The sequence below is a fragment of the Culicoides brevitarsis genome, chromosome 2 (assembly GCF_036172545.1).
Source record: "Culicoides brevitarsis isolate CSIRO-B50_1 chromosome 2, AGI_CSIRO_Cbre_v1, whole genome shotgun sequence".
Taxonomy (NCBI): domain Eukaryota; kingdom Metazoa; phylum Arthropoda; class Insecta; order Diptera; family Ceratopogonidae; genus Culicoides; species Culicoides brevitarsis.
Window position 1 is genome coordinate 497,969 of NC_087086.1, and position 142,659 is coordinate 640,627.

A 142,659-nucleotide genomic window follows, 5' to 3' on the forward strand; every position below is an offset into this window, starting at 1 on the left:
TTTTGCAGTTTACATACACACACACGCAATACATGTCTTCAGAAACTTATGGTCGATTTCTTATAAGAACGTTAAATGATGTAATAATGCATGATATTACAAATTGAAGAGAACTTTTATTTTTCGACAGACAAAAGTTTTAAGTGATCATCAAGATAATGGATGTATTTTCGACAAAAGTTATGAAATTTGAAGCCTTTTACTGTAATAAAAGAAGTAAGATGTTTTATTTATTTATAAAATTCTTTTATTTGTATTTTTTTTTTCGTTATAATGGTAATTATTATCGCTGTATAATTTATTAATGATAATAATAAGAAACAAATAATTACTATTTTCTAATGATACGATTCAATTTTGTTTGCTGATATTCTTTAATTCATTCTTTTTGTTGTAAAATTGTTGTTTGGAAGAACTAATAAAGGAAATTAATTTCTTTGTGGTAACTTTTCTTATCATTTTTTCTCTTGCTGCTTCAACAATTAATAAGCACAAGAATTCGAGAAAGACAACAACAAGAAGCGCGATAAAAAATAAAGTTAGTTTCTTTCAACATTCTTCACTGCCTTTATTCGATAAATTTATTTAATAATTAATTTATAAATTCTCTATAACATTTTTACAATGATGAACAATAAATAGGTTTATGAACTTTGAACAATTATACAAATTGACAATCAAATTAGTGAAGAAAAAAAAACAACTTTTGAAAAAAAAAATTCGATACTAAAAGAAAATAAGTTAATTCAATGTTAATTCAGTGAATTTATTTCAATTTTCTATTCAATTATAGTATTTCTCGAATACAAACGTTCTTTTTTGTGTAAAAATGCTACCTCGTAAGCAATACGCTACTTTTATATAAAAGGCTTGCAAAAGCAAAGCACAAAAATTGTTAAAACGTTTTTTTTTTTTTGAAAATTTCTTCTTTAGAAAAAATTGTAGTTAATCCAATTGATTGATATATTTTTACTAATTTTATAATAAGTACAAGGCCAGGCTTCTGCATTCGTTTATTCAGTTAAGTGTTTTGTTGGATTAAAAGCGCGCGCGAACAATTATACATTTTCAAGAATTTCAGCTAATGATTTCCGATTGTTTGAAATGTTATGTACAAATATATTTTCTCTATGTATTATTTATATGTTTGGTTAGATTTTGAGGAGCTTTCGGTGGTTGTTAGTGTTTTGAGAGAATGTGTATATACTTAAAAATCACTAATCTCACCTTCAGTACATGTAAATGGATTCCGAAGCCATGTACATAATGACTTTTCTTTGTTTTGTCGCTTCGATCTGCTCGATGAATGCGATTTGACGGGACTATCTTTAATGGATGGCAATTCTTGAATGACTTTTCCGCCCGAACTGAATGAACTTCCGTCGCTGTCTCGAACAGTTCCAACGCTGTGATATCCGCTTTCAGCTCGTCTCGAGATTTCGGAATGTTTGGAAGTACGAGGCGTTGAATCTTGTTCACTGTCATACGTTTCGGGCGTACTAACGGGCAATAACGGTAATTTTTGCAATAATGTTGGCGATTTGGGTGTTTTAAAATGTTGTAATATTAGTTTTTCATCGATGTCAGCTAAAGGATTTTCCACAAGATGTCTATTTAGCGTTTCATCGATTTTACTTTCGATTTTCTGTAAATTTGGATCTGATGCGCCATCCGGATGTCTTAAAGAAGCATAATTTTCCATGCGCGCAATTGCAACGATACCATTCAAACTTGGCAAAGAAGTTTGCGACGGAGTACGACTTATAGAATTGTGACAATCACGACATCGATTCGAAGATTGACTTGGAGGGCGATATGCTGGTTCGCTACAAACACTTGAAGCGCCGTATTTGTATGGGGGCTCGCTGTATATGCTTCCAGCATCGTTAAGACGGAATGAAGGAGTTACTTCTGCCATCTCTAATTGAGATGTGAATAACTCTCGAAGACGCGCTAAATCGTCAAGTTGACGTCTATTTGAAAATTTAAAAATAAAAATCTGATTTCAAAACAAAACAAATATCGAACGTACCTTGCTGCATTTCCTAAAATACATTCACTAAATGCATCTCCGTGATTTAAACTTGAAACAACTGACATATCTCCTTGACTTAAAGCGCTCAAAGGATGATCGCTGTAAAATACAAGATATTAATAAAAACTCAAAAAATTAGAATATCAAAAAACTTACCTTCCCATCGTTCTCAAAATGTCTTCTTCTGTAACTTGCAATCCGCAATCGATTACTTCGACATTTTGTTGACTCATAGCGAGACTTTCCCTTGACATGTGTCTTGATACAATTTCCATTAAACTTTCATGCGAAATTTCTCGAGAGCCTAAAGGCTCCATTAATGGCAATGCAGGAGGAACTTCAGATGGCCCGCTATCTTGATCTTCTTCTTCTTGTTGAGCATCGCGCATTACGCCGCATGATTTGTCAGACAATCCATCGTGAACACTTGTGTTACTGTGTTGATCTACCATTTGTTTCAATCCTGTTCGAATTGCACTTTCAGAACTCATTGGGCCTGTTTGTGCATTCGCAAATCCTCGTTGCAATAATGGATTAACCAATTCTTCACAACTTCGTGAATGAACAGAAGCTATATCGTCGTTTGTCATCACATTTCGACTATTCATTGCCGTCATACTCGTTACAGCTGTCATAACTTGACTACCGCTGAAGCCTTGTTGAAGCGCTGTGATAATTTGCCTTTGTTGTTGTATCGTTATTTGAGTTTGATTTGGCAACATTAGTTGAGACGATTGATTTTCAACCCATTGTCGTATCATCGATTTTTTGTGACTATCCATAAATCCATATCCTTGCGAACTTGCTGAGTTCGGAAGACCTCCTTGTAATAAGGGAGCTATTGTTTTTGGACCATCAATCCATGTTTCGTGATTTTTCACATGATTTATTTCTCTCAGCATATGACGCGCTTCAGCAACTTTCGATTTTGATACTCTTGGTCCGTCAATCCATTGTTCTGAAGCAAGTGTTTGTTGCTGCTGCTGCTGTTGTTGATATTGTTGAGCACGTTTTAAAGGAGATCCTTTTGGAGTTGGGATATTTGATGCTTTACTGATTCCAAGATTTGGATTTTGTTTCATCGAACGAGGAAAATGTTGAGGACTATCGAGACACGTATTGCTTCGTTGAGGCAACAAATGTCGTTTAGGAGATTCCGTTCGATGTTGATTCAAAACAGGACTGTGCGATTTTGGAGGAGTTAATTTTTTAATTGGAGACTTGTTGAGTTTTTCTGCTAAAGAACCTCGAAGAGCTTTGCTCATAACGCCGCGATTATCTCCTGAATTCAAACTCGGCAAATAGACAGGAGGATGTTCGCCATCAGTTTCATCGCAATTCGGTCCTACATATATTACTGTATCAGCAGATAAATCTGAACTCGATGGATCAGGACCCTCAGAAGATCCCGTTCCTGATTGATGACCTTTTAGAAAACAAATTTTGTAATTTAAGCTTAAAAACGGGATTCCAAAAACTTTTTTGTTTCGCGTTATTTTCATTTTTGTAATGAAAAAATTGGAAAATATAAAAATTTTTCATATAAAATTTTGTTTTTGATAAAAGTATGGAAAAATATTCGTTACGATATTGTTGTTAAGTTAGTGTTTTGACTTATTGACTTCTTCACCAAAAATATTTTAAAAACATTTTTTAAAAAAAATTTAAAAAAATTAAAAAATTGTAAAAAAAAACTAAAATTTGATATAAGAATAATTTCAAAATCTATATATGTACAATTTTTGTATTTTCGAACACGCATAACAAAAAAGTTTAATTTATTAAAAATTAAGTCAATTTTTACCTCCATTTACATCTAAATTCTTTCCCGATGCAAAAGGCATGTTCCTGTGTTTTCTTCTACGCATTCTATGAATTCTCGTTGCTAACTGTATTGTTGTTAGTGTATCAGTGTGTGTCTAAAAAATGAAAGATGTTTCAGGAAAAGTCACTTTGTAAAATAAAATTGCTGAACAAACCTGTGAATGAGCTACATGTGCAATAATCGCTACGTGACATGTAAGAGGTGCCAAACAGTCTTTTAGTAAAGGCGTTAATGGATGATCTCGATTTGGCGGATGTCTTTGACCACTCAAAATTGATAAAAGCACATTTCCAACTCCCGACAATGGCAATCCTCCGCTTCGATTGCAACAACCTCCAAAATCTATCAGATGAAGTCGACTTCTGCCTCCCGCAACTTAAAGTAAGATTGTTTAAAAATCAATCTGAAATTTGCCAAAGTTTTCTTACCTCCTCCTTTTCCTGCTAAACTATATTGATAAACGTGCAATGTGAAAATCAAGGCTGGATCGTATGGACTTTGTCCTCTTCCAACTAATGCAGCATCGAGAAATAACGCAGCTCTTTCTGCAGTTGGAGCACGTAATTCTGTGGGTCCTCCCAAAAAATCATCTCTTAAATATACGCCGGGGGATTCATCTGATTCTATTAGACATATCGGGAAATAGACACGAAAAAGAAATAAAATCATTTAGTAGTGTTAAAATTTACTTTAGTACAATTTTATTGCTGGCTCATATATTTATCGCTTCAGCAGAAGCAAAAGATAATTTATATTTATTTGGAAACGTAAAGTCAGGATTTAATTCATGTGTGTTTCGTATGGATGAGGAAAAACGGATGAAATGGGCAATCAAATAGACTTTATAACACATTTGGCACACATTTCTAATAATAATGCACACGTATCCTGTCTTATATTACAGGCGAAAGTCAGAAATGTGTCCCTTTCTTCAGCCAAAACAAGCTTCTTTTTCAGTTCGTTTCCTTTTTTTCATTAAATCAATACAAATAAATATTCAGGACACATTCCAGATAGACTTCGTACAACAACGGTAGACGAACATAACGAGGAAAAGAAAAGAAAGTTGAAGAAAAAATAACTTTTCTTTCGGTTTTTCATTCGTTTCTCGGATAAAAACATTTGTACACTCTCTTTCTCCCCCCAACATTTTCGGCTGAAAAAAATTATGTATTACCAACAACTCGGCAGACACAACATGAAATAAAACTAAACTACCAAAAATCTACGAAAATAATAGCAATGGTGATGTTTTATGAATTTGTTATAAGGTTCTCGCTACAACGAACTGAAGAAATGTCACAGATGTATATGTTCGTTATAACTCATCGTAGCTGTTGAGCCTTCTTCATTGTATATACACAGAGGTGCTCGCTCCAAGAATATTGATTAACTACTACGTGTGTCTACAAGTCGAGAGTTTGTCAAGAAAAAAGAAGAAGATGATGATGACGGTCTAATATTAGCCATGAGAAGCAAAAAAAAAACGGATGAGAAATGATTAAACAGAGAAACGTTTACGTGCACCTTCTTGGAAATACGTGTCAAAAGTATATCAGCTAAAATAAAATACTGAATATGAAAATAAAATGATGACGAATATTTTTTCTCGCTTTATTCTAATGTATGTAACTTGCAATCGACATCTGCAGAGTATTGCTACCTATAAAAAATCAATAGTTTGTTGCAATTTCTGGCTTGTCATTCCAACTGTCGGTTAGCATACACAACTCGATGTCGACTCGAGTATATTGTTTCTCTATTGCATTTGACAAAATGCAAAAATTTGTTACTACGAGAGGAAAATTTGATTGTTTATTCATGACGACAGTCACTTGAAAATATATTTTTGTTCGTATAAAAAAAAAACATAACTTTTTTAATGAACAGTATGATTGAATTTTATTTATTATTGCCGATTTTCGCATGGAATAAAAATGTTGTTAAATTTCGAGAGGAAACTGTTCATTTGTTACATTAAATGTAGCGAAAAATGACATTCGTGAATAATTTATGTATCAACATGACAGCACAATGTCAAGTTTCAAATAAATCTTTCGTTTATTTTGTATAAAAAAAACCAAAAGAGGATCAAAAATTTTACCTACATATATTGCCTCACAAATCAGCTTAAACTTTGCTTGTCAAAAAAGTATCTTTAATAATGATCATAATACGTTTTTTCAAATTTTTTCGAGCAAATAATGTCCTTGTGAATAATTTTCTCTTTTTTCATGCAACAATTTTTCTTGCTCAACCAACAAAAAATATCTCTCGTGTACTTAATTAAGGCGGTATTAATTATTTCCTTCCAGCATCTCTTGTCGCCATCTCTCTTGTGAGTTAAGTATGAAGTCCACGTGCGACGCATTTTCCCTTTATTTATTCGAATAAAATAAATAATAACAGAAAATAATAAACATTTTATTAACGTTTCGTAGCTTCACACATTTTAATTAACAAATGCAGACAAACACATATCATAAGAACAGTAACTAAGAAAAATATCTCGATATTAACTCGAAAAGACAAAGGACAAGCGTTTATTATTTTATCATTGTTACACTTGACCTCACAATTGTGTTGCAGAGAAAAAAAATATGATCAATAGAGCAATTTCTATTCAAGTCTCATATGTTTTCTTTCTTTCTCATATATAACGAGAAATATATTTAATGAGAAACCATACAACATTTCTTTATTTTCTTTAATTATTATATTGATTTCAATCTTGTTTATGATTTTTACGTTACTGAAACAAATTTTTATAAGGGCTTTCTGAAACAAAAAGTGAAAATGAAAAAGGATTTTTTTATTTTTTACGTTTTTTAATATCTTTCGATTTTGAAACTTAAGACCCATCAATAATACATTCAAATCAAATTTCCATATATTTTGTTCAATTTCAAGCTTACGAATCATCAAATATGCTTTCATCAAATATGCTTTCAAAATAAAAATTACGTATTTTTTACGTATTTTTTATTTGTCAATATTCAAGCTTAAGAACCATCCAAAAGACATCCAAAGGCATTTTTCATAACTTTTGTTCAATTTCAAGCTTACGAATCATCAAATATGCTTTCAAAATGAAAATTACGTATTTTTTACGTATTTTTTATTTGTCAATATTCAAGCTTAAGAACCATCCAAAAGACATCCAAAGGCATTTTTCATAACTTTTGTTCAATTTCAAGCTTACGAATCATCAAATATGCTTTCAAAATAAAAATTACGTATTTTTTACGTATTTTTTATTTGTCAATATTCAAGCTTAAGAACCATCCAAAAGACATCCAAAGGCATTTTTCATAACTTTTGTTAAATTTTAAGCTTAAAAATCATCAAATATGCTTTCAAAATAAAAATTACGTATTTTTTACGTATTTTTTATTTGTCAATATTCAAGCTTAAGAACCATCCAAAAAACATCCAAAGGCATTTTTCAAAATAAATTTTCAGTATTTTTTGATCAATTTTAAGTAGGTATAAGAACCAACACTGTATAATAAATGTAATTAATTAAACATATATTATTATTATTGTTATTACTATATGCAGAAAGTCCCCCCTTTTTAACGAACCCAACACTCTCAATCCTCTTCGCGACGTACAATGTTAATTTATTTACATTCATGATACAAAAGTCAAGGCATGCTTCTATCATCGTGTGTGTGTCAGTGCTCGTAATGAAAATAATATTTAATAAATGCGGAAAATATTTTATCATTGCAGGTTTTGTCGGAAAATGTGTGTGCGTGTGTGTGAACGTAGAAAAAAAGGAAAGGAAAATTTTTTAATCAAAATATAAATAATATTATTTAAATTGATACTGATGAGGAACGTCGACGTTGCGTTGTTGGCTTGAAACAGAAAACATGCAGACAGGAGTTTGCGGTTAACGATCAAATTAATAATCATAATAATAATGGTAATAACGTTTAATAATAATGACATAAGCTCGGTGTGACAATTCTGTTTGCATGTTGATTATTGGTGTGCGGATGAAGTCATTTACTGTTATTGTCGCACATCATTTTCAATCGATCACGACGATAAAAACGAGGGGCGTCTACAGAGATCAATGAATCAAATAGCTGTAATTGAGTGGGCGGATTAATTGAAAAATTATGTTTTTTCAATGGATTTGTTTTGTTAACGAAACCTTCTAACTACAAAAATTAGGTAACTTTGGGTCATTGACCTACAAAAAAAATTCAACATTCAACGAAGAAAAAACCAAAACTTCCTGAATTAAATTTTCCATTCAATGCACACATTAGTCTCTGATTCATTACATTCACAACTCGACTGTGTAGTTGAAAATAGAAAAAACCACACAACACACCCATTTACTGACTGACTGAATTTTCCGATTCCAACGTGGCGCGCACAGGTAAGTAAAGCCACAACTAGTTGTCTGTATAAATAATTTTATTATGTTAATTCACTTCACGTTTCATATTGCATTGCTTATAATACTTTTTTTTTTGTTCACTCAGAAAAATTCACGGCAGTCTACAAAACTTTTTCACGTTTTTTGTGCATTTCTACTGTAAAAATGTTATGATATGACAACAAAAACAACAAATTTTACCTGCATTGTTTAGATTAAACTCACATGTTTGTGCTGAAACAAGGGATTAGTCGTGTTAAAGCACACTTTTAAAATGTGTGTTTTGTGCAGATTAAAGTGTTGAAAGTTGCAAATGATTTTAACGATCCGAAGTTTTCAATTATTTTAATAAAAATGAAAATCCATCATATATCTTCTTTAAACATGTCATTTTAAAAAGACTGATAAGAAAAATGATTCGTGCTGACAATATTTTCATATTTTTTATGAGAGTCTCGTGAAAAATCTTATTTTCTTATAAAACGTTAATAGATGGTCTTGAGACAAATCCCTGTTTGATACTTTCGGCATTTTATATTCAGCGGGATAACTCGTTTGACATGTAAAAGATATAAATCTTGTAAAAACTTGACTTTTTTTCGAATACCTTGCGAAATATCATATGCACGCTGTCGCAATTCTTATCATTTTCATCATCATAATGGCATAAAAAAATTGGAAAACGTAAAAATGTCACACTTGTACCCGAAAATCACATCACGATAGAACAATCGGAGAATAAAATCTGTGGCAAAATGATGGAAAAGCCTTCGTGAATGACGAATTTTTCCTCCCCTTTTTGAGGAATTCTGAAATCTGGAAAATTCAACTTTAAATTTATGACAATTTTGCTACCCGAATACATAAAATCATTACAATCGTAAAATTTTCTCGTAACTTTAAAAGTTTGGGGGGAAAGAGAAGAAGAAGGAGCATATGTTACATTACGGGCGAGTGTGTAAAAGATGTAAATGATTCCAATTTATTTCTTTGCGAGTATTTTCTTTTCTTTTATTGCGTACGTTTTCTTTTGTTGTTGCTGTTTTTATGAAATATTTTGCACGTAGTTTTGATCAAGAAGAATATCAAGATAAATTTGTGGGCGAAGCTTTTAATGAAACCGACTTCAATATTTTATTTATTATACTTATTTAATGCCTCATAAACGTTTTTCCTCCCTTTCTCTACATCCTCATCCATTTAACCAGTTGCGTAAGCACGAAATTAAATATTCAAGTCGTGTGCATCTGTTTTACACAAAAAGCACCTTATTATGTTCAAAAACGTCTAACAAGGAAAAAAATGCCGCATTATTTGGACAAAAGGCTTGGGCCATCTACCATTATTATAAAAACAAGAGTTCCATACGACACATACGGGAAAAAGAAAATAAAAAATTTATAGCAATTTTATTGTTTTTCGTTTCCCATTTTCGGTGCGCCTCGTTCAAAGTTGAGCTTGTGTCTCAATGCAGGATAATATTGTTTTCCGTTTTTATTATTAGAGAGTGATGTGTCTTGCCATACTCACACAGCAAATACATAATGAAAATGTTGCATCGAAAAGCACATGGTTTTTTGTTTTATAGCTTCTTCGTTCTGATTTTTAGGACTCCATTTCTCGTTTTTATTTTATAGCTGTACGAACAGAAAAAAACAAAGACAATGATGAGCATGATGATTACTGCAGCTACCACGCGCGCACGTGTTTTTCGTTTCCGATAAGGGCATGGCGCAAGAAAAACTTGTAGCAGATGTGCATTGATCGAAAAATTGGCTGTGTACGGTCCAAATAATATTATTGGCAATAATCAGAGTCGTAAAATAATGAGATGAATTTGATGATTTTGACAATAAACGTGGAAACGGTGAGTTTTTTCCGCACTTTCGAACAAGGGAGATATTCAATGTTCCATAAAACTGAGATAATCTTCGAAAATTTTGTGAAGCACATTCTTTGTGTGTGTATAAAAGTTCATAAAAAAAAAATCTGAAAAAATGTGTTACATTTCAACAGTTTTCTTTTTGTTAGTCAATCTAATTTCAAACCATCACATTTTCATACGTCGATTTTACGATGAGATTGCGAATTTTATTATGCTTCCTATTTTATGCATACTCATTAGAAGTCGAGAGTTGACATGAAATTCGCCAGAATTACAGTAAAAAGTTACTTATGACTAAAAGCTTTTAGTGAACTAACTAACTAACTCTCTAACATAAATAGAGATAACAAATGGAGAAAAGTTAATTAAAAGTAAAATCAGTATAAATCTTGACTATTTTTTTCTGTTTCGTTTACGATAATGACAGTGCAAAGAGAATTATATACTGAATGCGAAAAAAAACCTGTTTGTTGTAATTAAAAACAACACCATTGTTCTCATTTTTATCAAGGTTTTGTTATACTGTATTTAAATTTCATTCAAGATACCGGCCAAACATAATGGAAAAGTGATATGTGTTCTTTAGTAATTGCGATGCGATGCAACTAAAAGTAGTTGCATTTGTTGTACTTCTCATTACGATAGGATAGAGACCAACTTGGGTTAAGTTCTTGTAATTTTCATTTGTTTGGAAGTTATTGTTTTGTTTGTGCGCTTGAAAAAACAGGATGTAATTAGAATTCTTTCATCTTTTATAAGGCTTTACGGTTGTGTAATCTCCTTTAATGTTGTAGAATTAATTAAAAATGCATTTTTTTTCGTTTTTTTATAGGTTCATACACAAAACGTAAATGTCAAGGGTAAAACTTCAAAACAAGTATTTACAGTAAAGTGTGAAAAGAAATAGACTTTCATTAACGTTGTCAAAAAGCACACTTTTCACTATTATTATTGTCATTTTATTCTAATTTAGTTCACGCTGACGCTTTCATAAATATTTGCACAACTGCTCGACTCAATTGAATAGCGACGAGCAACAACGACGAAAAGAACGATTAAAAGGGAACAAAGGGCAAACAAAGCTGAGAGTTAATTTTTTCCTCTTTTCATTGCACTACTCAGGTAAAAAGTACCGTTCTCACGTAACACGCTGAGATCATTGTAAAAATCACAAATAGGTTGCTCACGTAATACTGCTTTTAATTAAGGGATCATAAAGTAAGCTTGTTTTTGTACATAGCACATATTCGGGAAAAACGACGGAGAAATTGGATTAAAAAGGGATTCGAGCCAAAGTGATTTTAAAGCTACTTACCTGTCGCATGAGCAGCTAATAGATCCTTTGCCGCAGATCCGGGTTTTGTTGCATTGACGCCCAAAGCACTTACTCTCACGGAAAATCGAGATCCCGTTTTTTGTCGTTTTTCATTGATTCCCTTGTATAACCACGCAATTGCACACGGAATTGCACCCAAATCAGCTGTAGATCCCATCATCGTTTTGGTTTGTCCTGCAAAGCAAATAAAAAATATCAATGATATGAGTAAAATACAGTAGACGACATATAAAAGGGTCATAAATAATCCAACTAATTGCATTTATATATTTTTTTTCGGGCATGGTTTAAATTTTCTGTTCGTCTAAACACATAATAACTCAACATTCAGGAGATTCAAGCGAACGATAACAACGTGACACATAATGTGCCATGGAAGTGCGTTAAATAAACCAATAAATTTTCAGTGATGTCAAAATCAGTCTCAAAAAAATTTCCGAGTTTTCTCGCTTTTTTCTGTATATGGTTTTATTTTTGTGAATAAATGAAAACATGACTGTCCAGAAAAAAAATTGTGTGCAGAAAAAGAAATAAATACAATTTTAGATGTGTATCTCTTTTCCTACCAATTTTTGTGACAGTGGTTTAAGGCAGTATTTTTTAGTACCTTTGTAAAAATGTTTTTTGTGAATTTAAGTTGAAATATGAAATGTTGAAAAAAACACACGCGAAAATTTACTAAAAAATGTTCTTCTTTCGAAATAATTTAACACTAAAGAGCTGAAAATTTAAAAATTCCGAAAAAAAGTTTATCTGTATCGAAAATTTTCACAAACACGTCGGTGTCTGTCGCTCTCATGAACGATGTTTGTACAATTTATTTAGGTTGCTATCACCCTGAGGCTTTGTATCGACACCCCTTTTTAAAGTTAAATATCATGTTGGATTTTGTGGGGTGAACTAACTTTAAAATGAATTTGCAGCGTCTGAAATTTGCGAGCAAATCCTCCCCATTTATAATAATCTCTACTTACCAGCATTTGGATATCCTAAGGCGAGAAGGCATCCATCTGAACCTTCTAATACGGCAGGAATAACTTCGGATAATGCGGAGCTACATACGTCGATCTACAAAAGAAGAAGAAGAAGAAGAATCATTAACGGGTTCTTGTAATCCCCATAGAGAAACAATGAAATATTTCTTTTCTCATGACAAGAAAAAAACAAATAAACTCAATTATTTAATATGCAAGTCATTTCCCCATACACACACACAATGTTTAAATAAACAAACAGCGTCGACGTTACTGTTCTTGCGATATAACTTCATCAAATGCATGAAAATTTATCAAAAAAAAAACCTTTTGCAACATTCTATCGACATCGTCAAGTTGGTTTGTATCACACGAACAAAACAGGTGCAAGCAATATGAAAATCTGATCACGTATTTCATTAGTTAAGTTTGTCGTCAGTTCTCGTACTCCATTCAGAATTTCGTCAAGCTCATAAACATTTTTTCCCCGTTCTGAAATAGGATAAGTTACAATTTGATTCATATCTTAAAGCATTCGTTTTTAATTAGAAAATTCATGAAAATTTAAAGTTTTTACAGTCAAGTGTCTGTCAAATGATTAAAAAAAGCACTTTGTCCCTCGTGAATGATAAATCAAATGTCTTGGACCAATAAAAAATTAACAACAATTCAATTTCAGTCTCGTATACAAATCTACATGAAAACGGAAAAACATGTTGTAAATAAAAAAAAAGAAATACGAATAATAAGAAGGAAACACAAATAATCAATTTCATCGTTTTTGCCATTTTCTTAATTGAAATGTCGTCGTTTTGGTTCTGTATATTTTTTTTCACTCCTATAAAGAAATTTGCCGTTCCCCTTTCGTGTGCCGAAAAAAACAGCCACTTTACAAAAATAAATATATAATGAATTCATGGGAGACATTACGAAAATGTCAGGAAAAAGTAGAATCTACCTTAATTCTTCCCATTGAAAAAACGGGAAAATGCGAAACGCAGAAAGAAAATTTTGTAAAAGAAGAAATAGTCGCACGCACAAAATGTGTCGAAATGAAGAATATTTTAATGTAAAAATGTCACAATGGATGTTTCGATTGATTGCAAATCTATGTTTTTCTTTTGCGACACGAAACATCTTTATTTTCTCTCAAAAAGTATTTGAAATAATTCAAAATGATTGTTTTGTTCATGAACTGCTTATTTGGCACATTTCTAAACTTTATGTGCAAAAGGAGTCGAGTACGGAAATTACACTTAATTCAATTGAAATCGATACTAAATAAATTTATATCCTCAAAAATGTTTATGTGGGTAATAAAAACCAAAGTGAACATGAAATGGGAAGAAATCAGCACGAAAATAAATTTTGCCCATGTGCACAGTCTTTACGGGAATTTATAAGAGTTTCAATTAAGTATTGCATAAACACTTTGCCCAAAAAGGACAACTTTTTATTACAAGTTAATAATTCACAGCAAGCGGGCGTTATGCTATTGTTATGATAAAATTTATGTTGCTCGGTAGTTTCTTGAGTTATATTCGTTCTTGTTTGCTTTGCTACTTTAACATTCTCTCAAACGAGCATATTTTTTCTTTCCTTATTCTGATTCAAATTGAAATGAACAGCACTTTTCAAGTGTCGATTTACTTTCAATTCTAAATTGAAAATTGCAATAAGATTTATTTGATTTGATAAATGATATTTTCTTTTACAGCAAGTCCTGATTTTACGGTTTTACACAATCTCGAGCAAATAGAAAGTGAAAAAACGAGAGGGGAGCAAATATTTGCTTGCTGACCCCTGATTCGAATGAATGACGGTTAAAGTAGAAAGGAATGAGCATCATTTATTCAATCATCGCTCTTTGATTAATCGAATCAAATCCTTTGTTTGCCTTTGAGTTTATTTTTAATTTAATTAAATCTCTCATACAGAACTTACCTGATTGTCTTCGGCAGTAAATAATGAATCAAATGCGAATATTTTTGGTGCAGATACCATTGGTCCTCGTTCTTGTGCGCCCGCAATTTGCCCATTTGTTGTTGTTGGATCTGTTAGCGTTACTTGACGCTTCTTCTTATCTACACTTAAGTAATTTGCGATATCCGGATCTTCCGGCGGATTGTCTGAAATACGAAGCATTACTTTCACCTGAAACGAGAAAAAGATGAAAAATTTGTTTAATTAATCATATTTTAATTTGTTGCCTTGTTTTGTCATTTTCATTGAAAAAAAAGTCTCTCCCCCTTTTGTTTTTTCGTCGTTTTTCAGTTCATATTTCATTCCTTATTTATCCCTTTCTTTTTCGCTTGTCAAAATGTCGCGTCGCATTCCAATTATCAGAAAATATGACGTAAGACCTCCTCTAATCCATTTAATTTAATTAGTCTGATTTTTAACAACGACGGAAACAAATAGCACAGCACTCAATCATATTTTTCCTTTTTTGCGAGCAATATTGAATTTAATGCTGAGACAACTATGACATTGTAAACATCAACGATGTAATAAATCATTTTTTTTCCTACCGCGTGTACTTCTGTTGTTAAATGGGAGGCAATTGTTACGGATATCGATATCAATTTGTGTTTGTGTAAGAATATTGTCCTTTATTTTTTTGTCGTGTTCGAAGAAGAAGTGTATCAGTTAAAATTGAAGCAATAAATAAAGAAAAAGGGGAAAATTGAGTTTTTTTACCGTGTCCCAAGTGTCACGAATCATAAGATTATAATAAATGAGAGCTATTACTTCGAACAAAAGTTTGTGTTTTTTTATATTAAAGCACAAATTGAGACATTTTTATTTTAGTTTTTGACATTTTCTGAAGATATTTCCAAAAATGAAAATTTAATTTCATAAACGGAACATAAATGAAATTAATCTGTTGACCTCCGTTTCACACTTTATCCGTTATTCACTTCGCATGATGACCCACAAACGATGTCATGCCACAAAGTTCACTAATAGTATTTTCTCCTCATATAAAAAAGATAAGGAAATGTCATGCCTTAACTCATAATAAGGGAGCATAGTAAAAAACCAATGATATTCATTATATTTGTCTGAACTTGTCTTGTTATCTCATGTAATATTTTATACTAATATCCCTTCACGTACGTTATTATATGAAAAATGATGAAGCTAGTTAGTTATATCTTTTCTATTGCCCAAATCTGTCGTACAAAATGCCCATGATTAAAGGATATTTCATGATTTTGAGACACACATGAACATGTCAGAAATATTTTCTTATAACACGCTTTGTTTAATTTTAGACACCCTACTACCTGATTTCATTTTCTCTTAAATACTCTGCATTGACCCTCATTAAATTATGTGGTTTTTCCCCTTTTCTCAACTTTTTTGTTGTCTCGGACCGTACAATACCCAAGTGTTTTTGTTGTTTTTCCTTTTTGCTGTTAAATTATTGATCAAATTTTATTGCGTGAAAATTTAATAAACATATCGTTTAGTTTGACGTTCTGACCTGCTGTTATATCAGGCGGAGCATGAAAATTCTCTTACATGGCGTAAAAGGTAATAAAAGGTTTACGAAAAGGAAAACAATAATAAGACTAATAATAGTCGTGGTTGTTTCGTTAGGTACGATGAAAGTCAATAGAATAAAAAAAGAGAGAGGGTCAATCGAAAGCACTTAATAGAAATCATCTTTCAACACTGTTTACTCTTATGCTTACTTGTTTTCCCCAAACGACGGCGAACGAAGACAAAAGTGCAAGGGCGTTTGATTTATATTTATTACTATCGGATTTTTTTTTTCTATAAGCCGCATCACATCGCTTGTATGCGCTTCTTTCAAACTATAAACCACACAAACACATAAAGTCAACATATAGCAAAAAGTTATCTCCGTCGTTCTTCTTTCGTTCAGCGTTATTATTGCAGTGTTAGCACTCTCTCGAGTCAGACACATGTGAAAAAGGGCAGATTGTTGCGTTTTTTTCGCTTTTTACATTATTTGGCGAAAAATTTTGCTTCATTGAACATGAAAACCGTTAAAAGATTACAAGTTCTTCTTCGAGCTTTTTGCATGGTATGGAAAATGAAAAATGTTGCAACTTAACTCAATTTTGAGGCGATGTTTTTAATCTGTCTGAAAGGTTGTATGTTGCACAGAGAGCATCAAATTGATATTGATATGTTTGTTTGTCATGTCGCCTGAAAACAGTTAGACAAATCAAACATTTAATTAAAATTGATTTGAAAATACGATTTCTAATCAATCTTATCAGAAGAAATTTTCTCGTAATTACCATGGAATAATGAAAACTTCTGGATTCTTGCTCATGTCTCGTAAAGTTGAGGATTAATATTGGTTTTGATACTCTGCTTATTCTCCGTGAGCGACAAAATGCATGAACACTTCATCCGAGAGTAAAGAATCGAGCAGAAGAAGAAAGTCATGCGAATAAATATTAGAACCCATTCAAGTTAATAACAACATAATAAATGTCTGTAAAGCATGCACTGTTGGTTAGTTTATGGTCTCGTCGTATGAAAGTTGAATATAAAAAGAAATTGCATAATAGAAGAGTTCATAGAATAGATAAGGACTAACGTTGTTGTTGTTGCACAAGTACAAAGCCAAGCGAAAAATATAGAGATGTTGATAATAATGAATGAATGGAAGAGGAACGTTACGTTTATTGAAAACCACAGAATTCGATCAATTATTTCTGTTCTCTTTACAGTGCTCGGTGAATTGGAAATGAGAAGACGTTGTTCAGTAAGGCATGGAAACACAGAGCCTTTGAAATATTTTATGCGAAAAGTCGTTTGAAGCAACAAACCCCCGTAAGTTTCATCCCTGAAGAAATATGAAGCAAGCACCCTTGTCGAGTGTTTTGTTCAGACACGAGACAAGCACACTTCTCAGCTAATTGAATTGGATAATTAAGTGTGAACAAGTCAATGTCTGTTATATTGTAGAGTTTATCGATTATGGTTTCCTCGTCTACCAAGTAGGGCAAAAGTGAAAGAAATTTCGCACATGTAACGATAAATATTCGAGAAACAACAAGCAATAATTCTTACAGAACTTCATTAACAAGGGTAAGAAATTTACACGGTAATCAATTTATTACACAACTTCAGTCACGACGGTTAATTCAAACGTTTTATTAGGTTGTTATCCCTTTGAGTACACACTCGCATCGAGTATCGATTGATACAAATCACGAGAATAAGCGTATTCAATTAATTTTCTATTGCTACTCAAAGGATTATAGTTGGACAAACTTTCCTACAGAACACCTATGTTATTTCAATGAAGTGATAAATAATGATGACGAGGATTATTTGAAGTATTAATTAACTTTTATTTATATAAGTAGGTAGATAAAGACGACGTTCCGAGTGTTTTGCTTAATGAACACTAAATTCTCTAATGCTATCGCTAAAATCAATCAACTTCAAAACTTTCGTCTCGTCATGCTACGTTTTATCATTTCCTTGACACGAAGTCTCTTTGACGAGCCATCGCATCAAATTAAGGAGATCTCAAAAAAAGAGTACATTAAGGAAATAAAGTAGAAGGAAATACCTATACAGAAAATTTCGAGAAGAAAAATTACTTCAATCATCTCAACTTTTTCCTTTTTTTTATAACAAACCATTTTTTCCTGTCTTCTACAATTCGTTTTTCCTTTATCACTGAATTCGCACACACACACTGATTTCTTTGGACACATCTGACAAGTTAATGCGAAAACTGGAGTAGCAAGTGAAAAAAACAACAACAATGTGTTTGCCATTAAATTCTCATGTTGTCCCTGTTTATTGTCGTACAAAAACATTGACACTGACGCACAATGTGAAAGAAAAATGGAACAAAAAAGGTACAAGAAAAAAACGGGGAAAAAGGGAGAACGAGAGAAAAAGTCTGACATACAAAGGTGAATCAAAATTGTTATGTTATTACTCTTGTCTTGGTCTTCAATGCCGGATGAGAAACGGAATGTGTCTATTTTGACGCTTATCTGAGACACGAAATAAAATGTTTGTGCGGAAAAAAAGACATAAGCAGACACAATTATGGTACTTAATGTGTGTTCAAATGTGTAGGAATAAAGATGTTTGTTTTTTTTTATCGGACAAAAACGTTACAGCTGTCATTTTTTGCTCGTCTACAAAGAGAGAGAAAAACTATGGCAGCAGGTGTCTCGTGTCTGAATTCGACTTTAAAAAGAAAATTCAAGAAAAACACATTTTTTGCGCCATTACGATAAGTCATGGTCCATGTCTTGTCATTATCAGGTTCTGATTTTCCTTTTTTTTCTTCTGCTTGAAAATTTTTGAAAAAGAATAAATTTATAATAATTTTCTTATTTAAATTCGTCTTAACAACTTGATGAAATATGGTTGTATTATTAAAGGTGACGAACCGAAACAGATTAAAAAATAATATTTATTTACAACTTGTGTCGAGACAAAAAAAAAATGTTTTGTCGTCAGTGTTGCGGAAAATTTGTTGTCTCTTTAAATTATGAAAATTTTTATGAGAAAAATAAACAAGAAGGTAGTTTTTTTTGCTGTTTGTTCAGTAAAAGAAAAAAAGAAAAATTCAATTCATGAAAAACCATTGACACATTTTTTTGTATCAATCTTTACTTTCTTCAATAATAGAGACAAATGACCTCATTGACAACTTATTGCATGGGAGGTTCTCGTACTTTCCTTTTTTTTTAAATGAAAAGGAAAAATGCATCAATCTTTCAATATACTTGTCAATATTTACCATAGAAGTAACAAATGATATTCGCAATTTCAGATTTCCCTCCCTTTATTTCTTTTATTTTCTTTTTGTGGAAATGTTTGTTCAATGCACATTAATTTAATATTGTCATTAACGAAATTTAATCCTACTAACGTCACTAAACCCATAATATAATAATAATAACTGTTAGAGAACATCCTTCTACTGTATGCCATTGTATGACGATTTCCGTTTTCATTCACGTCGTTGCATATTTTGTTATCGTTTGAAATATTGAACTAATGGAATGCCATTCATCAAGATTAGTGGTGTCGATAAGCAGCGACTATAAAGCGTGTGAGAGCGAGAATGAAAGGTGTGGTATTCGCATTTATTTTGATATTATTATTATTATGATATTATGACTTTTTCGCTGTTTATTGGTGACGAGGGGGATTTTCCAATGTGAAATAATTAAGCACAGGAAAAACAACTAAAAAAAACTCAGCAAGGGGGACTGCTCAATTGATATATTTTTATTTACAAATAAAATTGGCTTGAACTCTTTATTAATACAAATTAACTGTCTTTCACCTACTTGACTCTCCTATCTATCACATTTTATGTGAACTCTTAATTGCCTCTGTCTCTCCTTCTCAAGCAATAATCTAACCGGATCTTATCTCAATTATTGTTTAATTGAACAAGGAAGAGCAAAGACAAACTTCTTCCTTTCGGTTACGATGTAATACGAGATTTCACTTTCGGCGTTGGGTTTCCGTTGTATATGATTAATGAGTTTGTTTAAATACTTTTGTGGCATTGGGGGGAAGGAAAGATGCGACACCGGTTATTATGTCTACAAATATTTACCTTTGCAAATCTGTGTGTTTGTCGTTTTCGTATCTCGAGATATTTAATAATATTATCCCTCATTTTGGAAATGTGAATGGAATTTCGTAATTTTTGTGTCATTTTTGTTTTAGATTATGAAAGAATCTCATAAAAATAATGAAAAGTTGGGAAACAAAAGAAAATTTTCATAAAATGATCAAAAACCTCATTCCATATTTGTTTGAAGTTTTCATTTGCTTTTCAATTCTCATTTCGTTTCAACAGTGTCCCAATTATCATCCATTAATAAAATATCCGCCAAGTGTAAAATTATGTGTGTAAATATTTGCCATAACTTTTTGCACACAAAGACACGCACACTCAAATAAAACTTTCATCTTCCTAATTGAAAGCTGAAAACAAAGAAAAATAATACGGAATACTTTTGATGTTCTTTCTTTGTGTTTGTTTTGTATCTCTTGCGAGATTCGAGTTCACTTCTGGGATTGAGAGTAAAAGTGACAAGAAAAAAGCTTTTTACTGTCGGATAAATTTGTCAAAGGAATAAAAAGAACAACAAAAGAAGAGAAGAGCAACGTCCTTCAACGAACGACGTTCATGACGAAACCAAAGCGTTAATCATAATTATTACTCTGTGTTTGTGTGTTGTGTGGTTTTAAATTAATAATTTTAATGAATGAAACGAATGTGTGTTAACTTTGGTACAATGATGGCACACACGCCTCCTAAAACATGAAAGAGAATTAACAAAAGGGGACAAATTAAAAATAATGTGTGTCATTTTTATTATTACATACTACATACTGAAAACAATGGAAATGGGAGAATAAAAGCACTATTTTAACGCTTTTATTACACACGACATACGTATGTGTTTCTAATGTGATAACACAATGCAGCCATTTCACTAATTGTGATAAGTTTTTGTTTTGGGAAATATTTCGAGTAGTATTTTTAATCCCATTTAAATGTAAAGCCGTACAAAACAGTATGCAGATTAATTTAAAGCCTCGTTTTGCCCTCAAATTTGAATTACAATTCAATCTTTTGTGACACAAAACAAACCGAAAACCAAAAAACCACAAAAATCAAAACAATTATCGATTGATGAACCTCAAGCAAATTGCTACTGAACTTTGACACACTCTTCACGGTATCACGAACTCACATTTCATTCAATCAATTAAAAAGCATCCAATTTTCAATGTGCACACAATTGAATCTATATTGTCACACGAGTGCAAGTTGTCGAATTATATTAATTATCCATGATAAATTCAGTTATAAACCGAAAATTGCGACACAAATTCGATCGATTCCCATTCGTACACGTACGTGATTGCATCATTCAGGCTTTATATTTAACAGGAGAGAAACACATATGAGGCGAGGTAGAATTTTAAAAGCTTTTGGACAATATTAAATTTTAAACCGTAGCGGTATGTCTCGTGTTATAGTCGTTCGTTGCCTTTGAAAATGCTGCTGTTCCAATATGGCATGCACGAATAAATGTTTTATTTCGGGCCTGTCTGATGCTTTTTTGGTCGCAATTGGGAAACCAAAGCATGCAATAACAATCATCTGTGTAGCAATATGTAGCAATTTGGTCATTTTTTGGGTAAAAATTTTGCACGAAGAAAACTATTCGAGAGAAAAGACAATAAAATTCCTGCTACTACTTCTAAACAGGGAATGAGAATTCTATTTGATTAATAAATTTATGTAAAATATCTGAGTTAAAGGATCAATGACCAAGACAACGACGATAAACGAAAACGATAGAGCTGAAATTAAATGACAAGCATGTAGAGTACCGAAAATTATCTCTCGTGGATTTTAATGTTGTTGATGATTACGATTGTAATTACTTCTCTGCGATAATAATACGAGTTATAATGATACTTCTCTCTCATATTTGCAAAATTACAGAGCAAAGAGACGATAACTGCATATTAACAACGCTAAAATGGCTGCATCGTAAATTAAGAGCCTCAAGAGATATTTTTTGAACATGATTATCGTGTATCGAATTTCGCGTTATTTATGAGTAAAAGTGTGTGTGTGCATATGTGTAATTTAGTTTCAGGCTTCAAGGTACATAAATATTTGTGTGATAGGAAGCTGTTGACATAAATGCGGTAAATTTATGATAATTCGAATAATGAAATGAAGTTACATTGGGATCGAGCAAATTTATTCGAATTAGTGCAATCTGACTGATTTTGCGCTTAGAATTTTTTTTTTTTTTTTTGAAAAATCATCTGAATTTCCCATTTTCGATACACACCCTTTTCCGTGTTGTTCATTGCAGTACATTACAATAATTGCTGTTAGAACATTAAAACAACCAATTAAACAAGCAATAATTGTCGTCATTCAAGCAATAAAAAAGACGCGTATCAAATGCCATAACTACCATATCCTTCCTTCAACTATGGTTTTTAGTAGTTTTTTATTATATTAATAAAATTAAATCAATTGCATTTCTACCTGTAGTTGTTTGTTCATAAAAAAAAAGCAACACACAAAATTTTTACTACTTTTTTATTACAAATTTACGGGTGTTGATAAGAATCCAAATAATGATTCATAAAAATGGCCATTTTGAGAATCACTTCGGAGACACGACTTTGTTGTTTCGACGAGCGAGGGGCTTTATTGCTGTATAACTATCATGTTAAAAGTGTGTGTGTGTGCAGTTTTCTTTTAGGTAAATAAGAGGCATGGTAGAGCAATAAAGTATGTGAAAAACTCATAAAATAAATTGTAAGAGAATGTTTGGTTTTTTAGAGTCAAACAACTCGCTAATGTCGCATACCCGCGTATAATATTTAGCGTTGCAAAGAATTGGTGCCGTCGTGAAAGTAATAAGAAAATAATTGTTTAGATCACGCCATTTTCAATGTAAATTTCGTTCATTCATTAGGAATGTGTACGAAATGTATGTGTACCTTGGGACGCTTTTCCCGATAAAATTTGGGGAATTTTTTTTTCAGTATTTCGTGAAAATCTGATATTAAGGCACGAATAAAATAAACAAAGACATGTAAATTAAACAAACTAATTGTTTTATGAATGGGATCACGACGATAAATTATCACACATGTCACTTGATTAGCTTCGGACTTTCTTCGAGCTTGAAAAGCAAAATTTCAATAAAAATTTTTTTTTTTCGTTGAACTAAAAAAAGAGTGAAAAGTGACACAAACGACAAAAATATTTTTGATATTTACTTTTATGGCCATTTTGCGTTTGTTGTACAAATGTCTCGAAAAATGAATGTTCTGAAGTTTGTTTGTTTGCGACGTTCGTTTTCTTTTTGTTATGCGCGTTGTTGTTTTCAGCGTCGTTTTCAAGCAAAAGAAGGCAAAAAAAGTAGAAAATAAACAAATAAACTTTGGAAGATTGATGAGTTCAGAGCACAAAAACTTGGCTTTTACAAGTTAATAAGTCAAATTGGGTTTATTTTAATATATATATATTTTGTTGTTCGAGCCAACTTTTATGCCATGCCTGTTTTTGCCTTGATCCATGGCACAAAATGAGAAACTTTCGTGTATACTCCGGGATAGGGCCCGATAGCACAAGGCTTAACACTCCATGAAACAACGCCAACTTGAACGCCATTTACAACCAATGGACCTCCCGAATCGCCTGAACATTGTCCTCTTCCTCCTTCACGAATGCCCGCGCATAACATACTTTGATAAACTGTCGAGTAATGAATTTGAGAACATTCCTCATTTGAAACAACAAACAATTCCGCTTCCTTCAAACGAGATTGTACATTTCCTCCGCTCTGTAATTGTTGTTTTGTGCGTTTAGATTTTAAACAAATTTAATTTTTGATTCAAGATAAATTTTTTTTTTTTGTTTTTTTGAACGTTTTGGTAATTTTTTTCATCTTAAGGGATTTTTTAGTATTTAAAAAAAAAATCTTGTAAAATGTAAATTTAATTAAAAAAAAAATTATTTTTTTTTTATTTTTCAAGTAAAATTTTATGACATTATGGAAAACATTTTAAAATAAAATAAATGTCATAAAATTTTTACTTAAAAAATTTTCACAAAAAATATTTTAAAATTTACTTTAAACCTTAAATCAAATTTCACAAGTTTTTTTTAAATAAAAAAACCCCTGAAGATGGAAAATTATTTTTTTTTCAAAACTTTTCATAAAATTTTATATTTAATCAAAACCAAAAACAAATGTTTGTTAATTTACCTGTTCAAATCCGAATCCAGTTAAATAAGCACGAGTTTCATAACTTCCAGGTACTTCGTAATATGGTTCGGGAAGTTTCACGGGTTGCATATTGTATGCAAATTCAATCGGTTCTGCGAGTTCAACGACAGCAATGTCATTCTCCAAAGTACTTGGATTGTAGTTTTCGTGTTTAATCCATCTCTTAACGGCAATTTTCTTTCCTGCATTCCAACGATCTGTTCCAACTTCAATTGTTGAAGCATCGCAATGAGCTGCGCTCAAAATCCATCTGTCGCTAATGATGGATCCTCCGCAATTGTGACCTGCCCAAATGTGAAGCGATGCCATCCATGGGTAATCTTCGATGCGCGCATCAGTTCCATTAACGACACGACCTGAAGGAGCAGCGATACAAAGGCTAACAAGCCCTAAAAGAACAATGAGTTTAAACATTTTTCGGGAAAATGACGCAAAATATTGGTAAACATCGAGTTTTATTACCTTTGATTTGAGATAAGTTACTCGATAAGATACAGATAATGAATAACAATAGCTTAAATCTGGGATTTTTGGGACCGTCGCGATTTGTTATATAAGAAAAACACCGGAATTTTGTATCTACTATATCAATTTCCTACTGTATGACTTGTTATAATCCCAATAATTAATCTTATCGTGCGATAATTTTGCAAAACAAGGCTTTGCGATATCTAATCGTGTCATTTATTGTATTAATGCACAATCATGTTTGTGTCTGCAAATAAAAAGAGGAACATTTGTACATCGCTCATCATTAGTTTCTTCACCTCTGTTCAAGAAATGTTCAAATTTATCGTTTTATTGGGTCTTGTGTCAGCAGCTATTGCTGCTCCATCGCCGCGCGTTGTAAATGGCACAGATGCAAATATTGCTGACTATCCATTTATGGTATCCATTAAAGTTGGAAGCTCTCATAACTGCGGCGGATCAATTCTTAACGACAGATGGATTTTGAGTGCGGCTCATTGTTCGGGAAGCGTTGTTGAATACGGAACAGATAAATTGGGACAAGGAAAGTCAATCAACGTTGCTCGTTGGATTCGTCATGAAAAATACGACACTTGGTCTCTTGAAAATGACATTGCTGTTGTTGAACTTGCTGAACCAATTCAATGGGGAGAAAATGTAAGACCCGTAACTCTTCCTGAACCATTCTATGAAGTACCCGGAAGTTGGGAAACTAAAGCTTGGCTGTCAGGTTTCGGATATGACAGAGTAAGTTTTGATTTTTTTTTTAATTTTCATCATTTATTGAAAGAAAATGTTGCTTTATAGACAGGAGGAACAATCCAAACTCGTCTTCAAGAAGCTGAATTAGGCGTCGTTTCAAACACGGAATGCGCTCAACTTCATTACAACTCTATCTATCCCGGTATGATTTGCGCAGGAGTTCCAGAAGGCGGCAAAGGACAATGCTCAGGCGATTCAGGCGGTCCATTGACAATTAACGGAGTTCAAATCGGCGCTGTTTCATGGAGTGTCAAGCCTTGCACTGTTGCTCCTTATCCAGGCGTTTACACGAAAGTCTCCCATTACGTATCATGGATCAAGGAAAAAACAGGCATGCAATAAAATGTAAACAGAACAATAAAATTCTACAGACGATGCTATGATATCTTTATTGTAGCCCCCCTTTTGAAAATATATACAATGGCATAACAAACAAGAGACATTTTTTATCCGCAAAAGTCCTTGACATATCATGCATATAAAATCAATTTTTCATACTAATTGCGGGGGAACGACACGATTTATGGTTTTTTGCTAAGTTTCAAAAAATCAACAAAAAAGGGAGTCCATATTACTGCGTCAATTCTATCGATTTTGTCTCAAAAAAAAAATGAATAGCTTCCGCTCGAAGAATTTCTTCTTATTACAAACACACAGAAGGTACGAGATTTGATTTGGTCAACGAAGCATGAAACAAGGCAAGCAAACAAATAGAGTGTAGAGTAATGTAATCAACGTAAATTATTATAGAGATGAGTGACAGACACATCATCAGCTACATTACTGAATAACGAAGTCATGTCAATATTGACTTGTGAGAAATGATTTGTCAGAAATTCACTGAATAATTTCAGAACTACAACTTTAATCCATTCGTTTTTTTTGCTTCATTGAAATTATTTCACATCACGCATTTTTTCTGAACATTAATTTAATTTTTACGAGGTGAATTATGTCGTTTTTTCGGCACTAAAATTCAAGCTTATCCAAAAAAAATAGTCCCCTTTTCAGAAATATGTCACAAAACTCTGCGGGACTATTCCCGTTGTTGCGTATTAATGAATAAAATGCGACTTAGATTAATTATTTTTTTATTGTTATTTTCTTCCTCAAAGTACTCTTTTTTTTTGTTTTCCTGACATTTCCTAATGACGTGATAAAATAACACAATGCTCAAATTTTATGAGGTATTTATCAGGATAACACTTGCGTGTGCTTAGCCAATGGATATTCTCATTAAAATTAACGGTTATTGAAAAGGTTAATATTGCTCAGTCGAATAATGGGGAGGGGAATTGTAATTAGCATTTGGATTACGGGATCTTCTCTTTTTGTGTACAAAGTGTTTTTTTAAGTGAATTTCTGTCCCTCAAACAGGAATTATTTTTTCCTACTTTTATAACAATGCAGAGCCGCAAGTGAACCTCATAAAGAAACTTTTTCCTGTCAGATACGCAATCCATATCACACGCTCGTAAAACACAGAAGAATTCATCAAAACTAACATCGCTATGGGTCATAATAAAAAGCGATGTTTATTCAAATTAAATATAAAAACATAATTTTTTATGCTTCTATCATGAATTTTTGAACAATTTAACATTAATATGACCGTTCCTCTTTTTCTCTCGAATGCTCGAACAGCCTGCTGCAAAAATGCATGTTTTACATTCAAATAAAGAGAGCAAACATTCCTGTGTTCTGTAACACAGACACACACAGAGTACATTATTTAAACATTAAAAAAGGAAACATTGCACATTGCAGTAGTAAAAAGAAAGAGCGAGAGCAAAAAAATTTGTAGTTCAACAAAATAGAAATTTTTATTTTAGTGCTCACTTTAAATATTTTATGAATTTTATGTCTGCCAACTCTTGTGTGTGTTTTTGTTTGTGTCGAATAGGTTGTACTCCAGCTGAAATTGATGGTTGAGAGTCTTTCTGTATGCAATTTTTCAGAAAATATGATACTTTGTTTCCATTTTATTGCACAAAACAACAACAGCAGCGCACAAACTTGTGTCCAGAGGGCATAATGCAATTTTTGAGGATCATTCTCATATAAATTTCGTGTTATATTTCAAGCATTTTTATGATGAACAAGAAATTTCGATCGTAAAACGTACGAAGTTGTGTAACATTTTATTGTTTGTTTTTCTGTGAAAAATGGTTTGAGGTGAAAATTAAAACATTTCTCCGAAAGCGAGATTTATTGTTGAAAATTCAAGATGTTTTGATTTGACAAAATCTGTTAAACCTAAAGTTTAAACGTTTTCAAGACACATTTTCTGCGGATGCTTATCCGAAATTTACACAAAAGACAAAAAAAAAAAGAAATTTCTCTCGGTTGTTTCACTAATCCAACCTAATCCCGTTAACTGTGTGCGAGACAAACACAATGTGCGTATATTTCTCCTCGTTTTCGCATCCCGAAAAAAAGTAACAAATAAAACCTTTTAACTTTCTAAATGGCAGCTATTTACATCATCGACGTGTAACGCATAAATTCTTTCGTCGTCTCTTTTATATCCGCGAATCAGACATATAATACAAAATCATCAGTTTCTCCTTCTTTTTTTTCTTGCCTCGACAAAAATAACATTATATATACGGAAAATTCGTAAAAAAATATATATCAGGCTTATCTCTTTTTATTTTTTCTCTAAGCCTCTACTTTTTGCAGTAGCACATGCATTAGGATGGGAACAGAGAAAATGGTAACAAAGGAAATGTTAACGAACGACGATGACACTTCTTGTCACACTCTAATTAACAATTTCTTACTTTACGCCGCAGATCAGAACAAAAATTCACAATGAGACGATTATGGGATAGAAAAGGCACTTATTGTCACATTATCGTGTGCGCCAAGGTTCATCGGAGAGAAACGCACTTTTTTATCGTTGAAAATATCTGAGGAGACAAAGGGAGTTGTTCTGATAATGCGATAATATCTCACCGCTACATAAAAGTTAACGAGAGAATGAAAATCAGTGATGAGTAAAATTATACATATTGAGAAGGTTCTTCATAGTTTAAGCAACTTTTTCCGTAATAATTGTAAGAGTATACGTCAAAATCTACCATTTTAGCATGTAATCGTATCTATTTCCATCAAATAGAGCAATATGCCTGCCAGCATGATTCTGAACAACATCACAATGAATGAATGAACAAGTGAAGTGTGTATGTGTGTCTTTTAAAACCAAACAAATTGCTTCAATCCATGAAATATTTCCATTGTTTCTCCGTACGATACACAAGCAGCTTGTAGTTAGGAATGTGTAAACGGCACGTCGCCCACATTTACGTGGATTTCCTATTTTACTTCACATATTCCTGAATGAGGCTATATGTTTAACAAAGCCAGCTTCCTCTCTGTACTCTTCAAGTAACATGTATGCGCATTGAAAGCCGTATTTATGGCTGCTGGCTAAATCCATGAACTTTGAATGCAAATATTTAAACGTAAATATTGATTTAGTTTCTGTTTAATAATATGATTGCAGCAGTAATGCAGGTTGTTTAACTTTAAAGAGCGCTCTCGATAAAAAAAAAGTTTCTTTTGTTCCCTTAAAATTGCCAAAACAACAAAAAAAAAACTTGAAGACAGTTCATGAGGAAGCGCCTTGTACTTTACTACTTCATGTAGGTTTAAACCAAGGCTTAAAAGTTTAACATTTACTAACATTCCGCAACTTTTTAACTTTATTTATGTGTTTTTTCTGTGTTGAGAAAGGAAGAAAGAAAGAAAAATAAATAATAAGTGAACAACAATAAAGTCATAGGCAGAAAAATTTACTTTTGTGTCTAAGTTAAGAGATTTCCGGGATAAATTTTCAAGGAAAATTAATTATTCATTGTGTTACAATTCAGACTATTAAGCGAGATAAATCTTTTTTTTTTTGCATGAAAACTATCATGATGATAACTCGTTGTGTGCTTGTTGTAACGAATATCTAAAGAATGAGATAGATACCAAAAAACGAAAGATGTTTAAGAATTTATAAATAGTTTGCATCGTCTCTCTCTCCTGTGTACAGTATAAGAAAATACCTCGGATAAAGGTGTATTATAGTTTTAAAGAGTATTTCCCGTTTAGTATCATACACGGAAAAAAATTAAATTTGTTCTACTTAAAAATTCAACTCTAACAATTAATTTATATGGTCATTAAGAAAAATATAACTTTCAAAATATTTCTTCAAAATTGTTGATGTATCAATTCAGAATCCAAATTATACAAAAATTTAGACCCTCAGCTTTAATTTAAGCCTTTATTTGCTTAATTCTGACATCTGAAATGAAAGTTACAACTAAAAGTAAGTCGAGTGAAATTTTTGAATTTGCATAATTTTCATATTAATTTTGTATATGATCGTTTAAAAATTTTTTACGTATTTTTTACGTATTTTTTTACGTATTTTTTACGTTTTTTATAGTATGAATTTTCAAACTTAAGAAGCATCAAAAAAGAAACTTCAAAGAAAATTTTTTCTTTTTTGAAAAAAAAAAATAATTTAAAAATTAAGCTTTAAAAGTTTAAAAATTTATCTAAATCAGTATAACAGTAATCTTGTAAAATTTTACTTTAAAATTGAACAAATTTAATTTTTTCTCCGTGAATGTTGGCAAATAGTGTATTTTGGCACACTGAATTAACAAACACACACACAACAGAAAGTTAATTCAATCAAGTGAAATTTTCAGCTTGCGTTGCGGCTTGAAAACTATTCTCTTGCAGAAACAAGAATTTTTGAACAAATATGTGGCTTCTTTTTGCAAACATCAAACAAGAACTTTCTTTTTCGGGCGCACAGAAAAAGAGGTAAGCCACGGATGAATGATGTGCCTTCATTTACTCACTCAATTCTTGGAGGTTAACATTCTTCACATATTTGGATTGCTTCTCAATCAATTTAAAAAGGTTTTTCATTTATTTAAATTTCCGATCATCGCATCGGCACTCCAATAACACATTCGGATAACGCCAAACGACAAACTTTTGGGTCCTTTTTAAACACACGGAAAATGTCATGCGGGAAATTCCATTCCCTTTTCTCTCTCTTACGTGTCCCATCGTCGTCATTACGATAAGGATAACCTAATTAGATTACAATATATGTGTATTTTTTAGATACGTTGATTTATCTATTTTCCATGAGTAGTAAAAAAAGGACGAACACATCCTGAGACAAATTCCTTTTTATATTGTTTAGAGATGCAGTATTGATAAGCTCCAAAAAAGTACGAAGAAAAAGTTGTAATACCGGAAAAAAGGGATTTTATTGCTATGATGGGGTTCACATATGTCGCCCTATCGATTTTTAAAGGAAATTTGTATTTTTATTATTATTAGTTTTCAATACGAAGTTGAAAAATTCCTTAATTTTACTTAAAACTTTACGTAATTTGTATAAAAAACAACAAATGTGACACTATAAAAAGAAACAAATTGTCAACAAAATAAATAACTTTTACATTGAATTCCACTCGAATGCTTCATTCAAACAACAGCGAACGCACGACATTCTCACAAGGACACCGAAACAAATCAGATTACAATAATTTGATAGATAAAGAAAAGATGGAAGAGGGTTGCTCCGTATGTATTATCGAGTTTCGTTGACTTCTTTTTTTCGCTTGCAAAAATTAGGTCATTGAATCCCCTTTTTGTTACAATTTTTTTCTACTTTGTCGGTATCCCGTAACAATTTTGGTTTGTTTGTCCTTTCTGTTATTATTTAGTCTAAACTCTAAATTAAGTCTCTTTTTAATGAAAAGCGAACTTTTTGTCTTTTCATGCACCAATGAGAGCGTGACCAATTTTAATAAGAATTTTCCGATTTCATCAAGAGGGCGTCGTCGTCGTCATTCAATGCTATAAGAGCATTACCATTCCCTTACACAATAAATTGTATTGTGAATAATAAAACATCATCAATTACGTAGCAATTACTATTCCAAACAGATTATTTGTGTTTTTCACTTATTATTATTACAACACAAAACAACAAATAAACCGCCCGCCTTGAAAAGGAACAACAAACAAAAACAAGCAATAAGCTTATTATTATTATTTTCTTCTTCACAGAGTTAATAACGCTCACACAAAAACACACACACTTGACGAACATTTTCTCCGTAATTGTTAGCTGAACTTCCAGACAAAACGTGCAAAGTCATGCTTTCCTATTGATTTTCTTTCCCGTATACACGGAAACAAATTTTACATGAGCAAATGGTGCTAATGAACTAAACAACAATCTAAGAGATGATTTACTCGAGTTTTGCATGTTAATAAATTTCACGTGGCAATGAGAGGGCACAGAAAAAAAATATAAATAAACAGACGGCAGATTTAATCACATTTCTCACCGCAACATCACGAACAACATAATGGGTCAGATGTCAGTCAAACTGCGTGGTATGTTTGTTACGCTGGCAATAAAATACTAAAAAAAAGGAATTTCTATATGGGTCAATAAGCGTGAGTTATATATTTTATGCGAGGACTCGTACAATTTTGTTTGCGACAATCTGGTCACAAAATTTATTTAATTAGTGAACCGTAAATAATACAAGTTTATTGATTTGTGGTTGTTATGCCCAAGGACAATCAATCAAATCTAACATTCAACGAAATTGAGATTGAAATTTTCCTTCTCATTAATTGAAGCTTTTCAAAGAAATTCTCTTAAAGAGTCGAAAATTTCTAAAAAATTTTCTTAAAAGATCAACAAACAAAAATCTACTTAAATAAATTAAACTAATTTCAAGTTTCCTTTTGAATAAATCAAAACTAAGATAATTCAATTGAGAATTTTAATCAAATTAGGTCTTCATGTGTGTCTTTTTAATAAATATATCATATAAACGGTACATACCTTTCCGAATCCCAAATTCTCTCTGTTTGCTAATCGTCGAGCAAGAGCAGGCGGCACAGATGGCGGAGCTCTTTGAAGCGCTCCGCAATAACCTCCTGCATTCACATCCATTGTTCGTGACTTTGATGACGCTACTTTTTGTGCAGCTCTGAAAAGAAATGTTCAAGAGACAACAGTTAAGTATTTGAGTATAACGCACTTTTTTAAAAAACATTTAAATCAAGAGGCAAAAAATAAAAGTTTACAAGTAACAATGTTGAATGATCCTTAGAACATAATAACGATTCATCTTCCTTTTCATCAACATCATCGTCACTCGTGTCGTCATCATTATTCAACATACGCCTCTACAAACAACGAAGCACATTATCATTGGATTACGTGAAGAGCGAAGAGAAACGTCACCAAAGCAAAGACGAGCAAAAAATATAATAATAAAGGATGAAGATTTCCGCTACTTCATTTATTATTTTGAATGTATGAGTATAAACTTCGTAATTTTTCTTTGAATACATTTGAAAGTATCATTTGCAAGAAATAAAAGCAACTTTCAAGTGTGTTCGTGTTTCTGTCTTTTTTGACTTGAAGTCTTGTCTTGTTATGAAAAATGATATGATTTTTTAGATAATGAAAATTATCTCAAAAATACGCGCTTTAAAATAATTATTTTTACAAAACAGTTTTATAATTGTTTTTTCGTAAACCAACAATTATTACCATAATAATAATAACAAAAAAGCACAGTAGTGAGATGAAAGGAGAAAGAGAGAACAATAAAAACGGAACAAATTCAATTATTTTCCTGTGAAAACTACTCCAACCGTATAAAATTGAATTGAATTCAATGAACAGCATCACAAATAATAAATTGAATCCTTTCATAGTAGGTGCTTTATGGAAATTTCATTATTAGTTCAAATTGAATGAATGAGTAGGCTTGTCGAACACGACAATAAAATAATAATCACGAAAACAATCTGCTTTATTATTATTATTCACAATAATATCGAAACCTATCGCATTGTTTATGTGCCAATTTTGTGATCTTTTAAAAGTTCAATTTAACGGCATGACGGGTGTCATCATTCGGCAAAACGGAAAACCAAACAATCACCAAAATAGACATCACATCGTGTCAGTTATTTTCATTTTAGCTAAACTTCAGTGAAACAAATCATCAAGTGGTCGGTTTTTCATGTGCATTCTAAACAATGAATGTCAAAAGTGGTTCGTCATAACGTTCAACCATTCTTCTTCGTTTCAATATTCTTCGCTTCACAACATGCACGCACACGAAAATTTTCAATTAAAATTTTTCACTTTTCATTTTCATTTCAAAAAGTTAATCGTTTGGAATATGCGAGCATTTCGCATGATTTTTTAAAGCATAATTTATATCAGGAAGGGAACAAATCGAGCAATGAAATTAAATTATGATGGAAATTTTAGCTGAAAATATGCTTTGAAGCTTGAATGACAAAAAAATTAAATTTGCTCTTGAATGTAAAATTTTTGAAAAAAAAAAATCATTTTCTCATTATATTTAAAACAAACGTTTTGTTATGAGCTAACCTTGTTTGAGTTAAAGATAAACAAAACAAAAAATATTTTGTTTTCTCCTCATTTTTTTTAAGTGAACAAAAGCCATAAATCAATCAAAAATTTCATTAAAATCCACTTATAACAAGAGCATTAAAATTAATAATCATAATAAAATGAAATTAACACCAATATTTTCCGATAATTTATTATAATGGAACGAAATTTCGACAGTTTCATATGTTCGTGTATTTCTCTTGTTTGTTTGAAAATCAGGGATGGGAAAACGTTTTAAATTCATTACGAAAAATTCATTTCGTGATTGGCTTGATATACGCATTTTATAATAAAATTTATTTTTTTGTGTACAAAAATTTGGAATTTTTTCATGTGTACATCACAAATCGAGAAAGAAAAAAACAATCATTTTAAATATTTTCTCTAAACAAAACAAAGAAAACAAGTAGCTGTCGAAAGAAAATTAATGCATTGTGCTATTCTTTACTTTTCCGAACACAAATATAAGAGGAAAATAGAATAATCTTATTTTTCTGTATTCAATCAGACATTGTGCAAAAATAGCAAGAATCAAATCGAGTTTACTGCATGTGCATGATGCAATTTCAATTTGTTCAATTTTTATTTCATTATTGAAACACAAAAAAAAACAAAGGAAATTTGTTCAAAGTAGCAATACAAAATAAAAACATTTATCATATCATGTTGGGTCTTCTTGAAAAACTCTTCTTTCACAACTAAAATGATTAATTTGATCCGTGTTTAACATTGCGTCAATAAATTATACTGTGGTACGTGCCTGTTTCAACACATAAATTTCTTTTTCGTACCAATTCCGAAGTGAAATGATATACAAAAGTGTTGGAAAAGCAATACAAGACGAAATGAATCAATTTTCCTGTGTGCGATGGTAGATAAGTCTCGAACATGTGTCTCTTTTGAATAAATTGTCTCGAGTCACAGAGAAGAAAACAATCTTCGAGAAACCAAAAGAATTGTATGACCCTCTTCTGTGTGTTCGGTATATCTATAAGACAACATTGGTTATGAAATAAATAAAATAAATAATAAAAAATGTACGTGAATCTTTTCACACGTCGAATAAATCAAAAAGTATTAAAGAAAAATCTAAACAAGTGAGAAGAAGCAAAATAAAATTCACAAATGAGATATTTCTGTCGTATTTCTGCTTACATAATCTCCAGAGATCTATAAATCAAGAGAAATTTTCATAAACAAGAGCTGCATACGAAAACTCGAAAAATAGAGAAATTCTATCAGCAAGTTGGTTATTGGTCAAGTAACTAATTTCAAGTGTCTCGACAACATTAACTCTTATTAAATATAATCATCTGTTACATTTTTTGTTCTCATATAACAATAGATAACGAGAATAATGGAAAAAGATTAGAATCAATCTGATCTTATTTTCGTTTCTGTCAGATTACAAACTGGATTACAACAAATGGTGCAAACCATAAGTCGTTAAAGTGCATTAAATGAGAACATCTCGCTATATTTGTTGTCGTCGTCTAAGAAAATATATTTTTTTGTTTGTTATTTTATTTTCTACTATTTCATATGGTACGAATGAAAACCACACACAGACAAGCTCTCGTATATGAGTGTAAATAAATATAATCTGAACGTGAAGAAAAACATTCTTTTTCTTTACAAACTAACATTATTTTACTCTAACAAGAAAGCGTATGATAACATATGGGCAATATATCATACGAAATTGTTCGCGTCTCGTGTGACAATGAAACGGGTGAAATTATTAAATGTGAAGACAAACGAGACAGCGTTAAGTGTCTCTTTCGACGTGAGTTTGGAGCCTTGAATTAATTCAAAATTACTGATTTTAAAGGTACTTGACCGTGCGCATCTCGAGACAACACAGACACAGCAATAATAAAATAATAAATTTGAAACAAAACCTCCATTAAGGCCATGGAGCAAAGAGACAATTGTCGTCGTTGCAGAGAATTGCCAACAAATAAATCGTTACAATAACTGTAAATGGCAGAGACAATGTTTTGTTAATATTAATATATCTTCCTTTTCATACTTTTGTGTCTCTTTGCCGGGGATTTGTTGAAGAAAAAAAATATATTATAAAAAAAATCCAGACACAGGTGTTATTTCAAAGCTAATATATGTAGAAACCGGCATACAATATCAAATTTATTGCAATGTATTAACAATAGCGAATGCATTATACGAGAAAAAGAGCGATGGAAGACAAAAGGTGCTGATGTCAATAAATATTCAGTTGAAAACTCGAAGGGAGTCAAAGTCCTGAAGTAGCTGTGACTGCGTAAAGTGATGAATGAATGCACATATTGGCGTTGAATGAGTTACTAACTCCCCTCGTTGTTGTTTTGAGGACCGAGTGTATTTATAAGACTTTGAACAAAGCATTAGTTTATGAAAAAACACAACGAAAGAAAGTGTTGCAACTGTTCCCCCCTTCGTTTTTTACGTTTTTAACACAGAATTTTAAATGAAATTCCGTCAAAAACGATGACGATCGCACGATTGCAGTCGTCAGTTCAATTAGAACGCTCATTTATCTTTGGGAAAAAAAATAAAGAAAATATTATACTGACAAAACCCATATTGTGGATACATGGATGGTTTTCAGGCAAAGTTTGTTTGCATGGGGTTATGTCACTTTGGCATCATCAATAACGCAATGCACGAACGCGTATGACATGTAAAAAATTAGAATAACGAACCATTTTTCATTCTCCTTAAAGTACTTTAAAACGAATTTTCAAGTCTAACTTTCAATATCTCGAATAAAAAATCGAACATATTTGAAGAAAATTGACCAATGTTAGTTAGTTAGTTTATCCTCTTATCACAAAAACCTTGCGAAAACTAAACTTTTTCCTCATCTTCTCTCTTAATATATAAAAATTGTTACAAAAAGAAAATTTTTCATCACATCTCATGGGAAATGCTGTCATGTCATGAATATTACCATCATCATTGCGATCGTCGTTCGTTACGTTTTCTCGCAATATCTCATTCGCTGTGAAAAATATAGCAAGAGTCAAGTATTAAAAGCATCGTAATTCGTCTCGAGCCCTGTTGTTGTTGAGCCCACAAAGAATGCAAGACGAAGAACAATTTTTTAACATTTTCACCTCTATCGTACTCTTGCAAAATATTAGCTTTGCCGCAAAGAAAGGAAAAAAAATGAATGGAACGAGCAACAACTAGACACTAAATTTTCGCCACACACTCGACGACTCGACGTGTAAACAAGTTCTGTTATAACGAGACACGTATCGCCACGAAAACCTACAGCAGAGAGACTAACGATAATATCTAGACAGTTGACGTTAATACTTATATAGATGTTGCACGAAGAAAGAATGTAACATCTCTAAATTGTCAGTCTTTATTAGGTTTTCTTCTCCTTTTTTTGTTGTATTAACGTAAATAACAACCAATTTACAGGTTATTTTCTCCAATATTGACACAGAAGAAAGACAAAACGTCTAATGATGTGCTTTTCATTAAAAATATTAGCTATACAAAAGCAAAAAGAAAAAAAAGTAGAAGGAGGCATCGTGGTCACGTTTAATCCAACATTATGCGAAGTGAAGAAGAAGAAAATCAAAATTTGATTGACTTGACAAAATTGAATTTTTCGATGAGGGAGGAGATTTTTCATCTTGAACAAAATAAAGTCGAACAAAAGCAGAGAAAAGGGTGTGTGCCGACATTTAAAAAGATGATGAAAACAAATATGTTATTCAAATTTATACACCAAAAATATCAAATTTATTACAGTAAATTACTCTCCTATGAATAAAATATTCTGATATTTTGACAGAGAGACGATTCCATTCAAAATAATGATTTTTTGGTAGTTTATATGATGATGTGACGAAAGAAATTGCGGATGAGAAGAAGTTTATGAAGGGTGTGTTAGTGAGAGATGCTTTACATATTTGTACCATTTGAAAATGCGCTAAAAATAAACAATGCTTTAAAGCGGAAAAAAATTTCGGTATCTTTTAAAGACGTAAATTTTTCATGTTTTATCTCTCAAAATGAAATTTAATTCATAAGAAAACTTATAAAATATAAAATCATAATCCACAAGAAAGAAAGTAGACACATCTGTCTCAAATGACTCACTTCTGTAATTATATTTTCATTTTCCTTTTGCAGTCCTTGCAAATAATAATACATCTTCTGTCTTCTGTTGGTATGCAGAAAACGAAGCAAAATCCCAAGGAAAAATCAGTATTAATGAACACAGACAGATTTTAAATGAATCCAACTTGACTTTACGAGTGAAATCAGAGCAGTTCTTTATCTCCGCATCTAACTATTACTTTCCCATTACAAACAGTAGTGCGACAGAGGTATTTTAAAGAAAAACGGAAAAAGGAAGGCAAGAAATGATGATGACGTATCATTGCTCCAACAGAGATTTATTATTAATTTAAACATGACAAAGATATTTCGAGTGCGTTCGCACACAGCGTGAAGCTACCAATATAGTGTCTGGCGTGATTTAATGATTTTCTAAAGAAAATTTCACTGTGCATAAATAAACAACGGAACAGAGACAAATTTTCCGAAAAATATTTCTCATCATCATCATGGCTTGCGGTTTGCAAAGAAGGATTTTCGTTTATTTATTAATAAAAACCACGACGACGATTAAACTTGTCTTAAAACTTTCCCAAAACTATGTGCGAAGAAACAATTTTCCTTTCACAAGTAGGAAATGCGGGAAAATATAATATTATATCAGAAGCGGCGGTAACAAAATAAACACTTCTCACCGCATGAAACTCGATATTTGTTTGTTCTCCATGTCAAACGACGGCACAAACAGAGAAGTATCGTAAAAGAATTCCTTCATATCATATAAGACAGCATTAGACAGATTATGTCAGTTTGTTAAGAAAAGCTCTTATTTACTTGTAGTTTCTTTTACGGCAAAATCCTCTTTTTTTAAATAACATTTGTGCGAAGAGAATCACGTTTTCCGACAAATGAACCACGAATTGATTAACTTCTCTACTTTAGATGATAATTTTCAGACTATTTTTCGATTTATTAAGAGAAACTTTTTCAAAGTTTTCAAATAATTGGTTGAAAATCGTGACTCAAATTATATTTTTGATTGTCATTTTGTCATATCAAAAGAAAGAACGTGTTGTAATACTTCAAAATATGAAAATCACGATAATTTAAATCTGAAATCAGTAATTGATAAGACACGCATTTAATTTCATATATACGATAACATTGATTTAATTACGAAAGTTTCGAAATAAATAAATTATTTCATTAGTCTGTGCGATTTTAAGCGCGACGTGCAAATTAAAGGGGTTTTCAATGAATTCCAAAACGTTAATTTGACGGTAGAGTAATTTAAAAGTCAAGGAATAGATGCTTGTCTCCTACTCTGTATCATTTTCCCCCTTTTTCACAGAAAAACAGATAATTACAAGAAAATACATCCGTTTCGCCTATCTTTGAAGAAAATCTGAGCATATGTTTTCTTTGCCACTGTTTGAATTATTTATTTTCCATACGTCTCATGCACAGAAAGCAAATACAAGAAGGAGTATCATTTAAATTTAACATTTTCCTTTCTTATCTGCTTAGTTCGAAATTGTGTCAAGAAGATGCAAAGCAGAAGTTGTTGTGAAAAAGTTCTGTGTGTAAGATAATTTGAAGAAAAGTATGATAATCGTCGCCCTATTTATGCTGTAGACACAACATTTACCCGTAACTTGACATAACATAAAAATTATTGCCATATAAATATTCACACACATACAGAAAAAGTTGTTTTTATTAAAGAAAAGTGTCGTGCTATTTTTTGTCATTCGCATCAAGCATCAAATGATGCGACACCCAAACGCGGAAAAAGTAATAAAACACAAGATTTGCATATTTCTGAGTTGTTTGTGCTTGTTACTTGTTGTAAAATAAAAAGTGATAATCGTTTTCCATATTTTTGCCCCCTTTTTTGATCAGCCACACAGAAACGCCGTAGCAGATGAAAAATCTTTTTAAAGTTTGGAATTTTGTTCAAAAAGTTTGTTTATAAATGCAAAGACGACGATAGAGTAGATGATGTGCGAATATTTATTGTTACGATTATGGGAAAAGTGTATATTGCTGAGAAGATAGAACGGAAGGAAAACCATGGTATGTAAAGTGTTTTATCGCTTTGGCTTGTTTGTGTTCCAATTTTTGCCATTTTCGCAACTTGCACAAAAATAACTATTCATTGTTTCGTTAGAAAGTGTCGAGAGAAAAAAAAAACTTAAATTACGAAATTCTTTTATTTGAAATCTCATTGCGGCTCCCCTTTTTACTGCTTGAGCAGTACTCATGAAAATGACAAAGTCATTCTATTAAAACACTTAATTTGGGTGAATGCCTTTTCTTGGTTTATAAACACATAAAATCTTCTTTTTTCTGTTTTTCTTCACGATTCTCCTTCAATTTTTTATAAACTGAAATTCAAACTGTTTTATTACTCGTCCTAATAGATATTACTTTTATATGGGCTTCTAAATAGAATGTTGTGATTCTCTTTTTTTCTAACGTTTTTTTTTACCATGAAAAGTATTTTAATATAATTTGAAAATAAATAATTTAAAGGGAAAAAAACTTTTCGCCTTCAAATCACACAAATAAAAAAATAAAATTTGCCTCAACATGGCACTTCTATTCTTTTTTGTTTTACAATTCATGCAGGATATGACACGAAGTTGTGCGTCTTTTTCAGTTTTCAGGTAAAGACAAAACGAACCGAAACTTGTTCTGCGAGAAGAGACGTCCCTTTCTTTTATTTCCCTTATTTTTTTATTATTTCATAAAAAATCACGTAGCAGCTACTTAAACATTTTTTCCTCATTCAAGTAAACTTTTTTGTGCGAGAAAAAGTTTTATGTCTCGTTTTGATTGCGGTGATGATGAATGTTGTAAAACAATGAAAAAAATAAAGAGCAAGGATTTTTTTTTCGTTAAAAACAATGTTGAAAAAATATGGAAAACAATAATAAATTTATTTAATTAAGTGGATGATATTTCGTTAATATTATTAAAATTCCAACTGAGAAGTGAAAAATAAATTCTGACAAGCATTTTAATTATTTCAATATAAAAAATTACCTTTTGGATGGCGATGATGTTGCTGTTGACGCACTTATTGAGCCACTCATTTTGTTTATTATTAATTTTTATATAATTATACTTTTCAATTTTTTTTTATATTTAAAGAAATTAAATATTTACATTATATTATGTTTATATTGATATATTTGTTCGAATACGTCATCATTTTTATACCTATAATTAGCACAAATTTATTTATTTTTGTACGAACACTTAAAACATCATTCAATTAATCGATAATGGAAAAATATTGCTAATTAATTTCGATCCGATTTGATAGAAAATAATATTTTTTTAATTCAATATTCGATATTTACAGAAATTTCGCACTGAAAATTTTTTATAATATTTTTTTTATTTAAAAAAATGTGTGAGCAAATGAGGATCGTTAAATAAATATGTACTTTTAATTTTGATCCTAATCCAATGTTTTTATTATTTTTCACACACATAGGCACCTATTTCAATTTTCATGTGCAAAAATATTATTTTCACGTTATGCTTCACGCTTTGCTGCGCTTCTTTCGAACTACAAATACATGAGCTGACCGTGTTGTGTTCACTCAATTGCCTTATGGTTTAAAATTTTGCAGCTTGTGTGTCTCCTGCGTGTCAATACCGCGACTGATCCCGTGTTTTGCTCTGTTTCGATTTCCAAGAGTACTACGGGAGTTATAACATAAAACGATGTTATGAGAGCAGTGTGGCAAAAATTTATTTTATGAGCTGTGTGTTGATGATGATGACAATCATGCGAAAATGTGTGTGACGGAACAAAAAAATCCGCTTAAAATGTAGATAAAAGCTTGTCAAGAGTTTGGATCCCGTTTCATGTTTTACTCTTCAATTTTGCTCTCATATTTTCCATATGTTACTATTGTTTGTGTTTGTCGAGAAACATCAAAAATTTGTTATTTGATCCGTGAAAAAACTTTATAGGATCATAAAAAATTTAAAAGCAATTATTATTACTTCTGTGAATTGCGACGACAATGAAAATTTCAAAAAAGAAGAAAATTTTCATGAAATCGATTTCTAACTTTTTTTTGTATGTATCTCAGGTTGAATTGATATCAATTTTCAAAAGATCCGAAAAATAACAAACATCAACAACAAATCGTTTCTGTATCGAGTTCTCTTTCGAATATTGCATAAATCGAAAAGATTACGTTGATTTTTCAGCTCAACGTTGACAGAAAAATTCTATTGTTGGAAAAATGTAACGAAAACAAGAGAGATCAGATGATCCAGAAAATATTAAAAGCAAATATTTTTATATCTATTTTTTTCACTATAAACTAAAATAAAACTTAGAATTGTTTTAGTTTACATTTTAATTCAAATCTCTAAATCTACTTTATTGAAATTGCTTGTTGCTTTACTTTATCAATATTTCCATGGATATCGATAGTTGGTTGAATGTCATCATAATTGGGATTATGTGGCAAATATTCGTTATAATTAACTTAATTCTCTAAACTAACTCTGTTTATACGAAATTTCCATATCTATTTGTTGTGTGTATCGTTTTGTAAATATCTCTTAAATAAATAATCCATTCCATTTTGGCAAATAGACACCGCAAAACGATTTAATTATCCTCTTGCAATTCAAACTAATGATGATTATGAATTATCATACAATTTCTCTTTAGTGTCTCTTCAGCTTTATTTTTTTTTTCGCATTTCAGATTTGAAAATAAATTAACCAAAATATAAATAATTTACATTCCATTTTTGATATTTATTTATTCAGTGGCCATTTTAATTACTTTATTTAGTTTTTCACTGCTGCAAAAATGATGACGGTATTTGATCCGATTTATTTCACAAAAGTGTTTGAATGAATGGTCGAGAGTTAATTACACTTTGCCGAGTATAAATTTGTGTGCACAGTGCACCGCAAATTTGTGTCATTAATAATTTTGGTTTTATTTATTATGCTGACGGATTTGCATCGCGTCGTTGTTTTTTGTTTAGAAAATGCAGAAACTCTGCATTGCACAGAGCGAAAATGAGCAATTAAGAGACTTTTACTGCAGTATCTGCGAAGTGAATGTATTTTATGGGTAAACATTAATTATAATTAGGTGCAATTTGATTCTGGACTGGATTAATAAAACGTCGAAGAAAATTATGTTGTCAATTATGGCAATTTAAACTTCAAATATTTACTTTTCTAACTTGGCTTGAATTATAATTCGCAAATTTAAATTAAAATTCACACAGAGTTCAAATACGTTTGGATTTTTCAGCATACGGATAGATGCTATCAATAAATATTTTCTCGTCCTTCTTATTTGTCTCACTGCTTATTCAATAGAATTTCGATTTTGCATGCGATAGAGAGACTTCTTATTAAATATTTATAAATAAATTTTATTTTAAAAGCTCGATTGTATCATAGAAACACGAGATCAAAATACCTTTATAATATTGGTATTCAAATGGGATAAAAGGACATCTCGTCATGCAAAGGTATGCAGAAAAATTATTCTGTGCTACATAAAAGAACCACAAATGTATGTATATTGAAAAATTTTTTGCATGCCCGATGATGATAAAAATTCCAATATTTTTTCCGATATCGATTGAATGTGTCGAACGAAAAGAAAGCAAAGTTTTTGTTACTTTTTAATGTAGGATCATTGAATCAATAAACCAAACACACACACATATTGTGTCTCTTGAGATCCTTTTTGCGTCTGTTTTTTCGGTTTTTCTTATCGAATTATATCCTCTTTTTGTATTAATAATAATCAATGTTGATTCAATATAAATTCATGAATTTATGATTGTATATTTTATTTAAACATTTTTTTTGTTTTTCGTAAAAATTCACTACAAAAATTGGTCAAGTTTTTCAGTCCAAAAGAAATTCGATATTTTCACTTCTAAAATCGATCTTTTCTATTAGCTACGAAATAAAATTATTATTGCGAAAATTTCTATTTGGCTTGCAAAGTATTTATTTTTTTTATAAATTTTCTTATAATAAACCGCCCGCTAAAACTTTTCCGAACAAGTCACTCCAACGGCTAAATGCCGACTGAATTGTTATTTGCACAAGTAAAAATTATTTGTATGTTAAAGTGATGAATGAAGCAGGACGAGACGGCAATGTGTTACGTTATTCAGCAGTATGCGTGTGAAAATGGAAAATCGAGAGAAAATTTCGGGAGAGTAAAAGAGAGAGAAAACTTATGAATGGGAAAACACGTGGCTATATGATGAGAATGTTAGCATAGGGTAGTAGAAAAAACGTAAACAAATAAAATTTTCTCATCTACAATGGAAAGTAAGAGAGAATTTTATTCAGCGGGGATTTCCAACAAAAGAAAAACATTTATAAAACAGATGTTATTAAGACAAATTCTCTTACTTCGAAACGCATTTCATTTTTTATTTCCTCTTCCGATAAACTTTAGTAAGAAACGAACAAACCAAATATCTAAACAATAAAATAAGAAATGCAAGAAATGTAATAATATACATTGTCACTCGAAGTTTATTGAGATTTGAGTGTGACCCCATATGTTTGTTTTGAAATTCATTTGTCTCATAAATACTCGAAATGTTGAATAAAATAAATGTTGAATGTGTTTACATGTGTTCATAGTATAAGAAGAAGAAAAATAATCAAATTTGTAGCATCAACAACTTCTATAACGAGGGTCATTAGAAAAATGTCTTGTTAATAAATTCCTGTGGAATGTAAATATTTTGGGAAGAATGAGATGAAATCATTATCCCAACCATGATGACAATAGCAAACAGATTGTTTGTGACAATTTATCTCAGAATATTTACTTTTCAATCCCTCACAATAAATCTTTGATTAAAATCTTCACATCATTTGCATTACTAATGCATGGGACAAGGATATATTACGAGAATTCATTTCCTGCTTCATTCGATCCAACATGCACTGTGACAACATCTATTATTTAGAACTAGATATCTTGCTCAAAAACGTTTCTTTGCAAAAAAAAAAAAAACGTCGATTATTTAATATTTTTGTACGTTCCAAAGATGCAACTGGATAGAAACTTGCATGAATAATAAAAATGTTTCAAATATTTATTTTATTGCAGCACGTGTCACTTCAATATTTTATTTGAAAATAAAAAGTATGTTTATGAGAGTGTATTTGTTGCCTGTTATGCCGAGCACACAAACAAGGTATAAGGAAAATTGCTTTTTAAAATGAATTTCTCTTTGCAATTATTCATTTAGTGATATTTTCACGTGCCAGGAGCGTTTTTTTCTCTAAAAAGTGAGCATAACATGTTACAAGTCAATAAATATTGCACACATTAAAAGAAAATGTCACTTTAGTTTTACCATTATTCTGATATCACATTCACATTTGACGCTCTCTCAACCATAAACCATGACAAAATGTGTCATTATTCCGAAAAATATTGCTGCTGCACTCCCCATTTGCCAAAGAGACATTCTGAGAAATCACGCCTCAATTCCTGGATTTATTTTCTATTTTTTTTTTTTTCGTTGATATCAATTTAAACAGAGAAAAAATAACGAAAACAATAGAAGAATTGGAATCACGTCGATAACGAACAGAAGTGACTCTTGTGCTCTGCTCAGCTATTGACTGAAAGTAAAATGTAGGTGTCATTATTATTTTCGGTATTTTATGACATAAACAACTTTCCTAATAGGCAATGGTAGTTCAATGCATATCCTGCTGTTTATTTGTGGAGTAATTTGATTTTTTATGTGAGCATCCATATGGTGCGAAGGAAATTGGATGTTAGAAGGGAACTGCTTTGATTTATTGTGACAGGTTTAAGTGAAAATTGAATACTTTTGGGAAACGAGAACTTAAAATTGTCTTAAAAAGCCGACAGAGAAAAAGAAAAAAAAGTAACATTTCTTGTTAATACTAAAAAATTTATCACACATTCAGAATTAACTTCAAAAAAGAAATAACAATCATAAAACTGTCAGAAATTATGATGATTGGCGTTGAAAATTGTCGCGTGTGGTCTCAAAAAGTTTTCTCTCAGATATTTTTCTCGCATCAAAGTGTCAAACGAATCATATAATTGAAAAGTCTGCGTAATAAAAACGTTAACGAGGGAAAATGTGACCTAAATGTCGATGAAACGAACGAAGAGTGAAAGTTGCAAAAACGTGTTCAAGAGCAACGTTCTTCAGGTATGAGCAATTAAAAGTTATTTCGAGATCATTTAAATGCTTACCTTTCCAAATAGGCTGCCGTTGCAAGAAATTGTGCCGTTTCCAACATCATATCAATTTGCTGTTGCCTTTTTTCATCGCCACTAATTGGATTCAATGCTCCAAAGATACTTGAAGGACTTTCGTTATTGTTGTTATTATTGTGCGTATACGGAAAAAGTAATCCTCGACTATCTTTCATCATCATTTCGTTTCCATCAGCGCCGAAACTTTGATACAACTTTTGTTGAAAATATTTTAAAACATTCGGTTGAAGTACATTTGGCATCGTTATTGTTTGTTCCAAAACTGCTTTTGCCTGATCTTGCAACTGTACTTCAGGAACAGGAAATGTCGCTCGTACCTTTTTACCTGTAATACTCGAATTCCTTGGCGGAACTTTTGGTTTTTCGCCTCGCGTTGACGTTCGCGCATTCCTTTCTGACCCAATTATCTCGTAAATGTGAGAATTCGTACTTTGATGACTACTTGAGACACTCTCGTAAATTGTTTCACTTTTATTGCTGATGATTGGTTTTCGCGTTTGCGGAACACTAATAGGTAAACGACTTCGTTGCTGATTATTAGAAGGCGTCGGAAAATAAGGACGATGCAAAATAGAAGGGCGAACAACAGTCTCCGAATCCGACAAATTTGCTTTGCGGGAACAACTGAAATGAAAAACGACAAAAGGTATGCAATGAACATTTCACATCAATACAAAATGCAATGAACATTTCACATTTGTTCGAGATTAAAAAAAAGTTACCTTTTTGATGGGTGAGCTCTTACAAATGACGGCTTCTGTGGCAACATTTTCATTAATTCTCTGAAAAGAAACAAAAAAAAAAGTTGTTAAGCAGTTACCATCAACAACGGTATATTTCTCTGATAACATAGGTAGCAACAATGTAGACAAAATAGTGCACAAAAATAATAAAATAAACTTTAAACCATAAATTAAGTTGTATATCATTGCAATTGTAATACAACATAATTTTTACCTTCTTGTTTGTTCTTTTCGTTCGTTTCGCAATGTTACAAGTGAATCAGCGTAACACGCGATTGATAAAAACAAATGGAAACTTTAACTTTAAACTTCGCAATAATTAATGTGACGACAGCGAGTCAAGATTATAGGCAAATATAAATGAAATTTAAAGAAAAAATAGACTTGTCTGAATGAAATTGGATAACAAATATTTTTAAAAAGCCAACAAATGATCATTCATCAAGTATTAGAGTGCTTGTAATTCTTCTTAACTGCTTCTTCGATCGTTTTATGTTCAAGTTTATTTACTTTACACACTTTTACAGTACACATGTAGTCAATAGTCAATAACTTTAAATTTTATCATTGAGTTATGTTTAAATGTGTTTAATGAATAAATATTGAGCTAATAAAATGTTGTTAAAATGCTGGTTGCTGTGAAAAAGAACAAATTCACAAGAATATCAGATTGAATCATGACAACTTTTTTACGCAATGCCCAAAGAATGTATAGATAAACAATTACAGGTGTCGAAATTTTATTGAAATCTGATAGTTGTTTTTGCTTATCGAAAGAAATGTCGGATAAAAACCCCAAAAATATTGTCGACCTACTTCGTTTGTGACTAAACGAAAGAAAGATAAGAACTCTGTCGTCGTTCTAAATTATTGATTTGATAATAATAATTTACTTGCTACAAGAGAGATATCAATATAAATTACGACTAAATGAACATGTCGAAGCCTATAACTGAAAATGAATTGGTCGAGCAATTTGCGAGCAAGAAAGGATTTATGAGGCAATTATATTTTTACTACTATTTTATTATTGAACAAGTCGATAGTAGTCTTTAGAATCGTCTCTTTAATTTTTTTTATTCATTTATAATTACAAGCCCACATGTTTTTGTCTGTATCATAAACGATGAAGTCAGTTTCTTACTTTAAAGAACTTAAAACAATGCGTTTCTTTAAGTCAGAATATTTACTTGAAATGAAAATTGTATTAAAACTGCATAATAATAACAATAAAGGAACAAATGGACTTTATGATTCAAAGAAAACAACATTAAACAGATTTCACACTCCATTTATCGATTGCTGCACTATGATGAAAAATCATTTTGCGTGTTCCATTTTTTCACACTACTATATGCAGGAAAATATTATAATTTTCTCCATGAATGTTATTTTTTGTTTATGTTTCAATGAAAAAAAAAAAAAAAATTCCAGAAGTCTTCGGTAAACAAATACATTCAAAAGTTATTCCGAAAAGAAATTTCCTTGAAGGCGTTTGATATGAAGAAAAAGTATAAAAAATGGAAAAAGTTGTTTAAAATTAATATTAAACAACTTTATTATGTGTATAGTTTATTGAACATCATCATTATTATATCTTTCGTACTGCTGCGGTCAAAGGGACTGACAATTGATTGCTTTTTCCAACACTGAATCGCGTTAAAAGTTTTTCCAACTCTCACTCCTGTGTTTGCGTTTACCTTTTTCCTTCGTTCCTTCATTGAATGTTGCTCCGTAGGCAAACAAAAGAGAAAAGAAAATAGTTTAAGTTTATGAATCATGATTAAAATTATTATAAATAAACACAATTTCTTGCATTCTGATACTCGCAGTCCATGGAGACTGTTTGCTGAATGGATGAAAAGGACAAGAAAAAGTTTTCTGATTAAAAATGTAAAACTATAAGGGATATAACACTTTGGGATTTACGTTTTTTCTTTTGCATTGATTAAATTTTCTTCAGGAAATATGCAATTTCATATCAAAAATGAAAAGCAGTTTTTTGTCGGTTTCAATCAATTAATTGTATCTTTCACACTTAACTATCCAGAGGAATTAAAAAACCGGACATCTGCTATTTTACTGAATCAGGCAACAACGGAGATGAAGATGATGATAAACACATGGTGCATAAAATAATTCCATTTTTGCATTATAATTTTGCATCTTCTTCTTCTTGTTCATTTTGCACAAATAAACAGCACAACGTCATAATTTAAATTAAAGTTGCCTCTCTAAATATTTATAAAACGAATTCCATATGGAACTCAACTCAACACACATGATGATGGCGCCAATTTATGATTACAAAAAATTTATCAAAAAAAACACATTTATTGCTTTAGTTCATAATTTTTTGATGAAGTCGTCGTTGTGTGCCTTGTTAATATTTAATGTGTGAAACTCATCATAACGAGTGTGTGTGTAGTTGTTGCCGATGTTTAATAATGTGTGCAAGTGATAAAATATTATATAAAATTTATTACTGAAATTTGTCATCAGTCAACCACAACACGAAGCGATTTGTTTCAGTTTTTTATCGATAAAAAAATTTCTTCAATACAGAGAAATGAAGCTCGTGCATGCATATTGGTTTATTGTGAATTTATGAACTTCCAAATGGATCACACTGCGGAATCACGATCATTATAATGAAGACGATGACAAATGATGTCACGTCATTATTCATAATTGATTGGCATGATTTTGATGTAAATCAAGTTAATTACATGCGAAAACCGTAAATTTTGAGTGACATGTTTTAGTGGTTTTGTTTTTTATTTTTACAAAATGCAGATCGGAAATTAGTTTATAAACACGTTTTTTTGCATTTTTCGTAAATATTCAACAAATGTCGGTTTGTCTGCCTACAAAAAAAATCATAAAATATTTTCATGAGACAGCTGAATTTGATCCGTTGTTTAGCTTTGACGCTCTTCAGATAGATATGAAAAAAAGTATGATACAAACCAGAAACATTTACACCGCACAGCATTATCTTTTATTAGTCAGCACAAAGTGAAGTTCAAATGTTGCACATGTTTGTCTTCATTTAAATTCTCGATAGTCACGAATATTTTGAGATTTTCGGGTAATAACTGTCAAAAAAACTTTACGCACTTGTTTTGTGATTTTTTTTTGTAAACAACAACACACAACAACAGGCTCAAAATAAAATAAAGTTAAATGACACAATATTAATAGAATCATTTATTTTCTCGAAAACAGAGAGTCTGCATCGAGAATTACTTTTTAATTGTGTGACAAAGCATGTGTGATGGGTGTTTTAAATGACTTAATTTGTCAGAAATTTAAAATAACGCAACACATTGATGAGAGTTCATTAATTAACTTGCTCATTTATTTAACTACGAGAAGTAGCAAAAAGTGCAAGAACATATTTTACTATTTTTTTTAAAGACTCTTGAATTCAACATAGGTACACAATTGTTAATGTAATCGATGATTCAATGATGTCAGCAAATAAATTACAAATCGTTTCTATTAACATCGATTTTCTTTTAATCTGCATTTTCTTCGTGCAGTTCGATGCAATTCGTATCCCATTGAATTCGAAAAATAACATTTAAGTGTTGCAATTTATACTTTACATACATAAATCATATTTTTCTCGTTTTGTTGTCTGAAATAGTGCTTTAAAAGTTATTATTGTCTCCTCTATGAAAGTCCGTAATGAAAAGGGAGTCACTGAATATTTTTTAAAGGGCAAAATGAAATTTCACTTCGCCGAGTGTTGTTTATCTTCATTATCTCTTCTCTCCATAAAAGGATTTGACTTCTACCTCTATATACATGAAGCAACAAAAAAAATATCTCATAAAAACATCGTAAAGTTAAAATTGTAATATTACATTTTTGGACAACAACGAGCCAATGTAAAAAAAAAAATTTGTTCGCGATAAGTGTTGAGTTGAGATTTACATAAATTTTTAAAAACTCAATTAACGTAAATATTAATACATGTTTCTTTTTTTTTTGTCTCGTTTGCCAAATATTAATCGATTTTTTGTACTACATCACAAAGTGTCAAAATGAAACAAAACGATAAGAAACAATTATTCACATCAATATTTTTTTATCGAATTCGTTACACATATGTAGAAAAGGCATTCCCGGATGGCAAAAGTGTTGATCAATGTCCAATACAATTATGAATATCATTTTTTTATACTTGAACATGAACATAATTATTGAATACACGCCGCCGTCAATTTACTTTTTATTTGATTGCACAACGATGTTTGTCAAATAATATTATTTTGCTCAAAACAGTTATTTATTATAGACAAGACGTGTCATCAAATATTATAACGTGCGAATTATTAGTCATGCGTGAATGGAAGAAAGGAAGTTGTTTTAATAAAAAAATATTTCATCAAAAAAAAATTTTTTTTCAAAAAAAATAACTATTTAAAAAAAAATCAAAAAAATTAAAAAAAAATTAAAAAAAATAAATAAAAAAAATTTAAAAAAAAAATTTAAAAATTAAAAAAACAATTAAAAACTCACCTTTTTTTAAATCCTTTTCTTTATAAAAGTTGATTTATTTATTAATTTATGTTAATTTTAGAATTTTTTTCATAAATAATTTATTTGTGGTTTAATTTAATTTCAACACGTCACTTTTGATGTAATTTTTATTAACTTTGGTGTGAAGTATTAATGTTCACATTCTTTCTTTATTAACTTTATACTATTATTTATTTGTAGACTAAATAAAATAGCATTCATTCATCAATTAACATGTGCAACACTATATGCACATCTTGGATAATGCTAACAACATATGTGCCGACAACGATGTTTGTGTTAAAATTTCATTAGAAAATATCTTATTTCAATTTTGGTTTGATTTTTTCTGTGAAACACTTCCATAAAATAATCAGATCATCAACACACAAATGTCAATTCATCATTTTTCGATTCTATTTTGCTTTTAATTTGCCGCACCTCCTCGTTTTTATTAGGTTACACACAAAACAAATGTGCCGCTAAAGATTTTATTTTTATTTTTTAAGAGCATTTCTGTCCTTCTTCCGTTTTCTACAGTGTGGCACGCGATTAAGATTTTTTGTATTGAATATTCGAACCGGCAAACACCATGAGTGTTACGACGACGAATGCTCAAGGCATACTAACTGTCGAAGTCGATTAAAATTTTAATGCATTTACTTTTTTTCCATCGTTCCTCATCATCTTTGGGTATACCATGGGCGCTGTTGTACGAACGCAAGTACGCGCGTTTTAAAAAAAGATATCGATATCAATGAATGTTGACTTACATGTGTATGATATTTGTATGTTCACTGTTGTATGTTATGTTTATTCATAAAAATAGTTTTTATTTGATTCTCAATTGTGTATGATGGAGTACGCATAACAAAACACATTCGAGTTCAACTAATCGATATACTCCTGTTAAGCCTTTTTATGCATGTTTTGTGCACATATACATTGAAATTGTTGCCGATTTTCGTATTTCTATTCAAGAATTCGAAGAGCAATCCAAAGGGGAAACGATTCTATACAAAAAGTTAATCAAACATGATTAGAAAACTTTAGAAATTGAAAAAAAGTACAAAAATCGACGACATTCATATATCAATTTTGCGTGCAAAACCTCATGTCATCACTCCGCGGTTTCATTATAGCACTTCTGATACCATTTTGATTCATGGATTTTATCCTCTCACATGTCAGCGACCATTTACTGCAAGCTAAAAAGGTGCATGTTTGAATAATGAGTGAATGTTAGCCTTTTTTACGTGAAACAAGAGCTGTTAACTGCAAAAAACTCAAAGAAAAAGAGTAACTTTTATCAAAAGCGTATTTTGATTTCTTACAACTACAAAAATTTTCCAACTTTCATCATATCATAATGCAAAAAAGAAAAAAAAAAGTACAAACGAGACTGCTACTAATTGAAAATTATTCATATGGCGAGTAAAAACACTAAAATAGCTACTATTTTGTTTTGATATGAATATGGTGAAATGATTTAATGGCACGTCATTTAAATGTACATTTTTGCTATTTACCTTGTTTATTACCAAAAGTCATGAAATTTTCTTTACCTTTAAAAAGCGGAGTATTTTACATTTTTTTTTTGTTTAGTTTAGTTTTTGTCGTCTAATGATGATGATAATGATAATCCGTCTTGCTTAACCCTTGAAAAATGTATTATATTTCATTTGTTCGTTTTTCAATCAAGTCCCGACATTTTGATGTGTTGATGATAAAGAATGGGCAGAAATCTGTCGCTCCCCAAAAAAAAATATTTCCCGTAAAATTTGTTTGGATAAGTAAATAAAATGAAAAAGGGATGCAAGTCTCATGTGTTTGAGTATTCATGTGAAGAAAATAATAATCATATTGATGATAATAACGTCATTGAACAAATTAGATGCGCTTGTTAATAAATGAGATTTGAATTTGAAAAGAGGGGATTCAAAACTTCAAGAGAAATCGAGTCAAATGAAGCATATGTGGTTCAATTTATTAAGAAATTCGTATGAAAGGACACAACTTTTAACTTAGAATTTCGTTCCAGTTCTGAAATTAGATTACAAATTATTAAAGAAGTAAGCAACAAGTAAATAATTCTTAAAGTTTTGCAAGTTTATCATCACACATCCAATAATTTGATCCAATTTTCAAAAGAACATGCATCTATCGACACATCAGCTTGATTCTCACTTTCTCTGAGTTTCTTAAAGTGTTGAAGACAACATAATTTGTGTTTACTTACTCAACTATTTTAGTTCACTTTTTTCATCGACATAAGGTTTTGATCTTCACTTGTTTATAAAACTTGGCTGTTATAAAATCTCCATTAGTCGGTTCGTAAAATTACAGCAAAATACACGTGATGTACACAATTTTATTATATATTTCCGTGAAAATATATACATTGCATTTGAGATTTTTTTTTTATATGTTCGTAAAGAAGTTAATATAAAAACAACTACAATCGTATGTAAAAATTTCAAGAATTCGATACGTTTTTTCTTTTAATTGTGTGAAAAGATGTTACTATTACGAGCGAATTGCATTTCGCAAGATTTTGAATCTGGTTTTTCTTTGCATTTTATAAATTATTATTAAATTATTTATTTAGTTGACTAAGTAACGAAGAAGCTAACGATTTTTCATAAATATTTTAATCCAACGATGCAACGATGATAATAATAATTTTCAATGTATGCACCTTTTATTACCCTCATATATTTCAATTGTCTGGCAATATTGTAACGTACAGCATACTACTATAATTTTATTATCACAACGTTAACAAAAAAAAAATGCATGCCATGTACAAGATATAAGACATAAAAATTATCTTGCATTTTTCCTACTGACCATAGATTAATAAGAAATGAATATAATTTTTCAAGAATAATCGATAAAAAAAAAAGCTTTTATTCTTCATGAAAAACAACGACATGTTCAAGGAAACTGTCTTGACAGCAAACACCACTTTTGCGAGTCTTTATCGCGTTTTTGTCATTTTTTGTAGTTCCTTGCATAAGAATGTGTGTGCATATTTTAAATCCCTTGAACTTCTTCGATACAACTTTTAAAACAAAAAATAAAAAAAAAGTAAATTCAAATTTTCCGACGATGTTTTTCTTGTTACCATCATGTTATATCTGTATTCCAACTATTCTATGTAAAATATTTGCCGAGACATGCAACTGTGATATTGTTCCCCGTTGGATTGTTCCGATATAAAAACAAGCATAGTTTTTATTTTGCATACTCCCATAGAGGCACTTGATTAAAACTGTCTTTGAATGCTCTTTTAAGTGTTGAGTTTTTCATTTTTTTTTTATTTTTTTTTAACAAAAAACTTGAAATTTAGAATTTTTTAAAATTTAACAAATAACGGCATTTATTTGAATTTTACATGTGTGTGTTTTATTTTATTGAAAAAGAGTACCATATGTGACAATGTCATGGGTTGCTTTCGTAAAAAAGTTCTTTTCTGTCACAACAAAAACAACGTGTCGTGAAAATTTATTATTTTGGTTTCAAAATAAATCATTTCACAGCACATTTTGTGACAGTTTCGTGCTTATTCTATTTAAAATAAGCACTCAAAATGGTGCGACATAATAATCAATTGCCGGATAATTTGCCTCAGCTGCAAAACTTGATAAAACGAGATCCCGAATCATACAAAGATAACTTCTTGCAACAATATCGTCATTATGAGAGCGTGTTGGAAATCTTCAAGTTGTCGCCCGACAAGGAAAACAAAAAGTTGGATGAGCTCGTGATGTTTTTAGCACAGGTAAAATTAGTTTTTTGTAATTATTTCGAATGTTTAATAACTTTTTTTTACCTTTCATAGGTTGCTCAATGCTATCCGGAAGAGCTGAAAATGTTCCCTCAGCAACTTGTCGAGTTATTACGTTCACATTCAACGAATTTGGATCCCGATATGCGAAATACTTTTTGTCGTGCCTTGATTTTGTTGCGTAACAAACAACTCGTATCAGCTTTGGATCTTCTTGAATTATTCTTTCAGTTGTTAAATTGTCAAGACAAGAATTTGCGAAGTTTTTTGGAGACACACATCATTACAGACATCAAAAATATGAATGCCAAACATAAGGATATGAAGCTAAATTCAACGTTACAGAATTTCATGTTCTCACAACTCAAAAATGCCATGCCAAAAGCTGCGAAAATGTCAATTGACATTATGATTGAATTGTACAAGAAGAATGTTTGGAATGATGCAAAAACGGTAAATGTTATTGCCACAGTTGGATGTTTTTCGAAATGCACCAAAGTTCAAGTTGCGTCGTTGAAGTTTTTCCTTGGGCATGATAAAGAAGAAGAAGAGGAATCGGATGACAGTGAAAATGAACCTGATTTGAAAAGTGCTATTATGGCGAATCGCGTGAATAAAAAGACAAAAAAACGTCAAAAGCAACTCGATTCGGCGAAAAAGTTGTTCGTGAAGGCACAAAAGAAGAAAAGGAAAGCTGAAGTGTTCAACTTTTCCGCCGTACATTTGATTCACAATCCACAGGGAATGGCAGAGAATCTTTTCAAACAACTTCAAAGCACAAACGAACGTTTTGAGGTAAAACTCATGCATCTGGATGTCATTTCACGTCTCATTGGTATCCACGAACTCTTTTTGTTCAGTTTCTATCCATACATCATGCGATTTATGCAACCGCATCAACGCCAAGTTACGAGAATTTTGCAATTTGCGGCTCAAGCATCTCACGAATTAATTCCTCCGGAAATTATTGAACCTCTTATCAAAACGTTAGTCAATAATTTCGTTACAGAACGCAATTCAAGCGATGTTATGGCAGTTGGTTTAAATGCAGCACGTGAAATTTGTTCTCGTTGTCCTCTTGCAATGAGCGAAGATCTTTTACGGGATCTTGCGTTGTACAAAAATTACAAAGAAAAGTCAGTTGTAATGGCAGCGAGATCGTTAATTGCATTGTACAGAGAACAACTTCCCGCATTGTTACACAAAAAGGATCGAGGACGCCCGACAGAAGCACAAGCTGAATTAAAACCGAAGAAATATGGAGAAATTCAAGCGGTAGAAACCATTCCGGGAGCAGAAGCATTGTTGAAAGCTGCTCCTGAAGTAACTGTCAAAGAAAAGGGCTCAAAGAAACGAAAACGCGAAGATGATGATGAATGGGTTGATGTTAGCGACGATGATGGAGAAGATTTTGGAAGCGATTTCGAAACTTGTTCAGATGAAGAAGACGAAAATGATGAAAATGAAGAAGAAAACGATTCTGAAGACGAAGAAAATTCTGAAGAAGAAGAAGACAAAGATTCAGAAGAGGAAGAAAACGAATCAGAAAAAGGAGAAAAATCTACTGAAGTCACTGTCGATAAAGAAAAGGAAAATTCCGGCGTTCAAATTCTCGACGAAAAGGAAGCAGCAAAAGAAATTGCTCTCACACGTATTTTCACGGATGAGGATTTCGCAAGAATCGAAGCAGAGCTTGTGAAGAAAAAGGTAACAAATGCTCGTAAACGCCCATTGGAACAAGAACGTCAGGAATTCGTCAAGTTAGATGACATCGAAATGATTTACAAGAAACGTCGCACAGATAAACAAGCTCGATTGGAGAGCATGCAAAAAGGTCGAGAAGGCAGAGAGAAATTCGGATACAAAGATGGTCGTTTGAATATCCATTGCTCGAAGACAAATCGTGAGAAACGCAAGAACAAGAACTTCCAGATGATCCGACACAAAGAACATCGCAAGATAAAGAGTAGTTTCCGTGATAAGCAACTTAAACTGAGAAAGCATTTAATGAACCAAAAGAAAATGCGATAAAAATTGTTACAGAATAGGACGTAATTTTATCTTGTTCGAGTTTTCGTTGAAACGTTCAACCAAACAAGATTCTACCAATATTTTTACAATTTCCTCATTACGTTGCGTCACGTCGATAAACTTATCAACATCTTCGAAGTGCGCGTCGAATAACTCCTGCAAAAATAAAATAAATAAATTTTTATTTATTTAAACAAAATTCAAAAAAACTTACATTCAATATGAAATTTGCTTCTTTTTCGTGTCCCTTGAAAAGTTTTGTTACAGCTGTCACTAAAAATCGTTGTTGCTTGATAAAATCCTTTTGTACCAATGTTAATAAAACTTTTTGTTCTACTTCCTTTTCGTTTTCAGGCCTTTCTTCCTTTTCAATTACTTTTTCTAAAGCTTCGATAGCTTCATCCATCCGTTTAATTAACGCCTGCTTCTCGCTGTTTTCCTTTTTGATGCTTTCAATGTGTTCTTTTTGGATTATTTGAGATTTAAATGATCTTGTCAAACTTTCTTTAGAGCTCGTTTTGATTGGCGGTGAAAGAGATTTTCTTGTTATCGCATATTTTAACGTGTTTTCAAAATTTCTCTTAAAAAAATGAAATTTCAGATAATGAATTTTTATATGCAAGCGATATAAAAACATCAAAATTTGTTACCTTTTTCTGTATTTGTTCAATATTATCATCTTCTTCGTGCACAGGAGCGTATAATTCCTTAAAATTATCGTATTTCACAGGAAGTGTATCCCAATTTTGCTTAATTTCTTCCCTTAATGATAATTTAGTGTTATTCAAATCCATTTTTGCGCTCGATGTTTTGTTATTGTTTTGGCATTTTTGACAGTTTTCGTTCGATCGAAGACGAAGGCGAAGAAAACAATAACATGGAACAATGTTTCTGTTAATTTTTCTGTTTTTACCAATAGTTTATGGAAATATTCCATACAAATTTGAGATTTCAGGGCCTGGATTGTCTCCAAATATCGTTTTGCCGGCAAGATATTTTTTCATCAAGCCTTTGGATAAACATGGAAATTTGTAAGTTCATAAAAAAAGGTTTTTTTTTGAATAATTTTTAACCTTTGATACTTTGTAGAATCAATGAAAAGTTGCCCGGAAAGTTAGAAGTTAAGATCAAAGGAAGCGGAGGAACACACGGAAATTGTCGACATGGAGTAAATACCATTCCTCGAGATGATGGCGTAATAATTGCTCGTTACAAGCTAATTGATGAATGTGTGAACATGAAAATTGAAGTTTTGTATGATGGGCAATACATTGGAAATTCTCCATATAACTTCAAAAACAGAATTACTGTACCCGAAAAGTGCTTTTGTCCCATGGAATCGACAATTAAATGGATGAACAATGCAAAATGTCCTCACAAGGAGATGCAGATCAAAAACGACTTGATGCCTTTCCAAAGTGTCAATTTTACGCATTTAAAACCAAAGTTACTCGAAAAATTCAGCAATCCAGAGTCGAATTCGTTGTGCAATTATGTCGTAAAACTGAACAAAATCTATAGAAAATGTTACGGGAAGTATACGGGCTTCAGTATGTTCATGGATGCAACTTTGCTGAGCTTGAGTCGTTTAATGACATTGCCGGATGTTGAATTTTTCGTCAATTTGGGAGATTGGCCTCTCGTAAAGAAAGGAGGACATTCAAGAACAATAATTTTTCCGATATTCTCATGGTGCGGAAGCGATGATACATTTGATATTGTCATGCCAACATACGACATCACAGAAGCGTCTCTCGAAAACATGGGCAGAGTCAGTTTGGATATGTTATCCGTTCAAAAACGAAAATACGAATGGAATGAAAAACAAAACAAAGCATTTTGGAGAGGAAGAGATGCTCGAAGAGAGAGATTAGACTTAATTGATATCGGAAAAAAGTATCCCGAACTTTTCAATGTTTCTCTAACAAACTTTTTCTTCTTTCGCGATGATGATAGTATGCAAAAATATGGACCAACACAACCTCATATCTCGTTTTTTGACTTTTTCGAATACAAATATCAGATAAATATCGATGGGACTGTTGCTGCATATCGATTTCCGTATTTGTTGGCAGGCGATGCAGTTGTGTTCAAACAAGATTCGCCGTATTACGAACATTTTTACAAAAAATTAACGCCAATGGAACATTACATTCCCATAAAACGAGATTTGAGCGATTTGGTAGAGAAACTTGAGTTTGCTCGTGAAAACGATGATGTCGTCAAAGAAATTGGGCGTCAAGGAAGAGCATTCGCTGAAAAAAATTTGTTACCATTAAACATTTTCTGTTATTATACTTTGTTACTACAAGAATTTTCAAAGAGAATCGTAAGCCCAATTTCAGTTGCTTCGGATATGGAACTCGTCGCTCAACCTGAAAGTAGTCAATGCAAATGCCCAAAGAAATCTCAACACGATGAATTGTAAAACTTAATTTATTTTATATTTTAATTAAAGAGACTTAAAGTTCAAATCGAGGTCATTTGAGTTTTGCTTCGGATCCAACATATTTGATCTCATCGAAAGCTTTACGAGCGCGTTTCAATTCTTCATTCATCGTAAGCAAATCTTTCACTCTTGCGTATTTTCGTTGATCTTTTCGCACGAGAAAAATAATATCTTCGACTTGAACTCTGCCCGTTCTTCCAATTTCCATTGCTCTGTGTGTTGTATCCGTAATGAATTCAATTACCAAATCTTCGAGCAAATCAACAGATTCTGTATACGGATTTTGATCGTCGCCAAAACCGTACATCATGCAACGAAGTTCCTTGCTGAAGAGACGTTTTCTTCCAGCTACTGTCGGATCAAGAATTGTTTCGCTTTCCTCCTCGTCTTCGTCGAATCCTTCGATGGGCTCTTGCGTTGATTGTGTTGTCGGAAGACTACTTCCTTGTGTCAAAATTTGTGAAGATTGTTGCGAAGATGATCCTGGTTGACTTAAGAGATCCGACATTTGTGAATTATTTGTTGGATATGCCATTTTATTTTAATTTTTAGCGAAATTATTAAATTTTGTTGCTTTTTGTTTACGTTTTTAAAATCTCGACTTGTACAAGAAACTTGAAACTCGGATCAAAAATTGGTCCCATACAATTTTTTATTCAAAATTTTTATCCGTTAAATTTCTCATACGGAAATAATTGGTTTTAAATTTTCAATAAATAATATTTATTTTATTTCAATCACATGACATCAATTAATCACAGAAAACATTTATATTTATATGGTAATTTTTCTAATCAGATTTTTTTATAGGGTGGTTCAATAGAATTTTTCTTCTAAAAATGGCAAATTTATTCGTTTTTCACAATTTTCTCTGTTGTTTTTTGCGTGCGTCGTTTTTTGACTTCTGTTTCATGAACCTAAATACAAATACAAAAAAGAAAAAAATAAATAATTTATCTTGCGTTTCTATGACAATTTATCTTCTTACCTTTCGCGATCTTTTTCCTTTGAGTCGTTTCTTTTGTGTCTTTTCTAAAGCGTGACTCAACAAGTGAATCGACAAAGCACCTTTCGACTTGAAAATTCTGTTACACGAGTCGCATGGAAACATTTGTCTCTCAGTCAATACTTTCTTCGGCGGCTTAATTTCGGGACTTTTTGCTCTTTTTTCTTCAGCTGGTTCTTCAATCTTTTCCATTTGAGGTTTATCGACTTTAACTGGAATCAACGGCGGAAGAGGTTTACTATTTACAACAATACTTTGAGATTCTTCTTGACATTTTTTGCATTCCGTTTCTTGTTCGCCGCGTCGTTTGTGCACATTTATGTGAACTTTGAGATTTCCTTTGGTTGAAAGAAGTTTGTGGCAATATGGGCATGCGAGACTCGCATCATGATTATCCTGTTTGGGTTTTCTTCCGCGACGTTCAACGTATTCTGTCATATGGGGACATAATTTGACCATATTTTCACTCGTAATTGGGATTTCATCATTTTTCTCGAGATTTTTTCGCGCACGTTTTTGTCGACTTTTTTTGTCTTTTGTTTCGCTACTTGTGGGTTGATTCAACAAATGTGTGAGAACGTGATTCTGCAATTCGTTGTTCAACGAAAATGTCTCGGGACACATTGAGCAAATAAATTTTCCTGTATTACGGATCTCTTCTCCTGTTTTGCGATCAATTATCGTCAAGGGCGGCGTACTGTTTTGCGTTGTCTCATCGTCAATGAACAAACTTGGATCGCACGAAACTTCCATTTGCGTTACACTGTCTTGATCTGCGGAATCATAAACGACGGGATAATTTGTTGTCGGTGCTTGCGTCGGAATAACATGAAATTGTTTGGGAGGAATGTACGGTTGAGGCGGCACAACACTATTGAAGAGAGTAAGAGCATCTTGACCTACATAACTTTTGATGAGTTGCATCAAATCGCTATCGTTCAACAAATTTGGATTCGATAAAACATCACGAAATTTCGATTGTTTCAACTTTTTCAACCAATAATCCCATCGTTTGTTACCCGGCGTTTCAATCCATTTTAAAGCTTTCAAAATCAACTTCAAAAGTTCTTCATCTTTGATGAGCTGCCCAATTTTCAAGTCATGATAAGCAATTATTGACGAATCAACAATGGGTCTTGTCATAACAATTGTGGGCGGCAAAGGGATTCCTTTTGGATTTTTCACAATTTGATCGTTAATTATCTGTTCAAGCGTTATATGATCAACATGTCGCGGATTTCTAGGATTTCGATAAGTCTTTAGGATCATTTTTTGCTGATGTTGTTGAACAGGTTGATTCTGACACGACATCTGTTGCATATTATCTACGCTATTTTCATCTTGATGCATCACAACCGAAGGATTTGTTTTCGGAAATTTATCGTGCGAACGCATTAAATAGGCGATATAAGTTTCCTCTGTGCGAGCTGCCATATACGCAAATTTGTCAATAGACTCGATTTTGATGAAACATGTTGCGCAAATAGACTTTGGTAGTTCATCGTCTTTTGTAACCTGAAAAAAAAAACAAAAAAAAAGTTATTAACCTGACGTTCTCATATAAATAAAAATATACCAAGCGTCTCCATTCTCATTATAAAAACAAACAAACTCATCACTTTTTGTTCCTTTAATTGTATCAACTTGACGTACGAACAAAACAAAAAAACAAAAGAGAAACACTACATTCACAGTTACTCACAAAATCCGAAGGCTACGCACTTTTGAAATCTAAAACAAAATTTTTAACACACTTTTGTACAACACGTACGTTCACACATTCAGTTTGAATGTTGTTTTATGCTTCTACAATTTACATATATGTTATGCCATATCACTGTGCAATACATTTCCAATATGGCGAAATAACTTTTTTTTACACTTCCTCGCAGGATAACACTATTTCGTTACTCACCTTTATGTAGAGATATCGTTGAAGTTTGTCTTCCAATCCGATTCCGCTGAAAATGGAGATGGCACACGAAATATCGAGCAAATCACTCGCACAAATTCGACATTTTCGCTCGAAATTCACGACAGTATCAACGTTGAACATCATTTTGAGGTCTAAATTTGTGCTCCGAACAGTTCCCAATCCAAGAAATTCTCAATGGGACTGTATATTTTTAGCTCCTTTCTCGTATCAGAGCTTTTTTCTTCGTTTTATTTCGTCACAAAATGTTTTAACAATATGTTTTATGCAAATTTGTGCAGTTTGCAGTTGCTGTGAACACTGACAAGGATTACAAATTCATCCTTATATTGAAATTTTCTGCTATCCAATGTAATACAACACAGAAAAAAAAACAATGCAACTCTTGATTTCAGCAGTAATGTAGCAATGACACAGTATTCGTGTGTTTAGTAAATTGTGTACAAAATGAGACTGAATGAGTGAGTGAGTGAATTTTTGCTGCTTGGCAATATTATTATTTAGAGAGATATGACTTCTCTCTCGGTGTGTTATTGAAGCGTTTGTTGAATGAAATGTACAGAGTATTTCAATTAAAAAATTTTAGCAAAAAAAAAATAACTTTTTTTTTCTTTAACTTTAAAAGAAAGTCATGAAAAATATCAAAAAATAAAATTATCAAGAAAGGGAAAATGGAAACGCCCTGTAGTTGTTCTCTCACAGCTGAAATTGGGCTCTCATGTTACTTAACACAACAAATAATCATCACACAGACAATGACTCACATACAATTTAACAGTTCTGTATAAATGCACTTTTTCAACTTTGTACACAATGAACTCTTATTCTCTCAATTTTGTTGTTTTTGTTTCCATTCAAGGATTCTTATCATTCGAGTCAGTGATAACGAATCTATCACGTTTCTTAAGAACATCACAAATTTCTTTAAATTTCTATTTTTTTTTCTCTTTTTCATAAGAAAAAAAAAATAAGAAATGAAATTTTTGAGAGATTTTTTTCAGGATATTTTTGAAATATTAAAAAGGACTCTTTGAGCATGCGTCATGAATGGAAATTTTTCAAAAGATAAAATATGTTTAAATTTTAACTTTTCATGAAGTCACGAGACTTACAATGAAACAACACTTTTGGAACTAAATATGTACATCAACTTTATTTTTATCTTTTATATTTAGACTCGAATATTATAGTACATTTTCGAATAAAATAATGAATTCTTCGCACACATTAACTGGAATACTTTTTCTCTGATGATTGATATTTGATATTAGGTAGTAACAATATTTAATTATAATACAACATAAGCTTTTTTGACTATTTTTCTCGTCTTTTGGTCTCTTCTTACTTGCCTTCGTTGCCCATCTTGACTTTACTCGTCATATAAATGCCAACGATGAGTCCAAATAATCCGATAGCAGATCCGAAAATCTCGACAATCAAGATTTTGACGAAAAGTGCAGCGTTTGCGGCATCAGCAAGCGCAGCTCCTGATCCAACAACGCCAACAGCAATACCGCAGAACAAATTAACCAATCCTACGGACAATCCAGCGCCGAACATGACATATCCTGCCATCCAATTCGTTGCCTTGAGTTGGGGTTTTTCGACAAAAAGTGATTCGTCAAATTGCTCCAACATGCCAGACAACACAATTGCTGTAATGAGCCCGTAAATGGCAACAGCTTCGCAGAAAATGACGGAAATCAAATTTTTCGTCTTGATGCGAGGAGCTTTCACGCCTCCGCCGACAATACTGACGCCCGTTGTGTGAATTCCGAGAGCTGCTCCAACAACTGACAATGCAACGGCGAGAGAAATGCCCAAAGTTGCCCACATATAAGGCGATGTTTCCTCCAAAAACCATCCGACACTTACACGTTCGCCTTTTCCCGTAAGGACATGATACAAGATGGCAATTGAGCTGAGCGAAACGACGGATCCCGCGAATGTGTATCCCAATGTGTAGCGCATTGTGCTGTGAGTTTGTCGGAAAAGTCAGATGATGAAAAATTACAGGAAAATTGTTTAATTTTCGGTTTTTCCGATGGAGACGAAACTTATTTTGATCGATCTGCTGACTTTTTGTTCCTCACGTGATTTTGTCCCACAATATGACAAATGATTTTTTAGTTTAAATCCCGAACGATAGATGGCTTCGACACAAAAATCCATGAGACGTTCGAAAATGTGAAAAATCCATCAGAGGAGTACAGAAAAGAGAAAAATTCAAATAAAATTGACCGTTAATTATATATATTTTGAGTGAAAAACATTCAAATTGAGTTACAAACAAAGATAATAATTTTGGCATCGTATAAAAAGAAATAAAACAACAATTTTTTGTACATGAAATTTTTATTTTCACCTTTCTTTATGTATGTTTTTTATATTTAGTTTAAAATTTTACTATTTTACTTGATTCATTATGTTATTAAACACTACTTTACATCATTATGGAGTTATGATCAGCTTTCGGCAATAAATCTGCATGCTTTTGTTTCTTTTTTATCTAAAAACTAACCAATTAAAATTATTTTTATTTTACTTTATCATCATAAGGGGGAAGTCACATATTTTTTTTTTTTAATTTTTATGTTTTATCATTAATATTTAGTTTATTTTTCCCGATCCTAATCATCGTAATTGATCAATATTATTTTTTTTTTTTTTGATTTCTTTTATCTAGACACTCAAAAAGCTTAATATATGTTTGCATCCAAAGTTAAAGCTTTTCGTCAATCAATTTCGTTATGTTTTTCAGTTTTAAGGATGATGCAGGGTAACAAACAGTGAAGGAGCTAAACATTCATTTTTTTTATTATGTTATTGTGTGAGTTTAATTGGAATTTCAGTATTTATTCATATGTGCAAGAAAAAACATGAAATATAGAAAGATTAATATGATACACAAATTCAATAATATATATTTGAAAAGCCTTAAAGGTTACTTTTTGTTCGTATGAAAGAGAGAAAACATTCATTATTACGGTTCTTTTCTTTTTCGTCTATTTTTGTTTCTAATGAGAGATTATTTTTTGTATTATTGTTTAGTTTATTTTGTATGATACGAAAAGCTGTCTATTTATTATTTTGCTTCATTTTTTGTATAAAACTGTTAAACCTTTTATTTTTTCCTATCTTCTTCTACTTTACTCAAGTTTTGGTTATTATTTTCATATATTGACTATTTTTCTTGTATGTTCGTTAAAAAATGTAATGTACGTATCAAGACGTTCATTTATTTATTCAGTTTGTTTAGTTTAGTATTTAGTTTTCAGTTTAAGCACGGTTATTTTGCAGTATTTCTCAGTATATAAACATAGTTAGAAAAGTAACGAAAATGTATAACAATAAAAGATATGTTCATTTTTTTCTTATGATAATATTAATGTTTCAATCTACAAGCACCATTTCGTTTACAAATGTAGCACCCAATAAAAGCACATATCAAATGAGTTTCAGAAACAAACTTGGCAGTTATTTTTGGCCTTATCATTCATTTTTTTATTAATAACCGCGAAAAATTAATTAAAATGATATTTTGTTCGTATTTGGTGGGTGTAAAAAATTAAATATGTGTACAAAAATGCTTTTATAAATATATGTATATAATATTTAAAAATAGAAAAGACCGTTAATGATGAATTTTCTTTTATAATTTTTTTTTTTGTAATTAATTTAACCATAATAATAATAGAAATCACGACAATGATCAGAGATTTTTCGTAAATATTACATTCTCGTATTCTTCGATTGAAGTCTTGTCTTTCGAATGTATGCTAAAAATCATATTTTAGAGATTCGTCATCACTTAATATTATAAAAATTTATCGATAATATATATAATTAATGTTTATTCCAATTTTTTGTTTGTTTAATATTTTGTCATTAAATTATCATTATAATCTATACTGAGATAGTTTTTCCCGGATCAACTAATTCTTATAACTTATGTATTTTTAGCAGTAAATCATTAACAAAACACTAAAAAGAGAAAAAAGAAGATTAATTAGTATTTGAGTTTTTTTTTGTTTTTAAAAGATTTAAAACTTACTGAAACATCTTGTTGAGGTCTCTTACAATCTGATAGTAAGCTCTGTAAATAAATAGAAGAAACTTGTTAATTTCTCACTGTTGGATGTCTCGTAAAAGAATTATAATTATATATCGATATTATGCAAAAAATAAACGTTAAGAGCGATTATCGGAGCTCTTTACCAAAGCAATTAGCAGTCAGACGATAATTGGTATTCTTTTAACTAAAGTATTGAACAAAGATCAATAATCGGATTCAAACTTCTTCAACCATCTTGTTGAATATGAAAAACATAAAACAACAATCTCGAAGAAACTTACATATAGGTGAGATTTTCTGATTTCATCTGTATCCATATCCAAAAGAGTATCAATATCCACGTCGATTGCCTCAGTCTAATTAAAAGATGAGAAAAAAAAAAGTATGAGAAACAGAATTAGTTAAAAGTTTCACAGAGCTTTAAGCCAAAAATTCTTCTGAAATTGAGAAGAAAGATAATTAGATGGAAATGATTAATTACCGGCGGATCGTAAAGTTTCTGTAGCTCGTCGTACAACCACATTTCGACAGTTAATCGTTTTCTAATTAGACTCATTTGGTGTGATCCGTATTTTGCCGTGAGGAATTTTTCGCGACGTTCCTTCACTTCGCCCTTTTCGGTAAAGTTGACACGCAATCCTGTGCGCCCGGGCGATCTTTCGCAATCGTTTATTGTTTCGACACCGCACTGCATTTTGTCTTGATGCTTTGTTGACACGAGTGTCTTAAGCCGTAAATTAATTGCCGAGAGAATGGTGAAACGGGGGGAGATCAAACGGGTATCCTTTAAATTTTCTGCTGTTTTCGACGAGTGTGTTGACGATTTCTCGTAACTTTGCTTTTTTTTGCTGAACTTTTGATTTCTTGGAAATACCTTGAGATCACAACTGCAAAGAAAGAAAATGAAAAAAAATGTATTAAGTAGGATTCGATAATAATTGACACACTTTCCGCGAGATTAAAGTCATTAAACATTCTTTTTGCAGCAACATTCACACACATCAAGTCACAAATTGCGATGAATCAGACAAGAAATACCTTTCAGTTTGTTTTGCAAAATTCACAAACAATCTCTTTGTTACATTATTTATTATTACATTACGGCAGTAACTCAATACTACTACTATTTTTGTTAAAAATTTTTATTCAATAATGGAACACATGTTCACACACATTAGCTACGTACGAAAGTAACGAAACAATGAGCAAGCAACGACATGAAGTATGGGAATGTCATCATGTGAATTTTATCCATTTATAACAACTTCAACAGCAACAAATAACTTTCTGCCCGTAACACTATTCAAATGATTCACTCTCTCGCATGCATGATGATGCTCAAGCACAAATTTCAAATAAATTCTATCAAACCAGAGAAAAATTTGCCAATGACATGAAAAGCTTTCACTGTATGCCATTTCATAGAAAGTGTTGAACGTGTTGTGAATCGTTGGTATTTAGCCTAAGGCATCGAATTGTTTATCGCTCAAACGAATATGTTATTATAATGTTGGTTGTCACAGTTAAAGCCTAATGGTTAACAAGATCGATTTGACGAAAGCCGGTTCTTTTAAGAAATTGAAATCTGCTCATCATTTCTTTAAAACAAATCCATTCATAGAAGAAGAGACCACAGGAGAAGATTGAAAAAGACAAAAGAACAATGCTTTTGGCTAACCATTGAGCAGTTGATGACCTTATTAGCTCTCTCGTGCTCATTCTTTATTTAATAATACGAGCCATTCAATTGTTTGTTTGCACATAATTTCATCCAAAAACAGCTTCCAGCGATTTATTTATCTATGCGTGCGTGATTTCTCGTCTTTTTCTCTTTTATTATTACCTTAAAAGATCTTCCGAGACATAAAAAAAGAGAGAGAGAAAGACTAACAAGACATTTTAAAAAGAGAAACAATTGAATTCATCACGCAAAAGTGGTTAAAGGTCAGGATCAGGTCTTGCTTCAAACCACGATGATGTCATTATCGTTACTACTTTAAAAAAACAGATGTCTAATTGCTAATTTGAACATGAGATTTCATTTAATGGCAAGATTATCGGCAATTCGTATGCGACATTTACTTGCGCTCTGTGGTCAAGGTCTGATTCATCAAGTGTGACGTTGCTTGAGTTTCATGTTCAAGGTAAATTTGACAAAATTATAACGGGATTTTGAGCTTATCTCTTGCTTCTTTGTTAGACTACTACAATTCTCGAACTCCGCCTTCTCTATGTAAATTTGTTCCATTATTTTATATTAAAAGCACATTCAAGGCATTCTGCATGGAACCCATTGTGCCTGAAAGTTTAGCACAAACTACAGGTAAAAACTATTATCATTAGACGAATAACCATGAAATATTACAAGAATGACTTTGAATTAGAATAATCATCACGTTTCTCATTTTAACTTGAGAGAAATCCGCGAACATCTCTTCGCGCAATCATTTACGCCAATTTTGATTCATTTCTTTAATGAAAAAAGTTAAAGTAATGTTGATGATGGCACATTAAAGTCATCATCATCGCGGTAATTTGTTACACGAAATATAACAAATTGTGTTGTTGCCTTACATTTACTTACGCTACCATCGAAAATAAAAAAGCAAAAAGTCATGTTTATCTTTCGTTACCCGCATATAAGAACCGGAAAATCAGTATTAAATATTATTATTTTTTTTTCGGTAAAGTTTTGATGGTAACGTAAAATTAAGCATGAAATGCACTAATTTCATTTATTTCTTTACTGTGTGTGGTTTTGCTTGTCTGGATGAATATCACGTAGGCTAGCCGAAGAAACGCTGCTGCTCAATTGCAGACTATTTAATGATCAGCAAACTCCCTTTTGCGTACTTGTTTACAACGCCCTTGTCTAGATTCGATATTAATATGGAAAAAGTGCAATCGATAGGGAGTGTAGGTTTCTCTCGTCTTCATAAAAAATATCACAACACACACGATATGATTAAAAATAATAATATTTAAATTGAATTAGCAAGAAAATTCGAATTGAAGTATATGTTCTTGTCTAAATGTTCTCAGAATTTGTATTTCAAACTGTACATAAAAAATTTTGAAAAAAAAAATTTGAAAGTATTAGTTGTGAATTTTCATATTTTTCAAATTTCAAGCTTTACAACCAGAGAAAAAGAAATTAAAAAAAATCCGTATTTTTTTACGTATTTTTACGTTTTTTTAAAATTTATCAATTTTCAAGTTTTATAACATTCAAAGTTATTTTTCGTATTTAAAAAAAATTATCAAAATTAAAAATTTTACTCGGTTCAAATGTAAGTTTCGTTTCGGAAGTCAAAATTAAGCAAATTTAAGTTTAAATTTAAGTTGAAAGTCTGAATAGTAAGGAATTTGGATTTTATACTGAAACATCAAAAATTTTGAAAAAAAATTTTAAAAAATTAATTTTTGTTAACCGATCATTTTGACAAATTTTCGATGTTTTCTCGATATGATATCGCAAAATGTGTATTTTTCATGTTCCAAAAACAAAGTAGTATATGGAACATAAACTATAAAAATGATAATGTTACGATATGCTGTGCGAGCTCTCTACAGACAGACATCAAGTGATATGCATATAGAAAGGTTATTCAACTGAATTTGAATATATGTGCTTTTACGTAAGTCAAGTGTATTCCGGATAGACAAGTTTCGAGTGCATTGTTTGTTACATGCATCAAAGTCTAAAAGTTCTAAAGAGCTCTTCGATTTGTTTTATATTTTTTTTAACGAATTGACCTTTCGATTGCACGTTTCACAACAACTCTACTTCGTTTGATCATTGCACTCTGTGACTAAATTGTGTTTATAAATATTTAAATTAACCGCATTTTCCATGCTCTGAAGTCTTATCAAGTTTATTCTGATCGTGATCGTTCCATATCTCCGTTTCGTGATCATCATCTGCTGTTTTCTGCTTACGTCTTTCGTAACGAGAAATTTCTAGAATGCAAAAACAGATTAATCTTGAATATTTCTTGTGAATCATCAAGGCAATTGGATTCAACCAACTTTCGTTCGTTCGAAGAAAGATCTTTTTTTGTGACACAATTTCGAGAGCAAAACTTTTTAAGAGGTAAAATGCTAACAATACAACATTAGTCGGTACATTATATTCGAATTATTCAAATCACCTGTTGTGTGACGTTGTAATGGCTTTTAATGCTAACCGAGCGAACTCTCGTAGGCATATCACACACATGAACAAAAAAAAGTGTAATATTGAAAAATCAAACAATGTATAAAAAAAGAGAATGTTTGTGGCGTAGAGAGGAAAGAAGAAAGGTGATTGCCTTTTTATTAAAATTATATTTTTTTTGTAGCTGCTGACTGTACAAACACTGATAGGCATGTCTTTCATGTGTTTGTGTACTTTTATTATGGTTATTAAAATATTTTTTTATTATTTTCAGCTGATGATGGTATTTAACGTACGTTACAACGTTGCAAATGGAGTGAACTGAAGTAGGTCATGCGAGGAAAAATGTTCTTCATTAGAACAATTACGATTATTATTCGCCTTAGATTTTGCCGCGTTCGTAAGTTATTGCGAGATAACAACCTGTCTGTTGTTTTGCACTCATTTTGTGAATGACTGATTGAACATCTGTTTATTTTTGTAGGTCCAAGGCACTCCCAAAATAACGACGAAACAAAATATTATTGATGAATTTGTGTTGTTTGTTCGACGTACATCGACTTTTTATCTTTGAAGAAAGACACTGGATTAATAAATTCATCAAAAAGTTTACACGTCAAGGACAAGGTGTGTCAATAAATGCGAGATTTCTTCAATTTTTGTGGCGAGATTGAGTAACAACATCTTATTAAATGGAATTTTATTGAATAACATGTCCATTTATATACGGCACATTAATTGAGTAATGCGAAGAGACCTTCTCAGAAAAGTTATTCTTATGGAATGGATAAAGTGAGAGAGAAAACCTCATCCAATTATTTGTTAGAACGTGATATCGTGTCATTTTGGAACAATTCATGCAATGTTAACCTTAACTACGCGATGATGGAGACGACGGGCAATTGAACTTCGTAATAAACTTCATTTGACGCAATGGAAGAACGTCAAAGGCATTATCATGATGATAGATGATGATGAGAATAAATAACTAAATTCATCTAATTTTATTTTGTTTTCGTCTGAATTTCGACAATAACGCGCATTATTTGCTCGGAAAGGATTTGTTTATGAAATGAGATGTACATCATAAAATAATACCAAAATAAACAGGATGAAAAGGAAATAACAACGCAACATGTTCATGAGAATATAAATAAGTTAGATTTAGGTCACGTGGTTGAAATTTTCATTAGGTTCAAATATATATTGTTCTTTGGGGGATTAAACAACGACGTTATTTTCGTCGTAAAAGTAAAAGAATGTAAATAAGTAATGAAAATCTCGTAAAATAGAACGATTTTGAACTACACTCAATAAATAAAGCGCAATAATTAACTCGAGCTCAAACATGAAACACAGAGAACCATCGGATTTCATGCATAAAAAGATGGATACTTTAACCTTTCATGCGAAGATAGTTCAGACAATACACACGAGAGAGAGAAAGAGATGGTCAATGTTACAATTGGACTGAAACTCGTTCATTTATTTTAATGTACGTTCATAAATATTTCCGTGTCTGATGCGATAGGATGCGGTATATGATTTATATTTTTTTGCTCTGTTGTTTTATTTTATTATTTTTTTCACTCAAATTCTGTGTTATAATAATAATTTTTTGTGCGTCACTCGTAACTATCTCTCACACAAATATTTTCATTTACTGTTTATTGTTGTGTAAAAAGGAAATTTTTTGGCTCGATTTTATAGATTTATTTTTTTTCATATAGGTGACCTAAATTTTGTCGTACTTTTACCGCAGAACGAAATGATTTTTAATCGTTTCTCCTCATTCGAGCTAACAAAAAAATCGAAACAATTATCAACCAAATCATGGCGATTATTCATTCCGTCAATGTCGGGTAGCAGATGAGAGCACAACGAAAAATGGCGACAATAAATATTCCTCTTGAGAAAAATAAATTTGTCATGTCGTCTCTGACTCGCAAGTCAAAGAGGCATTCGTTGAAAAATTGCTTTGTTTATCGCAAAAGTATCTCGTTGAAAAGAATCGTCGAACCTCATCGTCTGTTAACCTGAAAATTGATGAATCTGTGCACGACGCGACGAAGACGATCCTTTACTCGAGATGGCAAAGTTGCGCAAATTATCGTGACAGACAAAAACGTTCACTTTGTAAGTAAATGACCATCTTGTCTGAAGAAAAAACTCGAGTGCTTGAAGGTATTAGGATAGCGACAAGAAGAAATAAATTGATTTTCATCCTCTCACTTTATTTTTCTCATATTATTCAAACTTATTTAAATGAATAAAAACGAGAGGTATGTCGAGACCATGAAAATGGCAATCACGACGACGTTACTTGATTGAGATGCAAAAATGTAATTTTTCTTGAAAGCTTGAAAGGAAACATTCAAAATCTAAATCTGCAATTTTCATTGAATCACTTGTTGTTTTTTCTCGTAATTTTGCTTATAATCGACCCAAATGATTTTTTTTTTTAAAGAAAAACAGAAACGCGAAATTGGATTTCTCGAGAAAAAATCTCGCATTGGAGCAGCTGTTTATTTGCATGTTTTTTCACAAAATAAAACAAACGACGAGAACCGTCATCAAAAAAATCATAGGTCATGAGAAAAAATTTTATGTAGGAGTTACGAAAAATAAAAACATTTGAGTTCTATCAAGTAGAAAGTCTTCGTGAACGACTTTTTTGTGTGTCGTGTGCAAAAACTGACACAATGAATGTAAATAAGAACTTTGGTTGTCTCTTCATGCTTTGGCAATAAAAATAATTCTACGAAAATTTTTGAATTAAACAAGAGGAACAAACAAACCATGTTTTAAAAAGTTCTCCGTATTATTTGTGATGTGTGTGCAAATACTTTTATTTTTCGTATGTTTACTTTTTTAGCGTTATTTGGAGTGAATCAGTTAAATTCTCGGAAATTTTTATTTATTCCTGTTAATTATCACCTTTTGAATGGTCTGTTGAACTCAAACTCATGTAATCGGAATACAAAACGATTCGACGAAAAAAAAGAGACCTTCTTCCAGCTGTGAATAGCCTCAAGGTAGGTCATTTACCGAAAAACCCTAACGTGCCTGCCATATCTGAAGGAAATTCGCAATTAGGCACTCCTTATTGCGTTGTTTGCGTGACACGAACACAGATGTCTCGCGGGACTTTCTTCTCTGACAAATTATCTGACGTTTATCTGCGTAATTGACAACATTTTCAAAGCTAAATAATGTCACAACAGACATCTGGATAACGAATCCTATAAATAAGGGGAATTTATGATGCTGACATTGTGTGGGCTTACGACACGACACAAGACACAAAAAGTCATAAATCGCGATCCTTGTGCAATTCCATTGAATTACCAAAAAAAAAAACGACCTTCAAATGTTCAATTATTCCCTTTCTTGTAATGTTCAACAATTTAATTACAACTTTACAATCCCAAAAAAATAATTACTTAATTCGTGTTGTGTTTTTTTAATGAAAACAAATCAATTTGATGGTCATGCTGAACACAAGATATTTACGCGATCATAAAAACCGGACAACAAACACGTCGTTAGTACATTAGACAGTAAGTGCGAGAGACTCGTAACACAGATAACGAACAAAAAATAGTGAATATATGAAAGAAAAGTGTGTTACGCGATTAAAAAGTTTTTCCATATAAAAAAAAATACGTCAGTCGAGCAGTAATAATATAAGTGTGAGTATTATTGCTACAACAAGTTTTTTTTTGTATCTCTTTTTTTTTGTATATTTCAAATCAAAAACAAAGATTATAATGCACGCAGTCAAGTCGTAGCATGTCCATAATCTCTATAAATGTTATTTATTCGTTTCGTTTACTACTTGCAACGAACAAAAATAAGAAATAATACTGGAAAATATTGAGGTTATATCATATGTGCCGCTTCTACAACAGCCATCGACTATTATTATTAGTTGTTGTTATTATTACTATTGCCGATGTTTGTGAATGCATTTTATAAAAGTCTATAGTTAGTAACTTTACTTTACTTTGAACATGTTAATCAAGTTAAAAAATCATATACTTGCTTATTAAAATGCACATTAGAAGCCCATTCAAAGCACGGGATGTGAAGCAACATAATATAACACGTACAAGAGGAAAGTAGAAAACTATTTTAATGATAAAAATCGAACAGCTCAAAAAAAACTATCAACGTTGATAACATAATCGACTACAAAAAAAAGCTTATTTATGATGAAACAAAAAATTTTGATTTTTATGAGTTTATTATCACGTTTATCCGCTTTAAAATCCCTTAAAAATATTTTTATTATTTACATATTAAAATTTTAATATTACAGGGCTGTTACGTCGTCTGTCGTGAGCAACTTCGATAAGAAGACTTTCATTCAGGGGCTTTCACAAATTTTATCGCCATATAACGCGGGATGTGAGTCAGCAAAAAATTGCGCGTCATACAAAAAAAAAATCAGAAGGTAAATAAAATAATTCACATGATCAATCATTTTTCATCGATTTATAAGTAATAAGGTTTGAAAAGTAACGACAGGTCAATGATTTTGCGACTTTTTCGGTTCTCTTGACAGAACGTGGGTTTGCAATAATAAGATTAAAGTTCCTCGTTGCATATCCTTTTACTTCGTTCTCTTTCGTACTAATTATGAACGATTATTATTACAACATGAATGCATGAAAAAGGCACCTGTCTCTCATTCATCGTGTCGTCAACATTAATTTTGCCACATGCCATGCCACAAATGCATAATTTATTATGTTATATCGTTGCCATAGCATCATTCATTGCATGCATGCACGACGCGACGCAACGACTGTAATTTACCCTTTTTTAATAACATAAGTTTTTTATAAAAAAATAATAACAGAAAGCAATTTTTACAAAATTTACTTTGTTTGTTCTTTTGCGAAGAGCGCTGGAGTACTGAATAAATTCACTTTAATTGACAACTAAAGCGACTGTTATTGCCGATAATAATTCTTCTTGATTATCATAAACACACGCGAAATGTTAAATAAAAAAAACAAACAGGTTGCCAAAAAATTTGTTTTTTTTTCTTGTTTCAATACAAGAAGCAGAAAAAATAAATTTGACGCCAACGCATCTTCTTTAGCAATGGCCTCCAATTTTTGCGTGTGGAAAGTGAAAGATTATCAAGAGAGAAAAAAATGAAAGTTATTACCTTATTTTATGACGAAAATTAACATTTGTCTATGGATCGAGGTTTGTTGTTGCGGTTTAGCGAACAAATTATCTTGACGATAAAATCCATTATTATCATAATTTTTTGAATAATTATTAATCTCATGATGACAGAATAGAGCACCCTGAGGCGATTTTATGCTGCTCAACTGGTTTAATTTCTCGCGAAATAAAAAACAATTTGCACGAGAAGAGACGACTTTCTCAGAAAAATCCTTCATTCCAGACAATAAACATTTATTCTCCGTTGAAGCGGATGTCTGAAATATGCCTTTCAACCCACAAAAAAGGTGAGAGAATAAACGAAACGGCAACAAAATTGGCATGAAATCGATTTTTATTGCCATCTTTAGCCCCATTTAAGGTTAGAAGATTATCACTTTCGATTGGATTTAGTTTCATTTTACCTCATTTCGCCTTTGTCTTTGCACACAGCGATAATTATCTGACTTGGCAATGAATGGCGCTATTGACAATAACAATCATCAACGTCGTAACTCCTTATTTATTTATAATTCCAACTTCTATTCACAGCAACGAACGAAAAAATAGAGACTTGACAGAAGATTATAATAATAATAACGAGATATTCATTATGACACATTATGACACTTATTAGAGGAGCTCGTAACTCGCAACTTTTGCAATCACATTTACCAATCTTCGTGTAGGATGGATTTTTTTGATAGATGGATGTTTGGAAATTACTTTAATTTATCACAAAATGTGCTCGATTCTGATGGAGTCATATAAAATATGCAAAATTTATGGAAATCGTTTGCTCGAAGCCCAAACTTTGTATATCGAGAAAGGTAAACACACATGCTAACAAAATAATATTTAATCTTAAAATATGTAAAACGGTAAAAAATTAATGGAGCATCAAAATATTACACGCCGCAGTCCATAGAAAATTTGCAAAATTCATGGCAATGTAACTTTTTTAATTTTATGGAAAGTATGTAGTGTAAATTTTAATATTATATATTATTAAAAAATTGGAATGTAGCGACTATCATTTAACAGTCCATCATTTTTTTATATAACTCAATAGTATAATGATGAATATTGGTAAATATTTTATAAACATCATACGGAAAGATAAATAGAGCGATGAATCAAAGATTATTTATTATTATTATTTTTTCGTTAAATTTTATTTTTTTGATAAATGTGGGCATGAATGCTTTCTCAGTGAGCTTGTCTAAAATTTTTGGCCTCAATTAATGTTTCCGCGCAGTGTCTTCATGCCTCTAATACAGTATTAATAACAGTCTTTACGACTTTACAAAACTCCAAGTTTACCTTTAAGTTGTTTAATTCCATTATAAGTACCATCGTTCGTTCGTTTTGTCTTTAACCAATAAATAAATACATAGATATGGCTTCATTTTTTCGAAATAAAACGTTAATTAAACAACAGCGAAAAAAAATATAATTACGGATAAATGTCGGATAGTCAGTTGAATTGCAAAACACAGGTCGTGCCGCATTATTTGAACATTATCTTCATATTTATTTATAGGTAGAGGAGGAAATAGAATACATTTTTGAAAAAAGCCGCGTTTGTGTTAATAAAAATAAAATAATCGTTTGAACTGTCAGCGAGTCTCTCATGAGAATCGCGCGAATAATCATTGCCAATAATGTGCTAATTATGTGAAAAATTTATTATAATGGGAAATAATTTTCGTGTGTGAGAGATAACTTAATTTGTAAGAAATTTGGCATTAAAAGTGTAAATTAGCCAAAAATTTTTTTGACTCGCAAAAATACCATTGATATCACGTGTTTGTTGTTTCAAGTTGTTGTTTATTTATTTACATTCGTATATGTTATTTAGCACCGTTATTCAAATAAAGCTCAATACAGGTTTTTCTTCTAAGTACTCCGTTTTTTGTTCAATTGAGAGATAAATGTATGTAATGAATGTACGAGACAGTTAAAAGGACAACAACCTAAAAAACTGTAAATGTACGATAAATGCAGAACAGAAGAAGAGATTTTCTTGTTGGTGAATGTTAATATTTTATTTATTTTGCTTATTTTTATTCCGATAAACATTTCGTGTTGTTGTATCTTTTCGGAATTGCAGATGTTTGTAAACATCCAAATGTTGAATTTTTTGATATTTTTCAGCTTTTCATGCTTAAAATAATATAAAGCAAAATAAGCGGCGTCGTTTGTAAAACGATTTCTTTGTTTATTCAAAGCTTTTTATTTATAAGAAGATTATTTCTGTTAATTTTTTATTCATTTCGAGGAAAATTTCAACTTTTTGGTATCCTATTATTTGTTATTTTAAATGATTTCGTGTAAAAAAATTGTTATAAGAGGATCTGTTTCAGTTGTTTATTTATGAAAACAACAAAAAAAATGGTAAATTTGTAAGAAATACTGTAACAGTTCACGATTTGAATGGAATTTTCCCAAAAAGTTCACGTAGAGTTCACTTCACATGAGCAACTTTTATAATTTCATTGTTTTATTAATGTTTCCTCATACTTTTGTTCACTAAAAATTTTAAACCATCAACAATTTTCATTCTTTTTATTTCATCTTGAGCTAATATCACATAGCTTCTGATTCATTCAAAACAAACTTTTTTTCACATCACTTTGTAATCTAATTGTTTTCAACATAAAAGCTTAAACTTCACATGAGATTTCACACAAGTAGGTATCACAATTTAAACAAGCAATACAGACAAACGAAGAGAGTAAAAATATAAATTTTTAATTGAATTGAGTTTTGATACAATTAATTAATTTAATTGCACCACGATGCATCATTTAAGGTATTTTTGCTTGTTTCTTATCCGATTCCAAGCTCGTACTCGTACATTGTATATTTATAAATAAGGTAATAAAAGTGGGAAAATATTCACCTGCATTCTCAGGAATATAATCTCTTTTGCTGTAAAGGTATTTTGTTTCTTTTCTTTTTTTATATTTTTTTTTCTTCTATCTATTTTCTTTCTGCTTTGCTCGTTGTGGTTTTTTTGTGTTGTATGTCGATATAAAGATATATTCACACAATCAGTAAATAATTTCACTTTGTTTAATTAAATTTATTTTTATATTTTTATCATGTAGTATTATTCATTTTATTTTATTGTATCAATATTCAACTAATCGATAAATGCAAAAAAAAGAACAAATAAAAAAATGTTCAATCAAATATCTTCGATTCTTAATTGAAATTTTTAAAACGAAATATTTTTAATTTCTTGTTATAAATTTTAATGCACAGTACACACGTTTGTGGAAATAAAAAAAAGCTGTCTGAGCTGGTTCTTGTTGCCGTTTGTTGCTTCGTTAGTTAGACGATATTGTTGAAAGACTGTTGAAAATCAGTTATTTTTACGTGCTGTTATTTTGTAATTTTTTTTTGTTCCTTTTCTCTTTTTCTGCTAATTTTTTTTTCGTTCCTCCTTCTTCTTACGAATCAGAAACTTGTTGATAAATTATTTTACTTTATTTCTTGACCTTTTTGTCGCTTCCTTTATTATAATCCGAAAAATTTGATAATATTTTTTTTTGTGTTCAAAAGAATATTTTAAAATAAATTTTTTATTTTTGGAAATAATTATTTTTTAAATAAAAGTCGAGAGTAACAGTTTAAACTCGATTAAGGTTCACTTGATACTGAATGAATGTAATGTTGGACCAAAGTAGCGTGAATAAAAGTTTTATTTGTATTTTTTGTGTGTTGTACGTCGATTCTCTCTCGTTTTATTCTCTGCCGTACACAAATTCGTTCATTCATGAAAATGACTGCGTGTACGAACAAGGCACAACATGAATGAAGAAAGTACAGGTAGTGTATGGAAAATTCTCTTTTTGTGCTGTGTTCGTATAAAAATATCAGGGAAGGCGATAAATGGGAGCTATACAATGAAATATATGAAATTCTTCAAAGGAAATCTTCATTCTTTGTGCTCTTATTGAATTTCAATCAAAGCCACATAAATAACAACAATAAAATAATTGAGGATTATAATTGAAAATCGATGGCAAATCCTTTTTTTATATTCATTCACGTTTTTTATGTCATACATGTGACTGGCATAACAATGACAGAGCTAAAAGTTAATGCAATCTTTTCCATGTGAAGTTTTCTAACACACACAGACGAGAAAAAAAAGCAAACTCGTCTGATAAGACGGTGCAATAACATGCTTTTCATTCGCTTTTTATTGGATATAACTTAATAACAAAGAAATTGTTAAGCGTTGGAAAATAATTTTATCTTGCGATAGGTCTGGGACGACAGACTAAAGACGTACTGTGCAAAAGTTATTCACGTTGAGTGATTGTTTTGTTGTCGTCGGAGATGAAATAGCGAAGAAGGAGAAAAATGAGGCAAGAATGCGAGACGACGAGAATAAAATGTTTGACATTGAATTTCATGCTTGAAGTTATTTACCCCATAAAAAAGGGATGAAACCACACACAGAACACAAAACAGTTCTGTTTGTGATAAGCGAGTTTATTGTCTCGATAAGAGATGATGAGTCTCCTCCCTTTGCGTTACAAAAATATTTTACAACAAGTATAATTCAAGGAGAGAGCACAAAGTAGTATTTTATATAAAATTATTGTTTAGAAAACAACTGAAAGCCCATCTAATTGTCACTTTGCTCAAGTAAACGTCAACATTGTTGCAAATCACACGTCAAACGAAGATGATAGGACACCCTTGAGACATATTGAATTTCAATGTTTTTGAGTTCCGATGTTTTACCATTAAAAAAACGACAAGCAAAAGTTTGTCTATTGTTCCGAAAAACTTTTTAAATGCTTTTTTTGCGTACCAAAAACATTCTTCTGCTCGCTAATAATAATATTTGTGAGCAAAGCAACTTTTGTCCATCATCTAAAAATATAAAAAAAAAGTTTATCTCGAATTACGTCACACATCACTTAAAAAAAAGTTGTAATGAGGAAACAGTGTGACAACCATGATTGCCACAAAGCAGCGTCATAAACGAATTTGAAAGAGAACATTTTATTCTCCATTAAATATTCAAAGAGGAGAATACAAAGGCAAAATTTATTGATTTTGATGCCGTCAATGTCACGGACTGTTTTCAGCGGAAACTAAATGAGATGTCTTCTCATCAAAGCACCTTTGGGTTTAAATTTAATTTCATATCATAACGCGCCTCATTAAGAATTATGTTCTTTTTTTATGAAATCTCGCTAATTTCTTGTACAAAGTTGAAGATGAGCTTCGAACAATGAGAAAAAAAATGAAAGACTTTTCACTCATTCGAGCGGCAAATTATCTTGCAACCGCATAAAAATATGAAGAAAAACCACAAAAATTTTGAAGAGGAAATTGTTTACTTAACATTTTTTTTGTTGTTGTTGTTGTTTATTTGTCTTGAAGCGTGTTAGAGATAATGTCTTCTTAAATATTTATAATTCCAGAGTGTAAGAAGCTTATAGCCTTAAATAATTCAATTTAGCATAAATTTATTCCGTAATCAATTTACTTTGATGTTCCGTTCTCTTGTTCGTTCGCGAAAGAAAGGATATTCAAATTTATTTCTATTTTAAGAGGTTCTCCATCCATCGTGTCTCACTCTCCATCGTTTCATTCGTCTTCGGGAGGAAATCATGCAGACACGGACCGCTTTTCTGCGAAAATTAAATGAAATTGGAAAACAGGGGAAAAGTTTAATGATGAATGACGAACAACAACAGCGCGACGATGGGCAAAAGCAAAGCGATAATTGGAAAATATTTATAACGTCTTAAAAAGCAATAAATTTGAGCAATAAAAGGTGTTTCTCGAGTATCTCTCTCATTATCGTTGCACACGTGCCTTTTTTCACTTTTTCGCAAGGAGCGACATAACCCAAGAAAGGAGTCAAAATTAGGTCAGTAACATGCGAGTGAATGACAACAGAGCAATATCGATCTAATAAATAAAAGTTCTTTACTCTTTTTTTTTCATCACTTTTAATAAAAAGAAAAAAAAGTCGTCTCAACTCAAATACAATTATGATAGGTCAATGAGCCAAATCCATTTGTTTTTTGCACTTGACTCGTTCTTTTGTCTAAAAAGACTTAGAAAACGAACGAGAGAAAAGGTTGATTGAATAAACAAGTGTTTTTTATTAAATATTTTCTTCTTTCTGCCCACTTTTTTGTTACACGAAAGAACGATGATCGCTATCGCCGCACAATCTTGTTCAAAAAGTCGAGAGAGAGACAGAGAAGAAGAAAAAAACAATAAACGCATAAAAAATAATACTACACAAACAACTAATAGTCGAATGGAAAATACAAAAAAAAACGAGTTAAAAGGAAAGTATAAAAAATTGCTTGAAAACGGTAAATCGTTCTACTTGATTGACATCTACCATGATTTTATTATTTAAGGTTAGATACCATGAAAGAGAACAATATCTCCATGACCTTATCTCTCGTTTATTTACAATATTTACACTCGAACCATTTTTTATGCTGCATTACTTTTTTTTACGCCGCGCGAGAAATTGAAAAATATCATATTGTCACACTTCTTTTGTTTGTTGTTGTTGTTATTTTGCCCGAATAAAACGCATTCAAGTGTTTTACGGTCGGTGTTCCGGTTTTCGGATTCATTCTAACGCACAACTTTCTGTCGACAACGAACTTGAGAGCAAACATCATCCTACTTTGTGTGTAAATGAATTGTTGCATCTCTCCCATTCTCCTGTTAATTGAAATCGGAAGCAGTCATTCGAACTGAGTGTTATCGAGAAGGAAGGAAACTTTAGGTAGGAGTTAGCTTGATGAATATTCAATAACATGTTCGTTCATTTTCCATATTCTCCGATTGAATTATGCTCTAACCTTTTTTTTTTGCATTTTTAATTTTTTGTCACGATTTAAAAAAAATTATTTTTTTTAAATTAACAAATTTTCTAACAATTTTTCAGAATTGTCACAAAGTTATGATAAGAGACGTGGGCAACAAATGCTATAATGGACTTTTAATGAGATACTTATAATACACAGAAGGGCGAAAAAGAAGCAACAAAAAAACCTGAAGGTTGGTCTAAATACATTTTAAAGTCGTTTTTTTATCACACCTTTATCGACCAAACCTGACAAAAGCTTGACGCGTTTGCATTCAAAGTTGTTGTTTGTAATAGGAATAATAGAAATAATTGTATTGTTTGTGAGATTGGCCTTGGCATTGAACTTTTCTTTTGTTTTTTGTGCATAATTATCGCAAATGACGTACAACGACAGTTGCAAACTTGATAATTTTTATCAAATATTCTGCTTGAAGGTTCACGTCTTTGACAAATATCAAAGAAATTCCCTTTGCAACAGAGACTTTTAATCAGAAAAGGAGAGATCTCCCTTATCGGATTGTCTGTCACTTATAAAATTTTGTGTCTGAACGAATATTTCACACACGAGCTGCGTTAAAGTATTAAAATAAATTGCTTGAATCATAATTTATAATAATTTACTGTCGTTGCCAAAAAATTTCATGCATGTTTGTAAATGGAGATAAGGTCTCATCATTAATTATTTAAAATTGTTCGTTCTTTTTTTTTTGGGATAAAAAATCTCCCTTTAAAAAGTTAGATAATCACCATCGCATACGCAGAGAAAATCCCCATTGCTCATATTTCGACTCTCTCGTAATAACATCAAAAATTTTCCTTTCTTTCTTTTCATAAAATTTTATTGCATACACCGCGCCTTGTATATAAGGTACATATACGACAGAGTGTCGCACAAAGGATGCTGTTTCCCCGTAATGTATACACAAAAATTATTGTTACATGAACAATGAAACCGAGCAAACAAAGACACCTTTTCATCATTTTTTGACAGAAATTTCAATAAAATCCAACTTTTTTCGACACAATTCTATTTTAAGGAGTTTCCATCACTCGTTAGCACAAAAAAATTTAATTAATTTTGCACACAAATAACTAAAACAAAATAAAAAGTGAGACAAATGTTGCTTACTTACCCGCCCTTGTTGCTGGATTTTCCAAAATTGCACAAGCAACTCGAAATTGTGTATGGACTTGCTGAAGAACTCACGAAATTTGACATTTCTGACGCATGGCAAATGCATGGAGCAGCGCATTCGACTTCTGAGCATCTTTTACTGTATGTTTTTGACATAAAACATTGGAATTTCTCACGAAAAGTGTTATTGTTGTCTTTTCTGTTGTGTATACGCAAGTGACAGTAATATCGATTATTTCTGTACATTTCCGTAAAAATACATTTCGGATGGCAAAAGTGTTTCGATGTCTAATTTTAACGTCTTTTAATAGCAAATAACAATATTTACCGTCTCAATAGGACTGTAGTATGTCAATAATTAGTGTTAATTAATCTAACTCCCAACAAAACTTATAACTGTGTGCTTTCTTCGGCAAATTTTGCGATTGTTCCGAACAATATTGTTGTTACCCTATAAAATTAGAGAAAAATGGATTTCAGCATTTTTGTTGTGTTATTGCTGTTTGTTGTTCATCTAAATGTAGTTCTTGCAGGATTTCACGAAATAAAAAAGAGATCGATGGATATTGAACTTTGCATCGGTAAGTAGTATCTCCCATTTCAAGGTTGATTCGTAATTCAATTTCCATTTTAGATCGATTTGATATTCATTCCAACAAAATTATCCGCACTGAAGAGTCGATTAACATGGGAGCCAAGTTCATCGCTGACGTAGAGCTCATGTCGCATGATCAGTGTTTGAGACTTTGTTGCGAAACAGAGGGCTGTAATGTCTTCGTTTATGAAGAAAAAGTAAGGAACGCTTCGATGACGAAATGTTTTCACTTAACATTAGCAATGACAATGGAAGAAGGTTAAAGAGGTTACCGATTGTTGTAACATTGTTCGGTTACAAAAAACTCAACATATGTTACTTACCTTTACGCTATTAATCAGACAGCGAGTTTTTTTCAACATTATTCTTCAATTCTGTCTTCTATTCATCAGTTGCTTAAATGCGAGAAATTTTCTATTGTTCTTCAACATCTATCGTCATTATTCAATTTTTTCACCTGTAACATTTTTTATTTATTTTTTTTAGATTCGAGGAACATGTTTTCTCTTCGAGTGTGGTCCATCTGAAAACTTTCGATGCAAGTTTACGGAACACTCGAATTATACATCAGCGATTCTCGATTTAAGACGTCCTTTGACTCCTGTAACGGAAGTTCATCCAATTTCGGTTCATGAATTGGCATTGAATAAGTTGAAAAGACCGACAACAACAACATCGACAACGACAACTGTAAAGCCTGTTCAAATTGCGCCGAAAACGACAGTTAGTAGCATTAAGAATGTGCAGGGAAATTGCAAAAGATTTGAATTTGAATGTCATACGCCCGGAATTGAAGGAGGATGTATCGCAATTTATAACGTTTGTAATGGAATTCCGCAGTGCGAAGATGCGAGCGATGAAACAGATTGCCCGCCTGAAATGGTTGCATCGAACAAGAATCAGGGATATCCTCAACCTATTTTGACTGAAGGCGGATTAAAAGTAATTTTTTTTTCAATTTTTTATTTTAATTTCAAAAAAAAAATTAATTTAATTTTAAGTTTTTTAAAAAATTTTTTATTAAATTTCAAAAATATTTTTTTAAATTATTTTAATTTTTTTAAATAATTTTTTTTTTTAATTTTTATTTAAATTTCAAAAATATTTTTTTCTAATTTTTTACTTTAATTTTAATTTTTTTAATAAGTTTAATTTTAAATTTTATTAAATTTATTTTATTTATTTAAAAAATATTTTATAAAAATGTTTCTATTTTTTTAGATCAAACAATATCAATTACCGGAAAATACAAATAACAATGCAATGCAAGTACAACAACAAGTTCAAAATCAAATTCCAATTATACAAAATACCAACAACCGAGAAGATCCATTAACTTCTCCAAAGTTTGGATGGCAATCTCAACAAGGATCTAATGAGAACATTCAATATCATGGTAAGTCACATCATTAAAACAAGAAAAAACGTTAAAGAATGTTCAAAATATTTTAGTTTAACATATTTTCACGCATTTCTCTTGAAAAATATTCATATTTATCTCAATTACAATAAAAATACTTTATTTATGACTCTCACACATCAACCAAAAGATTCAATTTTGTACAAGAAACAAGATGAAATCACAAATTAACTGATAAATGCGTCAAAACTCATAAAATAGAACATATCTGAACGAACAATGAACAACTCTTTCTTTTTTTTTATCTCTCATACTTTTTTATTATATTTTATTTTTATTATATATTCCTCAAAATTTATTATTATTATTACTACATTACTTCATCTCCATATCTCTCGTTCTCTTGCAACATTATTTAACTCACATACCGAAAACAAGAACGAACACGTAGAAGCTAGAAAAAGAACAACAAGAGATATAGACAAGATTTACGCATTAGATTATTTTAACAAGCACATTTTTTTCTTCTCTGTACAACTTTGGAATATTTAATGAACAAATTGACAGACTTTAACCGACTTTTGTTGGACCAAAGTATTTACAGGTGAAATATTACCTCAAATCTAAATTGTTTGAGAATTGTTTCTTCTCTCCCAAAGTGAAGTCAATTAAAAAATGACATGACGCAAAAACTGAATCTGCGAATCAACGAAGCAGCGCGTATTTTTTGTTTGTCTGTGTTTGGACAAAAGATCGCCGGATCTCTTTTTATCTGACAATAACCATAAATTACATCACAGCACATTTTTTACCTTGCAACTGAATTTTGTTTCAAGCGTGATGTGCGATAGTTACTTAGGTTAAAATCTTGTAAGACACAAGAAAAAAAATTATATCACAAAAATCTGAGGTGAACTGAAGCACGACAAAAGCCATAATTATTACGAACGGAAATAAATACTGTGTGTGTTTTTTAAATGTAAATAATAAATAAAGAACTTTTTGCTTGCTACTGGATGGTTTTTTTTCAAATGAACATAAAACAATAGATAAAAATAGTAATAATTTAATTCAGAAAAAGACAAAACATAACAAAACAAGGTTTTCAACGAGAAACAAAAGTACCTACTAAATTACATACCGCCGTAAGCAATGACATTAACACTCTATGATTTATATTTTTTTACATACAATACCGAATTCGAAATCATTTGTCGAATTATCATAAATAATTATTTGATTTTGGGATTGTATGAGATTGTATCAGATGTTTGTCGTAAATTTGTGAGGCAATGCAAGGGTAAAGGTACACACAAGATGTGTTTAGAATACTAATGAGCACTAATTACTATTGTTACGGGGATTTTCGGACAAATATCCGTTTGTATTGGTTTAATCTTGTTTGATATTCGACTTTTAATTGTGATAGATGTGTTTCAGTTTGAAGGTATTTTCGAACAAAGAGAGTCCAAAGATCGCTTTGTTTTATTCAAAGTTTATGATTTCAGACCCCCCAAAGTTAGAACATGAAAAAAGTAATTAGAAACGATAATTTCTACCCAATTAAGCAACCTACGCTTGATAATCCAATTTTCCATGCCTTTGCTCTTTATTCGTGCTTTGTTTTGAAATGCACCAAATCTCGTATTGCAATAAAAATAAAGATTATTGAATCACACAGGTTGTTTACTAATTCTGAATTAACGAAGCTATCCATACAGATGCCAACTCTAATTATTTATGATAATCTTTGCCGTAATCAAAATCGTGCGCACGTGTCATACAAGTGTTTTCGGAATTTTTCTTCAGAGAAAGTAGTCAAAAAATACGTGATTAAATCTGCCCACAAAACAAATGTAAATATGTTTAACTAGAATGTGTGGGTTTCTTAATTGAAGTAAAGTTATTCAATACTCATTCTTTTTTCTCGTAAATTACTTTCAGATACGGAAAGTCACATCTTTAACCATAAAAATGGATTGCATGTGCCCGCTACGAATATCATTCAACAGCCCAATTATGCGGTAGATCGTATGCGAGAAGGTTATCCAATTCAATTGGCTCCCGAAACGATGTATCAAACGCAGAATCAGCAACAACAGCAAACAAATGGACAATGGATACCCGAAACGCCTCATCGTAATACATGGCAGCAACAACAACAGCCTCCGATGATACCGCAAGTAATGTCGGGCATTCAGCAAAATCTTCAATCTCCTCAAACACAAAACGGAAAAGTCAATTTTGGTCAAATTCCGGGACAAACTCCCGGAGTGTGGGTTCCCGTTCGACAAGATGCTGTTCAAGACACTCAGAGGCAATCGTCGATTGTAGCGCAAGTTCCTGTTGCGAATGTCGTTCCGTCGAATGGAGATGAAAGCAATCAGAAATCCGTGAGCAGCGATGTTTCGAAAGAAACAAACAGTAGTAGCGATTCAAAAGGCTCCGAAGAAGATGAAGGAGAAGAAGATACGGATTCTGATGTTACAACAGAAGCTCCAAAAGTAAGATTATTTTTTCAAAAAGGCTCTAATTTATCATTTTTATTCATTTTATAACCCAAAACTGATTAAAAAATTGATACTGAAAAAAAAAATTTTTTTGACATAGTTTTGTTTTAAAAACTAAATCAAGACAAAAACTATGTCAAAAACTGTGTCAAAGCAATTTTTGTCAAATCTTGCTTCAAATGGATAAAAATTTGTCAGAGGACTCTAATTTATCATTTTTAATCATTTTATAACTCAAAACTGCCAAAAAATTGAAACTGAAAAATTTTTTTTCCTTTGACATAGTTTTATTTTAAAAACTAAATCAAGACAAAAACTATGTCAAAAACTGTGTCAAAGCAATTTTTGTCAAATCTTGCTTCAAATGGATAAAAATTTGTCAGAGGACTCTAATTTATCATTTTTAATCATTTTATAACTCAAAACTGCCAAAAAATTGAAACTGAAAAATTTTTTTTTCCTTTGACATAGTTTTATTTTAAAAACTAAATCAAGAGCAAAAAAAACTGTGTCAAAAACTGTGTCAAAGCAAATTTTGTCAAATCTTGCTCCAAATGGATAAAAATTTGTCAGAGGACTCTAATTTATCATTTTTAATCATTTTATAACTCAAAACTGCCAAAAAATTGAAACTGAAAAAAAAAATTTTTTTTCCTTTGACATAGTTTTATTTTAAAAACTAAATCAAGACAAAAACTATGTCAAAAACTGTGTCAAAGCAATTTTTGTCAAATCTTGCTTCAAATGGATAAAAATTTGTCAGAGGACTCTAATTTATCATTTTTAATCATTTTATAACTCAAAACTGCCAAAAAATTGAAACTGAAAAATTTTTTTTCCTTTGACATAGTTTTATTTTAAAAACTAAATCAAGACAAAAACTGTGTCAAAAACTGTGTCAAAGCAATTTTTGTCAAATTTTGCTCCAAATGGATAAAAATTTGTCAGAGGACTCTAATTTATCATTTTTAATCATTTTATAACTCAAAACTGCCAAAAAATTGAAACTGCCAAAAAAAAAAAATTTTTTTTTCCTTTGACATAGTTTTATTTTAAAAACTAAATCAAGACAAAAACTATGTCAAAAACTGTGTCAAAGCAAATTTTGTCAAATCTTGCTCCAAATGGATAAAAATTTGTCAGAGGACTCTAATTTATCATTTTTAATCATTTTATAACTCAAAACTGCCAAAAAATTGAAACTGAAAAAATTTTTTTTCCTTTGACATAGTTTTATTTTAAAAACTAAATCAAGACAAAAAAACTATGTCAAAAACTGTGTCAAAGCAATTTTTGTCAAATCTTGTTCGAAATGGATAAAAATTTGTCAGAGGACTCTAATTTATCATTTTTAATCATTTTATAACTCAAAACTGCCAAAAAATTGAAACTGAAAAATTTTTTTTCCTTTGACATAGTTTTATTTTAAAAACTAAATCAAGACAAAAACTGTGTCAAAAACTGTGTCAAAGCAATTTTTGTCAAATCTTGCTTCAAATGGATAAAAATTTGTCAGAGGACTCTAATTTATCATTTTTAATCATTTTATAACTAAAAACTGCCAAAAAATTGAAACTGAAAAAAAAAATTTTAAAAACTAAATTTTTGTGTCAAAGCAATTTTTGTCAAACAAATGGATAAAAATTTGTAGGACTCTAATTTATCATTTTTTCATTTTATAACTCAAAACTGCCAAAAAAGAAACTGAAAAAAACTGACATGTCAAAAACTGTGTCAAAAACTGTGTCAAAGCAATTTTTGTCAAATCTTGCTCCAAATGGATAAAAATTTGTCAGAGGACTCTAATTTATCATTTTTATGCATTTTATAACTCAAAACTGCCAAAAAATTGAAACTGAAAAAAAAAATTTTTTTTTCCTTTGACATAGTTTTGTTTTAAAAACTAAATCAAGACAAAAACTATGTCAAAAACTGTGTCAAAGCAAATTTTGTCAAATCTTGCTCCAAATGGATAAAAATTTGTCAGAGGACTCTAATTTATCATTTTTAATCATTTTATAACTCAAAACTGCCAAAAAATTGAAACTGAAAAATTTTTTTTCCTTTGACATAGTTTTATTTTAAAAACTAAATCAAGACAAAAACTATGTCAAAAACTGTGTCAAAAATCTTGCTCAAAATGGATAAAAATTTGTCAGAGGACTCTAATTTATCATTTTTAAATTTTTGTCAAATCTTGCTGAAAAATTTTTTTTCCAAATGGATAAAAACTAAATTACTGTGTCAAAAAGAGGAGCTCTAATTCTATTTTTCTAATTCTATTTTTCTTTTTTTTTAGAAACAACGAAAACACAAGAAGCCCAAACAGGAGAGCAAAGCAAAAAGTAAACATGACGACGAAGCTCATCACGAAAAATTACTGAAAGCACAATATGCCCATGTAAAAAATCAATTAGATATGGAATTTGCTGATCATGATGGATATTCAGATCGTCCTTCAGGAGCTGTTATTTCCTTAACTTTAGGTAAAACATCAAAAAATCTTACAAAAATTCAAATTCTTATACACAATTTTTTTTTTAGGCATAATTATTTTGATTGCTCTTGTCATTCTTATCTCATGTCGTTTTCGCGGAGTAACACGTCGTATGCGTCGCTTACCCAAAGGAGCTGGATATGATGCGGATTTCCTCGTTAATGGAATGTACCTTTAAAAAGTCAGAACTGAAAATTGCTTTAACATGAACATTTCAACGGAGAAAAAAAAATGATAAATGTCCATCATCTAAATTATCAAAACATGTACAATAATAATAAATCTTATTTATAACATTAGAAACGAGAGAGCGCAAGAGAATTATTACTTAATTATTCAGCAGAGAGAACGATCGCGTCACAAGTCTCACTTTCGTCTTCGTCTAATATTTCCGACTCAGATATTTGGAATACACAATGCCGAAAGTATGTGTCTGTCATAAAATCTGTGAATCGTGAAAACTGGGGAGAGATTATAAAAAAAGAAAAACATTTTCGCTGGTTTTCACGTATTTTCCACACATATAATCAACTATAAATTTTTGTGTGTTTTTTCTGTCACAATCTAACGTTTTGTTTCTTCCATTCAGTCGACAAACGTGTTACGCCGCATATTGTATGCATGAACGGCAAAATATGTACGAAATCGACAACATTGAGATATTTTGAAATCATATGTGTGTAGAATGGATGGAGATTTCTTTTATTTTCGGACAGAACAATATTATAGTTTTTTGTGTTGAAAATCAGGGATGGGAAAACTTTTTTATGCCATTATTCAATTAAATTTTTTTTTTCAATGATTGATAAATTTTTAGATTAGATTCTTAACATTTAAACTAAAATTAAAAAAAACAACATTTTTTTCTAAATTTTGAGCCCTGTTTTTGGGATACAACCTGCTTCCAATACAAATATCACAAAAAAATATTATAAAAATTTACAAAAATAAAATCAAACAATAGTAAGAATTGTCGTGAACCAAACAATATTTTCCAATAGGTGTCTATAGGGAAAAAAACGGCATATATTCGCTCGTATAACTGCTACAAAGTTATTAATAAAATAAAAGAAAAAAAGGAAAAGCGTTCAGAGGAAGAATATTAGAAGTAGAAAATATAAATTCAGTCGTCAGTCACACTCGCGGGTATTCACTTGTCAGACAACAAGACAAGCAATTAGTCCATTATTTTTTCTTTGTGCTCCTTATAACTAAAAAACACTAAATTACCATGGATGATATTCCAAAGGAACAAATTGCATGTAAGTATTGTCAAACTTTTTTGTGGATTCCTTTTGTATTAAATCCCATTAACTTCCTCATACAGTGTTGCAAAATGCCTTCAATGCTTTCGACACAGAGAAGAAAGGCCATATTGATGTAGCTATGGTTGGAAACATCTTGGCTATGTTGGGACACGTTCTTGATGACAAAATGTTGCGTGACATCGTCTCGGAAGTCGATGAAGACGGCTCAGGAGAAATTGAATTCGAAGAATTCATCCAATTAGCTGCTCGTTTCCTCGTTGAAGAAGATGCCGAAGCTGTTGCCAAGGAATTGAAGGAAGCCTTCCGTTTGTACGACAGAGAAGGAAACGGTTACATTACCACAGGAACATTGAAAGAAATCTTGAAGGAATTGGACCCCAATATTTCCAACGAAGATTTGGATAGTATGATTGAGGAAATCGATTCTGATGGCAGCGGAACTGTTGACTTTGATGGTAAATTTTAAAAAAATTTATTTCAAGTGTTCAAAAACTTACCTTTTGTTCTTTTTATCTTATAGAATTCATGGAAGTCATGACTGGAGGAGATGATTAGATTCAATTTTAACTTAATTTTCATATTTTGGATACCGAAATAAATTCAGCTTTAAGCATACAGTAATCTTAAGTCTTTATTATTTATAATTTATGATGAGGAGGAAGAATGTCAGAGAATTGATTGAATCTATAAGTTTAAGAAAAAAGAATTAAAATAAATATTAACTTTTATACATATATTAAAGCTCTTTCTCGAGAAAATTTTTCAGTTGAATTGCGATGACGCCTTTTCCGCCCAAAGTAATGTTTATTTATAGAATCCATTCAAAAGCGCACGGAATACAAAGCGTGTGGCAAAAAATTAAATAATAATAGTAATGATGGAAATAAATAAACAAACAAAACCCGTGGAGCGGCGGCGTTGCGTTGTAACTGACCTTCTTTTCATGCATAATATTCCGAAAATGAGAGATGCATCAATGAGGTGTCGCATCGCCTGTACATTTGGCAAAAACTCAATTTTTTGTGGAAAATATTAGAAAATAAATACATCAACGATGGTTTAATTTTTCCATTCATTATGATGGGGTGACGGATCAATTCACGAAAATTACTTGATGATTTTTCGCAAGATGGAAACTATCAACACTGAAAATATTGTAAGCTGCCAAAAAGTTAATTGAATTTTGTATACACGATATGAAAAACGATTTTTTTTCAAAAAAGGTAAAATGTAAAGTTGATTGCATAACTTTTAGCGCTTATTTCAGACAGATCCAAAGTCTTTATCACTTTCATTCGTCTCATGGAAAAATCGGTGCCGGAAATGAAAAAAATGGTGCACTTCCGATCGAGAGTACCGCCCTCTCCGCTGTTACTTTTGGCACTAAGGTCATTCATTGCCTCATCAGACACCGATTTTATTTTTCTTTTCATTTAAAAAAAGAGGCTCAAAGGAAGCAAGATGGGACAACGCGTGTCTCGCACAGACTTCGAATGGGTTGAAACAGATGAACCGCATGCGAGTCGTCGCAAGGAAAAAATACCCGCAAATCAAAAAACTTTTTGAGCAAGATAAAAATTTTTAAAAATTTCAGAATTTCTTTTTAAAATTAATGAATATGAACAATAAAATAATTAATTAATTAAAAAATAATATTAAAAAAAAAATAAATAAAATGATTTTGGTAGAAATTTTTATAAAATTTTATTTTTTTTTTTTGCAATTTAAAAAAAAAATAATTTGAAAAATTTCAGAATTAATTAGTTGAATTTTTAAAAAATTTAATTTAATGAAAAAACTATAATTTCAATTATTTATAAAAATATTTATTTACATTTATTCGCTTCATAATTTTAACTGTTCTGTACATACAATTAGCGACTATAATAAGTACAAAATAGATAAACATATAAATTAGTGAAAACAACAAGTATTGGGTTGAAAATGTGTGTAAATATACCTATATATATATTAATCATAAAAAAATAATAAAATATTTATAAAAAATGGAAAATAAATAAATTTTCAAGCGTTTTTGTACATGATTTGTGTGTGTTCTGTGAAATTGGAATGCGACTATCATACAAAATATTTCATATAAAATAACTATTACATTATTATTACTACTTATCATTACAACATCGAAAAGTAAAAAAAAATCAAAGAAAAAACTGGAAAAACATTATCGGATCAAACATGATTCATTTGTCCTTCGGGCGTTTCTTCGAGCTTACGCCACACGACATTGCACATTTCACGTAGGAGAGCCTTTTCTTTGTCATCTAGCTGATCAGAGCCATTATCGTTGTTGTTGTTATTATTATTATTGTTGTTATTATTATTTTTGCTGCTGTTGTTGTTGTTTAACGGTTTATTTTCTCGTTCCAGTTGTTCACGCACTTCGAGAACTTGTAAAGCACGCACTACAGCTTCAGGCCTTCCGAGGAGAATGGGATCCGACGACGACGTGAGTTTTCCTTGATTTTGCTGATGTTCCAATTCTCTAACGCGCGACTCGAGAGAACGAACATAGTGCAAGGTTTGATCGCTCAACGTATTGCGGGCGGATGATAAATCCTAATAAATATAATCATGATAAAAAGAAGAGATGAAGATGCGAGATAAAAATGAAAAAGTAATCATAAATAATTACCTGTAACGTTCGCGCAAATTGACTGTTCATCGGAATAGTTTCGTCAGCATTTGTGCCTGAGCTGCTTCCATCGCCGTCATCTCGTAACGGAACTGTACTATTATTCACGCTTCCGCCACAATTTGTGCACGTTGCGTTTCGCAATGAGTTTGTACGTTCTTCGTCGAGATACAAACAAAGTTCCTTGAGCTCCAAATTATCGCGAATCAACTCTTGTTGTTTGTCATCGAGTTGTCGTAATTTGTTCTAAAAAAAAATAATTTTTTGTTAATTTCGAGAATTTCTTTCAATTAACACAATTTTTTACCTGATATGCGGAAACTTCTTGTCGCATGACACTTGCTGTGTAACGACCAAATCGTTGCCATTCTCTCGCAAGTTTTCTCCCCTTTTGTCGATCGTCGTCGAGGAAACAGCATAAATCACGCAGCTCTTGATTATCATCGCTTAACCTTTGATTTGCCTCCTTCAATAGTCTCAATTCGCTGAGAAGTGTCTACAAGACAAATGAAAGGAAAAAAACGTTAGTCAACTCTTTTTGCGTTGTTATGTGATTACCGCATGGTCAAAAAAATGCCTCAAGTTAAAACGTTTTTTTTTCTCTTATGATTGATGCGAAAGTCATAAGCGAGTACCTAAGTAAGATTTTTCGTGTAAAACAGGTTTGTTTGATTTCTATATTTTTTTTCACATTAGTAGTCCATCATGCTAATAATTAGAGAGAAACATGGCTCATGTCAAATATGGCAAACAACAAAAAGTTTAAACACTTTTCAACACACTCTTCGACGTCTTTGTCCCCCTCGTCATCATCGCGCGCCGTGTGCTGAACAAACAGTTCAATAACATATGTACCGAGCGTATTGAGAGACGATAAACACATGTAATGTGACGTTAAATAAGCAAAACCTTTTAAGTTAAAGTGTGTATAAAGTAAACCAAGACAACAACACAAAAAAATTGTCGGGGTTTTGTACTCTCTCGAATAGTTGTTGAAATATTTTTTCATCAGCAATCAGCTATTAACAAAAAAAAAATGCCTTGTCGTTATTATTATTGTACTTTAACACGTTGGCTTTTCGTATGGGTAAGTGTAAAGGTACTCAATAATAAATAATTTGAAAGTTACTACAAAAAAAGCCTCTTCTGGTATTTTTGCCTTTTTATTTCAATTGCCGTGCAAATGTACAAGCGAGCAAATATTTACAACAGCGCTGAATTGTTCGCAGACTCTGTTTTTTTATTGTTTAATCACTTTCCTATTGAATTAATGCTCATATGAGTTTTTTCTCCTGTTTGAGTTCTGTATTGTTGAAGAACAAAAAAAAGTACACGATCAAGTAGAACGATGACGAGCAACAACGTGAACAATTTATTACAAGAGATGACATTTGTTAAGCCTTTTATGACAGGAATTCAGGCAAAAAATGAAACCATAGTGACCAATTATTATTATTACACATATACGAAGTTCATGTTACGTGAAGTTGGTCAAAAACGACTCTTGAAAACGTTTCAAGATCATTTATTATTACAAAATGTGACGAGATTTCATCCGGTTTTGTGTACTTTTATTCCTTTTTGATCCCTCAGTCCTAAACAAATGATGCAAAAATGGCGTGTTAGATAGGACGACTTCTTATCACAAAGTCAAAAAAACGACATTTCTTTGATTGGATTCGTTTCTCGGAAAAAAAATTTTGTCAGAAAAAGTTGAATTTATGCAGATAAATCTCATTTTGTCCTATTTCTACCCACAAACATTGCGGATTATACCCGGAAAACTAATTTAATCCTTGTTTTTCTTTTTTTCTTTGCATATTTTTATTCGTTTTCGAAGCAATATCAGCACAACAGTTGTATCTGCCATATCCTCTTTTACTTATAAATAAACAAGCAATAAACAAAAACCCTTTTTGTCCCATTTGTTGTCCTCATATAATATCAATACATGCCTTTTTGTACTTAATTTGATTTTGCCTCTTGTTTAAATTGTCATTTCATTAGTCAAGCTATGTATGAACGTTGATCCCCTTCGGACATTTCGTGATTTTTATCACATGAAGAAAACAGTAGCAACTGTCTGCCTCAAAATTCGATCAAAATCAATACAATATAGTTCGAAACTCGTTCGACAAACTTTTGGATGAGATTTCAATAAATATGTAACATGTTTAACATTTAATCGTCATCCAAAAACCGATCATCATTTATTATTATTACTACAGAAAATTAATAAAAATATCTATTGGAATAGACAGACTAATCCGTGACAATGCAACGAGGCGACGAACAAGTATCGATTATGTTGGAATTTTAATATTATCGACAATAAAAAATTAAGTGAGAAAAATATTTTACATTCACTGATAAAAAAATTTAAGCAATAGAGACGACGAAAAATAGATATTTTTATGAGACACAGTTTATCAATATTAAATTTTAATGTAAAATAGTGATTTGAAGAGAATTTTTTCGGATGATTTAAGGAAATCCAGAACTTTAAACAGATAAAAAAGAGACGCCAATGCATTATGTTTGGATATTTGGGCGTGAATTCAAGTTCACTGCCTTCTAAAGTACAGAACTTGATTAATTTCGTGTACGTTAATTATTATCTATCGTTTTTTTTGTTTTTCGGAGGTAATGATGTAAAATTGAAACATCAGCAACAACGAACGATAGAACACGTCCTTAATTACTCTCATTTATAATAGAATATTTCGTTTGTGGGTGGTCAACATGTAGAGCAACCAAACAAAAACCCATAAAATTCAACGTTAATAGTCCTTTCAATTCCAATTGGATTTAGTTTCCTCGGGGATTTTGAACAATATCTTTTATGGATATCTCTTTCATGGTTCAGCGCTCTCTGTAAAAGCAACACAAAAGCAGAAGAACATCAAACAGATTTTTTTTAATACGATAACATCAAGAATTTAGAGAAAACATAAAAATTAGAACTGAATCATGAACAATGTCGCTTCAATTGATATATTCATGAAAAATGTTTTTGTGACTTCCGATCCGATTCTACCATGACATTCGAATAGAATTTATGACTATTAATAAATTGTTCGAAATCAAAAAGAAAACACGATTAAAAAAACTTACTTGAATGTGTTTCGTTGGTTGTTCAACGGAGAGTCTGCCGCTGTTTGAGGAAGTTGTTGCCGAAGACGTATCTGAATCTGCTTTTCGCACAAACTTGAGCATTTCTTGGGCGTGCGTGATATGATGCGACGGATGAATTTGCTGCTGCTGCTGTGCCTGTTGCAAATGATTTGCCGTAAGTCGTGTCGCGGGCGGCGGTTGCGGAACAATTAATTCACTTGTTTCGCCGTGCGGCGTTAATCTGTGTTGTATCGATGTCGAAGGAACTGGCGGCAATGGCGGATGATGATGCTGAATCGCACTCGGAGGCAGGCGTATTTGATTTGCACGCCCCGATGGCGGAGGACGATACGGCGGAATATTCTTGCTGTTGGCGTGAAGTGTATTTGCAAAGGGATCTGATAAGTGATATCCAACGGATTTTGGCACGTCGGGCGGATATTTCAAGTTTAAGTGTGAGGGAAGCGGCGGTGCAAAATCATTAAGATGCGAATTGTGCTGTGTTGGATACGGGTTTTGTGTTTGGGGAATTGGGACATGGGATTTCGATGAAGAAGGCACTGCTGGCTTGAGAATACTGTGTGAAGGCTTCGGAATGCCACTCAACGGTTTCAGATGATTTGGTTGACTGCTATTGGATGTAGATTGTGGTAAGGCTGAAGGCTTTTGTTGTTGCTCTGCAGCAACTTTTGAATTGATGGCGTTTGACGCCGTTGATGCAGACTGCCCAATTGGCGTCTGTTGTAACTGTTGCTTCGTGTTCCCGGCTAAATTCAGATTCGCGGTATTATTTGTATTGATAGTTGACATGATTTAACTTTGTGTGTGTGTGGAAAAATATTTGTTTCTTCTTTTTTCTTCCTTGCTTTATGCTTATTTTCGTTTTTAATTGGCTTTCAATTCACTTTCTAGCATCGTAAGAGCCATCATTGTAGCTTCACTTTTAGTTTTACTTCATTATATCACATTGTATTATATTCTATTTCTCACATATACGCGGCGCGCGATGAGACTGACTCATGCAGCATCACAAGCGTAACTGAAAAATTTCACATGCAACCGTTGATCTCGCGCTGTTTTGAAAAAATCTCTTCTCTTACGTTCTCTCCCGCTCTCTTTTGATCGAGTATTTGCACGTTCTTCAACTCTGCGCGATACACACAGAGATCACCTAAATTTTTGTTGTTTTATTTTTTTTTATTTTACATATTTTTACGTTTTCTTTCTTTTCTCCTTCTTCGCAGTCGTCGTCGTTTAACACTAACACACTTACAAAAATATTCTCTTATTTTGTTTTGATTTTATTTCTTTTTTACTTCATATAGTTGGCTTTATCGCACACACTCTTTTTATTTATAGTATGCTGCTTCTTGCTGGTTGAATATGATGTTCAAGTATTTTATGTCGTTGTTGTAAAAAGCATGATGCGAAAAAATATTTTAAATCTTTTCGTAACGAGACACTTTCTGCAACAACCTGTTGGTGTCCCACTGCGATACTAATGAAAAGTTTCCAAATGTCAAATTTTGATGAAGATAACTTTTTGTGTGCTGTGAGTGTCTGAAAAGAGAAAAGAAACAAAATAGCAAAATTAGAAAATCTCTCAATGATGATTTATGAAGTCGTTTGTCGTTCGTTGTTCAATTCGTTCTTTTTTCTGCACTTTTACGAAAATCGAAGAAGACTCGAACACATAAGAGGATGAAAAACCACAATAAAATCAAAAGGGTTATCATTTCAATCGTCATGGCAAATCATGATGTTGATGATGACACGACAAACATATTAAAAACAAAGACTCTTTTGTTCTCTCTGTTCATACATTCATTATTGCAAAATGCAAAGTAAATGCGGTTTTTCGCCATGATTCCGTTCTTATTATTTTTCACGTAAATGTCATTACTCATGACGACGACTGTATGTCAAAAAAGTAACGGCTGCGGTCTTGAATTTTTGTGGTTTTTTATTATATTATTATAATTATTTATTCTATCGCGAGACTTTCTGCCGTTTCATGACAATATTCAACGTCGTTCCATTAAAGAAAGAACAAGTTTTGATCAAGTTTGTCTTGAACGATATTTGAACCAACTTTCTTTGCCTCCTTTTCCCTCGCGGTATGTATGCAACATTGTTGTTGCTATCAAGAAGATATCAGTGAATTCATTTCTTTTCTTTACATTTCTTTTCATTCTTCACGCACCGCACGAAACTCGCAACTTTTTTTTTTGAAAAGTTATCAATAATTATCTTTTTATATTCTCCGCGCCCGTCATTCATTTCCATTATTCTTTTGATGGTTACCTCCCGTTACCAACGCAAATACACATGTTAATGTCAATTCAAGCCGATTTCAATGCAACTCTTGCAAAGAAAGACAACGACGACGAAGGAACAAAAAAAAAAAGTGCACAACAATTCGAGGGCAATGCACAGACATTCGAGTTTATTTATAATAATAACTCAAAAAAATTTCAACAACATTGCCGCAATAAATGTTCAAGTTCATGAGGCACCTCTCGCTATATTTTAAACTTTCACTTGCAAAGCGCGCATCATTTGTGGTCAAACACATACAAAAAGTCGATAAAAAATACAAAAAAATGGTGCTCAAAAAAATTTCATGAAACATAAATATGTATGTTTGTCCATCGATCCACGAAATGCAACAGCATAAGAAACGTTTACAGGCGACGAGGCGATTCTTGTAAGAAAACAACAACAACCTGTTTCGTCGGTGAAGTTTTTTTTTCGTATGTATACGTTTCGCAAGGTACTTTCTTCAAATACGAAGGGGGAATTTGTGCTTCCTCTGATACAAAAAATAAAATTAAAAATATTGTGAGACAATTATTTATATAGCGATCAAATATTCTACATTACGAGAGTAAATATAAGAGAAAGTTACAAGTGTGTCAAGTGTGATGTTAGTTAATTGTAGTATATGTCTCATATATGTACTACTTTGTTTTTGTTGCAAAAATATTTAGTTTAAAAAAAATTACCTATTTTGCATGATCGTTCACAAAAATATAACTTTAAAAATATTTTTTCAAAATTTTTTATGTATCGGTTCAAAATTCAAATTTTATTAATTTAAGTATTCATTTTTGACATCTGAAACGAAAATTAAAACAAAATTTTTTGATTTTGTATGATTTTTTTTCTTTTTTTTTTTTGAAAATATGGGAATTACTTTTTGATGGTTGAAAACTGAAAAATATAAAAATTTGTAAAAAATTACGTAAAAAAATACGAAAAAAATATGAATTCAAATTTTTTTTTTTGATGTCTTGAAAAATTGAAAAATATGAAAATGCACAAGTAAAACTGTCAAAATTTTTTTTTTTAAATTTTCGATAAAAGCATTTCGAAAATATAAACATATAATACAATTCAAATTCGCTTGTTAATTCAAGCTATTTTTTTATTGTGTTTACTTAATGGATCGAGCAAGTGAAGAAATTCAATGGAAAATCGATTGGGACGTCCCTTCTAAACTTTTGTAACTATCTTCAATTATCGCCCCTTTCATCATCAATTAACACATTTTACACTGTTATGTTGCTTCTGTTGTTGCTACAAAATATTATTATGAAAGTTTAAAAAGACAAAAGACATTCAGCATCAGAATATAATCGTTTTGTGCTTCTTTTTTTATTGCCTTTCACTCATTTGCGCATTTCTTTCTTTCTTTTTTCAATTTTTTTTTTTAACTTTTAGATACCTTCAACAGTGAGAGAAGGGCAAAAACAAAACATCGTGGCAAAAAAATCACATTCACATGAAGATGAGGAGGAGGAGGAAAGAAAAACAAAACAAAAAAATAATAATAATGATCATTTAACCGCTTTTTAGAGGTGATAGCGCCATTAACATTTGCACACAATACAATACGGCGAAATATGGGAGAAAAAATATGAAATCCAAATAAAAAAATGTTATTATTTAATTTTATTCAAAAATATTCATCTCGGAAGGAAATATTTTATTAGACAGACAACAAGGCAAGACAAGACAAGATAGACAAAACCGAGTTAATTTTTGGTATTTTTTTTTTTTTTGGGACATGCACGTGTCTGGATGTTGATGACGAAAGTAACAACGATGAGAAAAGAGAGATCGTTTCGTAATATAAAAAAAAAAATAATAAATAATGAGCGAGTAAAAGTTTTATGCGCTCTGCTTGATGAACTGTAAACAGCAATTTTCAACTTCTCCGACGTCGTTGATGATGATTGTTACAATTGCATAATTTTTATTCTGTGTGAAGATTCTAGTTTTGAAGCGACAACGAAGACGTGTTTAATGAGAAGTATAAATGTTGTGAATCCATTTTTTTTTGCATATTAAATGTTTTAATGGAATTGCATTACTACTCTGTTATTGCCATTATTATTGTAATTCTGAAGCAATAATGCGAAATGTATATCAAAGCTTTTGTTTAAAAGAAAATAATCGCGCACTGTGACAATAGACCCGCGAAATGAGCTCCATTTAATGGAATGAAATAACTTTGGAAAATATCGCGTAAATGAGAAGAATGATAATAGCGACGCGCATCTTATTGCTCAGAAATGCAGTCTTGAATAAGTAATTATCTTTGTTCGCTTTGTCATGTCATAAGAATAATAAACGTAATGATGACTCAAAATAGCATACATTTTTCGTTATAGCTTGTAATGAGATAGCGAACGGCGTTAAATAGAGCAACTTCTCGCTTATATTGAATGATCCAGCAATTCTCGAGACGAGAGTTGAAGGCGTTGTGTGACGGGCTCGCCTTTCTTTATTTTCTTCCATTCTTTATCGCGCGCGATGTGAATAAATCTGGATTGTTTCGTTTTTATTAATATACTTTTTTTTATATAAAATTATACGAGGAAACGGCGAGTAAAAATGAATAATGAAGCAATAATTCAAAAAATAAAGGTGAAAAGTTTGCTCGGAAGAAAGAAATGCTCCTCATGAAAAATTTACAAGCACGATCAACTCAATCAATCGACTTCACAAAAAAAAACATGAAACAAAAAGATTGCACAACACGCATGATTTCCTCTTTTGTTCTCATGTTGCATTACGATAAATACAAGCAGAGATTTTATTATTGATGCAAGACGAGACGACATCAAGTCAAACATGCAATTTTTTCTACATACTTCATCGACGATTGATAGATCTTAATAATATAATGCAGTATGCGATGTTGACAAGAATGTCGATGATAATTTTCCATTACTAACCACAAAAAACGGTTAGTTAACTTTTTTATTATTATTATTACATTTATTAATATTGTCATGAACCATTTTAGTTTGAAAGATGGATACAGAAAAATTTACAGTTTTGCCAATTGATACCTTTGCCATATGTATGACGATAAAAGTGGGAAAAATCTTGCTTTGCTTACGAGAAAGACAAATATTTTCGAGTTAGAGATAGATCTGCGCAGATAGATAGAGAGGAAACCTAATTATTCAGACAGGCGTGTACGATATAATTTTATGTGGGCTTACAATATAGTTTGTTGTTCGTGTCCATAAAACGCGTAGTTAAGAAATCTCAGTTTTTTCTTGCTGCTTTATGGAAAGGAATAAATCACACAAAAAAAAATGTATAAATATATCTCTTGACTCTCGAGTGGATAAACATAAAAATATATCACTCACACCTCAGACATTATAATTAGGCCATAAAAAATGCTCTCGTTCAAATAGTTTAGAGTTTAAAGTAAATATCTTTGTAAACTACGTGTTTGTGTGTGTACTCTTAATTAGAAGTCAAATAGTCATTATATCAATGTAGCATAATAACAGGGGCTTGTTAACGAAAATTTTTTCATTTTTTTCAGAGGAAATGCGGAAAGATAACGTTTGTTGGACAAAAGACTCTGTACATACTGAATGCTATAAATGATTGTTGTTTATGTCATTCATGCTCTTGTTTATTATTAACAAGAGCAAACATAGGCGCTACACATGGACAAGACGCCCGTAATGTGATTTCAGGAAGGAGTTTAGCATTATGGAATGAGAAAATATTTTTATAATAAACATCTGGTTATAACTGAAAATGGAAACTTCACCTTATATAAACAACTACAACTATCGTCGTTGTTTGTCTCTAACACACATGCCATTAGACTTGCAGTTAGCAGAGAGAAAAAAGAATGTGCACCATATGGAATCTATCTTACAACTTTTTTTTTGTCATCATCGTCTTTTACCTGTTTACTTGAAAATTTACAGTATCTTGTTAGTATAGTATTTGATACAATTCTTCTTTGTTTGTTTATTTTCTAATTTTAATAATATTTTTATAGGCTACGTCGTAAAAGGAGGGAATTGTACGAGAAACAGAAGGAGGAATGTCAATATTTTGATTAACATGTGGATAATAATTATAAAATCGAGTGCATCGAGTTTTGTACCATTTCATGTTTGTATTACTATTTAATCTCCATTAATACTTCAAGTACTTCTGTTTCTTTCCTCATTCATTCATCCATTCCTTTGTCGACATTTTTACATGAATTTTCCGTAACAGCATAAAAACCGCCGGAATTCAACATTTCAAAATGATGTAAGATTAGAAAGAAATAACTCTCAATCTGTGTTTGCTTAAAAGATTTTTTCTTTAATTCGTTTCGTATTGACTTGTCTTTGTAGATTAGACGGGAAGAAAGAACGATAATTAACAAGATGTTACGAGTCTGTCTCCGATTTCAAATGAAATTTATCTCTATTTCTCTTCTAAACCACGTTATGTGTGTCACGATAATATTACCATCATTGGCAGCAAAGCACAGCGAAACAACAGCAGCACATTTATTTATGATTTCCGGTTTTTTCATATTCAAAATGAAAAAAAAACTATTTTTTTTTGCTGATTTCTATTCTTCCTCAATTCACACATAGTCCAATATTTGAATAATATCTTTGATGGATAGATGAAATTTCATCTGGAACAAAACTCGATCTCGATTCGCTCAAATTGTAGGAAATGTAAAGTAATCGCGAACGAGATTTGTTTTTTTGGTCAACGAGAGTGGGATATGTGAGAAGGAAGTTGCTGTTCTTGTTTACGTTTTGTTCGAATTAACACATTTGATTGGCGTAAGTAGGTTTTTACATTGAAAAAACAAGCGAGCCGTAAAGCCTGTGCCTTGCTTTGCTTTGCCTTTAGTTGAAATTTTGTGCAATTAATTTAAGGATGACCAAAATTTGTGTTAACTGAACTGTGAAGCGAATCTCTTGATGTGTTCTCGTGACATATGGGTGTGTGTCAATGCAGATAATTGCATATTATTGACAAAGTCAGCAATCTGGAAAATTATATTGGATTGCAGTTTAAAGGTCTGTCTTTTCTTCAATCGAACAAAAACGATGAAGCAACACGAAAAAAAAATTCCAATAACAATAAATAGAAATTGCAACAGGAGACGAAAAAAGTTGATTAAATCAAGTTTATTTAAATCAATTGCTTCGGTAGAAAGAACAATTTCTTTCGTTCAAACGAATCTGCGCTGTTGACTGACTGAAGAGTATCATCATCAACATCATTGGAGCAAAGTAAAAAAGAAAAAAGCAAAAAAAACGAGCAATATCTATACTACTTGACTACTTGAAGAACTGTTTTTTCCGCATCTAAATGAATTCAAATTGCAACACAGATTTCTGTCTTTTAAGTCTTGTAAACGGTTTTGAAATTGTTTTTACCGTACTGCATTTCTTCAAGAGTTGCTGTTGCTGTGAGAGGAGTTGAGAACGAAATGAACTCAAAGTAATACGAACGTACAAAAATTCGTTTTTCCTCTTCTTCCAATTTAATTCGCCCATGAGATTCATCTCCCCGCTTGCTTGCTTGGTTTCTTGCATTGAATGGCTGAACCGTTCGTTCATATATATTTCTCTTCTTCTTCATCATCATCGGTCTTGATAGATGAATACAATTGATTATAATTTTATTTTCCCCGTGCATTAATGTTCCATTATTGTACCAATTTTGTCTTTCCTCTCGTGTTTTTTTTGCCTTGCTGTTGTTGGACGACGTCGCGAAGAATTCATTCCATATACTGATTGATTGTAAACAACAAATAAGGCCGCTACAAATTTTTTTCCAACTTTTTGTCCCATGCCCCATTTCAAAAGTTGAAAATCCAATGGGGCAAAATAAAAAAAAAAGTTGAAAATTTTATCAAAATTGATCATTTTTTGATCTTTTCCAATATTTTTTCAAGGAATTTAAAAAAATTTTGTATTGAAAAACGAAATTTAACATGAAAAATTCATTCTCAAAAATATTTTCCAAATTTTCAAAAAAAAATTTTTTTTTTATTTTTTGATTAAAAAACTTGTTCAGGACAAGTTTCATGGGAAGGCGTTTGACGAAGAGAAAAATTTTTTTTTTTCCAAACTTCAAAAAAAAAAAATTTTTTTTTTTTTTTTTTTTTGATTAAAAAACTTGTTCAGGACAAGTTTCATGGGAAGGCGTTTGACGAAGAGATAAATTTTTTTTTTCCAAATTTTCAAAAAAAAATTTTTTTTTTTTTCATGAAAAACATTGCTAAGGACAAGTTTCATGGGAAGGCGTTTGACGAAGAGAAACATTTTTTTTTCAAATTTTCAAAAAAAAAAAAAAAATTCTAAAAAAAATTGGAGCGGCCTAAATATATAAAAAATAAAACACATCAATTTCAATGTCAATCTCGTGAAATGTATGTTTGTTCTTCATCTGTACCAATAAAACTTTTGTTAAGTTGAAATAATGGTTGAATGCACAACTCGACCTGATTGCAAATAAAAAAAAAATTCAAAATAAAAACTTAAAAGTGCAAATTGGAAAAAGTCTCGTTTTTATTGCGCTGCATTACCAAAGTGATCGTGACTCATGAAATATAATTAATAATTAGTCACTTTTATCTCTCCTCCGTATATTGTCGATGCAAAACCCAGAGGGGATTAAACGAATGGTTACCTCCGATGACATTCGTTCATTTATTTTATAATAATTTTAATATATTTATTAAAATATTTGTTTGTCTACAACAAATATAGAGCACGAGAACGTAAGCGGAAAGGTTTCTGCTTGAGTGACTTTTGAAAATTGATAGGCGAACTAACATATTTTGATGTCTTACATGTTTTTCATGTCGTTGTTATGTTTCATATGTCGCCTATTCATTATTATTTTATTTATATATATAAATATATTTATGGAGAGATAATGATTGTGTTTATATAAATTGAAATTTAATTTAATAAATAATTTATTGATTGAATAAGTAAGCAACATTGTGCGATAAATAAAATTATCGGTTCGGATGTGAAATTTGTCGTGTGTTTTGTTGTGCTCTGAGGCGAATGCATGGCGTTTCTCTTTATTTTATATATCATGACATGGCATGAAAAGGAAATCGAAGAGGAAAGTTTTCGCTAATTAGCATTGATTTAAGTGACAGAAGGGCTTGTCTCGATGCTGTACTCCAATTATTGCGTTTCAAGTCAATTATTCGAAATTCCGACTGAAGGTTATAACGTTTCATTGACTTCTCTCAAGTTTCATCTCTTGACTTTTTTCCTATTAATCCGGAAGTCATGGACCTCAATTTCAAATAAAATTTGACAAAAAAATATCCAAAAGATTTTGTCATCAAAAAACAAGCGAAACAATAGATCGTTTATCGCTACTAATTGTATCACAATTTAAATGAACAAAACATTTACACAAGAAACGACTCATGAATAAATAATACTTAAAAAAATCTACGAGAAATGTTCTCCGCAAAGTCCCGAGCATGACTTTGAATAAAATTCTCAAGGTAAGAATAGTTCGCTCTCTATTTTGTTTTTTTTCAACATAGCTTACACAGACACAGAGAAACATTGTTAATTTTTTTGTTCTAGCTTTTTCACAACAACAACAACGTCGACGACTCGATTGTATGAGAGAGCACGACGCAATTAAGTCACACCGCGCGATCAACTGCGATGCTAAGCCCATAATGCGAAGAAGGAGAAAAATTCACATCATCCAAAAACCGGATTGTTATTAGGTACATGCTGATGTTGTTGTTGTTCTTCATGGCATGGATGGCAGTAGTAAAGGAGATTCAACATACATATTTTATCTTTATTTGCTCGGTTTCTGTTCTGATTTTTCGTTGCGATCTCCGTAGATCGTCGTGCAAAAAATGTCTCTACGAGAAATATTCGCGAGAGGGAGGAAATATTTTGTACTTACTTCTTGATTACTGTGCGATCCGTTGGTATTTGTTGATCGTCCTTGATACGCTTTTTAATCCAATTTCGATTTCATATAAAATTTTTTGTTGTATTGTGTAAAAAAATTATTAAGCTTCAGCAATTTTTTTTTAACGAAGTCGATACAGTACAAAAAAGTACCTAATAGCAAAAAAAATTTTTTTTCTGTTACACAATATTAATATTATTGTTATTGCATTCCAAAGATGCATTCATGCATTGTTTAATGCATTGAGTGTGTGAGCTCTTCCTTTTTTTATTTGTTGGTTTTTTTGTAATTTTTCGTAACAATCAATTTTATAACGCTTTTAATTTAAATGTTTTCAGTGCACTTTCATCGGTTTTATAATTGAAAACTTTATTTATTTCGAAACAATTTATTTTCTTGTTGGTTTGAACTTTGCAGATGCACACAAAAATTCTTTTGCAATATTAAACTTCTTTCTTTGCGCACTTGTCGTTTATTTATTTATTTGAAATTTGTTCATTTCACTGCACTGCACAAGATATTTATCGAACATCGATTTTTGTTTTGCGAATAAATGCGCTTTTATTGCCGAGCTATTAACTGATAAAAAGTTATGAGAAAAAAAAATTATTAAAATATTTGAACAGGAATGAAACTTTCGCAACCGAACTCGACTACGTTTATTTTCTTACTGTGCCGTATATAGAAATTTTTTAGTTTAAAGTGTGATACCTCGTCGTACAGAGACACCGAACGTCTTTCTTTACGGGTTTCTTATTATTCAAGTATGTGTAGTAGAAAAAAAGAAGTACAAAAAAATGAATGAATGAACTTGGGAACGCTATTTGTTTGTGTAAGTTTCGTGTAAATCGAGGAGTAGAGTGACTTTTTTTTTAAAGATCACAAGTTTTCAGTTAAAATAATAAATTTTTGTTAAAATACATAAAACTATTGAATTTATTTAAGCTGAAAAAATTAATTCAAATAAAAATTTTGATAAAAATTTTATTAAAAAATATTAAAAAAAAAATGTTGAAAATAGTTAATTTTTTTAAATCAATTATATTTAGAGCTAAAATTAATTTTGAATATTTTAAATTTGAAAAAAAAAAATTTTTATCAAAAAAATATCAAAAAATAAAAAAATTTGAAAATAATTAATTTTAATAATTTATAACAACGTAACAAGACATCCTAATGAAAACATACACAACTCTATGCTAAGTAAATATATTTTATTTGTAAAGAAAACTATAAAATACGATACCTACACACATGTTGTTACACATTCATATTCTCATAAACAATCAGGTAGATGTACACAACACGATACATATATGTGAATAGACAAGTTTGTTTTTTTTTTCTTACAAAAAAGGTTCAGATTTATCTATGGTCATCCAAAATACGAATGTATTGATGATTAGCAACTTTGCCATTCATTTCGAAGAATCCTTAATGTATGTTTACTTTAGAAACAGATGAATTTCACTTGACACACACTCACATACCGCTTTAAATGGTAGAAAGGGCGCATTTTTTGCGCTTGTTGTTGTTGTAAATATGTGTTCGCACAACAAACGAGAAAAAGAGAAAACAGCATACCTTTCATGTGTAATAATAAATACGATGCAACAACGGCGCGCCAACGAGAATGACGACGATGAAAATACTAACAGCGAACGAATATTGCATTTGACATTGCACTTTGTGTGTAAAAAAAAGTACGTCAGAATATGTCTCTCATAAAATAAAACGAAGATATAATTGAAACGATAAATATATTTTTTTTTTTTTTGAAAAAGAGATAAAATTTCTTGTTTTTAAAGTGAACTTGATGAAATAATGATTGATGCGGGTGGTTTAAATTTCCTTTTCATCACAAACTTCAGAAGAAAAAAAAAACAATTTTTATGCTAAGTGAGAATCAAAGATTAATGGTCGAGTCATGAGCAAGTTTGTGCACTCGCATGTCATAAATGATACTTTTTTGTGTGTAAAGTAAATACATTTAAATAATACGAGAGAAAAAAATGAGCAATAAATTATGAAAAATAGGCATTATTTTATTTTTCATGTTCGTATTCAATTATGTTTGTAACATGCGTCACGTCTCATGCGTCGTATATCCTTGGAAATGCATATACAATGATTTTATTCTTGTTATTGGAGAGAAGTAAAGAAGTATGCCGATGATGCCTAATTCCCATCATATGTACGATGTGTCATGTAATGTAAAGGCAATCCGTCTGTTGTTGTTCTTGTGTATTTTTTTTTTATTATTATTTCATTCATTAACAAGAATTATTCGTTTTTTTCGTTCGTATTCTCTCTCTCTCGGCATTCTTTTTTTTCTTCCGTGTATACAACTCTTTAAAACTTATGTAACACTTGTGTTGTCTTCTTGTTGTTGTTGTCTGCGTATCTTGCACAAACCAAAAAAAAGCACGTAAAGTATGAATGGAATGATATTTTGTATACACATTGTTATGGACCTAACCCACGCAACTCAAAATGCATTTCTTTTGTTCGACTTTAATGACGAGATGCTTTAAAGAGCTCCATTATCACTGAAATTATGAAGGGTATGATTATTTCTGATAATAGGATGATCAGTTTTTGAATTCGTGTGAAAAATCTCGTAACCATAAATTTTTTTTTAACGTCAACCTAAAAAAAATAAATCTTCCTTTAACAATAATCACATTAACAAAATTGTATCAAACCTCAAAATAATCCTATTAAATTATCCGTGAACGTATCTTCTTCCGTGATAATGACTTGTGCATTCTTAATGTTTCGATTCCCTCAAACACGTGTTCAAATTACTGCAACGTGCGAAAATGCATTACAGTTAACCAAAACAATTTTCGGATAAACAAAATGTATATAAACGGGATCATTTGCAACAAAGAGATTAGTTTGCTGTAACGATGAATCTTCTATTTTTGCTCTTATTATTCACGTTTCTGTCGAGAATTCGTGGAAACCATAGAGAAAAAGTTCGTGAAGCTTTACATCATTTTGGATGCGATCAAACAGCTTTAAAATTTCTCGATTGTAAGGACAACGATGAAGAATGGAATCTTTTTCAAAAAATTTTTGACAAAAAATACGGCGACGAGACAACAAAAACGCAGCGACGAAAAATTTTCGCGGAAAAAGCTGAAAAAATACGTCAAAATCATAAAGAGTTTGCGAATGGAAATGTAACTTACCTTTTAGGGTTCAACAAATTCTCAGATTTGACGGATTCAGAAATCAAACAGTTTATGGGAGTTAAACGAAAATCATTAAATTTCGCTTCGTGGCTTGGAATGTTGTCAAAAACGAAGAAAATTTCAAGTTTTGTTGCAAATGTGGGATCATCTTCTTCATGCAATTTAAGAGAGGATCATGCAATTCCTGTGAAAGATCAAAAATCGTGCGGAGCTTGTTGGGCATTTTCTGCTATTGGAGTGTTGGAATACATTTATTACAAAAACAGCCAAACATATGTCGATTTGAGTGAACAAAAAACTTCTGATTGTGCTCGAACATTACCTTCGGGATGTAACGGAGGTTTACCCGAAGAAGCTTACAAATATTACATGAGTTATGGTCTTCCAAAAGAATCATCTGCGCCATATACCGCAACTAATACTTATGCTAATGATTATTTGCGTCGAACGTATTATTGTTATTTCGCAAATAATGCTCAAGTAACTACAAGTACTGCAAATGCTCCTAATAATTGGCATATTTTGACTCCCAATACTGAAGAAAATATCAAAGCTGCGTTGCACAAATACGGATGGTTATCAGTTTGCGTAAACGCTAATGAGTGGTCGACATATCAGGGAGGCATTTTAACTGAAACTGCATCGAAAAAAGCCGACGTCAATCACGCTGTGAATTTGGTTGGATATGGCGAAGAAACAGTTAATGGCAAAACAACAAAATTCTGGCTTATTCGAAACTCATGGGGCTCGAGTTGGGGCGAAAACGGATATATTAGGATAGAACGTGATGTCGGAGCCTTCAGTATTGTTCAATATGCGTCGGGAACAACTTATGCTACAAGCAAAAACGACAAAGCAGATTTCGATTTTTGCAAGGGTAAACCGTATACAAACTCGTAAGAGAGTAAATAAAATCGTAATAAATTTACTTTAATTTTCTTTAAAATTACAACGACGAGCAGCAAAATTATTTAATCTAATGTAATTAACGCGCTATGCAATGAACATTACATGTACAGAAAATATTCTCAAAATTGAGCATCCATGAATTTTGTCGAAGCAGAGAGTAATTTAATTTTATATTTCATTTACAGGTGAAGATAATCGTCGGTCGTTATTTTTCTTTCAAGTCATCAAGGTGCTTTATAAGAGTAATTTCTGTTGATTAATTACTCGACTTTCGACTTTTCTAACGAACTTTGCAGAAAAAATTCTGTTGAACACATGAAATGAATGAAATCGTCACTGATCATCAAACTCGTTTTGAACGAACAACACGACGTCATTACCGCGAAAGAAGCATTTCTCTCTCTTTCTTTCTCTTTAATGCGTGATTTCGCGTTGATAATAATAACAGTCTTCAATCAACCATCGAACGAACGGTACGCGCGCTCAAATTCTACTTAAAAATTTATGAAACAAGATTAATACACATCATTAATAAATAAAGCAATCAGTTTCCATTAGAACAACGCTGAAAATTTTCCGTTCGATGCAACGAAAATCGTGTGCTTAGTTAATTTTCCGTAAATGATGTGATTTATAATAATCCAGCGCTAATATCTTGTATCGGATAGACTTTGTGTGTTTAGAACATCTCTCAATATTATTCGTTGACATACAACGACTAAAAACAACAACAAACACACAACTTGCGGTAGTGCAGTATGTAAAGTTTATGAATTTTGATGCACTTGCTGATGGTATTTTGTTTATCTAATTGCTGTTTGTGAGTTTGTTGATGAACAAACCACGAATTATGTGTTATCGATACATAGGGAGTCAAATATTTGCCAAATGTGGGTTATATTAATTAAAAGCATGCTTCCGAAATAACTCAATATCACAACAGGGATCAAAATGTTACTGTCGTTTATTTATTACGAAAATATCTAAAAATTTATCTATTTTTTGCTGTTTCGATTTCACTTAAAATCGAAAAATTTGTTTGTCAAATAGTGTTAGAGTGACCATCGATGAAAGACTTTCGAATTCCTGCGAAACGTTTTCGACGAATCGAAAGCATTCATTCACCCTATATTTTCAAGATTAAGGTCACACACAGCACTTTTACGACGAATATGCAGCAACACGTTGAAATACTCGTTCGATTTTTTTATTCATCACTCAACTTCTTTTCTCTCCGCTCCGTCACTGAATTCATTCACACAAACGTGTTACAAACAAAATTACCATAGACCGGCAATAAGAAGAAAAAGCGAAATGATTTTAAAATTCCGAACAAAACATTCGCATTACCGGTTTGAAGAACAACACGTCGCGCGTGGATGAAATGAAACGGAGAGTGCTCTTGTTGTTGATGTTTTTTATTGCATAATAATGGAGTAATAATGATCTGACAGAATATTAATTAAAGAATAACAATCAGCACAATATGAGCAAATTTAATTCGATTTGATGGAATCGAACTCTCCAATGTGCAACAACCAAAAATTGATTTTCAATTGTTTTTTTTCTGTTTTTCTGCAGTGCGTTGCGATTTATTTAACTTGTAAAATGGGAAATTCAATCAAATTTATGACAATCACGTTGTTGATGTTGTCAAGTGTGGTTATTCGAGTGCAGTCAGCGGATAAAATGACAAATAAAGTGCTCGATGGCAAAACGTTCGGATTGAGTAGAAATTTTGACATTTGGAGTGATAAACAGGAAAAAGGCGGATTCTTCGAGGAACAAAAAAACACAAAAGAAGTAATACGTGATGATTTACTCAGCATTTCATCTCAAGCGTTATCATCGTCGAACATGACATCCGGGCGAAAGTCAAAAGTTTTGAACATTTTGGCGTCGCCGAATGAGGATGAGTGTATCTCCAATGATGGATTGCATACGGGCGTTTGTCTAAATGTCTACGAGTGTCGTTTGCAAGGCGGCAAATCGAAAGGCGATTGTGCTCTTGGATTTGGCGTTTGCTGCGTATGTAAGTAAACATTAATAAATTGTCAATTAATTATTGACGGATCTTGCACACATGTTAATTGGTGCCTTATTAAAAATTTATACAAATCAAATTTCTCTTTTGACATGAATTTCGGCGACAATTACAACGATATGACGAGCAGTTATCGCAACGTGTGATGACGAGATTAGAAACAATATCACATATTTCATGTCACCGAAATTCCCGGCTCTGTTGCCAAAGGACATTACATCGTGCGCTCTCAAAATTATGCCTATTCATCCGGATATTAGTCAAATACGATTGGATTTTGTGCACTTTGCGTTGGTAAGTGAGTGGTTTTATTTTACTGCATCATGTTTTTGCAGCGAGCGAAGAGTTGTTGCGTGCGTGTAATTGCTTTTATTTATGGGTTTGATTTATTGTCATTACGGGATGTTCTTCTAACGAAGCTTATTTAACAACATAGGGACAACCAAATCGAAAAACGGGAGTTTGTGACGGAGATGTTATGCATTTTGGAGGCGGAGTATTGGAAAAATTTATTTTGTGCGGGCAAAATACAGGACAACACGGTAAATATTTGTCTTTTTCATTACTTATATTGCCTTTTAACCGAAATTTGTCATTTTTAGTTTATTTGGATGTCAATCCAAAGTCCCGTGACGGAGGTATTATTGAAGTGTTTATGAACTTTACATCGAGATCCTTCAATTCTCGCCTATGGGAAATTCGTGTTACACAAGTACCATTTAGTCAACGTGCTCCAAGCGGTTGTTTGCAATATTTCACTGAACCCGAAGGCATCTTACAAACATTCAATTTTGCTGAAAATGGTCGTCATTTGGCAAGTCAAAATTATCGCGCTTGTTTTAGACAAAATTTAGGAATGTGTTCGATCGCATATGAGCCATGTAACGATCAAAGTTTCCGCATTGGACCTGGAATAAGCAATTCAAATGGTTTAAACGACGCTGTTGGCGCCGGAGCTGCGGGAAATCTCCCTTCAGCAGGAGGAATTCAAGCTTCAATTGCTGATGAGCCTGCGGTTCTTGCGGGAGACTTACAAGCGCTCGGAAGCGAAGACAATCCTGATATTCTTGATCAAGCAGATCCCGCAGATAATGTTATCGCAACAGATGAAAATGACATTGAAGGATCCGGAGGAGGAGAAATCGCAGCTGATACTGCAGGCGGAGGATTTCTCGATACATTCCGTGAAATGTTCTTTTCCTTCAGAAGTATGAGAAGCAACAAATATGGCAAAATGAGAGCGATGTCAGATGCGAGACAACTTTATTCGACATGCACGGATCGGATAACGATGCCTTGTATTATTGAAGATTTCATTGGCGTTGGAATGGGCGATGTACCTACTTGTGTTCCTGTTCATTGCGGATCATCTTTATGCCCGCCGGGCGTTTCTCCTTGCAGATTGGAAAGTTCTGTGACGCCCTTTAGACTTGGAATTGTGTTTGGAGATGGCGCGGGGAAAGGAAGTCCCGAAGATAATATAGGCGCTTGTCTAAAATTTTCACAAGTTGCGTGTTAAAAAAAAATGAGAAAAATTTAGATAAGAATGAATGAGAAATACTTGCCAGTAATTTATTTTGTGTGTACGCTTGTGTGAACAAAAAGTCACTTGTTTCATAGCATTTTCATTTTTTTTTATTTCTGATTTTAATTTAAAAGAAGCTAAATCGAAAGCTTAACATTAGATTATTTTTAACGTTTGCCTTAATTTTGTATTTACTTTTAATAAAATATGTAATAATATTAAACATTAATGATTATAAACATTATATTTGAGAAAATATTTGCTGTAGCTTTTTTATTATATTTAGTTAATATTTACATTTCGAATCAAAATTCGACAATTTTCTCTCTGGAAACAATTTCTCGTTTGTGGATTACCTCAACTTATTTTCCATGTACATTTTCTATTATAAAGTAAGCTGAACGTTTGTATCATAAAACCATGACAATTATTTATTCATATAACATAATATAAACTTTCCAACTTTACAAAAATATCCCTTTTTAAAAGTTTTCTTTTTTATTAAAATGTTTTGCTTCGTATAAACTTATACTAACACTTTCATCATAAAACTCCTCAATTAAAACAAATCATTTCCAAGAATCTTAAATGGACAACACGTTAACAGTGCGATGAGAATTTTTTTTTCGTTTTTGTACCTAAACCGAATTTTAATAATTTATTATAAAAAAAAATAATATTTGTGCCTTTTGGGCATTTAATCTTTATTTTTGCATTGCATACAAAATTAAAATGGGAAAATTAAAATTGTTTTGTATACATGACGAAAAATTAATGGAAAACCATAAAAATCTAATGATTTACGGTCTGTTCTCAAATTTTGATATAATATGAATTTTTTATTAACCGAAAACTTATTTTATATTTTAGTATTCGTCATCATCAAGGAAAACTCTTCAAACTAAAATGTTGAAAGTTTTAATAAATAAAAGTTGAAAAAAAAGGGAAACTTAATTATATAAAATTTTTCGCTGTTGTTGACTTGCTTCATCATCTCATCTCATGGGAATTAATTTAATCTCAATTTTAATCTACTCTACTACTCTCGCAAGCGAGAACGACGATAACGATAGTAAACGAAGCTTGTTATAATATAAAGAAAGAGAAATTTTATCGTTGCTGTAACATCAAACGCGACGCGTTTCTACTGCTCATAGTTTATACAAATATTCTTTCTTTCATTTTTTTCCATTTTTATGATGTTCATTATAGTAAAAGTTAAGGAGTTACGTAACTTTTTGATATTTTTCCATTCTTTTATTATTATATTATAATTATAATGTTATTATAAATATAAATAGCTACTTGTTTTATCACATAAACTGCTTATAATGATTTTCTTTTATTTTTTCATACAATTTAATAAAAGGTTTTTAATTTATATAAATATGTTTAATTATAATACATGTATTGTATATATATATAAATATAATTAATGATGATTTTGTATTGTATAATATTATTTTATAATGAATTTTTTTTACCTTTTTTTTACAATATTTCAGTTTCGATCCCTGTGAGAATGTACCCGAGAGTCACAGTTATCTCATCTGCGGTTAATTAGGACTCCCGTGAAGCGAGGAATGGAGATGGCTGGTTAATTTATCAAAACAATAAAAAAAAATGAACAATGGAGCCCATTAAATACAGTTTCTGCTCGCACGCTTCACTTGTTACGGGAATCCGAAGAGAAAAGTTAAATCATGAACAGGATGTAACGCAAAACTCAGTCCTTATTTTCCGTGTCTGTTATGGCTACAATTTATTTAATGCTTAATGTTTATTCCATTTTTCTACCAACAACATTCACATTCCACACACAAATAATAATACTGACGACAACGTTAAAGATATTGCGTGAAATAATAATAAATAAGAATGATTTCTTCGTTTTTTCTGTTTTTTTTTCTCGTTGTTGTTGTTGGGAACACACAAAGAAAAAGGAGATGAGGGAAAATGTTACAGAAAGCATTTCTCATCAGTACCTTTTTTCGCTTCAACGATTGCAGCCTTGTCTGTGCTCTGGATTGTATTGGTCAACTTAGATGGCGAGTTTGTTGTCGTTGCTGATGACGGTTGTGTTGAAATTGTTGCTTTTGTTGGCTGGATGACGACAGAGGATGTCGTTGAAGCAGTCAAAGGCGCTGTTTCTGGCTTCGTTGTTATAACCAATGGAGTAAGGGAACTAACGTTGTTTGGTTGAAATTCTGGTTTGCACAACATGAAAGCTGGATTTGAATGGAGACCAACATTCTTCGGGCAAAGAGCCACAATACTTGCTCCAAATTGACCTAAATATCGACGTAAACGTCAAGAGTAAAGAGAAGAGAAGAAAATATTTGTCGTAATGAAATGAAGTTTTTTTTTACTCGAAACTCGTGCAGAGAAATAGTTGAACTATCAAATGACTACTTTGTGCATTTTCTATCTTTTTTAATTAAAAATTGAAAACTGTGAGGGTATTCCGTTGAAAAATAAAAAAAAAAATAAATTTATATTGTCAGTCGGAAAGTGCATATATGTGAAGAGAACATCAAACAAATTCCACAGAATGAAAAAAAGCAAAGCAAGCAGAAAAAAAAATAAAATGACGAGTTGTCAAGTCAATAAATTTTTATTATGTTTAAAAAATTCTTTTCTACTATGTTATACTAAAAAAAAAGTAATTTAATTGAGGTTCATGCAATCAAGAAATAAAAAAAGAGTGAAATCAAATTAACGGAAGGACCGTACAAATTAGACTTAATTAAATTTGTGACGACCTTTCTTTTGACATTTTTTGACGTGCGATATCAAGGAAATGCCACATTTCAGCGTGATTTACGGGCAACAACACAAAAAAGTTCAGTTCGTTCAACATTTTTCAGTCGTCGTTCTATCTTCTTTTCCGCAAACTTTAACTCAAATTACACAATAACGCATTGCAACCTTCATCATTTGTTTCAGTCAGACAGTTCTTCGTGCTTCTACAGATGAAAAAGCACTCCTTTCCTCAAGATAAATGACACTCATAGAACGCGACGACGTATTATTCTGTCGACAAGTTGTTGAATTGCTCGTTTTCCATGCCGCTCATCTTCTGAAAAGCATACAATATGGGAATGGAGTAACCAACGAGACACGCACTTAAAATAAATCTACCTTCATTACTCATTCATCAAACATATTTTATATATTTTTGTATTTTATCTACTTGAGTAAGAACATTTCTCGCTCGCTTACTCGAAAATACACTGCGCCATGTACTTCACATGTATGGCTAAATAAATTTATACAATCATAATAAAATTGCTAATTTTTTTCTGCCAGCTGCTTTTGGATTTGTATATTCGGTATTACATGAAAATTTCATTTGCTAAAAAATATCAATTTTTTTTCGTTTCAGGCGTTTTTTTAGGATTTGATGGAAACTAACTAAGCATTTATTTTCATTTTACACGTGTGAGTAAACGAATTCATCACATTTATGATATCGCTTTATTAATCAAGCCAAAGAGAGGGATCGAATATTTACGACGAGTTTGTTGAAAAGTTTGATATACCTCCAAGGTGAGTTTGTGAGAAAAGTTTTCATCCCATAATAAAATTAAGGTATTACGGAGAAAAGCGTCAAAAACGGACCAAGAAAGCAATTAATCTTGGTTTTCATCTATCATAATAATCATAATGATAATCTTAACGATGATGATGAGAAGAGAATCCAATATGTGGTTTTGCGATACTTTGATAAATGTTTAAAATATGGGACCAAGAATAATTTATAGGCGTAAGATTTTCAATTTTTCTTTTTATAGAAACTATTTTTCAATCATTTTTTTTTTTTTGAGAAATTTTCATTTTATTTTTCAATAACTTTTATTATGTTTGCTCTTTAAACATTTCACTATTATTATTAATGGTATGCAATGACTCTATATGGGCAATGCCTTTATCAGCAAAAATAAATATTTGTTTTAAATAAATTTTTGATAAATATTTTATTTTGACATTGATTTATTATTTTATAACGCAGTGTATATATCGAGTTTCCATTCTCAATGTCACAAAATTAATCGAAAAGAGAAATATTGAACGTTGAAGCACGTGTCGTCTTAAAAGTTAAATCCAAAAATTTCCATTTATTCTGATAGAATACCCGAGATAAGCGAAACACAAGCACAAAAACGTTCGTTCTTGTATAAGACTTTTTTACATTTTAATGTTACTCTGGACAGTTTTTGTCGTGTTACGTTGTATCAATTTTATTACTTTTCCATGCAATGTTCCTCCTGAGTTTTGCATTTTTTTAGTCGAAATCAAGAGTTAAGACGTACTTTTTATAAGTTCATGTAAAGATACTTTTGATATTCAAGTCAACGGTGTACAAAACTGTTTCTATCCAAATAAAGAGAGAAAAAAATGACAATGTATTTTCCATAAATTTACTTTTGTGATAGCAAGACACGCTTTTTATTCTGGAACAATGACACTTTTATGGAAATTCGCGACAATATGACATTCAAAGACTCTTTTTCTCTCTCTCAAAGAATATTTTTTTAACGAAATTATTGAACTTTTTTGTCTCGTCGTATCACACACATACATTTTAACTACTGTTTGTCGTGAAAATTGGAAATTTTCACATCAAAACACACATAAAAATATTTTTATTTACATGAAAAACATTGCTACTTCTACAATAATATTGTGTGCATGCATAAAAAAAATATCTAAATAATATTAACATTTAAAATATATAAAATTTATTTGCTGACGTACTCAACTTTTTTTTTGCGGATTTATACAACAACATTATTATGCTTTTTTTTTGGTTTGTGATATGTACAACAACTGCGATTTGATAGTTTTTTCGTGGTTTGCTCTTCTTTTTCACATTTACAGTAACAGACATAAATTTGTTGCATTACTATTCATGTGTTTGTAGCAAAGGAGTTATTTAATGTGCACTTTTGCTTTATTTTTTTTTTGTATTTTATTGTTTGTGTCTCTTTTGTTCGATGCTCGCGAAGGTTTAAGTAGAGGAAAAATGCACAAATTTACAAAAAATGAATAAAAATGCATTTCCATTGTTGCGGTATTAAAAGTGAAGAAACGATGAGAACAATTGTTGTGATGACGGCGGTTTTTTTTTTAAATTGTGATGAATTTTAACACTATTATAACATTGACATTTACACTTGTTCCATATATATTCTGTTTTTAGCCATTATATAGCAGGAGCAATAAAAATACGAACAGCTACTTTTTTGATTGGAGTAATAATACATGATAATAGAAATGCTACGAAATACGAGTGGATAGCTTTTTGTTATAAATTTGCCATTTTGCCGGTGCCAGATTTGCCTATAATCGATGTTGTAGCGTCTATTACAGATTACAATACACATAAAGAGTAAGCACATATAGGACACGAGACGTTGCGATGGATTTAATTATTATTTTTTTTTATTTGGTGATTTACGATGTTGAAGCAGTTAATTATATTTTGTTGCAAATACATACAGGAAAAGAGAAAGAAGAAAGAGAGAGAGTGATTTTTATGTATATATAGAGAAAAATGTAATTAATTATAAATATGTGAGACTTTTGTACATAACATACTGAAGTTATATTATTTTAAGTTAGCTCTGGGTGTGACAAGCGCTATTTAAAAGCTGAAATGTGGTAAATTTTTTTCATAAACTCGTGTTTTTATGTTTGTTTGTGACTTTTTGTAAGTGAGTGTATTGTTTATCGTTTCATCATCATCTTTTTTTTTCAAGCAAGCCCTCGGAACGAGTGAAATTTTCAATCAAAGTAAAGGAGAAAAGAAGAAAAATTGATTCTAATTCGCTTGATTGCCAATGACATCATTTCCCTTTATATTCTGCTTGAGTAGCATTAACTTGTGTTGTCCTTCTTCTTTTCCTCTTCTTATCTCATCTTTGAGTGGCATCGCACAATTGAGATACACAAGAGACGATGTAATACTATTTCCATTTTCTATTTCACAACAACTTATAATATTTTTTTTATGTATCAATTCAATTTAAAAAGTTAATAATAATCGAAGTCAAATACTCCGTAAATCTCCGTTATAAAAGGGAAAAAAATGACATTGTCAGTACACTTTCTATCATAAATCTCTACTTTTTTTCTGCATGTTGTAACATTAGACAGGATGATTATTTCCCCACGGAGTTATTTCAGCATGAGCGGAGTGTGAAGTAAAGTGTGTCGAAGTTGTCGAAGATTTCGGAAAATCGTCTTACACACGAGAGAAAATGATAACAGAAAATTCATAAGAAGTCTATTCAAAGAGCGAACTGATAAATTTGTGTGAGGTTTTGCAATATTTTATCGTCTGTGCGAACAGGAGACGAGCAAGGAATAAAGGGAACAACAGAGAAAACCCGAGATGGAAAAAAAGAAGAATTTGATTTGAAAAATAATTTGATTGAAACCTAATCTGTGTGTGGGTTGGATGTGTTGAAAATTGTTGAAATGGGTATGTGATTAAACTTTTGTGGGTTTCTCGATTTCGATTTCGTATCGTTACAGGCAAGGATTTCTTTGTTTACCAAACGACGATAAAAAGGTATGCACAAAAAATTGGGTCATTACAAAGAGAGGTAAATTCTATTTTGAGGACAGTCTTGACATCAAATGAAAATGAAACACGTTAAAACACTCTCTGCTTCTTAAATCAACAGAATTTTCTCAGATATTTGTTTCGTCATACATCATATGGCAAACATCTTTAGCAGATGCTTGTTTATTTTTGTTTATTTTCCTTCGAACGAAAAGATTGAATGAAATGTATGACGCAACGAACGCCATGCCAATTAAATTCTATAGAAAAATTGTTTTCAATGAGAAAGTTTCTTTCGTTTCTGCTCCATTTTTTTTTATAGAAGCCTCAATTGACGAGAAACTGATTCAGAAAAAGTTTTGTATCGTTCTCTTGGCGGCTTGTTCATTCAAAAACTTTTTTCTACTTTACAAAGAACGTGCAAAAAGACGTTCACGAAGACACAAAATATTTACATTTATAACCCGTAATGGATTTACTTTTTCCTTACTTGTATCCGTATTTAGTTAGTTGGTATTTACATTGAGAATTTTCTTGTGATACGACATTGATACGAACATATGTATAAGGAAGGTATTTTTTTTATGTACAGAGACACTTTTATTGATACAACAAAGTAAAATATTTCGGGGTATAATGTGTCGTTAAATAAACATTTTTATTTTAAAAGTTGGAAAAGTCGGTTAAGAAAACAAAAGAAAATGTGAAACAAAAAAATGTACGTTATTGCGATCAATTCTTTTAACTACTGCGAAACATGTTGCTTTTATTGTTATGGTGCGCTTGAAACTTTTAACAAGGCAACTTTCGCTAAACAGAAGGGGTTTGGGCGTTATGAACGACTTCAAGTCAAAATTTTGACGCGAAATGGACCAAAATTTAAATAAATTTATGAGACACGCGAAAACTTTCCCCTAACATCTTGAAAATTTGACATGTTGGAGATTCACAAAAGTTTTCTATTCATTAATTTCTCATCTTGTCTGCTTAAAAACATCTTATTTCACGTTTGGATGAGGCAGAAAAAAAAGTACGAACGTAGCAGAAAATCATAGAGAGGGAAAAATCCGTAGGCAAAGATTTTAATGGGAAAAATATCGTGACATGTGTGTTAGAATACACTTCAGCTCATCCAAACAATTCGTTTCGAGTAGTTAAAGTAGGAGACGAAGAAAGAAGTAGAAATATTATGTCTAAAAGTTGTTGAGGGAAATATTTTTTTGTGTATGACATGTACATTTTCTCAAGAGGCACTAAAGATGAAGAAGAAGATGAAACGAAAGACGTTCAACATGTGTGTTGTGTTCAAAATCCAAAGAAATAATAATAAAAAATATAATGTTGGCAATATTTCTTTTTTCGTTCTACTAAAATTTTTACACTTCCAAAACTGAGCAAGAAATATTTACAATTTAGATATAAAGATAAAAACATCTAACATAAACAAAAAATCCTTCAATTGTCATGGAAAATTCGATGGAAATTCCATCAAAAGCCACGAAAACGCTCATCTGTTAAACTACATGTTATGCCTCTCCTCTGAACTGAATTGAGGTTGAAATTCCTAACAAGACGATAAATGGAGTAATTTTCAGAGTGCAATCTTCCAAAGCTCTTTCTTTACAAATCAAATGCAAATACACATACATAACAGAGATACCAAAATTTATCTTGCATGACTGAAAATTGTTGCAAAATGGCTTGATTACTTCATGAGCATTACTTGGAAACATTTCTGCCTATGTGTAAATGCATTTGTTATCAATTCGAACCAGGCGTCTCCATTTATCGCATAAACTAACTTTGAAAAGTTGTTTGCGAGAAAGAAAAATATAAATTATAGTTTTTCTTTTAAAAAGTTTCATTTTCGCTATCATTTATTGCAGCCCATGTAAAATGTGCTTATTTTTTTATTTGCAAAATTCTTACACGTGTAAGTACATTTATCATGGTTGTGTGTGTCAGAATGAACGAAAGAAAATAAAAAAAGAGGAAAGTGAAATAAAACGTTTTCGTTTCTTTAAAGCAATTTTCTGCCTTTTATTTGACTGATATGATGTGCGGTATGTTGCTTTTTATTATTATTTCTTATTTCATCTCTCGACTTGCAAACAACAACGAAAAAAAATCCATACATGTTAAAGAGTGTGAAGGCAGAAAAAAACAAATTTATCAAATCCATGCAAGAAGAAAAGGAAAACCAGAATCAATCTGTCATGCGGAATATTGCGAGTAATATTTCATCTGAGGGCATGTGCCGGATTTTTTTTTGTTCGTGTTTTCCATTATCAGAAAAGTCGCTTTTAATCAAGATCAAATGTTGTTGACTGTTTTGTGCGTACATTAATGATAAAATGATAATGTAAGGTTTGAAGGTCAAAAAAGATGAAATTTGATTAAATTCCTTACGTTGAACGTTTCCGAGGAAAAGTCACTTTATTGCGGTTTATTATTCCTTTTATTGGGCTTAATGAAAGGAACAGAAGGAAGAAAGTCGATTTTCCTCCTACCTTTTAGTCCCATGTTTCCTTTTGAATTTCTGATCCTCTTAATCGCCATGACACAACAGCAAATCTAATTTTTATGATTATTATTATGATTGGATTTATGCATGAGACGTAAGGCAAAACAGGAAATGGCATTAACTGCTGTGTTAAACGTCCCTTTTATCCATATTTGCGGAGTAAAGAGCATACTGATATCCTCCAATAACGCAAATAATAGTTTATCATTCATAAAATTTTCTGGGGATACATCCTTTTATTATTATTTTAATATACCGAAGAGCAATTTATCCTTTCTTTTATTTCTTGTTCTTCTGCTTCAGTCAGTCCTTCTGCTCTTCGTTTGTTTTCTTATCTCTTTTTGTACAGTTAGCAGCCAGGAGGAATCGTTTGAAATTTATGACCTGATTTCTCGTGCGATGTCCTTCTTCTTCTTCATCTTCATTCTCAAGCACTTTTTGGGACAGAACGAACACTCTTTTCGTTGATGATAAAATAATAATAAGAAAACTCTCGGGAAGCGCAAAAAAACTACAACGTTGTCAGAAAATTAGATTGATTCGGGTATTCTTCTTTCTCCATGAATGATTTTAACTTGATTTTCTCGCATTTCTTTCACTCTTTCGCATATCCGTCGCAAATCGAGAAGACGAAAAAAAAATTATATGAAATTAGTGTTTGATGATGATGATGATCATTTTTGTACGTGTGTTTGTCGCAAAGGTGTATGCGAGTTTATGTGTGAAGATTGTGTCATCTAACATAATAAATTTTTCTTTCTTACCCATTTTAGGAGGCTGTCTTCGATTTGGCATGCCCGTATTATTGTTATGCGGAGCACCTCCTGCTGGGAGACCTGTAGAGAAAAATCATTTTTATTTTTTTTTTATTTTTTGAGGTTGATGTCATTGTCAGGAACAAAAAAAAATTAATAAGATTTTGACAAAGGTGACTGTTGGCTTAGCTTAGAGGGGAAAAAATGAGAAAAAAATCTGGAACTCATTAAATTTTTCCCGTTGTTTATTTGTTTCATTCTAATTGTACGGAAGAAGATAATTTGATGAACAATTTTATGACGAACAAATAAAAATGTAAATTAAGGGTACAATAAAAAAAACGAGAGAAAAAAAGTCGAAAACATGAGAAATATAAAAAAGTTTTCGGTTTCGTGAATAAAACAAGAGCGTTTTTTGTGTTAATCGTGTCAGAATTAGATTTTTAAAAAATATTTTTTTCATGAAAATGCTTTAAAAGAGGAAGCATTTGGCGAATAACTTCATTTATACTTTGTTTGACAAGAAAAAATACAAAAAAAACGAGACATCCGTTTTTGTGTTCATCGTTTCACATAACAAAAATCTTTTTTGTTAGAAAATTTTAAAAAACATAACATACCTGGATGATGAGGTCTTGGTTGTTCGACAGGCAAAACTCTTCTTCGTTTCTTTGGCAGTTTTGCTCTCGCTTGTGTGTGCGAATAGTACATTGCAAAGTTACTCACGATAACGGGAACGGGTAATGCGATCGTCAATACGCCCGCCAATGCACACAACGCTCCAACGAACATTCCAACATACGTTTTGGGCGCCATATCTCCATATCCAACAGTTGTCATTGTTACAAGAGCCCACCAAAGCCCCAATGGGATACTGATAAAGTCATTTTTGGGATTCGTTTGGATACGTTCGGCATAATAAACTAAACTCGCGAATATAACGATGCCTAAAACTAAGAAAAATACTAAAAGTGTGAGTTCTTTGGCTGAAGCACGAAATGTTTGAATGAGAATCTTCAGTCCTGACGAATGTCGTGTCAATTTGAACAATCGCATGATACGAATTATGGAGAAAAACTCAAAAATATCGGCATTTTCGAAATGCGAAACGAACGTTTGTAAGATGAGATCGACGAAGAAACTCATTGTCGCGATAAAATCAATTATGTTGACGCTCGACAAGATGAACTGACATTTGTTGGGCGACGAAATCAACCGTATCTGCAAATGATGTAAATAAAATTACTCAATTTGAATAAAATTATTGTATTTTTGTTAATGCTTACCAATATTTCGAACGTAAACCACGCATTGCACACACACTCGATGTAGAAAAAGAAGATATGGGGATTCGTTTGTGTCTTATCCAACGCCCATGCTTCGCTACCATTTGCTGTTTTCACTGTATAATTCCGTATACTAGGCACTCTCATATCTGGATGTGTTTTCAGGCAAAACGATATGATTGATATTACAATAAAAAATACTGAAACAATTCCAACGATCTACAAAATGAGAAATTTTTTCGTTAAAATGTCATTAATTTTGCATTTGCGCTTCTCCGTTGTCACACTCACTTTGGCGGAATTTGAGCTGTACGGTTCATCGAACAGTGACCATATTTGTGGTTTTATTTGTTGCCACCATGAAACCGTTCCGCGCATATAATCCTCTTCGAAACCAAATTTTCTCGCTAATTCTTCGTCTGTCGGTTTTTCCGTATCGAGATCCAAGCGCTCCAAAACTGCCAAAGTCTCTTGAGTGTCACGATGCTAAAAAACAAAAACAAAAAAAAAGAGTCAAATAAACTTTTACAACTTTTTTTTCTGTGTCATACCGAAAAATATGATATTTAATTAAGAACAAGGATCAAATGGGATTTAAAAGCTCAAATCAAGTTAATTTAACTGTTGAAGAGAACGAAACGAAACGACTGATTCTCATCAAAAACACTCAGTCTCAACAAAACTTTTCCTTCCGTTGTCCCATTTCGAACATTATTCAATGTTTATGGCGAACAGAGAGACAGAGACAAATATTTTGAAGGTTTGTGCCATAATAATTTACAAGTCAACACACGTACATAGTTGTGGCTAAAACGACGAACTTTGTTTGGATTTCGCTTTTCACTCTATCATATTATGAAGAATTTGATTTGGATAAAAGTTTTGTGTTTTAAGTAGTTTCGGGTCAAAGTTTTTGCACAAGTTGTTTTTGGGCATCAAAAGGAGTGGAAATTTATTGCTTAATTTTGCGTGAGCCAAAACGGGATACTTGAACAGGTTCATTGAACGTTTCTTCACACCCATTTTCCCTTTCTTTCTTTGTTTGAACTTTTTTGTCGATTGAAAGAATATTGTCGATCAACACCCATAAAATTATCTTCTTCATGAAGATTCTCATATCGCCGTAATGGGTCTATAAAAGTGATAGAAGAACGATATAAATAAACCGTAAATAAAAATAAATCTTTTGTTTTAGTTTCTCTCTTGTATCTCTCTTCCTATCATTCATTTGCCCATAACTTATTGACTGAACGATAAGTGTGACGTAAACAAGTGACATTTTTCTCTACTTTCACAATAAATCTAAAGCATGTTGACGTCATTGTTTCTATTATCGCACAACAAATCACACGAAAGGACAATCTTTTCGCACGACAGGAGAAACTATTCAAATTCATTTCATTTCAATCAAGTTACCGCCATCATCATTATGTTTATTTTCATCAAATGAACAATTTCTTGTCGCTATCTTGTCCTATCTGTCTGTTTCCTTGCGTTTCATTAATTTGTCGTCTTCATCATTTATTGACATCCGGATGTTCAATTTTCACTTTTTGACCAAAACGACCCAAAACGAAAAAAAAATCTTTATTATTTTTGTATATTTAAAAAAAAACCCGAGAGAAAAAAGACGCAAGGAATTACAAGCAATAATGCGGTTAAATATTTCGTTCACGTGCCAGTTTATTGCTCGACTGTAAAATTATGTATTCTCATCAGGAGACACACACATTCACAAGAAGAAAACGAAGGTTCCGAATAAACCGCATAACTATGCGGATAAATGTTTTGTATTTCCAGAATTTATGCACATTATCGTCGACGACGTCGCTCGTGTGTGCGAGTAAGAAATTTCAATTTGACATGTGAAGTTTTCCATAAAATCCGTGTGACCAATGTCAAGAAAAAAAAGGATATCTAAAATGAACAATTTTACGTTACCTGCGTGTATGTCATCCAACAACATGGCTCTACTTGATTCGAATCGAGTCCCCAAAATTCAAGTTCCTCTTCAAATAATGGTCCGCAAACATCGATTGGATAATGCAGCTTTCCGGTTCTTGATTGATTTATGCGAATCGTATGGAAATATAGCAACATGCGGAATATTTAATGGCGTATTGTGTGCAAAGAAATATTTATAAAATTTAAATAATATTAAAAGCTTGTTGATTTATGTTATGATTTTTGCGACAATTGTAATTTTGGAGAAAATTTTTGATAACAAAAAAGTCTTTTAGTTGATTGTATTTCTTTTTGCTTAACAAATTTTGGAAATTTTCCAAAATCTGTGAAAATATTAATTATGAAAATTGCTAACAAAACGGAAGAAGAAAGAAAAAATATAAAGGAAATGTCGTAACTCACCTGTAATAATTCAGCACCTGTGCAAATACTCCGGGATGCCTGTCAAAGAAATACTCATTAAGAACGGGATCATAATTAGCCAGTTGCTCCGTGAGACGTGACAAGCGAGTTGCGGGAATTTTCTTTAATGTCGCTTTGTACGTTTCGTGTCGTATGCCTCCGATGTTCAAGACAACACGATTTTCGCAATCCACAATGTTTGATGCGTTCATTATTTGATGTTGCATTCTTTTTTGTGTTATGTTTCCGTTTTCTTTCTACTTTTACTTGTTGTTAACTTTGGAACATTTTTTTTTGTTTGTTTTAATTTAAATGGTTTGTTATCACTTTGTACTCGGATTTTTTTTTCTTATTTGCTTTTCATTTGTTTTCACACTAAATAGTTTGCATGTTTAATTTATAACAACGGCGCACTGCAACTTACACTTAGGAAATTGATTTTATTTTCACTCTTCTTTTGTTGCTGTTATTATACAGTCTTGCTCTGACTGCCGTCGTGTTATTATAACAAGAACAATGTTTTCGCCAGTTGTAGGACATGATGATGATGGTGTTGTTTCTTGTTGTCTTCTTACCTACTTATATGTGTATGCGGAAAATTTCTACATATTGTAAGCGTTTTAATTTTTCTTCCTTTTGTTGTTTTTTTCCTCTGTTGGAAGTTTATTGTTGTGAGGTTATAAGGAAATACGGCACAGCAACATGTCGGATGATAGTTTTATTTTACATAAAATTTAATGGCTTTTCGAGTGGTTTATAAAGCATCATCAGAACTACTTGGGTTGTTACGCTGTCGTGTTACACAAAGAAGCCCGTGTGAATCCTGCAGGGGAGAGAGATAAAAGAATGTTATAATTAAGGAAATTTATACGTGAAATGGGACTGCAGTAGGATTAAGTTACGGAGTGTTTTTTTTTTGTGTGTCAACAACTCTCGTTATTTACATTCAGGTGCAAAATTTTGCGACGCTTTCCATTGTTTGACTGTCTTCCGATGCATTCGTCGTTGCTCGTTAGAAAAGTTATCGCAATTGAAAAATCTTCTTATTCAATTATTTTTATCGAAATTGAATCACTTAATCTAAAATTCAAAATAAAACATCTCGTTTTCTATTAATAGGCACGTCGTGGTCAATAACCCAACGTCATTCGTTTACAAAGCTCTCTCATCATCGCGCAATGCCCACAGCCATCAACCGACTAAACAAACAAACATTAAAATTTCACATTAATTTTAAGTGTATCTAAACATTTTTCTCCGTACTGGACAAAAACGAAGAAAGATAAGACAGAACATTTTTTTAACAGAGTGCCATGGAAAGAAAGTCGGAGCAATAAAATGAGAAAAATAAATAAATTTAATTATCTACTTAGTATTTCTTTATAACACAACTGAGATTAAGATTTTGTTTTTCGTCGTTCATTCACATTCAGACGAGATTTTTCGAAAATTTGAGGAAAAAATTTCCTCGAACTCGTAGTTCTTTCGAAAAATGAAGCAATTTCCTTTTGTAATCATCATTTTAAAAAACAGATTTCTCCCTTTTCTTTCTTTTTTTTTTAATGAGAAACGTTTATGTTTATTACGTTCGAATGTCATGTCGTCATTCGCTTGATAATGATGATGATAGCTGTTTGAGATGATGGTAGAGAATGAAAGAAAATGTAAATCCGGAGGGTAATTACTTTTACAGTGTGTTTATCGGATATTAACGTGTGTTGTTCTTGTCCTCTCTTGTGTATGTGCATAAAAAGGAGTAATGGCATATTTTAAATATATTAAGCAGTTGTTGTCGGTTTAATTATTTCTTTGGAAAAAGTGAAGACAAATAGAGACAGAATAATTAAATAATCAATTTTGCGTTCGTCAAACCGCGTTTTCATGCCTAATCTCAAAAAAAGGTCAAAATATTCGTTTATCACATGAAAAACGTATAAAAGTCATGTCGTTTGGCAAAAAATATGATAATTTTACGACTTTTCGATGACAAACAATTCTCGTTGGAAACCACGATAAACAGCAAGAAACACAACAAGATAATCGAAACCTCCAAATTACCAATAAAAGTAGCGGTGAACAACATTTTCATGGCAATAATCAGTCAATAAGTGGATAATAAAACAAGAAAACAGATGAAAAGCGAAGCTCTCAACGGAATCGACGAAATATAACAATAATAAACAATAAACTGACGTTTAAGTATTACATTAACAAAAAATATTGTGAACCTTATGGCGCAATATACGCACGTATTTACGAAAATGTTACAACATCTATCTGTTCCGTGGTTCGATCATCTGTTATTTTCATGTCGCGAGTCGTCGTCTTTTCACACAGCAAATTAAATCGATTAAGAAAATTTTCCTTCGATTAAATAATTTGCTTCAACACGACAATGACTCAAATCGCAGCTACACGAATGTATTGATATAATAAACACAACTGGCACCCTTCTGTCGCCGATTGTCTTGAAAATTTTCTCGTACGTTCGTTCATCGCGTACAACGTAACAGTTGCTGGGTGTCTTCGATAACGTAAACATTTAAACTTACTGTCGGATGTGTGTAGAGGAAAAATTTTCAGTTATTGAAGAAAAATGAATTGATTTATAATAATCGCCGCTCCGTTGAATGTTTTGATGCCCGCATTCGATCTAGATTTTGTTTTTATCGTCAAAATTGACAGAAACAGACGCGGAAAGTTAATCACTCAAGGAAAATATTGACTTTTCAAACAAAGTTTGTTTGAGCTTTTTTTTTTACACATGAACAACTTTTCAAAAATTCATTCAACTAAAAAAAAAAATAATTTCAATTTAACTCTTTCGTTCGTTTCAGGTCAACTTTGCTTCATTCCGGAAACCAATTACCGTCACACGTCTTTGATGAGTATTCAATTGCTTTCTGACCTTGTCCAAAATGCTTATATAGTCACTTTCACAAAAAAAAAGAGAAAAAATATATAAATTATAATTTCGTTTTTCTTTACCAAACATCCACAAAGAGTAATTACCTTCTTGTCAACAAAAATAACTTTTCACTCAAGTTCATCATACCCCGTTCGGAACACTTTCGGCAAAACATACGCGATGGAAGAGGCGTTTCGAAAAAAAGCAAGCGTACTTGACATGTAATTGTAAGTTAATAAAGGGAAATTAAATATGTATAAGATGTTCACGATACGAAGGTATACGGAAGAATGTAAATAACGGTTTTCCACAATCATCATCATCATCAGTCTAATTCTAATGTGAACCAATAAAAGCTATAAAATACCTTAAAGGCAAATTATATTCCATTTTTCCCATTCTTCGTTCAACGTCTTCGTTTCTGTCGGTTGGTAGGTATGCTTTTTGCCGATTGTGGCTCTTTTTCCTTAAATAATAATATAAAATACATACATATTATGTAATATAATGGAAATGTATAATAATAGGAGATTGATGTGAATGCCGTTCATTGCTTGCTTACCGCATGTCGTCGTCATAGCAGAATGGGAAGGTAAAGTATATACATTTATATGCACTCTTAGAATACAATTCGCTGCTTGAGTGAACAATAAAACCCCGATAAATGGCAAAATGTAGGGACTGTGCCTTGATTTTCCTCACAAAAATTTCAATATTCAAATAACTTTCAGGAGAAATTATGACTGCGGAGCCCTTCAAAAATTATTATGTCAATTGCCCCGAATAATAACTCTGATATTTTTACTACTTTTTGTGCTTATTTCCATAAACATATAAAACTTTTACTACTTTTAGCTTAGAGTTCAGACATTTATTAATAATGTACCTCGATGTATTGTGTCTTTTTGGCATTCCTGAACATTTGTGTGCGAATTATTTCACGTTGAATCTCACGCGACACAAAAAAAATAGAGCATAAAAGCCTTTTTCTAACGTTAATTGCATGATGTCGACGTCAATTATACAATTTGCATAATGTTGTGTCACGTAGGGCGTCTCTCACGCTTTACATCTCAAAAAAAAAAAAAATTCAAGTTATTTCGTAATTTAAGTTGATGGCGTTAAACTTGTCCTACAGTAACTCATTAAGAGTAAAAATAAACTTTTCTCATTATAATCTTATCCCGCGAAAACTTATCTTGCTAATTTACCCAACAGTTGCTATTGTAAAATTTTTCACTGCAGAAAAAAACTTTTTTGTTCAACAAAAGAAATTTTTTTTTAGACAAGAGCGAAGTAAAAATTTAAATTTTCGCGACACCCTATCGCAAATAATAATTTGTTAAGCTAATGTACGATATATTTGTAAGTCATATTTTATTAGTGATATGAGTTCAGCTGTAATTTATGACGATTGTCGTTATTCACATAAGCGACGAGCAAAAACGACCAACTCGTAACTCGATAAAAACATGACAAGTAATAACGTTTTATCGGGGCGAAAGTTCCCTTCAAAAAATGATTGTCGTATGAAAATTTTGAGTTACGACAATTTTCAAAGTCTTTATTTACATTTTATTGTACGTGCGAATTTTCGCTAAAAAATCTCATAAAACTTTGAGAACATGATTCGACGTCATCTGCATACGTTACGAGCGTAAATTCACTTTTATTTAGCTGAAATCTCTGTGACACGTGAATTGCCTCGTCAAAACTCCAAACACAATTCAGACAATATTATTATTGTTGTAACGAGAGTAAAATCCTTTACGGGCTTCGAAACGTGTTACGTGAACGTCGTTGGAGAGTTAGTTGTTGTAAAGCCACGAAACGAGATAAATTTTCACCTTTTTTTGCCTGACAACGACGAAAATGAACTGTAGAAAGCAACAGTAATAATACGGAAAAATGATTGTTGTGACATATCGCCTAAAGATTATTTTCTCAACACAATCCCCTCTTGCTTGCACAACATTTCTTTTGTGCGACATGATGTTAAAACTTTTGTTAAGCACGTGTTCCAAGGTAGGAAATACTATTTATGAAGAAGAGTCCCCATTGACGACGACATGGCAAACACACACAACGCGCCGTGATACTTGCCTCGGGAGATCCATTATTATGCTTTTTAGTTATTCATTCAAATTTAAATTCAGATTTGAGGTGACGAGATATAGAAATGTACGAAAAAAGGGGCATTATGTCGAAGGTACTCATTATCTGTCCTTTTGTCGTGCAAATTCTTTCTGAAAAAAGAATAATAATTAAATGATTTGAAATTAAGATAAAATTTAATGTCTGAATTCGAGTGAGAATACATACACGCTTAATGGCGAAAGTTGACTTCATAAATTATTATTATAAAAGTTCCGTTCATAATTTTTCCTCTCATTGCTACTTTTTTTATGAAATTATCTAATTTTTTTGTGAATTTTCGCTTTTTTTCTTTAAAAAACTGATTTTTTAATTTTTTGCATGTCACTTTCGAAAAAAAACAAACTGTTTGAAGCGACATCTACAGTAAACAAAAGAACTAAAAATGACAGCTGATTGAATCCGCCATTTTATTTTGCACGTGCAACGCCGGTGAAGAGAAAAATTAATAAATTAGCTCAAAACTGTGGTTTTCAGCTATTTTAAAAAAGAAATTTTTTAATCAGATGCTGTATGAAGACGAGCGACGATCAAAAACGATGGAGACAAGAGGAAATATCAATGCAAAACGCAAAAAACGGGCTGCCGACGATTGACGATCTGACAGGAAGATCATGATAAGGAGAAATTTGAGGTAAGTTACCAATTTTCATTGAATTATTTTTAATTTGGAACTTCTTGCAGCGATATGAGCGTTGCAAGAAGTTCCGTGATTTTTTTCACAGGGCAAATTCAGGATCATCAAGGAAGAAAAACAAGAAAAAAGACAGGAAGAAGAGGAAATCGTAGATCAACAGCATCAACAATCGAGTAAGTTCTGAAATCTTTAGTTTTAGAAGGAAAATAGTATTGTCATATATGTATTGCATGTACGACAATATTGCACTTTTCGTGTTAGGGTAGATTTAAGTTATTTTCAGCTAATTTTAAGTATAGAGCATTGTCGCTCTAATAGGGACAGTTTTTTGATTTTTTAAGTTAGGGATAGCTTAATTTTTTATGTAACGGGAATTGTGTTCCTCATTATATTTTAAGGGTTTCTGCTCACAGAGCGATAGGTAGCTTTAAGTTAACGTAGGGATATACACGAAAAGTGCATAAAAGTATAGGCTAGTTAGGTTCTTTCGAAAATTGAAAGAACAAAATGAGTGAATAAAAGGGAAAAATTTCTTTTATTTCCTTTGAATTTCTCAAATCTTTAACAAATTGCTCCATTTTTGACTTTAAAAGTAGAAAATTGAAGCAAAATTTGTTATTGATTCATAAAAATTCTGTTTTTAAAGAAAAGTTTCGATTTTCTGCTTGAAAATAAAATTCAAGCTAAAAATGAAACAAATTCCTCGCAATAATTCATGTTTGCAGTAACCAAAAAGCACCATGTGTAAGAAAACTCCCGAAACAGTATTTTCTTTTAATATATTGCTATGAAAAATATTTCCAAATATATTTCTATGACAATATTCATTCCATTTTTATTATTGTTGCATATTCAGTTGTATCTTGCTTGCTCGCAATTCTCAGGGCTCATGTTGTTGTTGTTGCTGTAAAAGTATGCCATTTGATATAATTTAGACATTTTTATTGCATATTTTTGTCAATACATTACCAACGTTGCCGAAAAAGGAAACAACGACCTCATTTTTAGCAAACGTTTGCCATAAAAGTGTATACTTTAATGACAACAGCAGGCAAGCAAGCAAGAAACAAGCTGAAACGACTTGTTTGTGTGTGTATTGCGTAAGTAGATAAAGAACATTTTTATGATTTAATTGTGTCAGACACAAAATAAATATGATGCACGATGATATCATTTTTCGGGAGTAGATATTTTTATTTTACACAATGTCGTTATCGTTCTCGCCATCATTCCCTGTGATAGAGAAATTACTGACAGACGAGAAAACTTTTTTAGAGGGTGTGACATTCAGTCTCGACGTTGCTTTTACAGCGAAAAACGAAATGATAAAGTTATAGTTTTTTATCCTTCAGGCATCAACTGCTGCAACGACGTGCTCAACTAAATTAACGGTATCATTCGCACACGAAATAGATAGATAGAGTGATAACCCATGAGGAAAGTTGTGTGCTGAAAAGTTTTTCCATTATTTTGCGGCGTAATGTGCATAAAATGGCACAATACGTTATAATTATTGGAGCGATGTGTGTAGGCAGTTCATCAATTGCTTGTCTCAAGAAATGCAAAAGGTATTTTCGATGTATTTGTAATGTAATTAGAGTAATTGATAGGTCGTGATTAATGACCTTTTTTGCTTTGGAGCATTCGCTTCGTTCGAAAATGTCATCGTTCACGTTGAATTTCAGTTAAGAATTTAACACTTGAATAAAACAAAGCCATCGAGTACAATAAATAACGAAATAAACGACTTCACTCTCCATATATCATCGAAATGTGTGTGTGTATTCTCTAAACATAATAATAAATAAAAATGTAGGTTTTTCTATAAAAACGACACTTTTGCTGAATAGTGTACTTACAACTCACATACGAACATTAAAACAACAGTACAGATGTTTTTTTTTTTTTTTGCTCTAGCTTGCTACCATAAATTGCTTTATTTGATTTGAGAGTCTTGCTGTTTTTTTGTTGTTTCAAATGAAAAACTGTACAAACGCGTGTTGACACTTGAAAACAATGACACGGATTATAAAGTCGTTGAGATGGCATTTCTTCCTTTTGTCAACGTTCATGGCACAGTATAAAAAATCCATCAAAACGACCATTTATTCCGAAAATGATCTAATTCTATGTAGTAAAACACATTAGATTAGAGAACGAAAAAAACAGTATGTAACTTTATATCGTCTAACCTTCGAGCATTTCCCAAGCCATTAAAAGTGTTTTCTTGTATTTCCTCAACGACTTGTCCATTTCGTACTTTATATTTTCGTACAAAATAGAAAAACAAGTGGTCGTTTTTATTTTTATTTTATTGCTTTATTTTCCTCTAATGTATGAAATACACACATAAAAGGTCCAAAAATTAACAGCAAGAACTCTATCATTATTCATGATATTGACACCGCCCGAGATTATGATAAAAAAAAAATATACATTCATGTGTTGGAATTTTGATACAATTGCCCAATATGGAACACACAAAAGTGCCATATAAAAGGAGCGTGAAATGAATGAGTTCATTAATCATTTTTTGCACAAGCCCATCAAGGGTTTTCCCTTTTTTATGTATTTTTTTTTGTCGATACTTCATTTAATGACACGAATTTTAATTAGCTATTGAAGAGATTTTCTTTTATTTGTACATCAAAAATTTTATGACAAGCTTGTTGCTCGAGAGTTGTTGTCAATTAAACACAAATACACAGAAAACTCGTATCCGTAATGACGTCGATGATGATGATGATGATGAAATCAAAAAAAAAAGGAAAAAGGAACAACCTTTTCATTACGAACATTTATTATTAATAACTCACTTTTTCACAAAATCATCCGTTCAATCCGTGACTTGCTTTGACTGATGGATGATTGTCAATCGCGTGAACTCTCGACTCAATTGATGTTTGCTCTCCAATTATTATCCGCACACAACACATCCATAATTGAACATCAATTAATCTGATTATTTTTTTTCTATTTTCTCGTGTAGGTGTTGTGTTCCAACATTGAATTCATTACATCATGTCGTTTCACAGTCACTCATATCAATTATTTCTTTATATCATTTTTTTGATTTTTTTTCACTTTGTATCAATTTTTTATTTAATTTAATTGATTGATTGACTTCACTGATAAATTATTTTTTTAATATTTTTTTGTAACTCGTTACAGGATGGTTTTAATCAATTCCTCGATTTAATATTTCAAAAAAACTTTCAATCCACGTGCGAATTTAAATTTTATTACTTGTTAATTATTGCGTGTGTGTTGTGTGGAAAACGCATAAATTTTGTCCTTTTACGGATTTATTTTAATTATACTATATCAAACAACAACAACTACAACGGAAAATGTATCCGGTGTTCGTTCATGTGATTTTCATTCCATTTTTATTATTACGCTCATTTCAATGAAAAATTCGTATTATAATGACAGTTACACACACACATGACTCTTTGCTTTGACTTCGCCTACATGTGTGTCTGTGTTAAAATATTTATTTTAACGAAATTCTTTCTTCGCGTTACACGTTTAATCACGGTGAAATCTCGACAGAGACTGAACCACGAATATTTTTGCACAAAAATAAAATTCCTACGCGTACGAATATGGGTACATGGTGTCGATGGAGACGCCTGTTACGTGATAAATACAATTCGAGTCTGTTTGATGTAAAAACCGGTAGTTTGTATGGCAATAGAACGTATATGTATGGCAATGTTGGTACTTCTGAAGAAATTTCCACTTGTTTGTCGTTTTCCATTGGCGTTGTCTGTGTCTGTTGTATAGATACAAAAATGCATTTTCCATTCATTTATTTATGACGTTACTTGCTTGTGTGTTCGACATGAAGAATTCGTTAGTATTGTTAAAAATTTATGTTGAAGTTTTGTTATGATTTGTGATGTAAAACGAAACCTATTTATTTTGTTAAGGTAAATGAATCAATTGAGAATTTTGTGAGTTATTTTTGAGGAAATAGGAAATTATACATTTATGCAAAATATGCTCATACAATAACTTAAGCTGGTTTTGATTTGTTAACGACATGAGTTTGTGAAAAATTTTTTTTTAAAGGTTTTTTTTTATCGAATAAGAAATGATGAAAGAAAAACAATAAAAAGTTAAATAAATTTAAAAGTCCAATTAAAATACCTAAAACGTAAACATCTTCATCTCAGCAAATATTTAATACAAATTGAAATACTGGAAGTGACTTATTTGACTTTAACGCGCATGCTTATAGGTTTGTACTCCGATGATGTTCACTCTGTTGCTTTATTATACTCGCATTTTTGTTTAATTTATGTTTGATACGATACTGCATAACATAACGTTATTACAACAATTCAAACATCTATTCATGTAACACACATACAAAAAAGGAAAAAAGTTAAGATACAAAAAAAAAAGTAGAAGGAAGAAGAAAAGGAAGCGAAAGAAAAAAAACGTAAAAAAGAGGTAACGTGCCAAATAAAGTCCAGAAAAGAGACACGTGGCGACGTCAGGTACTTAATTCAACCTTTTTTACGGTGATTTATGGATTTTGAATAGACCTCTAACATTATAAAAAGATTAAGTTTTTAAAATGGTTTAAGAGGATTGCAAGAAAATAAAAAAAACAACAACTTTTAACTCATTTTTGCTCGTTTTCCGTCTCTTCACGCAAATTATGATTAAAAAAGGGGAGTGAGATAAAGAGAAAAAAATTGTATTTTATCAAATCATTAAATTGTTTCAAAACTGTTTTATTCTAGACATTCTTAATCGTTTTAGCCAACGGCACAAAAACACACACAAAAAGGAGATTAAATAAACGAGTTAGCAAACAAGTTAAATAGAATGAGAGAAAGGACAACAAAAAATTTAAAGTTTTGTCTATGAGAAGAGCGCGTTGTATACGAGTAAATTCCGTAAGATGACAAAATACTTGCAAGTCATTTGTTTATTTAAATTTGTGCGCTGTTGTGTGGTAAAAGACAAAGCTCGTGTAAGTATGAAAAAATCCAAAAGAGATATTTGTAACTAGATAACTAATTTTCCTGTTATGGGCACTTTTCGACTTTTTTTTGCAATAACGTTGAAAGAAATTTATCGAAAAGTGTTTCAACTAACTTTTTCTTTTTATTTGAATTTCTTTCCCATAAAAATAACACCCTAAGTGACTTTACAATAAGCCGCATATAATAGAGACGTTCCAAAATACATTTTTTGCTTGTTTCAAAAGAAAATAAGATAAAAGTTTTAAAGTTGATATTTTTTTTCGTTGTTGTATAAAATTTGAATAAAAAAAATCTACCTCTTTTGCGAATTTTTTGTGTTTGAAGGAAATGAAAAACACTTTTTCACAGTAAAAAAATAATATTTATGAATTAAAACTGAAACCTTTTTGTAACTTTTTGTCCTATCATCATTCCCATCGTCGCAAAAAAGAGAAACACAAAATATTGTGCAGCTGAAACTTAATCCCTTCTTGTCGTCGTCTACTTTTAATCTGTTCACTCTTTTTGTAGGTCTCTCTCTTATTAAAAATAGTTGAAGAAAACTTTTCATTGCAAAAAATATTACAAATTACAAAAGTTTGACACAGAACCAACGACACGACAACGGCAACATTCTTCGCAAATGTCTTTTCTATTTAATATTTTGCTGAAATTCATAGAACAGGAAAAAGGAGTCCGAAAAAATCATTTAACGACGGGCGGTCTGCTATTCAGAGAACCGAAAGTGTAAAGCTGTCGACAAATAGAAATTCAACAAAATATTTGATGTACACAAAAAAGGTATGAAGATTAATTAGGCAGGATTTGGATTACAAATTGAAAATTTAAACAAATGACTTTGCACAAAATGCGCAACAGTTTTTCTCAGACACTGTCTCTTCTGTTCTTTCTCTGTTGAACGATGCCCATAAAGAATTTTTCAACATTTTTTTTCTGCTTCAAGTATGAAATTTCATCTAAGTAGTACAACACGACAACGATCACAATCATTCTGCGAAAGTTGCCGTGCTGAATGGATGATAACAAACGATAATAATAATAAAAGGTAAGTGAACAAGAATGAAATTGTGCAATCAACTGAAAGTAAGTGTGCAAAGTGTAGAGTAGACGACGTGTAATGACTGTGAAGAACTGCGAGCGCCATATGTTGAGTTTCTTGTAGTAGTTTGTTAAAAATAGGAGTGAAAACGAAGACAAACTTGCGTTTGCTACAAACTAAGTAGCAACAACAGCAACAGACGTTCTCTACATCGCTCCATTGAAAGCATCGTCATCTTTATTTAAACGACATGAAAATAATAGTTTTTTCACTCGTAGCTCCTTCCTTTCGACGATACTGTATTATACATGAGAAATGCTCCTGCTTATGCTTAAACTTATTTAAAACCGCACATATGGCAGTTTAGCCAAAGATTGAAAAGTAGATTCAACAATTTTTTATGGAGAAGTTTTATTTTCGCATTTCTATGCTGATATGCATAAACAAAGTCTCGATTCTTTTACAGCAGATTTTACGTCCTTCGAGACGATTTGAAGCACAATTCCTTCAACGATTCCTTTCTCCTATTTTTATTTTCTTGCTCGTTTCTTATTATATATTATTATGGAAACACAAAAAAAATCATATAAGGCCAAATACATTCACCGCTGCCTTCAAGAAAAATGATATTCAATGTCTATTCAATGCTATTTAGATATAGATCTCTGCGCCTTGTTCAGATCCACATTTGAATAATATAAATGTTTATTCGGTAAGGCAGTTCATGCGAAAAAATATCATCATGGTTTTTTTCCTTAACGCTGTTTAACTATTCAGAGATTTTTTCACATCTCACACGGGGGAAAAATCCAATAAAATCTGCTTTGTAAATGATTTGATAAATGCCACACAAAAAGGTCCATTTGTTACAGAACGTCACAAGTCTAGCCAGAGGTTTAACGGGTCTTCGACACTTGCGGAGATGCTATCTAATTTCAATCTCAAATGTCGTCGACAAAAAGAAGTCGTTTTTGCTCACATTTTGCTTCAAGTTGTCATTATCATCAGAAAACAATGAGAAACATTTTTATTGATAAAACTTTTTCAATATATTCGTTTCAATTCATTTCTCTTCTGCCTTTCAGTTCTTAATTAATTTCAATTGTCAGCTCCTTTTCATTAGACACAGAAATATTTTTATTATAATTTTATCGGCAAAAGAGACATTTTCATGTTCATTTAATGCCTGATTCACTTTCGTCTTTAATTTTTTTCTTAATTATAC

At 31.5% G+C, this 142,659-nt stretch overlaps 17 protein-coding genes across 17 annotated transcripts; 7 read left to right on the forward strand and 10 right to left on the reverse strand.

Moving 5' to 3' along the window:
* Nucleotides 1–1,097: 1,097 nt before the first annotated feature.
* On the reverse strand, nt 1,098–47,130 carry LOC134830352 (kinesin-like protein GA13060). The gene is made up of 12 exons (XM_063843805.1): nt 47,084–47,130; nt 46,338–46,985; nt 32,387–32,534; nt 14,396–14,605; nt 12,452–12,545; nt 11,457–11,651; nt 4,289–4,483; nt 4,015–4,235; nt 3,840–3,954; nt 2,192–3,461; nt 2,033–2,134; nt 1,098–1,973 (listed from the first exon to the last, which is right to left on the reverse strand). Exons 1-12 carry the CDS (start codon nt 47,128–47,130, stop codon nt 1,208–1,210), a joined length of 4,011 nt encoding a protein of 1,336 aa, XP_063699875.1. The 3' UTR covers nt 1,098–1,207.
* LOC134832176 (trypsin-like) lies at nt 23,527–24,684 on the reverse strand. The gene is made up of 2 exons (XM_063846117.1): nt 24,250–24,684; nt 23,527–23,823 (listed from the first exon to the last, which is right to left on the reverse strand). The coding sequence occupies exons 1-2, from the start codon at nt 24,682–24,684 to the stop codon at nt 23,527–23,529; spliced, it is 732 nt and encodes a 243-aa protein (XP_063702187.1).
* On the forward strand, nt 25,051–25,919 carry LOC134831764 (trypsin-7-like). The gene is made up of 2 exons (XM_063845576.1): nt 25,051–25,485; nt 25,546–25,919. The coding sequence occupies exons 1-2, from the start codon at nt 25,051–25,053 to the stop codon at nt 25,840–25,842; spliced, it is 732 nt and encodes a 243-aa protein (XP_063701646.1). The 3' UTR covers nt 25,843–25,919.
* On the reverse strand, nt 32,275–47,139 carry LOC134832179 (uncharacterized). The gene is made up of 4 exons (XM_063846118.1): nt 47,084–47,139; nt 46,338–46,985; nt 32,387–32,534; nt 32,275–32,283 (listed from the first exon to the last, which is right to left on the reverse strand). The coding sequence occupies exons 1-4, from the start codon at nt 47,134–47,136 to the stop codon at nt 32,275–32,277; spliced, it is 858 nt and encodes a 285-aa protein (XP_063702188.1). The 5' UTR covers nt 47,137–47,139.
* A 7,982-nt stretch (nt 47,140–55,121) lies between these two features.
* Nucleotides 55,122–57,654, forward strand: LOC134829395 (protein SDA1 homolog). Its single transcript, XM_063842449.1, has 2 exons — nt 55,122–55,418; nt 55,479–57,654. The coding sequence occupies exons 1-2, from the start codon at nt 55,227–55,229 to the stop codon at nt 57,453–57,455; spliced, it is 2,169 nt and encodes a 722-aa protein (XP_063698519.1). The 5' UTR covers nt 55,122–55,226; the 3' UTR covers nt 57,456–57,654.
* On the reverse strand, nt 56,800–58,262 carry LOC134829399 (uncharacterized). Its single transcript, XM_063842450.1, has 3 exons — nt 58,106–58,262; nt 57,670–58,035; nt 56,800–57,611 (listed from the first exon to the last, which is right to left on the reverse strand). The coding sequence occupies exons 1-3, from the start codon at nt 58,247–58,249 to the stop codon at nt 57,462–57,464; spliced, it is 660 nt and encodes a 219-aa protein (XP_063698520.1). The 5' UTR covers nt 58,250–58,262; the 3' UTR covers nt 56,800–57,461.
* A 50-nt stretch (nt 58,263–58,312) lies between these two features.
* LOC134831064 (protein O-glucosyltransferase 2-like) lies at nt 58,313–59,934 on the forward strand. Its single transcript, XM_063844706.1, has 2 exons — nt 58,313–58,486; nt 58,545–59,934. Exons 1-2 carry the CDS (start codon nt 58,341–58,343, stop codon nt 59,881–59,883), a joined length of 1,485 nt encoding a protein of 494 aa, XP_063700776.1. The 5' UTR covers nt 58,313–58,340; the 3' UTR covers nt 59,884–59,934.
* On the reverse strand, nt 59,878–60,491 carry LOC134831065 (transcription initiation factor TFIID subunit 13). Its single transcript, XM_063844707.1, has one exon. It carries the CDS (start codon nt 60,437–60,439, stop codon nt 59,936–59,938), a length of 504 nt encoding a protein of 167 aa, XP_063700777.1. The 5' UTR covers nt 60,440–60,491; the 3' UTR covers nt 59,878–59,935.
* Nucleotides 60,492–60,666: 175 nt separating this feature from the next.
* On the reverse strand, nt 60,667–63,264 carry LOC134831577 (uncharacterized). Its single transcript, XM_063845332.1, has 3 exons — nt 62,826–63,264; nt 60,893–62,425; nt 60,667–60,821 (listed from the first exon to the last, which is right to left on the reverse strand). The coding sequence occupies exons 1-3, from the start codon at nt 62,967–62,969 to the stop codon at nt 60,753–60,755; spliced, it is 1,746 nt and encodes a 581-aa protein (XP_063701402.1). The 5' UTR covers nt 62,970–63,264; the 3' UTR covers nt 60,667–60,752.
* Nucleotides 63,265–63,977: 713 nt separating this feature from the next.
* Nucleotides 63,978–64,941, reverse strand: LOC134829408 (V-type proton ATPase 21 kDa proteolipid subunit c''). Its single transcript, XM_063842460.1, has one exon. It carries the CDS (start codon nt 64,812–64,814, stop codon nt 64,185–64,187), a length of 630 nt encoding a protein of 209 aa, XP_063698530.1. The 5' UTR covers nt 64,815–64,941; the 3' UTR covers nt 63,978–64,184.
* Nucleotides 64,942–65,262: 321 nt separating this feature from the next.
* Nucleotides 65,263–79,873, reverse strand: LOC134830129 (protein phosphatase 1 regulatory subunit 14B). Its single transcript, XM_063843509.1, has 5 exons — nt 79,161–79,873; nt 67,400–67,805; nt 67,200–67,274; nt 66,898–66,939; nt 65,263–66,827 (listed from the first exon to the last, which is right to left on the reverse strand). The coding sequence occupies exons 2-5, from the start codon at nt 67,610–67,612 to the stop codon at nt 66,786–66,788; spliced, it is 372 nt and encodes a 123-aa protein (XP_063699579.1). The 5' UTR covers nt 67,613–67,805; nt 79,161–79,873; the 3' UTR covers nt 65,263–66,785.
* A 4,657-nt stretch (nt 79,874–84,530) lies between these two features.
* On the forward strand, nt 84,531–91,488 carry LOC134831510 (uncharacterized). The gene is made up of 7 exons (XM_063845252.1): nt 84,531–84,845; nt 84,899–85,056; nt 85,346–85,801; nt 86,081–86,255; nt 88,164–88,723; nt 91,029–91,215; nt 91,274–91,488. The coding sequence occupies exons 1-7, from the start codon at nt 84,734–84,736 to the stop codon at nt 91,402–91,404; spliced, it is 1,779 nt and encodes a 592-aa protein (XP_063701322.1). The 5' UTR covers nt 84,531–84,733; the 3' UTR covers nt 91,405–91,488.
* An 851-nt stretch (nt 91,489–92,339) lies between these two features.
* LOC134829580 (troponin C-like) lies at nt 92,340–93,172 on the forward strand. Its single transcript, XM_063842734.1, has 3 exons — nt 92,340–92,488; nt 92,554–92,949; nt 93,015–93,172. Exons 1-3 carry the CDS (start codon nt 92,458–92,460, stop codon nt 93,047–93,049), a joined length of 462 nt encoding a protein of 153 aa, XP_063698804.1. The 5' UTR covers nt 92,340–92,457; the 3' UTR covers nt 93,050–93,172.
* A 1,218-nt stretch (nt 93,173–94,390) lies between these two features.
* On the reverse strand, nt 94,391–99,071 carry LOC134831930 (coiled-coil domain-containing protein 85C-A). Its single transcript, XM_063845770.1, has 4 exons — nt 98,262–99,071; nt 95,455–95,643; nt 95,148–95,393; nt 94,391–95,071 (listed from the first exon to the last, which is right to left on the reverse strand). Exons 1-4 carry the CDS (start codon nt 99,069–99,071, stop codon nt 94,685–94,687), a joined length of 1,632 nt encoding a protein of 543 aa, XP_063701840.1. The 3' UTR covers nt 94,391–94,684.
* Nucleotides 99,072–111,417: 12,346 nt separating this feature from the next.
* On the forward strand, nt 111,418–112,624 carry LOC134831137 (crustapain-like). The gene has a single exon (XM_063844793.1). It carries the CDS (start codon nt 111,425–111,427, stop codon nt 112,610–112,612), a length of 1,188 nt encoding a protein of 395 aa, XP_063700863.1. The 5' UTR covers nt 111,418–111,424; the 3' UTR covers nt 112,613–112,624.
* A 1,605-nt stretch (nt 112,625–114,229) lies between these two features.
* LOC134832493 (uncharacterized) lies at nt 114,230–116,184 on the forward strand. Its single transcript, XM_063846541.1, has 4 exons — nt 114,230–114,653; nt 114,796–114,959; nt 115,102–115,207; nt 115,268–116,184. The coding sequence occupies exons 1-4, from the start codon at nt 114,230–114,232 to the stop codon at nt 116,182–116,184; spliced, it is 1,611 nt and encodes a 536-aa protein (XP_063702611.1).
* Nucleotides 116,185–118,149: 1,965 nt separating this feature from the next.
* On the reverse strand, nt 118,150–129,905 carry LOC134832494 (potassium voltage-gated channel protein Shaw-like). Its single transcript, XM_063846542.1, has 6 exons — nt 129,694–129,905; nt 129,268–129,385; nt 127,618–127,812; nt 127,327–127,545; nt 126,661–127,261; nt 118,150–118,481 (listed from the first exon to the last, which is right to left on the reverse strand). The coding sequence occupies exons 1-6, from the start codon at nt 129,903–129,905 to the stop codon at nt 118,150–118,152; spliced, it is 1,677 nt and encodes a 558-aa protein (XP_063702612.1).
* Between the last annotated feature and the right edge of the window lie 12,754 nt (nt 129,906–142,659).

What these genes read in the sequence shown, in the direction of transcription:
- LOC134832176 (XM_063846117.1), bottom strand. Translation starts at nt 24,684, where the DNA reads ATGTTTAAACTCATTGTTCTTTTAGGGCTTGTTAGCCTTTGTATCGCT. An exon ending in CTGGATTCGGATTTGAACAG is followed by an intron (nt 23,824 to 24,249) that starts GTAAATTAACAA and finishes CAACAATTACAG; the next exon opens with AGCGGAGGAAATGTACAATC.
- LOC134831764 (XM_063845576.1), top strand. Translation starts at nt 25,051, where the DNA reads ATGTTCAAATTTATCGTTTTATTGGGTCTTGTGTCAGCAGCTATTGCT. An exon ending in CAGGTTTCGGATATGACAGA is followed by an intron (nt 25,486 to 25,545) that starts GTAAGTTTTGAT and finishes GTTGCTTTATAG; the next exon opens with ACAGGAGGAACAATCCAAAC.
- LOC134830352 (XM_063843805.1), bottom strand. Translation starts at nt 47,130, where the DNA reads ATGTTGCCACAGAAGCCGTCATTTGTAAGAGCTCACCCATCAAAAAG. An exon ending in ACGGCAGCCTATTTGGAAAG is followed by an intron (nt 32,535 to 46,337) that starts GTAAGCATTTAA and finishes ATTTCTTTTCAG; the next exon opens with AGCTGCACAAAAAGTAGCGT. An exon ending in TTTAGCAGGAAAAGGAGGAG is followed by an intron (nt 4,236 to 4,288) that starts GTAAGAAAACTT and finishes TCTTACTTTAAG; the next exon opens with TTGCGGGAGGCAGAAGTCGA.
- LOC134832179 (XM_063846118.1), bottom strand. Translation starts at nt 47,136, where the DNA reads ATGAAAATGTTGCCACAGAAGCCGTCATTTGTAAGAGCTCACCCATCA. An exon ending in AGAGCTCACCCATCAAAAAG is followed by an intron (nt 46,986 to 47,083) that starts GTAACTTTTTTT and finishes TTTTCATTTCAG; the next exon opens with TTGTTCCCGCAAAGCAAATT. An exon ending in ACGGCAGCCTATTTGGAAAG is followed by an intron (nt 32,535 to 46,337) that starts GTAAGCATTTAA and finishes ATTTCTTTTCAG; the next exon opens with AGCTGCACAAAAAGTAGCGT.
- LOC134829395 (XM_063842449.1), top strand. Translation starts at nt 55,227, where the DNA reads ATGGTGCGACATAATAATCAATTGCCGGATAATTTGCCTCAGCTGCAA. An exon ending in TCGTGATGTTTTTAGCACAG is followed by an intron (nt 55,419 to 55,478) that starts GTAAAATTAGTT and finishes TACCTTTCATAG; the next exon opens with GTTGCTCAATGCTATCCGGA.
- LOC134829399 (XM_063842450.1), bottom strand. Translation starts at nt 58,249, where the DNA reads ATGGATTTGAATAACACTAAATTATCATTAAGGGAAGAAATTAAGCAA. An exon ending in TTGAACAAATACAGAAAAAG is followed by an intron (nt 58,036 to 58,105) that starts GTAACAAATTTT and finishes CATTTTTTTAAG; the next exon opens with AGAAATTTTGAAAACACGTT. An exon ending in AAGCAAATTTCATATTGAAT is followed by an intron (nt 57,612 to 57,669) that starts GTAAGTTTTTTT and finishes TTATTTTTGCAG; the next exon opens with GAGTTATTCGACGCGCACTT.
- LOC134831064 (XM_063844706.1), top strand. Translation starts at nt 58,341, where the DNA reads ATGTTTCTGTTAATTTTTCTGTTTTTACCAATAGTTTATGGAAATATT. An exon ending in TTGGATAAACATGGAAATTT is followed by an intron (nt 58,487 to 58,544) that starts GTAAGTTCATAA and finishes GATACTTTGTAG; the next exon opens with AATCAATGAAAAGTTGCCCG.
- LOC134831065 (XM_063844707.1), bottom strand. Translation starts at nt 60,439, where the DNA reads ATGGCATATCCAACAAATAATTCACAAATGTCGGATCTCTTAAGTCAA.
- LOC134831577 (XM_063845332.1), bottom strand. Translation starts at nt 62,969, where the DNA reads ATGATGTTCAACGTTGATACTGTCGTGAATTTCGAGCGAAAATGTCGA. An exon ending in AACGATATCTCTACATAAAG is followed by an intron (nt 62,426 to 62,825) that starts GTGAGTAACGAA and finishes TTTTTTTTTCAG; the next exon opens with GTTACAAAAGACGATGAACT. An exon ending in AAGGAAAAAGATCGCGAAAG is followed by an intron (nt 60,822 to 60,892) that starts GTAAGAAGATAA and finishes ATTTGTATTTAG; the next exon opens with GTTCATGAAACAGAAGTCAA.
- LOC134829408 (XM_063842460.1), bottom strand. Translation starts at nt 64,814, where the DNA reads ATGCGCTACACATTGGGATACACATTCGCGGGATCCGTCGTTTCGCTC.
- LOC134830129 (XM_063843509.1), bottom strand. Translation starts at nt 67,612, where the DNA reads ATGCAGTGCGGTGTCGAAACAATAAACGATTGCGAAAGATCGCCCGGG. An exon ending in AGAAACTTTACGATCCGCCG is followed by an intron (nt 67,275 to 67,399) that starts GTAATTAATCAT and finishes TCTTTTAATTAG; the next exon opens with ACTGAGGCAATCGACGTGGA. An exon ending in GACCTCAACAAGATGTTTCA is followed by an intron (nt 66,828 to 66,897) that starts GTAAGTTTTAAA and finishes TTCTCTTTTTAG; the next exon opens with TGTTTTGTTAATGATTTACT.
- LOC134831510 (XM_063845252.1), top strand. Translation starts at nt 84,734, where the DNA reads ATGGATTTCAGCATTTTTGTTGTGTTATTGCTGTTTGTTGTTCATCTA. An exon ending in GGATATTGAACTTTGCATCG is followed by an intron (nt 84,846 to 84,898) that starts GTAAGTAGTATC and finishes TTTCCATTTTAG; the next exon opens with ATCGATTTGATATTCATTCC. An exon ending in TGACTGAAGGCGGATTAAAA is followed by an intron (nt 85,802 to 86,080) that starts GTAATTTTTTTT and finishes CTATTTTTTTAG; the next exon opens with ATCAAACAATATCAATTACC.
- LOC134829580 (XM_063842734.1), top strand. Translation starts at nt 92,458, where the DNA reads ATGGATGATATTCCAAAGGAACAAATTGCAT. An exon ending in TCCAAAGGAACAAATTGCAT is followed by an intron (nt 92,489 to 92,553) that starts GTAAGTATTGTC and finishes TTCCTCATACAG; the next exon opens with TGTTGCAAAATGCCTTCAAT. An exon ending in CGGAACTGTTGACTTTGATG is followed by an intron (nt 92,950 to 93,014) that starts GTAAATTTTAAA and finishes TTTATCTTATAG; the next exon opens with AATTCATGGAAGTCATGACT.
- LOC134831930 (XM_063845770.1), bottom strand. Translation starts at nt 99,071, where the DNA reads ATGTCAACTATCAATACAAATAATACCGCGAATCTGAATTTAGCCGGG. An exon ending in AAGAAGTTTCCGCATATCAG is followed by an intron (nt 95,394 to 95,454) that starts GTAAAAAATTGT and finishes ATTTTTTTTTAG; the next exon opens with AACAAATTACGACAACTCGA. An exon ending in AATTTGCGCGAACGTTACAG is followed by an intron (nt 95,072 to 95,147) that starts GTAATTATTTAT and finishes TATATTTATTAG; the next exon opens with GATTTATCATCCGCCCGCAA.
- LOC134831137 (XM_063844793.1), top strand. Translation starts at nt 111,425, where the DNA reads ATGAATCTTCTATTTTTGCTCTTATTATTCACGTTTCTGTCGAGAATT.
- LOC134832493 (XM_063846541.1), top strand. Translation starts at nt 114,230, where the DNA reads ATGGGAAATTCAATCAAATTTATGACAATCACGTTGTTGATGTTGTCA. An exon ending in ATTTTGTGCACTTTGCGTTG is followed by an intron (nt 114,960 to 115,101) that starts GTAAGTGAGTGG and finishes TTAACAACATAG; the next exon opens with GGACAACCAAATCGAAAAAC. An exon ending in GCAAAATACAGGACAACACG is followed by an intron (nt 115,208 to 115,267) that starts GTAAATATTTGT and finishes TGTCATTTTTAG; the next exon opens with TTTATTTGGATGTCAATCCA.
- LOC134832494 (XM_063846542.1), bottom strand. Translation starts at nt 129,905, where the DNA reads ATGAACGCATCAAACATTGTGGATTGCGAAAATCGTGTTGTCTTGAAC. An exon ending in GTTGGATGACATACACGCAG is followed by an intron (nt 127,813 to 129,267) that starts GTAACGTAAAAT and finishes TTTGTTTTTTAG; the next exon opens with CATCGTGACACTCAAGAGAC. An exon ending in GGTTTACGTTCGAAATATTG is followed by an intron (nt 127,262 to 127,326) that starts GTAAGCATTAAC and finishes CATCATTTGCAG; the next exon opens with ATACGGTTGATTTCGTCGCC.